Source organism: Vulpes lagopus, chromosome 19 (assembly GCF_018345385.1).
Source record: "Vulpes lagopus strain Blue_001 chromosome 19, ASM1834538v1, whole genome shotgun sequence".
In the NCBI taxonomy this organism is placed as follows: Eukaryota; Metazoa; Chordata; class Mammalia; order Carnivora; family Canidae; genus Vulpes; species Vulpes lagopus.
Window position 1 is genome coordinate 12,855,589 of NC_054842.1, and position 112,229 is coordinate 12,967,817.

General features: G+C 43.0%; 1 protein-coding gene across 1 annotated transcript; it reads right to left on the bottom strand.

Annotated features, from left to right (window-relative positions):
• Positions 1-1,652: 1,652 nt before the first annotated feature.
• GPD1L (glycerol-3-phosphate dehydrogenase 1 like) lies at positions 1,653-64,674 on the bottom strand. Its single transcript, XM_041734089.1, has 8 exons — positions 64,458-64,674; positions 50,919-51,096; positions 39,169-39,309; positions 37,439-37,577; positions 22,788-22,900; positions 12,261-12,494; positions 11,616-11,722; positions 1,653-4,581 (listed from the first exon to the last, which is right to left on the bottom strand). The coding sequence occupies exons 1-8, from the start codon at positions 64,502-64,504 to the stop codon at positions 4,485-4,487; spliced, it is 1,056 nt and encodes a 351-aa protein (XP_041590023.1). The 5' UTR covers positions 64,505-64,674; the 3' UTR covers positions 1,653-4,484.
• Positions 64,675-112,229: the final 47,555 nt, after the last annotated feature.

Sequence of the window (112,229 nt, forward strand, 5' to 3'; positions counted from 1 at the left end):
AGAGCACTATATCTAGTAAGCTCTACTTTGTGAAGAAAAATGGGGATGGGGGTAGTCTGGGTGGCTCAGTTGGTTAAGGGTCTGCCTTGGGCTCAGGTAATGATCTTGGGGTCTTGGCATGGAGCCCACATTGGGCTCTGTGCTCAGTGGGGAGACTGCTTCTCCTTCTCTCTTTGCCATGCTCTCAATGCTGTCAAATAAAATCTTAAGAAAAATTGAAAAATGGGTAAGCATATGAGAGTATAGATTTGTTTATGTAAAATGAAATTCCAGGGGCACCTGGCTGGCTCAGTGGGGAGAGCGTGCAACTCTTGATCTCGGGGTTGTGGGTTTGAACCCCATGTTGGGTATAGATTACTTAAAAATAAAATCTTTTAAAAATAAATAAATGAAATTCTAGGAGGGAACTGACAACCAGAGCAGTAGAACCACAACCTGGCCAACACTTGTTATTTTGCCATTATTTTCTAATTTTTATTTATTTTTTATAATATTTTATTTTTATTTATTTATTCATGGGAGACACAGAGAGAGAGAGGCAGACACAGGCAGAGGGAGAAGCAGGCTCCATCCAGGGAGCCCCATGTGGGACTCGATCCTGGGACTCCAGGATCATGCCCTGGGCCAAAGGCAGGCTCTAAGCCGCTGAGCCACCCAGGGATCCCCTATTTTCTAATTTTTAAAGGGCATATTTAATAGGACCTTACTTCTGGAAAGCCTGTGCAGCTTGGATCCAAAGTGGGTATGTTCCTTTTTTTGTCTTTTTGTTTGTGATTTTCTGGATATCAAAATTCAAACCCAAAACCTGTTGATGGTGCTGGACTCATGATCATAAGTCTTCAGCAGACACATTTTTCTCCACTGGAACCCCTTCCTTGATTGTCCCTATCCATGGGTTTTCTAGCCCATTTCTTTCCCTGACAGGGTAGCCCTTGGAAAGCTCTTGTTCTAGCACCGACTTTACAATCTAAACCCTCAGACAATGGAGAGGTTTCCACACCCTCCTCTGGAAGCCACAGAACCACTCAGTGACTTTACTGCTCTGGTTAGTCCCTAATTATTTTAACCTCCTGGGCATTTCCCTCACATTCCTGTGAGATTAGATCTGGTTATATATGCTGGTCATATCTTACTAGCTTTACTAGGTATTTGAGGTGGTGGTAGTGTGGATTTCAAATATATTACTCCACTGTGTAGCTGGAACTGGAAGGCCTCCACCCTACAATTATGATTATATAAAAATGTCATCAAGCAATGGGAAGAAGACAAATGGAAATTGACGTGTTTGAGGAGTGGGATTAGAGATGAAATCTTTCTTTTAGAAATTACCTTTTTGTTTTTGTTAATGCAACACAATTCAGAAAAAAAAGAGCTGAGCTAGATAAACTCTTAACTAAGCTGATTATTTTTTTTTTAAAAAAAGGGCCAGGGGATCCCTGGGTGGCTCAGCGGTTTAGCGCCTGCCTTTGGCCCAGGGCGCGATCCTGGAGTCCCATCCCACGTCAGGCTCCCGGCATGGAGCCTGCTTCTCCCTCCTCCTGTCTCTGCCCCTCTCTCTCTCTCTCTATGTCTATCATAAATAAATAAATAAATCTTAAAAAAAAAAAAAAAAAAGAGAGAACCACTTAAAAAAAAAGGGCCAGTAGCACAGGTTTGGGGCATTAAATGTTTATTAAATCAAGCCTTTAAATTATATCCACCTACAGTCTGTAAACAGATACAGTACACATGTAAGTAAAAGGCTCTTAGATTAGAAGTGGTGGAAAAACGAAAGATCCCTTTGTACACAGGCACCTCATCACTCCGTGGGCTGATGCCATGGGGCCATGTTTTAGTCAGATGAAAAACCAGAAGGAGTTTAGCTCAACTCAACCTGCTAGGATGGATTTCAAGACAGATATTTGTTCCACATTATAGTAGGTTGGATTATAGCAAGGCAACAGTGAAGTTTTTACATTCACAGATTGGCTGAAGTAGTACAAATTAGGCTTTTCCTCTAGATGTCTCCCTCCCTATTACCATAATTAGTAAGAAATGAGAATTAAAATAAATGATGGACCACAGGCTTACAAAAATAGATAACTCGTAGAGTAATAAATATCTACAATTAGCAGAGCACAAACTTATAAAATTTGCCTCTTTCCATAATATGCAGGATATCAGAAGTATGTTCAAAAGATATAGTCAGCAGACCAGATTGGCAAGAGAACACTCATAAAGAAAAAACAGTCAAGTACAAAACTCAGAGTAGGAAGCTGAATGCAGATGAGAATATATGTAAAACAAAATCCTAACTCTTCACATCTAATTATCCCACTTAACAGACACCACAATTAGCTTACAGCCCTTTAAGTATCTTTAAAAGTAACACTTTGTTATCTATGTACACATTTTTAAAAAGATTAATCATGAGACAAGCAAAAATTGATTAACAGTGGCACTAAAATCAATGAAAATTGTGGATTTCATGTGCTTTCATATACTTCTGTGTATGAGGATTTAAAATGCCTCCCCCAGAATGTTTTGGATTGAGTTTTTAAAATTCCCACAAAAATCTATTCTACAATCATTTCAGGTATAGAAGGAAAAAAGTCCCAAGCTGAAAAATTAAAAAAAAAAAAAAAAAAAAAGTCAAAATCTCACAAAGTAACTGAAAATCCATGAATATATAAGTGACATTCATATATTCCCTTAACACTTACCAAGTGCTATGTAAGGTAACTATAATGCTGTCCTGAAATCAATCTCTTTTAAGAAGATACAGTAATTCCCATTCTAATTCTAGAATTAAAAGCACTTATTTGACATAATGTGCGTTTCAGCGAGGTTGACATCTACTTGGTTGTACTTGACAGTGTCACCTTAAAGCTTCATCAAAGATTCATTGCAGGCCTGAACTGTAAAAGTTCATAGCTAACAATACCACAGGTAGGTAGTTCTTCATCCTAACTTTTCTGAGGAGTGAAGGGTATGCTTGAGCTGTCCTCGGGTCACCTCAGCCTAGAGCAGTGTTCCCTTGAAAACTTGGCAAGTTTCTTTGCCAAAAAGAATCTTCATAGTCTAATGTATTTGGAACTCACTGGGTTCGACACGTTCTACTGATATGCTAAGATACACTCTACACCTTCAGGAGGGGTGTGCTGAGGCAGCTTTCCCCAAACGCATTTGGCCTTACCAGAGAACACCTAGAACAACCATGGGATCCCAGGATGCTCATTTCCTATGGCATGTGGTTTGAGAAATGCCAATGTAGGTAAAATTTCTAAAGTAGTGGTTCTCAAGTTGTAGTGAGCATCAGGAACACATGGAAGACATATTAAAGAATAGATGCCTTACCCCACTTTGGGGCTCTGGAGTGGGACTTGGGAACCTGCATTTATGAGAGACTCTAAGTGAAGCTGATGGGAGGATGACATTTTGAGTGGCATCCATCTAGGCAACAACCCATGCAAATCTCAGCTGCAGGAAGCCTTGCCAAGGACTCAGGAAAGGCTGCACATGGCATCTGCCACAGCCAATTAGCTGGGGGTCAAGTCAGCCCAGTGATGCGTGAGGTCTGGGCAACCTGGTGGGGTGGAGGAACACTGGACTTGACACCCAGCTCTGCCCCGACTCCCCAGGTGACCAGTGACTACAACTCAAAAGAGGAAATAATAGGAGTCCCATCTCAGTGGATCTGTGAGGCTTACAGGAAATGTTTGCACAAAAGGACTACCTAACAAAAAGCATCATCCAAAGGTCATTAATCAGTAGAACACTCTGGTCACAGCAGGAAAATCCCAGATGCATTTTCTGCCTTCCGCCACTGCTGAGCCTTTAGGAGAAGCACATTCTGGCAGCTAATGAAGAGAGAAGAGGCTAAAAATGCAGAAAACTGCAAAGAGGAAGATACATAAGTGGATCATCTAATTAAAAATCTCTAATTGTTAAAAAAAGACCAACCCACAATCAAAGTAGTTAATTATGCTGGCTTTGAGATAGAGTTTAAGTTACAGTATGTTGATCTTTGAACACACTCACGCCTCTGTTCTACCATGTTAATGCTGGTTCAGTTTTAACATTAAGAGAATGAGAAGAAGAAGAAGAAGAAGAAGAAGAAGAAGAAAAAAAACCCTTCACTCAAATGCATATGGAGCTGATGTAAAAAATTTAGCTGAGATTCATTCCCATCCTTCTAAGTTACCACGGTGGGAAAATTTCAAAAGTAATTTTTAAAAAGGACTTTTAATTTTGGTTCATAGAAACATCCACAGCATGAGAAATGAACGCAGACTCACACGCTCACACATGTGTCTATTTGTTGCCCACCACATCTTAGCTAGTGAACTGCTTCTTGCAGTTCAAAAATGAACTGGTAAAAATTCATCCGCACCCATGACGAGATGATGGTCAAGCGAACATTGTGTTGCCCAGTCTGTTTCCATCTGAATGGAAAAGACTGATCAGAAAGGCAGCGTGTTCCCCAACACGCTGCACCAGCCACTTTATACATGCTCTGGGTGGCTCTGGAGACAAGACAACATCTCTTGAACGGGTTTGCCTTCATAGCAGATCTGATACACCGCAGTAAACAACGGGAACCTGGTTGGGAGGAAATGTGAAAAAGACGAGTTAGGCCATCTGGTTTACCTTACAGAACAAATCAGTCTTCCTCTTCTGCCTATCAGATTGTAGATGGGTGTGCTACATTGGACAATAAAGCAAATGCCTTCTATACTCCTATTTGATCGGCAGAAAGCCTCTGCACTGTGGCTCTAAGGTGTTGGTATGACCTAGACCATCCTTCACCTACTTGTTTGGAGTACACAGTCTACAAACAAGTCACAGGGTAATTCCTGCAGGGGCATCTCTGATCATTTATGTGAAGAGTTGTAGCTTAGACTCTTGGTCAAGTCTGGAATGAATTCAAGTTTCTGTCGATATTTTAAGAGACTGGAGAATAAATCTTAAATTGCAAGGAGGTATTGCTCTCCCTTCTCCAAAAGGGATCATCCAAGGATAAAGATGAGGCAGCCCACACATCACCATAAATAGTTCGGGTCTGGAACACTCCTGCAAGAATCAACGTGGGCACCCACAATTAGCAGAGCACTGATCTCAAGTTGGAAGCTGGGTTTATTTTGCTTTTCTTCTAAGATGTGAACACAGATATAAATGAAAGTTTGAAATGGCTGAGGGTATAAAGGGAAGGGTTAATAATCTATTGTGAGAAAAGACAGCAGTATCCCAGGGTGCAGCTGGTTCATCAAGTATTTTAAACAGCAGATATCACTAAGGAAATAACAAAGGTAATTTCAATCAGGCTTTTAAACACACACACACACACACACACACACACACACACACACACACACACACTCAACCCAAAGTGAGCTTGATAGGATCAATAGCATCTTAAAAGCCATTCTGAAAATTATCTAGTTGGAATTCTATAATGACAACTTAATTTAAGAATAGCAAATAACCCTGATAGGTCATATGTCTATCACTGTGGGTTTTTTTAGGTACAGAATATTTTATTTTTTGGAGTCAGGCGGACAGTCAAATCTGACCCCACAGCCTATCTGCTCTGGGCAAGTTTCATAACCCCTCTGTAAAATGCGGCAGGACCTGTTGTGTTTTTGTTTTTGTTTTTAATTTTATTTATTTATCCATGAGAGACACAGAGAGAGAGAGGCAGAGACACAGGCAGAGGGAGAAGCAGGCTCCTAGCAGGGAGCCCGATGTGGGACTCGATCCCGGACCCCCGGGATCACACCCCGGGCTGAAGGTGGCGCTAAACCGCTGAGCTACCCGGGCTGCCCAAGACCTGTTGTGTTAAGGTCTGTTGTATTAAGTGACTTACATGTAACATACAGAGAGTATAACTTGGCACATGGTGGGTGTGCAGTAAGGGACAGTTTATATTCACAGCCACACGATGGCCAAATAGGTCCTAGCAAGCTCCTGAAGGACAGAGCCTTAGATGTTTTGTTCACCTCTGCATACTTGGGGCCTGGCACAGTGCATGGCTGGGGGCAGGTGCTCAGCAAGTATTTGTTCAATGAACTATTGAGAATGGGAGTTAGAGCCTGCACATTTCAGCTCATTCATCTTTCCATGGCTTAGTTCTCCTGATCCTACGATGAGAACAACTTATGTGTCCCCAAAGCAGGGTGGCAGGTGATGAGTGGCCACCCAAAGCCATTCCTAACCCCCTTCACTTTTTACCAATAGCCTAAGGCTCAGTTTCCCAGCCTTTCTTTCTCCCAGAATTAGCCAAGGAAACAAGTTCTAGAGAGCAGGACTCAACATCTCTGTTGAGGGCTTTGGGGGAAGATACTCCTCTCCTTGAGAGGCACTGGAGACTGTACCTGCTCCATGTCACGGAGTGCAGCTGTGTATGTGATGCATGGAGCTGCTGCAGCCATCCTGAGATTCTGAGGGAATACTAACAGTATCACTGAGATTCTAATCTAGAGGCACTGTGCCAACACCAATAATGACCTCCAGAGTCCTTGTTCTATGAGAAAAATAACCCTATTGCTCAAGGCATCTTTAACTGGGCATTGCTCTTGCAGCCAAAACCACTCCTGACTTTCATAAACAGAGCTTCCAAAATGGATTGTGTAGATTAGAAGCTAACATGAGATTGGGAGTATGGGGGGGGGGGGGGGAATTTCTATGGAAATTGGAATTTCTAAGGAACTTGTTTAATCCTCACAACCACCCTATGAGGGGGATAATTTCCTTATCCTCATTCCATAGATAAGGAAACTGAGGCACAGTTTCTGACTCTGGAGCCAACATTCAACCACTAGGCTATCCTGCTCATCTAAATGCTGTTTTATACAGCATAAAATACTACAAGGCCAATTAGATCAGTTTGGAGAGCTCTCTAAATGAGATTAGAGGTGAAAGGAGGGCAAAAGACAGTATTTCAATGAAAAATATAGGCATCAGCCAATCAATCAGCCAGCCCACTAATGGCTACTAAGGACTTAAGATGTGTCAGGCTTCAACCAGGTGCAGGATGTCCTCAGAGAGCTTACAACATTGTTCTGGGCTGAGTTGTACCCCCAGCCTCCAAATCTGTCCAATGAAGTCCTAATCCTCAGTACTTGTAAGAAGAAAATTAAAAGGGGGTCCATAAGTATGGGCCCTAGCCCAATATGACTGATGTCCTTATGAGAAAAGGAGATTAGGACTCACACGTGGACAGAAGGAAGACCACATGAAGACCCGGGGTGAAGATGGCCATTTATAAGCCAAAAAGACAGGCCTCAGAAGAAGGCAGCTGCTGGCACCTTGACCTTTAGACTTCTAGCCCATGAGAAGTAAATTTCTGTTGTGCAAGCCCCTCAGCCTGTGGTATTTTGTTATGGCAGCCCTAGCAAATGAACACAAACACCTGATTCTCACACATGCTCATAAAGATGCATGCACAAGGAAATCAAATCAAGCAAATTTTGTAACAGCAGAAAAACCCAGACAACTTTACTGTCTATCCATAGGAGACTGGCTAAATAAACTGTGGTTCTCCCACACAGTGGAATGTTCTGTAGCCATTAAATGAGATCTATTGGTGCCGATGTGGCATGATCTTCAAATCACGCCTTCAAGTGAGGAAAAGCAAGGGACAGCGCACAACGCAGAGCACAGCACCCATTACATAAAAAGAAGGACATACTAACAGTTCAGACAGCTGCCTGCATCTACGGTGGGGATTTGGAGTCATTTTTCACCGTGTGCCTTTTTCTAGGACTCAAAGTTCTTTTTTTTTTTTTTTTTAACCGAGAGCATGGGCTCCCCCCTCCAAATCTGAAGAATGAAAGTAACATTGTATGTTCATGTAAGAAGCCACAGCACCTGAGCAGCAGTTCTGTCTAAACCTGGACTCAGGGATGCCTGGGTGGCTCAGTGGTTGAACGTCTCTCTGCCTTTCGCTCAGTGTGTGATCCTGGGGTCCTGGGATCGAGTTCTGCATCGGGCTCCCCACAGGGAGCCTGCTTCTCCCTCTCCCTGTGTCTCTGCCTCTCTCTGTGTGTCTCTCATGAATAAATAAAATCTCTTTAAAATAAAAATATAAACAAACAAACAAACCTGGGGTCAGCAAGCCACAGCCTGAGAAACAAATCTGACCTATGGCCTGTTTTGTACTGCCTGCAAGATGAGGACAATTCTTACATGTTTTGAGGGCCATAAAAGGAAAAAAAAAAAAAGAATATACAACAGAGAGCTCTATGCGGGCTGCAAAGACTAAATGTTTACAACGTGGTCCTTTACAGAAAAACTTTGCTGACCACTTGTGTAAACAATATGTTCAAGGCAGGAAAGTTATTTGCATCTGAAGGGTATGGATGAAGGTGGCTTTGAGGACAGGCCCAGGCCGCTTCAAGGGTGGTCAGGGCTGACCTGTACATCCAGGCAGGCCCAACAGCAGGAGGATAGATGCACACAGAAGTCTGAGAAGGAGGTACTGGGGCAAAGGGAAATCTGCTTCAACTGAAGAAGGGGTTGTAGAAGGTTACAGGACATAAGTGTTAGAAAGTTCAGTTGGTACAGAACCGAGAGGGCTGCCCCAAATGCCAACCTAAGGACTCATCATTCTGGATGAGCAGAAGGCCTGTGAACTAGAATACTTGAGCTGGAAGGCACCATGGCAATCATCAGGTCCACTAGTTCTATTTGGTGGGTAAAGAAAACTGGGGCACAGATAAGAATACGACCGGTCCAAGACCACATGGCTGGGAAGCCGCAAGGTGGCCGGAGGTGCTGTCGCCTGCTCACTGCTCTTTCTGCTAGCCACAGAGAAGGAAAGACAGGAAGACCTGGGCAGTGATGGCTGGGATGACGAGGGGAAAAAAAAAATCAAGGTAAGAGGTAATGCCAAGGGAGAACTGCAGAGCTCAGGGGTTGCCTAGGCAGCGCTGGGAGGTGGGTGCAGGGGAAGGGAGAGCCCCTACAGACGTCTACACTGCAACCTGGAGAAACCATGTCCCCTCCAAACGGGCAGTGACCTCATTAAGCACAGGCACAGTCTGTTTAGTTTCTAAACAGAAGAAAGAAAATGGGACAAGACGGAGGAAGGGCATCTGCTCAGAGCCAAGTTTCACTTGCTTGATTATGCCTGCCTTTTTTTTCTTTTCTTTTTTTAAGACTTATTTGAGAAAGAGACAGAAAGCATGGGCAGGCAGGGCAGAAGGAGAGGAAGAGAGAATCTCAAGCAGACTTCAGGCTGAGCTCGGAGCCTGACAGGGGGCTTACTCCCAGGACCCTGAGATCATGACCTGAGCCAAAACCAAGAGTCAGACACTTAACTGACTGAGATTCCCAGGTGCCCCTACACCTGCTTTTAAGAGATTTTATATATTTGAGAGAGAGAGAGAGAGAGAGAGCACAAGCAGGGGGAGGTGCAGAGGGTGAGGGAGAAGCAGCCTCCCCGCTGAGCAGAGAGCCTGATGCAGGGCTCAATCCCTGGACCGAGATCATGACTTGAGCCGAAGGCAGACGCTTCACTGACTGAGCCACCCAGGCGCTCCAACACCTACTTTTTAAAAACAGGCAGGTACTGATCCCAGAATGCCAATTCCAGTCTATAGCCTCCCCAAGTTCCATGATGAATATAACACCAGCCAACTCATCCATTCATAGAAGCCTATCAAATACATCCCATGGTCACACACAGGTGCCACTTTAAAACCATGATTGGGAGACAATTTTCATCCACTAGCACTCAAGTATTTTCTAAAGACTTTAAAAAAAATTCCTGATAACTACTCAGTGTTTATTAAAGTAGCCCCACCACACTCAAACACATTACCATTTGCCGTTGAAGTATGTAGGGAAAACCATGCACCTAGGAGGTGTTTTCCTTTTAGTCATGATTTAACGGTAATTCTCCTCTTCTGGAGGCCTGTTTATGACTTCCATCTCTGCCTGGCTGGTTTTGAAAGCCATTTCAGAAAAATATAATGCTAATGAAAGAAGGAAGACAAATGTCCTGTCTGCCCTCATTTTCAACTTGCCACAGGGAACTCTATGGGTTGATCAGTTTGTACTGGTCCAGAGAGGAGAACTGGGTGTAGGGGAGGTAAAGGCATGTGGTCAGGACCAAGAGACACGTGCACTGATCTGAGGAGGAGGGAGACACACCAGAGAACGAGCAGACACGCCTATAACCATCACTGGCTCAGGGAGACGAGTGTGCACTATTGGCCACAAATGGCAGTGTCTGCTCAGCCGCCCAGTCCCCTCCTCTCCCAAGCAAGCAAACCTCCCCGCTCCCTCCTGAGGAGCCAAGGACCCACAGAGTATGCTGTGTATGCGTTTATTAGGTGGTGTCGCTGCCATCAAGGTTATGGAAGACGGCTCAGCAAATGAGCAAGATAGAGGGCCACAGGGCAGCCGCAGAGAGGCTGGCAGCTTTTGTGGTGCTACAGGGTTTATTTCCTTGATCCGGGGCAAATCAAACTATCCCAAGCCCACCTTTAATAGCTGACCAGCCCGGTGGGGCACTGGAGGCTGGATACACCCATCCATCCACGGGACACAGAGACTGCAGAGCTGCTCCCCAAACCTTAACACAGGTCACTTCCAGTGCTAGAATTCTGGGGTAATTCTCTTCTTTTCTGAATTGTTTGGCTTTTTATTAACAAGACTATATCTTTTTAAAACAAATAACAAGGTAATCTTTTTTTTTTTAATTCAAAACTTATGACATGTAGCTCTTACCAAACACCCTGCAGGATACACTAGAACTTCAAACTTCATGTTTCCTAACATGCTTTATAAAACTGAGTTCTTCTTAGGGCGCCTGGGGGGCTCAGTCAGTTGAGCATCTAACTCTTGATTTTGGCTCAGCTGATGATCTTAGGGTCCTGGATCAAGCCCTTCATCGGGCTCTGTACTGGGTGTAAAGCCTCCTTAGGATTCTCTTTCTCTCTCTGCCCTTCTCCCCTGGCACCTTCTCCCCCCCCACCTCCCCTTTCCCCTCACATGCACACACCCTCTATCTCTCAAAAAAAAAAAAAAAAAGAGATGCCTGAGTGGCTCAGTGGTTGAGCATCTGCCTTCGGCTCAGGGTGTGATCCCAGGGTCCTGGGATCAAGTCCCACATTGGGTTCCCTGCGAGGAGCCTGCTTCTCTCTCTGCCTGTGTCTCTGCCTCTCTCTGTCTCTCATGAATAAATAAAATCTTTAAAAAAAAGAGAGAGAGAGAGGGCAGCCCCGGTGGCGCAGCGGTTTGGCGCCGCCTGCAGCCTGGGATGTGATCCTGGAGACCCAGTATCGAGTCCCACATCGGGCTCCCTGTGTGGAGCCTGATTCTCCCTCTGCCTGTGTCTCTGCCTCTCTCTCTCTCTCTGTGTCTATGAATAAATAAATAAAATCTTAAAAAAAAAAAAGAGAGAGAGAGAGAGAGAGAGAGAGAGAGAATTGAGTTCTTCTCCCTGAACTTGAGCCTAGTTCGTATCAACACTCATTTTCAGGGCAGGAAGATGTTCCTCACACTAAGGGCAGAACTATTCCAGTGGAGTTCCGCACTCAGCCATGCCCACATGTACCCACAGGGCTGGTGGTCGTGAGGGGGGCAGGCGGTGGCCCTTCTGTGGGCTCAGGGACAGTGGGGGGACTTACTTGTCAACCATCCCCTTCTGTTTCAGGATCCGGTACACTTCGGCAGAAGTCTGAGGTCCTTGGAGCTTCTGTCCATTCAGCATCTCTTTCTCCAATTCTTCGATGGTCTTAAAAACAAGGACGAAAACCCTATGGTAAAGACTAGAGAGTGGGGGCGCCTGGGTGGCACAGTCAGTTAAGTGTCTGACTCTTGGTTTAGGGCTCAGGTCATGATCTCGGGGTCATGAGACTGAGCCCCAGGTTGGGCTCTGTGCTTGAAAGTGGGGTCAGCTCGAGATTCTCTCTCACCCCTCCCTCTGCTCCTCCCACTCCCCCACTGTGTGCATGCACACACACTCTCTCTCTCTCTCTCAAATAAATAAATCTTTAAAAAAAAAAAAGAAGTATAGATAATCACTTATTTCAAGAGGCGAGTTGGGGGCAGGGGCGGAGCTGCCATCCTCTGCTGCAAGCCAATGGAAAGAGACATAGAAGCTAAAAGGCTAAGGTGGAGGTACTTTGAAGTGAAAGCAGACAAATGTCAACAGGATATGCCTAGCAAATGACAAATGCTGGCCTCTATCTTCACTGGCCAGTGGCTCGCCCCAGCCCAGGGGTCTCAAGTTAGGGCAGATGGGCTGGCGGGGGGGACAGGCCAGTGGCTACCTTCCCAGTTCTGGCAAACGCCTCGGCCACCCTGCGGTTCCGGCCTCCGTAGCAGGTGGTGATGAGGTCGGCCACGCCGCAGCTCTCCAGGAAGGTGGCCGTGGACACCTGGCCCTTGCAGAAGATCCTGGCGAAGGCGATCATCTCCATGAGCCCCAGGCGGATGACAGCTGCTTTGGTGTTGTCCCCGCTGTGAAGGCCGTCGCAGAACCCGGCTCCCACTGCTACAATGTTCTGTGAAGGAGACGGGGAAGCCCAGGGGTGCCTGTCAGACACGGGCCACTGACGAGGATGCCGCAAAGGTGAGGGGGGCGGCAGCGCCCCCCAGTCCGCCCTCAGAGTGCTCCACCGGCTCCTGCCCGGCCCCAGCCCCTGCTCTCCTGCCCCGACTGCCAGAGATAAAGAAGGCTCCAGACTTCCACTCTCCCGTTTAGAGGAGCCAGAGCCCAGGCTGGGGTTAGTAGGAAGCAGCAGTTGGGGAGCACCAGCCAGAGAATTAGGGTGGTTGATTGGAGGCTCTGGTTAAATACTGTTTGGACAAATTGCACCCCCCTCCCTTTAAAATCAAGTGCCTTATTGAACTATAAGATTCCCATGGAAAAGTATGCAGGTCCTAAGTATATGGCTTGGTGATATTCCCACAAACTGAACATACTCTTATAACCAGCACCCTAATGGAGAAACAGAACATAACCAGTGCCCCCAGAAAGCCACCCTCACACCCCCTCCCAGGCACCACCCCCACAAAGGTAACCATTCCCCTGACTTCTAACAACACAGGTATTTGCTTTGCCTGTTTTTAAATTTCACGTGACTAGAATTGTACAGTATGTCATCATTTGTGTTTCTGTCTCAATTTGCCATCATGTTTGTGAGATTTAGTTGTATTTTTACATAAAGCATATTTATTTTCATTGCTGCACTGCATTCTACTGCGTGAATACACGGCATAGCTTTTTTCAGCCGTTCCCTTATTGATTGGCAATGGGGCAGTTCCCAGTCTGTGGCCACCCCAAATGGTGCTGCTGTGGCCATGCTGGCGCATGTCCTTTGGTGACCATGTGCAGGCATTTCTGTTGGATGTGCACCTGGGAGTGGAGGTGGGTCAGTATGTCTGCATATGTGCTGTTCAAGTTTCCGCCTTTTGTTTCACTTATCCCTATGCAGGCATTCGTGGGGGCCCCACTCTTGCATGGCACTCTGCTCCGTACAGGGCAGATAAGACAGAAACTGCCTCTTCAGAAGCTGATAATCTGGTTCAGGGATCAGCAAACTAAGAGCCAACTGCCTGTTTTTGTAAATGTTGTACTAGAAGCCAGGCCCCCCTGCTCGTTTGTGTGCCATCTGTGGTTGCCTTGGTGCTGTTAACAGCAGATTTGAGTGGTTGTGACACACACCGTATGGGCCACAAAGCCCACAATGTTTCCTATGTGGCCCTTACAGATAAAGTCTGACATCCTCTGGCCTCATAGGAAAAGAAGACGTGTGCATGTAATTATAACCTGGGCAGAAACGGATGTTCCACAAGAGGTACCGAAAAACCTGATTTTCATTTCATCCTATGTGTACTAAGCATGCCCTGTGTGGGAAGCTCTACACAGGGCCCAGAGAGTGGGGCTGTGGGACATGGGGGCTGAGGGTGCCACCCAATGAGGAATGGCAAAGACAGAATGGGACACAGAGTTTGTGCCCAAAGAATGGACAATACAGTTGCCGTAAGAGGCAACAGAGTGCATCAAGAGACAGAAGGGCAAGAGTGTGCTGAGGAGTGGTGGGAGCCACAAGCTTCATTTCAAAGCAGGGAAGGCTGCACGGAGGATGGGGTGTCTGAGCTGGGCCTCAAATCCAACGTAAAACCAAACAAGTAATGCCTGCATGCATCATTCACTTGGGACTTCAGTAAAGTCCCTGGGGTTCCTAGCCCTTTCCACTTTACCAAAGCTCCTTCACCAAGAACACTTGATGCCAGGGAAAATGCAAATATTTTGCCTTTGTCTAACCATACTAGCATTTTTCCATAATACCTGGTGACTACCTATGAATTTGTGCCTGTAGAGATCTTAAAATATGAAGCTAATTGGTAACAAATAGAAAATCAGGGGCGCCTAGGTGGCTCAGTCAGTTGAGCTTCTGCCTTGGGCTCAGGTCATGATCCTGGGGTCCTGGGGTGGAGCTCCACATCTGGCTTCCCTGCTCTGAAGGGAGTCTGCTCCTCCCTCTGCCCCCTCCCCTGCTCATGCTCTCTCTCCCTCTCTCTCCTGTCTCAAATAAATAAAATCTTAAAAAAAAAAAAAGGAAATGAAAATAAGCACATCTTTCCTCAAAAACAAAGCATTTTTTTTTAAATTAATGAAAGAATATCTCTTAAAACATCAGGCCTGTGAAATCTGAGGGATGAGGTTAAAAACAGAACTGGAGAGAAAAATGTCTTCCCTGGTTGATATGCAGTTTCTAATAAAATACATGAAGCATAGCATTGATGCGGCCAGGCTCACCCAGAGAAACAGAGCTGGCCATTTAAACACAGCTATCGCTCACCAGGAGACTGAAGACACAAAGCCATTGCAGATGGAAAAAAAAGAAAAAAAAAAAAAACCCATTGAGCCCTGCAGAAGCTTTTGTCTACTTCCAATACACCAATAAAACAGAAGCCTCTCTTCCAATGAAGAGGGCTAGAACAGGGGATAGGAGTGGATGGCTCCCAGAATCTATCTTGATCTCTTGCTCAGGAATAATCCCAGGGCTTTCTCTGATTGCTGGCTATTCTTCTCAAGGCTAATGACACGTAAAAGGAAAAGTTAAAAAAAAAAATTCTCTAAAAAATTATCAGAATGCTGGCATAAGCATGTGCAGGTTTTAGACGAATTTGCACTCTTTCTGTGCTCTAGATGGTCTCCCAGGGAGGTTATGCGCTCTTCTAACAGACCAACAAAGTAGCTTCCAGGTGACTCACTCTCCCCTTACAAAGGCCAGACTCCACGTAGACCTGGCTTCCTACAGCTGTAGGTGATGCTGACCAGGAACCGGGTCTTCTGCATTAACAGCCCAAGCAGAGAGCCTATGTTTGTTTTCCTAAGGTACTAACTTCTGTCCGTACTTGCAAAAGCCTCCCAACCCCTTCCTGCCACACAGGCAATGGAAACTGCAGGTGTCATCAGCCCCTCCACGGCACCTCTCCATCCTCAAGTACCACGGCCTCTGCTCCCTGAGGCAGGAAGTGGGCAGTTCCTGGCTTGGTGCACTCTTAGGTCTGCAGCCTCCCGTGAGGGGAGAGGGGAGAGGCAGTGGGAAAGGAGCGCTGAGAGGCTGAGGGGCGAAACAACCCCCTTCACCACCTGTGCAAAGACGAGCCGGGGATGATAAGAAGACCCAAGGCTGTGTCCAAACAGACCCAGACACCCCTCCTGGCAAAGCAGCCAGACTAAGGGAGCCATGGGAGACACCAGAAGGATGTGCCTTGATACCCGGTTAGCCTCTGCTTCTCTGCCTCACCGCTGTGTGACCCGAGAACCACTGCTCTACCTCTCTGAGCATTCTGGGCTTCAGGGATAACATTCAGGGTTTGGATAAAAGTCTTTCAAGCCCTTTCGGGTGGTGGCATTTCCTCCAGAAGCCTGCACCACTGTGACCTGCCCTGAGTCTGCAGATCAGTGGGACGGTACAGTGGTGACAAAAAGACACCTGGGGACATGGAGGGGGTCTGAGTTCAAAGGCCACCAGGCTAACCGTCGGGTGAGCCTGCTGAATGGCTATACTGGCATGACCATGTCAACATGCCAAGGCCTAGGATCCAAACGGTTAGACTGGTGAAATGGCTCTCTGATGCCTCCTGCACTGTCTCTTGTGTCCCCTTCACAACATGACCCCTCCTGGAGGTCACTTAGCGAACCAACCTCAGTGCATGTCTATAGACTGAATGAGAGATAAAACGACTTCCTACCAGAGGAAGAGGGAGGGATTATTATAAAGTGCCTATAGTGAGTCCACTGCATACACAGTCTCATCTGAATTCTGGTGACAGCCTTGGCACACGTGTCCCTCGCCTCCAGTCTGGCTCATGGAGGTTGAGCAGCTTACTGAGAATACCTTGCTGGTTAATGAGGCAGTCCCAGTGCTTGGAGCCACAGGGCCACTCTGTTCCCCATGGTATGGCAAACTTGGCCCGACCTCTCCTCCCGCACAGGGTCGGAGACCTTCCTGAACCCTCTGCCATCAGATGTCCAAGGGGAGTGCTTCTCTGGCCTGCAGGTGGGCTTGGGAGATAAGGACGGTCGGCTTAGGAGAAGAACAGATTTATGGGGGGAAATAATGAAAATAGGTTAACTTTATTGAACTGCTCTAAGTGCTTCCAGTTGTTATTACCTGATTTAATCTTCACAACATTCCTACAAAATGGGTCCTATGATCATGCTCAGGGAGAGGTGAGGAAACTCCCCCACACAGGGTAAGTAGCTGGCCCAAGGTCACAAGGTGGCGTACCTGCAGGACGAGGCAGCCTGGCTCCAGAGTTCTCTCCAGGCGGGTAGATCACACTGTGCTGCTCTAGATCAGTAAATGAAAGGCACAGAGGGGCCACTTTGGGTTTAAGATAAGAACTTTCTAACAGGATCAGCTGACCTCACCCAACCAGAAGGGCTTGGAGGTAAAGGAGTGAGCTCTCAGTCACTGGAAGCATCCAAGTAGGAGCTGTGTGGATTGAGCCCTGAGCTTCTTTTTTTTTTTTTTTTTTTAAGATTTTATTTATTTATTCATGAGACACAGAGAGAGGCAGAGACACAGGCAGAGGAGAAGCAGGCTCCCTTTGGGGAGCCCGATGTGGGACTCGATCCCAGGACCCCAGGATCATGACCTGAGCTGAAAGCAGATGCTTAACCACTGAGCCACCCAGGCGTCCCCAGAGCAATGCTTCTGACCCTTCGTGTCACTGCTCTCAGAGAGAAGGCAGACGAGGCTACTCATGGCCCGGCACTGCAGCCACCTTCTTGGCCTTTATGTGACCCCTTCACCAGAGGGCACACAGGTGAGGACTACCTTAGTTTCCCCTAGATGGCTGACCTCCCCACGGTGGGGGTGGAGAGGCGAGAAGTAGGAGGCCACTGCCGGGTAAACTCCTCCCTTCCAAGGGGACCCTGGGCACGGATCCAGTTTAATCGCCTTATGATGGATCTTGAAACCCTCGCTCTCTCCCTCTACCACTTATCACTGTCAAAAGAAAAATAAACACACTGAGCCAGTCAGATCGTGTTTGAATAGCATCCGAGCAGATGTCCTCTGAGATCGCTCAGCTGTGAAAGTTATCATTATCCACTGTGCATTTAAATCTGCTTTAAACTATTCTGGAGCTAAAAATACCATGATTTTCAGAAGACAGACGTGCTTAAGCCCTTCCCCATTTCCTGGGTTATGGCACTGCTCAGAGGCAATCACTTGCCCTGAGGTGCTGTCTTTGCAATTCTGAACCAGGGCGGGGTAGATGGGACTTCATTCCTTCCACTTCTAGCCTCTCATGGAAAGAATGTAAAAGTGGAGAAGCAGCCCAGGCTACCTGCAGGTTACACAAACACTCTCACTGCCCAGGATGCAGGCTTCCAGTGAAAGCCTGGCAATGGGTCACTGCTGTACGGGCAACACTCTCTCTGATTCTGCCGGAGGCCAGCTCCTGGTCCTCTAGGCCTAAAGGAGAACTCTGATTGCAGAGGGCACCATGTACAGCTTGCAGGTTGGGCTCCACATAAGGCAGCCTGGCTGAGGTTCAAGGAGGGCTGAGGTCAAGCCCACAATTAGCCCACCAGGCTGGGCACCCCAATGAGAAGGCCTTAGATTCAGCAGTGATATCCAGTAGAAGGTTCTGCAATGATCTAAATGTTTTGTTTTGTTTTAAGATTTTATTTATTCATGAGAGATACAGAGAGGCAAAGGCATAGGCAGATGGAGAAGCAGGCTTCCTGCAGGGAGCCTGATGTGGGACTCAATCCTAGGACCCCGAGATCATGACCTGAGCTGAAGGCAGATGCTCAACCACTGAGCCACCCAGGTGCCCCATGATCTAAATGTTTTATGTCTGCAGATGCAACAGAGTCGTCACTGGCCACCTGAGACTCACTTAAGACTCATGTGGCAACTGAGTCTTTGAAATGGGGTTACTGTGACTCAGAAATTGAACTGTTAATTTTTTTATTTAGTTTTGATTAATTCGAATGTCAATGCAAATAGCCACAGGGCTGTCAGGATCCAGCAGTGGCCCTGGCTAGCCATGAGGCATGAGGCTGTGTATCACAGCTTGGTTTATCTCAGTCCCTGGAAGGAACTTACATGCCCTGACATCAGGGGGCTTAACCTCACTATAGAACAGCCCTACAAGGGAATGTCATGTGGCTGTGCCACCGATTAAGGGTTTATCCCCCAATCTACTTTCTTCCAGAGTCATAGAGTCCCTGACTTTCATGTAAGTATATAGCTAACCAAGGGAGGGAAAAAAAACTATTTCCCAATGTCCCTTGCAGCTAGGTATAGTCACACCATTAAGTACTGCCCATTGAGATGAAGCCAAATTATTACAATGTGACTTCCCAGAATGTACCTTAAAGGACAGCCATCACATGCCCTTTATTCTTTCTTTTTTTTCACCCTATTGCCTGGGAGGCAGATGTGACCATTGGAACTCTGGTCATCATTTTAGAACACGATAAGGACCTACCCTTACAAGCAAGGAATGAGCCTGGCTCCCTGCGAATTCTGTGGTATGAAGCTATAACATGGATTCAGGATTTGTACATAAGAAAGAAATTAACTTCTACTGTGTTCAGCCACTATTATTTTGGGTCTCTGTTAATGAAACCTAATCCTGATAAAGCATCTGTTAAAAATAACATAAGTTTGAGCTGTACAGTTATGATTTTTGTGCTTTTCTATAAGTGCCACTTAAAATTTACATTAAAACAAAGATTCACCCTCAGTGAAAGAAGCCACACGTAGAAGAGTAGATACTGTACAACTGCATTATGAAAGTTCTAGAAAATACAAACTGTAATGTACAAAAGCAGATCAGCGGCTGCCTGGCTGGGGTAAAGAGTGAAAAGGACATGAAGAATAGCTTGGGGATCATGGAAATGTTCTATATTATGGTGGTGATTTTCAGGGCACATGTACACAACTTTTAAAACCCACTATATTAGGTACTTTAAATGGATGCAGGTTATATACATGAATTATGCTTAAATAAAGATATTTATTTTTTATTTTATTTTTAAAAAGATTTTATTTATTTATTCATGAGAGACACACAGAGAGAGGTAGGGACATAGGCAGAGAGAGAAGCAGGCTCCCTGTGGGGAGCCCAATGAGGAACTTGATCTCAGGACCCTGGGATCACGACCTGAGCCAAAGGCAGGCACTCAGCCACTAAGCCACCCATGTGCCCAATAAAGTTGATATTTTAAAAAGATATTCCTGGGCAGCCCAGGTGGCTCAGCGGTTTAACGCCACCTTCAGCCTAGGGTGTGATCCTGGAGACCCGGGATTGAGTCCCACGTCGGGCTCCCTGCATGGAGCCTGCTTCTCCCTCTGCCTGTGTCTCTGCCTCTCTCTCTCTCTCTGCCTCTCTCATGAATAAATAAATAAAATCTTAAAAAAAATAAAAAAGATATTCCCAGGGTACCTGAATGGCTCAGTCAGTTGAGCATCATCTGTCTTCAGTTCCAGTTGTGATAAAAGGGCCCTGAGATCGAGCCCCACGTCAGGCTCCCTGCTCAGTGGTAAGCCTGCTTCTCCCTCTCTTCCCCACTCATGCTCTCTCTGGCTATCTTTGTGTCTCTCTCTCAAGTAAATAAAATCTTAAAAAAAATCAAAAATAAAAAGATATTCCCTTACTGGAGATTAATACAGGCTAGAAGTAAAGGACATTCTTTTTTTTTTTTTTAAGATTTTATTTATTAATTCGTGAGAGACACACAAATAGAGAGGCAGAAACACAGGCAGAGGGAGAAGCAGGCCCCATGCAGGGAGCCCAACGTGGGACTCGAGGATCAGGCCCTGGGCTGAAGGCGGCGCTAAACCACTGAGCCACTTGGGCTGCCCGGTAAAGCCACATTATAAAGGCAGTAAAACTGCACTGCTACAAAATGATTTTGCATAAAACCTTAAATTTTCTTTTTGGTTTTATTCTTGTAGCGAGCTGTTCTTTCTTTCTTTCTTTCTTTTTTTTTTTTTTGGTAACTTAAATGCCCTCATGTTTTGAAATACATTCAAAAAAGAATGTACATTTCTTTGCTAGAATGAAAATTACTAAAGACTGTTAATTTAATGTGAAAGAATAAAACATGTCAAACTACTTGAATAGTAAGATCCAGTTTTTGTTTTTAAAAGGGGCCATATATATATATATATGTACCCTCACTAAAAGGATTGGAAGGAATACGAAAACCATCAACAATGGTTTTATCAGAATTTAGGAATTATCGGTGACTTTTACTTTCTTTACATCTTTTTTTTGGGTGAAACACAATGATTGTGCACTACTTTTATAATCAGAAAAAAACAAAAAAAAACCCTATTAATTATGTAATAAAAGAAACACACGTCCATTTGTCCTTGCTTTGGCAGCCTCTGACAAGGGAGAGGTTCATCTTAGTCAACTGGACCAAATCAGAAAAATCAGGCTGTACATGGTAACCAAAGAACACCAGACTAAGATTCTTGGAACCCATGTTCATACTTCCACTGTGCCAATATTTGCTACATTTGAGTGATTTAATCTCTTTGGATCTCTGTCTCCTTATCTGTATGATGGAACAGTTAGACTCAGTTACTGCCAAAAGTGCCTGTTTCTCGGTTTTCAAAAATCCCAGCTCTGATGCAAGGCAAAAATCCCAGCTCTGATGCAAGCTGACAGGAATGATGGTAACTGATCCTGTTTCAAAGACAGCCAGAGGAAGGACGATAAATGTTCCTCAACCCCCATCAGTCTCTGCCCCCCAGGAACCACCCTCTGTCCTGGTAGCAGGCACAAATCCACTTACAGGCTTCCTGCCAACAAAAATGAAAAGCAAGTCTAAGTTCAGACACAAGACCAGCATGAGGTCCCATTAGTAGAAGCCTTTCCAGAACCCTCCATCCAGAAGCTTTCTTCTCCCTCAAGCACCCTTTGTTCTGGGCAGGATCTCACAGCTTCTCCACCCACCACCAGAAATATCCAGTCACTTAAAAACTGCTTTGGAACAACACAGACGGGTGCTGAGCAATTAGGCGTTCATGATGCTCCTGCTGTCAAGTGGTCATTAGTTTAATGAAGGACTATTAAAAACACATAAAAATCTCAACCAAAAAAATAAACAAAGCACAGCCAAAGCCAGTGCCTAAACTGTGTAACAGGGCCTGCCCATAATGTGAAGAATGCCCCACACAAACATTCAGAAATAGAGGTGTGTGCTGTCCGGGAGCCCCAGTCTTTCACTGGCTTTCATTCTTAAAAATCCTCATGGTCCAGGAACATGTGACCACACAAACACACATGATACTATTCTACAAAGTGGATGTAAATTCTGATGAGAGAAAAAAAACACTATTATCTACAATTTAGAGAAAGAGCGGGGAAGGCATTCTTTGGATTCCTGTCTTTTCAGCTAGCTTTCAATCTTTGCAATTTTTACCTGACAAAGCCTAAGCAAATGCCAGATTGCGTGACTTCCTTCCTGAGGTGCTCAAATTCCTGAAAAGTGGCTTTTGCTACAAAAGAAATGACTCAAAAGTGACTCAAAGGGGGGTATTCATTCACACTGAAGCTTTTTTTTTTTTTTTTGAGACGGTAGCTCAAGCAGCTGATCCTAGTGGGAGAAGCCAAACTGGCTGTCTCCCAGGAGTCAGGCTAGAGAGGGACCGGCCACCAAGACTTCCACAGGCAGAGTGGAACAGGTCAGGAGCCTGCGTGGAAACTCTTCCCTTTACCCTTCCCAGCCATTAGCCAATAGAAGCTGCTTCTTTAATTGAACCACTTCCCTTTATGGACAAAGCTAAAACTATTCTTAGAAAGGCCTTTGGCAGCAACAGACTATTTTTCTTTTAAAAAGAACAATCAACCAAGCCATCAAACCAAACGAGTGGCATAATTCAGAGGGAGTTAGTCCCCTTCCCTACTCAAGATGATATGTAAGAGAAATATATGAATTCACAGGGGGGGAAAAAAGAATGCCTTGCTCCCCTGTAAAACTCTACCTGAAATCAAGGTATTCTCCATGCTTTTTAAAATATTACAGCTGCCAATTTCCCAAAGAGCAAAACACCACACCTCCCCCCGCCCCCCCCCCCCCCCCATTTACAAATAAAAGTGAAGCAGAATGGAAGAGGAACTCCAGCCACTCAGGACAGGCTAGGCGAAAACAGGAAGTGATCCACAAGGCTCTCGATTCACTATTTTTCTCTGAAGGACAAACAGAACACAGAGCCCAGTCATCAGGATTAGATTCGATAATGTGGACAGTGGCCAGCATGGTGAGCTCCTTCCTTGAGCAGAAATAACAAGGCTGACTTTACCTTAAGAGCACCACAAAGTTCAACAGTGTCTGCATCATCGACCACGGTAATTCGAAAATTTGGAGTCTGCAGAAGTTCTTTGAAGAGAAGGCCATTCTCCATTATTTTGCTGCCTATTGACAGATTAGAGAAAAGGGAATTAGTAAGAATGCCTAATCTTAATTTCCACATCTAACAGTTTAAAATGTTTTTCGGATACAATAAGTAATGCATATTCATCATAGAAAATGTCGAAAATTCAGAGGAGTGGAAATAGGAAATAAAAATATTCTGTAATTCTAACCACAGACTATCGTTAACAATTTGGCACACATCTCTTAACCTACTGAAATATGAATATACATAGTTTTTCTCAGACTTGGGAGCATAATACATATATATATATTCCCCCACTTTGTGGCATGAATAATTTTCAATGACATTTTCGACATAATTTTAAATAGCTGCTTGGTGTTTTACTGGGGACATGTATTCTCTTTCATCTAAGTATTTTTCTCTGTTTAATACCTAAAACTGTTGCAACTTCTGCTACCTTTAACACTTATGAATTCAACTTCCATGTTTATATCTGTAACAGATTCAGGTTCAAAATCACCCACTCTGTCCTTTCCATGGGAAGAGAGTACATTCCTTTCCACTAATGTTAGGCTTGACCACGAGTGCTTGGACTCAGTTCAAAGTACATGGGGCATACCTCCCCACCCCTTAACTTTGGGCTGCTCAGTCATTTGATTTGCTTTGGTCAATAGGACATTAGCAGACGGGGCGCAGGTGATGCTTCCAGTCCACTCATACCGAAGTAGGGCTGGTTTCCTTGTACCTCTGCCTTCAGTGTGAGAAGAACATTCCCTAGCTAGCCCATTGGGCCCAGCAGGAAGATGAGAGACACAAGGAGTGGAGCCACCCAGCCTCGCGGCCCCAGCCAAGAGCAGCCCACCACCAGGTGACCCACAGGTGTTAGCTGTGCTCATTTTGTCTGCCACTGAGATTCTGTGATCGATATTTAGAATCTATGGCAATGGAGAACCGATACAAACAACCACTTCTTTTCTTTCTTTTTTTTACAATCACTTATTTTCATTGACTGATCACTGCAAGATGGAAATGCATTCAAAGAGTACTTGTTTCTGGGCAGCCCCAGTTGGCTTAGCAGTTTAGTGCCGCCTTCAGCCTGGGGCATGAACCTGGAGACCCCGGATCGAGTCCCATGTTGGGCTCCCTGCATGGATCCTGCTTCTCCCTCTGCCTGTGTCTCTGCCTCTCTCTGTCTCTAATAAATAAATAAAATCTTAAAAAAAAAAAAATACTTGTTTCTGCCGCTGCTACACCATGTCTCCTGGACAGCACCTAGAATGGGATGGATGCTGTGTTTTTATTTTTCCTTGTTTTATTTAGGTACTTGGGATTAAAACTAAAACACAAAACTTTACACATAAAGCCTGGTGTGAAATCTGCTCTGATTGGTGAGGGTGTAGGGTGGAACTAGCCTGGAAATCAGATGATAAACCCGGTCCCGGCTCCCAAGTCCTGTTGCCACAAAGAGATGGCAGAGAGCTGACTGGGGCTCTGGCTGCCTCTAGGTCCCGAAGCTTGTTCCCACACGTGTCACTACAATCACCTGGGGATCTTTAATTACACCCACGCCCGGGCCATATCCCAAACCAATTAAATCAGTCTCCACGGTGAGCAGACAGGCATAACTTTTGAAGCTGCCCAGATGACTCCTGCAGACAAGTTTGCAAACCTCTGATTTCACCTCCTCCAGATTCAGGCACTCTCAGGACTGTTGTAGGGTTAAATAAGAAGCAGATGTGAAGAGAGCCAATTAGCACACACGGAGGTCCTATACAATAATGATGGGGAGGGACGGCTGGGTGGCTCAGTGATTGAGCGTCTGCCTTTAGCTCAGGTCATGATCCCAGGGTCCTGGGATCGAGTCCAGCATTGGGCTCCCTGCAAGGAGACTGCTTCTCCCTCTGCCTATGTGTCTGCCTCTCTCTCTCTGTGTCTCTCATGAATAAATAATATCTTTCAAAAAAAGAAAAGAATAACAATGGGGAGAGCCGACATATGCTTATGACTGACTTTGGCCATCTACAGACAGGCGACCCGGAGAGGTTTACCCACTTGCCCAGAGACACAGGGGCTCGTAGGAGACCTAGCCCAATTCTAACCAAGGTGCTCTGGCTCCAAGGCCCATGTTCTGACTCTCTATGCTACACTTCCTCGGGGCGGGGAGGGGGCAAACCCAAATAAACATCACAGAACTGTCTTCTTCCAATGAAGAAAAAAGATGATTGTCAACAATTATTATGCCCATAATTAATATAATGTCAAAATAACCTAGGGGAGAGTGGACGATGCATGATGGATACATGGGGTTCAGGACCCTGTTCTACCTCTCCTTTTGTTTTAAGAAATTGTCCATAATAAAATGTTTAAAATCAGGGCACCTGGGTGGCTCCATGGTTGAGCGTCTGCCTTTGGCTCAAGGTGTCATCCTAGAATCAAGTCCCGCATCAGGCTCCACATGAGGAGCCTGCTTCTCCCTCTGCCTATGTCTCTGCCCCTCTCTCTCTCTCTCTGTGTCTCTCTCTTTTTTTCCCTCTGTGTCTCTCATGAATAAATAACATCTTTAAAAAAAAAAAAAGTTTAAAATCTCTACATCCAATACTCAGAAACACATTCTCTATTCTACAAGCATTGCTATTATCTATTATTTACTTGAATTCTCCAAATATTAGAACTGTGTCAGTTTGAGCAAACTGTCCTCTTCAATTTTTTAAACAGTGCATCAGACCATGTGGGTGATTCTGTGCAACACTGTTGCATCACCTGGGTTGGGTAAACTAGCCCCCAGCCTCCACATTATGACATCATTACGGTCTTTCTCCTGTGTCCTTCACCGCGGGCCACTGCTCAGTGCCTACAACACGAAGAACTGTGAACCCCACAGACTAGCCCCTTGCTCAAGTCACTGTAATCCAGCTCTGCAGCTAGAAACGAGCTGTTGCTGTGGGTAATCAGACAGACAAAACAGGCAGGAAGAAGAGGGCTGGCTCTCCATCTGCCACTGATACGGGTGGGGTCTGTTGGGTCCTCTGTGGTTGCAAATTATACACTGTCCCTCAGAGGGGTGGGCTTGATTAATGTCATCTCACTTTTTCCCACATGTACTTTAAAAAAATTATGTTAAGTCACAGGTAGGAAAGCACTAACTATGATTATCAGTCGTAAGTAGTGATGAGGCAAGCAGGGACCCAGACCATCTGGTCCAGAGCAGGTAATGCCCAACAGCCGTGGGGAAGGGCTGCCCCAAACTGAATATAAAACTGAGACAGGAGAGTCTCCTGTTTCATGCCAGGTTTTAGAAATAATCAACCTATGTAATAGGACACTTTCGAGACCCTCCTTTTGGTGTGTGATTCCATATTTGTGTGTGTACTTGGAAGCTCCAAAAGGAGCTTACGTATCCTTGACACTTTGCAGATGCTGGACACATAATGGGCTTTGAAAAATTTTTCTGAGGTGACAGTGAAAATCTCCAGTTCTTGAAGAATGAAGAGTTCTCGAGAATGAAGGGAGCTCTCACCACAAGGGGGCACCACAGTTCACCATGCTGGGGAGAATTTTTACAAGATACTGAAAAACAAGGCTATTTTTTTCTTCTTCCTCTGCAGAAGATTCAAGTAAGCTAAAACTCCTGAATCTACCATAATTAAGAAAAAGTTGGTCGCTAATGTCATCAAGAATTAGCAATTAGCATTAACCACAGTGCAATTATCAAATGCAAGAAATTTAATGTTGGTACAATTATCTAACATCCAACTCACATTCCAATCTCACCAATGAGTACAATGCTGTCTTTCATGGCAATCTTCCCTCCCACAATCCAGGAATCCCACTGCATTTTGCAGGCACTCTCTGGAGTTGTCTTTAATCAGGGACACTCTAATGTTTGTCTTTCATGACATTGGCATTTTTGAAGAGTGCAAGCCTGGTGTTTTAACATAGCTTTTACTTTGGGCTTGTCATTTCCTCATGGTTTAGTTCAGGTTATATAAGACAATTTAGAAAATATCATCTTTGTACTTTATCTTCCAATGTTTTACTTAATTCAGGTCTCTATTGCCAACTGTGATCCAATCCACAGAGAAGGCAGTGGACCCACTGGATAAACAGAAGCCAGAGAGAAAGAGACAGAATTTCTGTGCATGTCTATCTTTATAAAACAAAAGAGCCTAATGTACCCAACTAGAAGCTTTCCTACAATGAACAGGGCTGAGGTACATAAAAATTCTAGCCAAAATCTATAGGTATACACAGGTTTCAATCAAGGATTGGAGATAGTATCTCAGCCTTACAAAATGAGTAGGGCAACCAGCCAATTTCCAACTGATTGCCAATTTATTATTGGCAAGTAGGATGCAGTTGGAACTAATTAATTTTTTAAAATAGAAGTAATTATATAATTTCACAGGCTACATTAAAATCACAGATGGATAAAAGAATTAACTGTGAAAGAATATAACCCATATAGACTAGTATACATATAATTTTTTTTTTCTTTTTCCTAGAAGGATACTTAGAAACTGCTAACAGGGATTCCCTTTGGGAAGATGAAGGCAAATTACAACTTTTTTTTTTCTTTTTAATGGATACTATTGTTATTGTGGAGGAACACCATGTTTCCAGTCTGGAGAACAGATGTAATAATACGATGTTTTTCTTTTTCATATAACAATTCCTGGGCAGCCCGGGTGGCTCAGCGGTTTAGCGCCGCCTTCAGCCCAGGGTATGATCCTGGAGACCCATGATCGAGTCCTGCATCAGCCTCCCTGCATGGAGCCTGCTTCTCCCTCTGCCTGTGTCTCTGCCTCTATCTCTGTGTCTCTCATGAATAAATAAAATATTAAAAAAAGATTCTTTTAAAAAAATTCCTGTGACAAGAACAGATTGCCTTTTCCCTTATTTCTTACTGTTCAAAATGTTGGCATAGAAAATAAGTCACATAAGAAGTTTAATGCTTCTTGCGATAAATGGGAGGTGCTGGCCATTTGGTAATTGAGGGTAGAGGATGTTTGCACAACAGACCCATCCTTGGCTACTTCATACTGCGTCAGACTGTATTTGGCTAAAATTGACTAATCACATGATTTTAGATAAATGGCTCCAATCTGCTAAACAATTTGTCAAATTAATGAGATCAGCCCGCAAAGTTCATGATTTCTTCCAGTAAGGCAGTGTTAGGTAGAGAACAGATTCATGACTATTCCCCTCTGCCCGTGTGATCTTGTGTAACTCATTCTTCATCTGTAAAGCAGGGGATGGTCTGAATGACACCAGAGGTTCCTTCCTTGCTCTGCTAGCCTGTGATTTTCTGGAGTCTCCATGGATCTGTTTGTGAATGGAACTAGTCCCCTTCCATGAAGAGGGGCTCCAGAGGAGGGCACAGAGATTAGATAAGGCTTTATCTTCATAGGAATGATCCCAAGTCGCTGGCGAGTTAGGAACCAACTAAAAAGGACACTATTATATGGTATTGAAAGAGCATGAGCTTGGAGTCAGTCCCGTTCCAAATCTTGCGTCTACTGATGACCAGCTGTATAATCTTGGGAAAGTCACTATGACTCCCTGAATCTCCATTTTCTTAGTAGACCCTATAAGAAGTTCTGTGGATATATTTTTTTAACTTTTTAAAAAGTTTTTAATTCCAGTGAATTAACATACAGTCAGGATTATTTAGTTTCAGGTATACAATATAGTGATTCAGCACTTCCAAACAACACTCAGTACTCATCATCAGTGCCCTCCTTAATCCCCACCACCTATTTACCCATCCCCCCACCGACCTCCCCTACCACCGAGCTCTGGTAACCAGCAGCTTGTTGTCTATAGTAAGAGTCTGTTTTTTGATCTCTCTTATTTTTCCCTTTGCTTGTTTTTTTGTTTCTTAAATTCCACATGACTGAAATCATGTGGTATTTATTCCTCTAATTGACTTATTTTACTTAGCATTACATTCTCTAGTTCCCTCCACGTTTTTGAAAATGTTAAGATTTTGCTCTTTTTTATGGCTAAGATTCCATTGTACGCATACACCACATCTTCTTTATCTGTTCATCCATCACTGGATACTTGGGCTGCTTCCACATCTTGCCTATTGTAAATAATGCCGCTATAAACATAGGGGTGCATGTATCCCTTTGAATTAGTTTTCTTATATTTGGGGAGTAAATACCCAGTAGTGTGATTGCTGGATTGTAAGGTAGTTCTATTTTTAACCTTTTAAAAGATTTTATTTGTTTTAGAGAGAGAGCAGGAAGGGAGCAGAGGGAGTAAAGAATCTCAAGCAGACCCCACCAGCTCAGCATGGAGCCAGATGTGGGGTTCAATCTCACAACCCTGAGATCATAACCTGAGCCGAAACCAAAAGACACTTAATGAACTGAGCCACCCAGGTGTCTCCTATTTTTAACTTTTTGAGGAACCTCCCTCTTGTTTTCTGCAGTGGCTGCACCAGTTTGCATTCCCACTTGTTGTTTCTTGTGTTGTTGATTTAAGCCATTCTGACAGGTGTGAGGTGATAGCTCATTACAGTTTTGATTTGCATTTCCCCAATGAAAGTAATAACTGAGTATCTTTTCATGGGTCTGTTGGCCATCTGGATGTCTTCTTTGGAAAAATGTCTGTTCAAATCTTCTCAATTTTTTCAATTGGATTATTTGGTTTTTGGATGTTGAGTTCTATAAGCTCTTTATATATTTTGGATACAAACCCTTTATCTGATATGTTATTTGCAAATATCCCCTCCCATTCTGGTTGCCTTTTTAATTGTTTCCCTCACTATGCAGAAGCTTTTTGTTTTGATGTAGTTCCAATAATTTTTCCTTTTGTTTCCCTTGCCTCAGAATACATATCTAGAAAGAAGTTGTTATGGCCAATGTCACAGAAGTTACTGCTTGTGCTCTCTTCTAAAGGATTTTTATGATTTAGGTCTCACATATAGAGGTCTTTAGTCCATTTCAATTTATTTTTGTGTATGGTGTAAGAAAGCGGTCCAGTTTCATTCTTTTGCATATTGCTCTCAAGTTTACCCAAAATTGTTTGTTGAAGAGAATATCTTTTTCCCATTGGATATTCTTTCCTGATTTGTCAAAGATTAATTGACCATATAATTGTGGGTTTATTTCAGGACTTTCTATTCTGTTCCATTGATCTACATGTCTATTTTGTATTAATACCATACTGTTTTATTCCTGCTTTGTAATATAACTTGAAGTCCAGAATTTAAATGCATCCAGCTTTGCTTTTCTTTTTCAAGATAGTTTTAGCTATTCAGGATCTTTTGAGGTTCAATACAAATTTTAGGATACTTTGTTATACTTCTATAAAAAATGTTGGTATTTAGATAGGGATTCCATTAAATATGTAGATTGCTTTGAGCAGTACAGACATTTTAACAATTTGTTCTTCCAGTCCACGAGCATGGAATGTTTTTCCATTTATTATTATTTTTAGAGCAATTATAAATGGAATTGCTTTCATAATTTCTCGATTTCCTTATTGTTGGTGTATAGAAATCCAACAGATTTCAAATCTTCTCATTTTTTCAATTGGATTATTTGGTTTTTGTATCCTACAACTTTACTGAATTCATTTACCAGTTCTAGCAGTTTTTTGGTGGAGTCTTCTGGGTAATCTCTATGTAGTACCATGTCATCTTGCGAATAGTGAAAAGTTTTACTTCTCCCTTTTTGATTTGATGCCTTTTATTTCTTTTTTGTCTGACTGCTATGGTTGGACTTCCAGATTGTGTTGCATAACAATTCCAGTGGTGGAAGCAGACATCCTTGTCTTGTTCACGATCAAAAACTCAGTTTTTCCCCATTGAGGATGATATTAGCTGTAGGTTTTTCACAAATGGCTTTTATTATCTTGAGGTACATTCCCTCTAAAGCTACTCTGTTGAGGGTTTTTATCGTGCATGGATGTTGTACTTGGTCAAATGCTTTTTCTGCATCTATTGAAATGATCATATGGTTCTTATCCTTCCTCTTATTGATGCGATATTACATTGATTGATTTGCAAATACTGAACAGCCCTTGCAACCCAGGAATAAATCCCACCTGATTGTGGTGAATAATTTGTTTAATGTATTGTTGAATTTGGTTTGCTAGCATTTTATTGAGAATTTTTGCATCCATGTTCATCAGGGATACTTGGCCTGTAGTTCTCTTTTTAAATGGTATCTTTATCTGGTTTTGGTATCAGGGTAATACTAGCCTTATAGAATGAATTTGGAAGTTTTCCTTCCTTTTCTATTTCTTAGAATAGGTTGAGAAGAATAGGTTTTAACTCTTCTTTAAATGTTCGATAGGATTTACCTGTGAAATCATCTGGTTCTGGACCTTTGTTCATTGGAAGTTATTTACTGACTTAATTTCTTTGATGATTATTGCTCAAGTTTTCTACTTATTCTTGTTTCAATTTTGATAGTTTATACGTTTCTAGGAATTTTTACATTTCTTCCGGTTTTTGGCATATAGTTTTTCATAATATTCTCTTCTAATTCTATTTCTGTGCTGTTGGTTATTATTTGTCCTCTCTCATTTGTAAATTTATTTGTCTCTTTTGTACTTTTTCTCGGTAAGTCTGGCTAGAAGTTATCAATTTTATTGATTTTTTTCAAAGCAACGGCTCCTGGTTTCATTGATCCGTGCTATTGGTTTTTTAGTTTCTATATTATTTATTTCTGCTCTAATCTTTATTATTCCCTTCCTCTTGCTGGCTTTAGGTTTTGCTGGTTGTTCTTTTTCTAGCTCCTTTAGATTTAAGGTTAGATTGTTTGAGATTTTTCTTGCTTCTTGAGGTGGGCCGGTATTGCTATATATTTCCCTCTTAGAATCACTTTTGCTGCATCCCAAAGGTTTTGCACTGTTGTGTTTTCATTTTCATTTGTTTCCATATGTTTTTTAATTTCTTCCTTGATTTCCTGGTTGACCCATTCATTTTTTTAGTAGCATGTTATTTAACCTCTATGTAGTTGTGGTCTTTCCAGATTTTTTTCCTGTGGTTGACTTCTAGTTTCACAACACTGTTGTCAGAAAAGGTACATGCTGTGATTTTGATCTTGTATTTGCTGAGGCCTGTTTTGTGGGCTAATAATACATGATCTATTCTGGAGAACATTCCATGTGCACTTGAAAAGAATGTGTATTTTGCTGTTTTAGGATGAAATGTTCTGAATATATCTGTTAAATACATGTATTCCTGTGTTTCATTCAAACCCATTGTTTCCTTGTTGATTTTCCATTTAGATTATCTGTCCACTGATATGAGTGGGGGTGTTAAAGTCCCCCTACTATTATTGTATTACTGTCAATTAGTTCCTTTATGTTTGTTATTGTTTTATATATTTGGGGGCATAAATATTTACGGTTGTCCTTATCTTCTTGTTGGATTTGTTCCCTTTATGATTATATAGCATCCTCTTTGTCTCTTGTTACAGTCTGTTTTAAAGTCTATTTTGTTCTGGGATGCCTGGATGGCTCAGTGGTTGAGCGTCTGCCTTCAGGCCAGGGCGTGATCCTGGAGTCCCAGGATCAAGTCCCACATCAGGCTCCCTGCATAGAGCCTGCTTCTCTTTCTGCCTGTGTCTCTGCCTCTCTCTCTGTGTGTCTCTCATGAATAAATAAATAAAATCTTTAAAAAAAAAAAAAGTTTATTTTGTCCAATACAAGTATTGTTAATCCAGCTTTTTTTTTTTTTTTGACATTCATTTGCAGGATACATGGTTCTCCAATCCTTCACTTTCAATCTGCAAGTGTCTTTAAGTCTAAAATGAGTCTCTTGTAGGCAGCATATAGATGAGTCTTGTTTTTTTATCCATTCTGACACCCTATGACTTTTGATTAGAGAGAGCATTTAGTCCATTTACATTCAAAGTAATTATTGATAGATATGTATTTATTGCCATTTTATTACTTGTTTTGTGGTTGTTTTTGAAGATTTTCTCTCATTTATTGTCTTTCTCTCACGTTTTGCTGATATATTTGGATTTCTTTCTCTTTATTCTTTGCTTATTTTTTAGTGGGTTTTGATATATGGTTACCATCTGGTTTATACATAGCCTCATTTGCACACAGCAGTCTATATTAAGTTGGCGGTTGTTTAAGTTTGAACATATTCTTTCCTCTTCTCCTCCCTATGTTTTAGGTGTATGTTGTTATACTTTAAAACTTTTCATGAGTTCCTTGACTAATTTTTTACAGAAATATTCATTTTTACTGCTTTTGTGTTTCCTACCTTTATACTGTCACTTTTGGTCTCTCTTTTCTACTCAAAGAGTCTCCTTCAATATTTCTTGCAGGGCTGGCTTAGTGGTCATGAACTCCTTTAGTTTTTGTTTGGTAAACTATTTCTCCTTTTGAGTGACAGCCTTGCTGGATAGAGTTTTCTTGGCTACAGATTTTTCCCACTCAGCACTTTGAATATATCATGCCACTCCCTTCTGTTGAAAAATCTCCTGCTTGCCTTATGGGTTTTCCTTAGTAAGTTATTGATTTCTTTTATCTTGCTGCTTTTAAGATTTTTTAAATCACCATATTTTGCAAATTTAATTATGTCTTGGTGTGGGTCTGCTTGTTGATTTTTTAAAAAGATTTATTTATTTATTTTAGAGAGAGAGAGAGGAGAGTGGACGATGAAAGGGGCAGATGGAAAAGGAGACAAAGAATCTTAAGCAGACTTCATATTGAGTGCAGAGCCAGAAGTGGGGCTCAATCTGATGACCCTGAGGTCACATAACCTAAGCCGAAACCAAGAGTTGGATACTTAACCAACTGTGGCACCCAGGCACCCCTGCTTTTGTTGATTTGGGTAGGAATTCTCAGTGCCTCCTGGATCTGGATAGGCTTCTTTCCCCAGAGTATGGAAGTTTTCAGCTATTTTTTTTTTTTTTAAATTTTCTTCCCCCTTTTCTAAGACTCCTGTAATATGAATACTATTACATTTGATGGAGTCACTGAGTTCCCTAAGTCTATTCCCATTTTGCATAATTCTTTTCTCTCTCTTTTGTTCAGCTTGAATATTTTCCATTATTCTGTCTTCCAAGTCACTCATTTGTTCTGATGCTTCTTCCATCCTGCTGCTCATTCCATCAAGCACATTTCTCATTTCATTTACTGGGCCCTTTATCTCTGCTATGTTATTCCTTATCACTGCATGGAGGGTCTCGCTCGTGTCCTTCATTCTTCACAAGTCCAGTAAGTATCCTTATGATGAATTTTTTAGATTTTCTATCAGGCAAGTTACTTGTATCTATTTTGCTTAGGTCTCTGGCCATGGTCTTGTCCTGTTCTTTCATTTTCATTTAATTCTTCTTCCTCCTCATAGTCTGCCACTCTGTGTCTGTTTCTGTGCGTGAATAAAGTCAGCTATGTCATCTTCTCCTGAATGTAATGGCTTTATGAAGAGGAGGTCCTGCAGTGCATGTCCCCTGTTCACCAGAACCTGGCACTTCAGGAGAGCATCCTCTGTGTGTTGCTTAACTCTGTTGACATGTCTGAGTCACTTTTCCTTTCAGTGCAGTTGTCTTCACTGATTCTCTGCCTGTTGTGGGCTGTGCTTACTCTCTGTGGTGTTAGTGAGACCCAGGCAGGCCAGCTCTAAGGGGATGGTACCCACTGAGGAACTTGGGAACAGGGTGATGTTGTTAGCAATATTTATGTTGGGCCTCTAGTCCTAGGCCAGATCCCCCGAAGTGCCACTGTGGCTGGGAGCTGCACATGGGGTGGCTGGGAGTGTAAAGCTGGGCACAATGTGGGATGATGGCTGGGTGTAGCTGGGCTCAGTGCATAATGGTGGCTGGGGGCATGTGGCCTGATGTGGTGGCTGGGCATGGTGCGAGACAGTGGCTGGGGGCATAGAGCTGGGTGTGATTTGATGGCTGGGTACTGTGGGAAGTGGCAGCTATACAATCAGTGGCTGGGCAGGGCATGCACACAGCTTTAATAAAATGTGCCCTGAGCCCTGGGCATAGGCTGTAAGTGTCTGTGCAGCCTTGCTTTTCACAGGTGGCTCTGTGTTCATGTTCGGGGTTGGGGGCAGAAAATAGTACCTGTTGATTCCCTCATTTTCAGAGAAGTCCTTCACATGCTTCACAATCAATATGATCAGATCGGTTTCCTTTTTGTCCCCAGTATTATGTAAATGGCTGTTTTTATGTTGCCTCTCTGCTCAGGCTGCTGTCTCCTTAAGAGCAGTGACCCAGGGGCACCTGTTGAGCTCAGTGGTTGAGTGTCTGCCTTCGACTCAGGGCATGATCCCAGAGTCCTGGGATGGAGTCCTGCATCGGGCTCCCTGCCGGGAGCCTGCTTCTCCCTCTGCCTATGTCTCTGCCTCTCTCTGTCTCTCATGAATAAATAAATAAATAAAATCTGTAAAATAAATAAATAAATAAGAGCAGCAACCCAGCCATCACTTGTCCTCTAGGCTCACCCAGTGCTGAGTTAGCTGATCTCCAAAGTTCCAGGTTCCAAGTCCCTCTTGTTTTACAAACTCACAAAATTCAGCCCCTCTGGTTCTTAAAGCCAAATGTTATGGGGACTAGTGTTCCCATGTAAGCTCCCTGGTGCAAGGGCTCGAGGGTTTGAGGGCTTGTTTCTCTGTCATCTCCATGTACACAGCACCCTCCTGCCTACAGGCAGCCTCCCTCCACCTTTCTGACCTTCCTAACCTTTCAGATGCTGCTGCTTCTCTTTATTTAGCTGTGGAGTGTTCTGTCCATCTTCGGATCACTCTCTAGTTTGTTGACTTGGATGTGACTGATACCTAATTGTAAATATGGGATGGCATGAGCTCGGGATCTTCCTGCTCCACCATCCTCCCAAACTGCAGAAATTACAATCTTAGTTCTAATTTCACATTTTCTCATACTGTTTGAATATTCTTACCTATGTCTCTATATATAATTTTTATAAATATCAACCTGAGTTGAATATAGTCTATTTTGTTTTCATTATATATTTTTTTAAAGATTTTATTTATTTATTCATGAGAGACAGAGAGAGAGGCAGAGATATAGGCAGAGGGAGAAGCAGGCTCCCCATGGGTAGCCCAATGTGGGACTCCATCCCAGGACTCTGGGATTATGCCCTGAGCCAAAAGCAGATGCTCAACGGCTGACCCACTCAGGCGTCCCTCTTCATGATATTATTTGTGATACCTCTGTTCTCCCCAAATATTATTTCTCAAAAGACAAAAAAAAGCTTCAAGTGCCCAGATATATGGGATTGTTGGTGGAATACTATCCAGCTATGAAAATGTTATGTTGACCGACTTTGCAAGTTGTTTGTTATACATTAAGTAAATAAAGCAATTATAGGGGCGCCTGGGTGACTGAGTCAGTTAAGTGTCTGCCTTTGGCTCATGTCTGGGATCGAGCCCCATGTTGGGCTCTCTGCTCAGCAAGGAGCCTGCTTCTCCCTCTGCCTGCCCCTAAGCCCCACCGCTTGTGCTCTTTCTCTCTGTCAAATAAATAAATAAGATCTTTTAAATTAACAGATAAATAAAGCAATTATAAAACAGTACATAACTTAAATATAAATAGTTTGACTCATAGAAAAAAATAATGGAAATTAAATGAAACAATAAGAAATGGTTTTCTTTTGATTATCCCTATTTTCCACAATACCTATGCAATTAAAAGTAAAAGCGAAAAGCAAAAGAAGTAAAAATGTCCTAACTTGCAGGCATGTATAAGAATCAGGAGTTACCTTTCCCCCATACATGTTATCTTATTCAAGAGAGCCTGATCTCTCTCAGAGCTCTCCTTTTACCAAGCTGCAAGGAGAAATCATTCACATTGCTGGTATGTTTGGCAAGGGTGGAAGTAAGTTCTGGAGTGGAAATAAATTCAAGCTTTTGCAAAGCATCTGCAAATATAGCGATATTACTTTTTTTAATCAGTCTTTTAATATGGCACACAGGCACATGAGAATTCCAAAGGCCCTTTTGAAAGAAGTGGAAATCTTCACAACACCGATATTGTGTAAGAACTGAAAGAGCTTTCTAATTTAGGAACCAGGATGGCCAAGTTCATGCCTGGGTTCTATATTGGCTAAATGACCTTGGGGCAGGTAATTTACTGAGTTTTAGATTATTCATCTGAAAATAGGGATCATTCCCACAAATTTTTATTGTCCCAATTTTTAGTATTTGTGCTGCCAAAGCAAGAACATTCCCACCAAATTCCCACCAATTTTTAGATTACACTGGGATCCAGTGAAGATCCAGATACTGGCATTTGTGAGTAAAAAAAAAAAAAAACAAACCCTGGGCTTTCTAAAGCCAGCGCAGCCCCATAATCACCTGCTTCTCAGTATAAGCAACTTTCCATTTTTGTGTTTAACCTTGCTAATTCATTATCGGATCATAGTATGTCAAAATGGTCCCCTGGCCTTGAATTTCATTCTGAAGGCTGCTGAAACACTTCAGTTACACAGAATGACCTCCTTACATTAAATCCCCACCTCACTGAATAGCCATTGAGGAAGATTCCACTACAGAAAATACCAGAAATCAGAAATGTACGTTGTAAAACAATGAATGCCCAGGCTCTCAAGACTCCCCCCACAGCCAGCCTCACCAATGGTGGTCTCACAGAACTTCTCTGCAGCCACCTCACTGGCAATGTTGGCTCCCATGAGCACGCTGACGTCAATGCCCATCTTCTCTCGGATGATGTCAGAAATGAGCTTCAGCCCCTCAGGACCCTCGTCTATGCCCTGTAAGGATGTCAACAAGTCAGGGGAAAACAGAGCACCAAGTGAAAGAGGCATGACATAGTTACTTGGCTACTAATGTAGATTCAAGCATTCATTGGGAATAGACTTGAAACATAGCTCTTACAAGAGTAACATACATACCATGTCAGTAGTATTGAAAGAATAACAATAAAATGAAAAGAAAATGAACACGTAACCACCTGGAACATGACCTATACCACTGAGGTCCCATGTGTCCCCCACTAAGTTCATCCTCCTTCTCACTACTGGTCCCCACCTCCACTAGGGTGAACCACTATCCTGAAGGCTGTATGCAGTGCTCCCTTCTGTTCTTGACCATTTTGCCACATAAAAGCTATCCCTACACAATATGTTAAGCCATCATGCCTGCTTTTGAAAGCCTGTAAGTGAAATTATACCATTCATCTGTAAGGTACTGTTTGGTGCTACATTATTATCTTAGAGATTCACCCATGTGGCTGCATGAATGTTCTGGTTCATTTCTATTTACCACTGTGTAGTATTCCAAAATGAAAATCCATTACTCATTTATCCATTGTATGTATAAATGACATGTGAGTTGTTCCAGTTTGATTTCATAAACATTCATCTATGAACCACTTGAGAACAAAGGCTCTCTAGAGGGTTCTTTATGATGTGGCCCTCACCCCGGGCAATCTGATGAAGATTTATGTGCTCATTCTCAGAATTTCATATGCATAAAGCAAAATATATGAAATGACCCAGGGAGCCAATCATGTTGAAACATAATTATCAAAATGTTAAGAAAACATATATACCCAAGTTTGTGACAAAATGATATATGTACTGTTTTATTAATGCAATCAGAAAAAGATGATTTGGCAGGTTTAACAATTACCATAATTTCAAGGTCATGATCAGCATAAATGATACCTTGAGATAACTAGAGCCATTATAAAGTGGCATGAAAATACCTGGGACTTCTATTGACAACAGGGCCACAGGTCCTGCTAATGCTACTGTTGTCGCAAGTCTGGCCTGTGGCTGCCACTCATGTAGGACAGCAATGCTCATTTCAGTTAGAGGTTACAATGAATAAAAATGTAAATTTTCTCCCCACTTTTAAGTCCATGAACCTTCTGAATTCTGTCTAGGGACCTGTGGGGGTGGTTTGTGGACTTCCAGTTAACAACTTCCTTTAGGGAGTACACTACACCCAGGAGTAGGAACTAATGAGGATGCATTTTCCAGCAACACAAACCAGTGGTGACTTCCAGAACACAGGCTGAGACCCATGCCCTGAACAGGTTCTTTCTGACAGCAGGGCTCATCGTGAAGAGCTCATCCTCACATCACTGCCGCTGCTAAAACCCACCATGATAGAAAGCAGCTCCCTGCCTGAAGTTGAGCTCAGCTAAGCTCCTGGGATACGCGTTATTGATTAAATTCCAGGCATCTTAAAAAAAAAAAAAGAACCAGAAAACAGAAAAACTGCCATCACCTCCCTTTCAGCTCCTATTTCCAACAGATGGAAATGAGAGGAAATAAATTTTCCCCCATAATCAACATCCAGCAAGGCTTTTCCTGCCCGAGGTCACAAGCCAGCTACCTTGATGAGGGTGATTCCCAGCGCTTCCTTGGGCACTCTCCCGGTGAGCTCATCACAGATTCTGTGAATGAATTGGTGAGGGATGACAAACACCAGTAGGTCTGCGTCCTTCACGGCCTCACCGAGGTTTGGGACGGCAATCTGTAATGAGCAGGAGGGAACAGTTATTACTCCTCTGCCAGATTTGCCTCTCCTAATGATTTCATTAACTGGCCATTCATCAGATGCCTACTGTGTGCAAAGTCCTGTGCAGAGAGACAGGAAAGGGAAGTGTGGGCCAGCCTGGGTGGCTCAGCGGTTTGGCACCATCTTTGGCCCTGGGCATGATCCTGGAGACCCACGTTGGGCTCCCTGCAGGAAGCCTGCTTCTCCCTCTGCCTGTGTCTCTGCCTCTCTCTCTCTCTTTCTGAGTCTCTCATGAATAAATAAATAAAATCTTTAAAAAAAAAAAAAAAAAGGAAAGGCAAGTGTGCTATGCGTGTGCTCCACCTTCCCCTTTGGGACCCATCAGAAGCTAGGAGGGTCCTGCCTCCGTTGCTCGCCAGCAGCGCAAGTGACTTAGCTGCTCTATGCCTCAGTGTCTCTGTCTGTAAAAAGGAGTCAATAATGTGTGGGTTGTTCTCTGTTGCTCTCCTAATTCCCCAATTCATTTTCTGCCCTTCTCTGCCCTGTTTTCCCCAGCGAGCTGCTTTCTGTGGACTGTTTCCCCTGGGGGCTCTTGCTCCCTGCCTTTCAGTTGGCCTCAGCTCCACTGCTAGGATATCCAAGGTGGGTGGAGAGATCTGCCTCATGGGGCCATTCTAGCCCAGGCTCACAGAGGTGCTGGCTTGACTTCATTCTAGTTATACCTCCTGACAGGCAGTCACTCTTTCATGTCTCTAAGCTCTGGTCAGGCTGGTTTGGTGACATGAGTCCATCCCCTTGCCCTTTCAAGGGTGGTTATGATTTCCTGCTATTGCTAAACTCTAGGCATGTCAGGAAGCCCTTTCTGTTCCCTTGACTCTGCCCACACTTCTGTAAACAGTCCACACTAAAATCTGCTTGGTAAAGCACTTGAGAGTGCTGTCGTGAAGAGTAAGTGATATGTACTCAATACATGTCAGCTCTTACGGTGATTTTTTTTCCTTCATATAAATATGAAGATGGGTTTTAGAATGTAACATGGGCAGAGAAACACACACACATGTGGACACACACAAACACACCTGCACTCACCATGGTGAGGGCAACTAGGGAAGACACGGGGCACATGGTCTCTCATACACTGCTTGTTGCCCAGTGTCCGTTGTTCCCTTCCTCCTCAGCGTGAGAAGCCTCAGTATGGGGTTAGGGTCAGAAATGCCCAGAAAGAAGGCTACATTCCTCAGCGTTTCTTGCAGCTGGGTGTTTAAGTTCTGACCAGCTCGCCATCAACTGACCAGCTGGCCATCAACTGAAGTGCTGTGTGTGACTTGGGGGGGGTGGGAATGCCCTTGAGGCCTTTTCTCCTTCTTTTGCCAGAGGGAATGTAAAGAGATGATGGCTGGAGTTCTGAGTCACCTTGGACTATGAAGAGGAAACCAAATGCTGAGATGGCACAGCAGGAAGGTAAAGAGTTCCTGACACCATTAACACATCATCAACAAGACAGAGGTCTTTTACAGGAGAGAAGGAAAAGCAAACATCTAGGTCACTGCTATAATAGGTTTCCTGTCATATGCACCTGAACCAAACTGTAGCTGAGAGAGCTCCCATTAAGCATTCCCAAATGGCTCCCAAAATGAAGGGACTGAAGGAAGATTCTTTTTTGAGGAAGTTCTGCTATGTGCCACGGGTACATCATTCAGGGTGGCTAAGCCTCCTAGGAAAGCTAGTTTGGGTGTGGTGATGCAGACCACAACTCCTCATCAAAATTCCTTCTCACCTTCCACCATGATCACAGAGCTGAAGGTCAGTCACTGATCACCTTGCCAGGGACTGCATTTCCCAGTAGCCCCTGCAGTTACACAGGCCAGGGACCAAATTTTCATCAACAGAATGTGAGAGGGAGCAGTGCTCACCACTTATGGCCCAGAGCCCCTAAAACAGCACGCTGCCTCCTCTGCACTTTCTCTCCCCATTTTCTATTGTCGAAACCCATGGCAACCCAGACCTAGGAGATGGCACAGGAAATGAGGAAGAAAGATGGCACCAAGCATGGCAGTGTGAAGCAAAGTCACTAGACCACTGGTATGGGAGAGGGAAATAAATCCTTTTCTCCTTGAAGTCACATGATTATTATGTCTCTTCTTTTATCTTAGCCTATTCTCTTAACTAATACATGTGCTAAGAGTTACTCCCCCCTCCCTCAAAAAATCCCCCAGGGAAATCTATCTAGAATTATTTCATCCCCTTATCCCTTTGATTGGGATGGACGACTTCTATAATTTAACACCCAGCCTGGATTCTCCTTCTTTTTGGCAAAAGTGCCCCTAAATTTCATTTCAAAAGCGACCGCTTCCCCTTTTTAACCATGGAGTTTGGGTTGGGTCAGCTCCTACCCTCCACAGATGGCCTTTTTGTTCAATGGGCACACACATAAAGCAAGGTGCACTAAGAAGATGTTTGTGGAGGCTTCTTAGTGACAGTTGCTTCCTTACTCTTCTCCAGTAGCTACTGGGTCTTTTCTTGAACAGTGTGGGATGATGGTGTGACATTTGAAACAGCTGCAACCATTTTACAAATGTGAGGGGGAGAACCTAGTCCTGCCCATAGGCTCCCTCATGAACAAAGCCAACTTTGTGGAAAGCAGAGCAAGGAAACCAAGGAAAACACAGGGCCTCGTGGACTTCACTGAAGCCACTGGTTCAGGCTGTGCCTGAAATGAGCCCTATCTGAATTTTTAGTCATATGAACCAAATCATTCCCTGTCTTAGTTTAAGTTGGTTTAAATGGCAGCATAATCATTCTCCATACAGCAGATCATGACCCAAAGCTTACTGGCACTTCCCTTATTCACACTCCCCAGCGCAGGGGAAAAGTTGTTTTCCTCTTCAAAGGAGATTCTTGGATTAGTAATCTAGGCCAAGCAGCCATAGGTGGCAAGGATGTGTCACCAAAACTCTACCTGCCTCCTAGTTCCCTCACAGTTGGAGATCCTACCTCCACCAAAAAAAGAACAATTTCTTATTCTATTCCATTACCCTCCTGATGTCAATCCCCAGCTACGTCATCCGTTACTGGCAAAACTTTTTGCCTGTGATCCACCCAATCCCCTCCCAGCCTTTATGAAAACTCTGACCCCTCATTTCACATTGGATAACTAACTAGCCCTGCTTAGGTGGGGGATTTCTGCTCTGTACACACTCATACAAAGCCTGACAGCCTGAATTTTAGTTAAAATCTTTTTTCTCCTCTAGATCCGTTTCTCCTCTTCCCCATTCATCCCCAACACACACACATGCACACGCACGCGCGCACACACACGCACACACACACACACACACACACACACACCTTTTTGCCCCCTTGGGGTATTTCCCAACATGGTGAAAAGGAAAAGACATCAGAACCAAAGAGAAAATATGGAAAAGATGTACGTTTGAGCTCCATCTCTGCAAGTGATCAGCTATGTGACCTTGGATAAGTGACATATCTTTGCTCACCTTAATCCCTTATATATGAAGGGAGTACAAAAATCAATTTTCCTACCCAGCTACTTTATACAGCACTTTCAAATTAAGTAATGTAAATAATGACAGTGCTTCAAAATGATATTAAACAAATGAAAGAGATTACCCATCAGAAAAATCTACCTGCTTCCTACAAATTCTTACCTTTTAAAGAGTCTGTGTCCTATTTTTAAAAACATGCAAGGAAGCTGCCAGCTGGTCTGGATTTCCTCCTGTCTCTTACATTTCCTTCTTCAATAAATCAAAGAACCTGCAGTTGGTTGGGAACATGACGACTCTTCAGGACAGTATGACTGGGGACTCACTATACATACAGACGTCCTTCTACTCTCCTTGTTGGAGTGCTTGGGGGTTAACCCACAGAGGCAATGTGTAATATGAGCTGCATTTCTATGGTGCATATGGTCCATTCACAGAACACTATTTCTCTTACACAGTATCAAACGAGATCTCCTCAACTAACTCAGTAACTGGAATACCCTGTTTGGGAATAAAACCTTTAGCTCAGTCTTTGCCTATCTTTCACTCTGAACAAAATCAAGACACTGCTTTAGAAATGTTGACCTAGGGAATCCCTGGGTGGCTCAGTAGTTTAGCACCTGTCTTTGGCCCAGGGTGTGATCCTGGAGTCCCGGGATCGAGTCCCACATCAGGCTCCCTGCATGGAGCCTGCTTCTCCTTCTGCCTGTGTCTCTGCCTCTCTCTCCTCTGTGTCTTTAATGAATAAATAAATAAAATCTTTTTTTTTTAAATAAATAAAATCTTAAAAAAAAAAAAAAAAAAAGAAAAGAAATGCTGACCTATTTCACACACTTCCGGTCAGAATCTTTCTGAGGGTGTCCACCATTAAAGAACCTGAAGTACATTGGGAAAGACAAGTCAGAACAAAAGGGCTTATCTTTGGAAGGCAAGGAAGATAAATAATCAAGTCAGAACTAAGGCATCACAGTTGATCCACTTAAAGTTCAGATTTTCAGGAATCCAGGGCTCTTGGTCCAAGGTTTTTGTTATATTTTCTAAAAGATTCATTTATTTATTCATGAGAGACAGAGAGAGGCAGAGACATAGGCAAAGGGAGAAGCAGGATCCTCACAGGGAGCCTGATGCAGGACTCAATTCTAGGACCCTGGGATCACCCCTGAGCCAAAGGCAGACACTCAACCTCTGAGCCACCCAGGTGTCCCTCTTGGCCCAAGTTTTTATACACACACACACACACACACACACACACACACAATCATTTAAAACAAAGTTGGTAAATGCACGTGGAGAAGCCTAAAGGTTCTTCTGCATCCCCGCTGGACTAGTTATCACTGTATAATAATATATGGACACCTTGGCCTAGCTTGATCACCAGTTAGCTAACTGGAGCACCAGAGGTAACTTACCTGCATTCTCGAGGGAATGAGTATTTAGATCAAATACAACAGTATCTGAGTAACACACATAGCAAAGTAGAGGTTCAAAAATATTACAGTGCCCTCCTATTCTTCTAATCTCAATTTTGGCCAAGAGCATAGGTGAAATTTACGTCCTTGGCTCTATATTCAGAAAAATGATCCTCAGATACAGACAACCTTACCTGATGAATCTTATGTAAACATGAGGTTGCTTTGAGAGAAACACAGCTGTGAAACACCTGGATTCCCCAATACTACACCAAAATATAAACTGATTGTGGGGGGAATCCCTGGGTGGCTCAGCAGTTTAGCGCTTGCCTTCGGCCTAGAGCGTGGTCCTGGAGTCCTGGGATAGAGTCCCACGTTGGGCTCCCTGCATGGAGCCTGCTTCTCCCTCTGCCTCTCTGCCTCTCTCTCTCTCTCTCTCTCTCTGTGTCTCTCATGAATAAATAAAAAAATAAAAAATAAAAATAAAAAAATAAACTGATTGTGTAGACTAGTGGTGCCCAAAGTGTGGTTCCTGAAGCAACATCATCACCAGTAACTTGTTAAAAATGTAAATGTGTGGGTGTCATCTGAGACCTAATGAATCAGAAACCCTCAGGTAGACCCAGCAATCCCCATTAAACTCTTCAAACTATTCTGAGGAGCATTTAAATTCAAGAAGCAATGGTGACAATGAGTCCTCTAACAAAAACCAGAAAGCTAAACCCAGGGAGGAAAGAGTTAACACTGAGACTTCTACTGACCTGATATTCTAATTTTCAGAAGCTTTCAGCCAAAATTAATAGTTATTACTACAACCCTATTACTCAAAAGTTAAGTGGCCATTTTTAAAAAAAATTATCTCAGTCTAACCTTATATTGCCTAAGATACCACTTAAAGCCCTGAAACACAAGTCTTCACCCAGCTTTGTTCTTCCTCACCACGTCCACTGTCCCTAGCACTCCTTCAGACCACAAAAAAAATCCAGTCACTATTCTAGCTGTAAAGGAAACATCAGCCAATGCAGGCCTCTGCAAGAAACCAAATCCAAAGAGTAGTAAGAAAGGAAAATATAGGGGTACCTGGGTGGCTCGGCGGTTGAGCATCTGCCTTTGGCTCAGGTAGTGATCCCGGGGTCCTCAGATGGAGTCCCACATTGGGCTCCCTGCAGGGAGCCTGCTTCTCTCTCTGCCTATATCTCTACCTCTCTCTCCCTGTGTCTCTCATGAATAAATAAATAAAATCTTTAAAAAAAAAGAAAGGAAAATATATAAATTCGATTTCAAACTTAGAAGTTTTTATGCTTCAAAGGACAGCATCAAGAAAGTGAAAAGTTGAAGAAAAGAAAAAATACTTCTGAATTATATATCTGAAAATGGACTGGTAATCTAATATGTATTAAGAATTCCAGGGGTGGGGGAAAAAAAAAAAAAAAGAATTCCAGAGGTGGGATCCCTGGGTGGCTCAGTGGTTTAGCACCTGCCTTTGGCCCAGGGCGTGATCCTGGAGTCCCGGGATCGAGTCCCTCATGGGCTCCCTGCGTGGAGCCTGCTTCTCCCTCTGCCTGTGTCTCTGCTTCTCTCTCTCTCTCTCTGTCTCTCATGAATAAATAAATAAAATCTTAAAAAAAAAAAAAAAAAAAAGAATTCCAGGGGTGCCTGACTAGCTCAGTGGGAAGAGCGTGCAACTCTTGTTCAAGCCCTACATTGGGAATAGAGTTACTTAAAAATAAAATCTTAAGGAAAAAAAAAAAAAAAGAATTCTTACCACTCAATAATAAAAAGAAAACCCAATTTTTTTAAATGGACTAAGATGGTGAATACATATTTCTCCGAGGAAGATACATAAATGTCCAATGAGCACATGAAAAGATGCTCAACATCGTTAGCCATTAGACAAATGAAAGTCAAAATCACAATAAAATATCACTTCATATCCACTAGGATGGGTAGGGTCAGAAAGTTAGATAATGACAAAGACATCAGTAAGAATGTGGAGAAAGTGGAATCCCCATACACTGCTGGTGGGAATGTACAATGGTGTGATCGATCATTTGGAAAACAGCCTGGCAGTTCCTCAAAGAGTTAGTTACCATACAATCCAGCAATTGCACTCCTAGGTACCCACTCAAAAGAACTGAAAACGTGTTCACACAAAACACCGCATACTAGTGTTCACAGCTGTATTATTCACAATAGCCAAAAAGTGCAAACAACCCAAATGTCCATCAACTGACAAGTGGATAAATACAATATGATACATCCATAAAATAAAATCTTATTCAGCCATAAAAAGTGCTGACACAAGCTACAACATGCAGGAACCTTGAAAGCATGATGCTAAATCAAAGCAGTCAAAGAAGATCATATATTGTATGGTGCCATTTATATGAAATGTCCAGAATAGGTGGACAATAGAAAGATTAGCAGTTGCTGGGCAGGGGATAGAAGGATATACGAAGTAACTCCTACATGGTGTGGGGTTTCTTTTTAGGGTGATGAAAATATTCTAAAATTGATTGTGGTGATATGTGCACAACTCTGAATATACTGAAAACCACTGAACTATACACTTGAATGGGTGAATTACATGATCTATGAATCATACCTCAGTAAAGTTTTATTTTTTTAAAATTTTTAAAAAAGATTTTATTTATTTATTTATGAGATACAGAGAGAGCGAAGAGAGAGAGAGGCAGAGACACAGGCAGAGGGAGAAGCAGGCTCCATGCAGGGAGCCCGATGTGGGACTCAATCCTGTGACTCCAGGATCATGCTCTGGGCTGAAGGCAGTGCTAAACCGCTGAGCCACCCAGGCTGCCCAGTAAAGTTGTTTTAAAAAGAAGGGATCCCTGGGTGGCTCAGCGGTTTGGCGCCTGCCTTTGGCCCAGGGCGTGATCCTGGAGCCCTGGAATTGAGTCCCACGTCGGGCTCCCGGCATGGAGCCTGCTTCTCCCTCCCTCTGCCTCTCTCTATATGTCTATCATAAATAAATAAGTCTTTAAAAAAAATAAAAATAAAAATAAAATAAAAAGGAGTTGGTAAGGCTCAGAAGGCAAGATAAGAAGCAATGACAACAGTATTTCACAGAAGATGCTGTGATCGTAAATCCTAGTGCTACGCTGAGGCTGGTTAAACCTGCAGCAAGCAGGCAGAGAAGCTCTCTATCTGGAGGAGGCCCCGAATAGACAGCTATAAAGCAGGATCAACAATTTTTATCCTATAATGGCAGGAAACGGGAAGTATCTTTCCACCCAGGTTTCAGAGAAAACTGCAAACCCAGACTGCCCCAGCTTTTAGCCAACAGGTGATGACACGGTGACATCATTATTACAAGAGGTTGGGGTGGGGGTGGCGGTGGGAAGTCACATCATAAGGATGGGCAAGAAGGTCGGTGGGAAACAGTGTAGGGGCCTCAAGGAAGAAAGACTCACAGTCTCAAGTCAGCCCACCAACCGACACGTGTCACAAGTTAACAACCCTATGTTGACAGAAATGCAGCATCTGCCTCATAACTATAACGGTCTTATCTAACACTAATTGACTTCTTAAATGATCAAATGAGATAGCTGGAAAACTCTGAAATAAACATCAAACTAAAATAAAATAAAACCAAAACAAAACCCCAGCTTTTAAAACAAAATGCTTAATAGAAAGCTAAATATATATGGACCACCTCATTTACTCTTTGCAAAGTCCCTAAGCGTAAGTAAGGCACTGAACACAAGCTCACTCGGCAAGCATTGCAAGCCCAGGCCCTGACTCCCAGGCGAGTCCTCCACCACCGCACTTCACCATCGCTCGACTTTATTGTGCAATATTTTCTACGAACAGTTCAAAACTATAAAGAGTAGAGAGGGAAAAAACACCTGTATGCCTTCCACCAGCTTAAGAAATAAACCTTTCCGACCCCTAGGTATCTTCTGCCAAGCACTGGCAAGGATGTGGGACAACATGAACCCTCAGACACGCTGGCAGAGCATAGACTGTATAACTGCTTTGGGAACCAGTGCTGTGGTGTAGTGACATTACAGCTGTGAGTTCTCGGTGACCCTGTGATTCCACCCCTACAACACCTGGAAACCGTGCAAATGTCCCTCCCAGAGAATGGACACATTCACTTCCATGCACGTATGAGGCTTCAGACATCAACAGAGTCCTGGGAGTGGATGGTTCCTCCTTTCTCTCCTCACTCTGTGGGCAGGTGGTGGGATCAGTCAGTGTGGGGACTGGGCTCTGAGTAGCAATGGCTTTTGACTCTTCCATGTCAATTCTGGTTTGTGTCTTTGTTTGAAGATTATTTATTTGAGAGAGAGAGAGAGCATGAGCAGAAGCAGAAGGAGAGGGAGAAAGAGACTCCCTGTTAAGCAGGGAGCCCCCCCCGCCCCCCCCCGCCCCCCCGCACACACACACAGGGTTTGATCCCAGGACCCAGAGATCATGACCCAAGGTGAAGGCAGACACTTGACCAACTAAGCCACCTAGGAACCCCTGGGTCCCTTCTCTCTATGTTAATTCTTTCCCTTCCTTCTTCCCTCTTGGCCCCTGCTTCCAGCACAAGCTTTGGCTTCACAGAACCACTTGACAGGTTCCCCTCCCCCCAAATCCCCTGAGCACTGCACCAGGAACTATGGAAGAAAGAAAACCAGAAAGTCAGGTTCACACACTTGGGGCAGGTGGGGGTGAATAGGTTGGCACAAAGTAGAGTGGAAGGAACATATTAACAAAGTATGTGATTTACAGAAGGGAAGGAACCATTGATTCCAACAAGAATGAGAAGTGAAACCTGGGAATTTCCTACTCCAAACATGGGTCAAAGATGACCTTAGAAGCCTCCTATTGCAGTGGAAGTAGCTGCTCCCTTTGTTCCTCCCATCGGATATTTGGACAAGGTAACTTCTAAGCTCAGAACCGTAGGGAGCCTTTCTCTCCCCACCCACAACAGCAAGAATAGCTGCATAGAAATGCTGCCTGACCCTGTGCGGTGACCCAGTGATCAATGTCCAGAAGACAATGGATTCAATGGGAAGAGCCCACCAAGAATCACATTCAAACCCTAGCCCCTAGCTATGAGACCCTGGGCAAGTTCATTAACTTCTCTGAGCCTTGGTTTCTCATAAAATCAGAACTATCGTCATAATAGAAAAGCTAATAATATCAACCTAAGAGGGTTCTTGAGAACATTACATTAGAACATTAGAGATAAGATATGTGGACTACTTAGAACAGTGCTTGACACTATTGAATACTGTAACTAAAAGCCAAACAGCAATCTCCAGTGAGCAAGGTCTTTGCAAATCCAGACTTCCTGGCATTTATCAGTTTACGAATCTGTCTTCCTTGCTGGACTCCTTGAGGGAAGCAACATCATCTTATTCCTCTTCCTGTCTCTGGCAACCAACACTGTGCTTTGCATGCACTGTACATACTCATAAAGGTTGATAAGTGAATACATGCAGGGATGAGTGTTTTCATTAACAAAGAAGATGAGTCTGCCAGTTAACCAGGGAATTAGGCAGTCATAATGGTCTGGTCTTCAAACAGACTTACAGAAAGCCACCCAGGGGTGAATCTGACAGCAGAAGCTCCCAAATTCCACTCAAACAGCATGGTACACTCTTTTGGTTCCTCTGGCTTGTTTCTTCCTCCCCCTATCGATTGCAAGTCACTGGAATGAGGCCAGGCAATTATCTGTATTTTTCCCTCTCAGACCTAATAAGCTTACATTTTAAACTGTCAGTCTTACAATTTTCTATTTTCTCCAATCTCCTTCTGTAATTCAGGCCTTGACCCTGATTTTAATTACAGACCAGTGCATTAGCTGTCCTTGTGTGGAGTTCAAAGTCCATGCACTTAGAAAGGGAATATCAGACTAGGAGTCCAACGAGCAGCCAACGGCAAAGCTGTTTGTTCCAGCTTTGACGGGACCAGCCCTTTGAATGCCAAGAAAGTAGCCTGTCATGGGTTGAACTGTGTGCCTCTCCTCACACCGACCCCCACACCTAATTCATATGTTGAAGTCCTAACCCTAGTACCTTGGAATATGATTGTATTTGGAGCCAGGATCTTCAGAGGTAATTACGTTAAAGTAAGGACATTAGGGTAGGCCCTAATTCAACATGACTTGCGGCCATATAAGAAGAGACTGGGGACCTGCGTGGCTCAGTCAGTTAAACATCTGCCGTTAGCTCAGGTCATGATCTCTGGGTCCTGGGATTGAGCCCTGCCTTGGGCTCCCTGTTCAGCGGAGAGCCTGCTTCTCCCTCTCCCTCTGCTGTCCCCCCCAGCTTGTGTGCACTCTCTCTCTCAAATGAATAAATAAAACCTTTAACAAAAAAAAAGCGGGGGAGAAGAGATTAGGACACAGACATACAGGAAGAAGACGGCCATCTACAAGTCAGAGAGAGAGCCTCAGAAGAAACCAAACCTGCCAACACTCTCATCTTGGACTGGAAGACTCTGGAATTGGGAGAAAATAAACCTCTGTTGTCTAAGCCACCTGCTCTATTGCACTTTGTTACGCCAGCCTAGTAAACTGATGCAAACCCTATCCTCAGAGTCAGGAAAACCAAAGCTGACTAAGCAAAGAAGTTGGTAGTAGAAAGGGATGAAGGATGAGGTAAGTAGCTTTCCCATGTCCCCAAGCCCAAGAGCTAACTCAGCCAAGCCCAACTTTCAGAATGAACCAAAAGTACTTTCCGTCCCACAGTCTTACCACATTTTCTGGCAGCTTGTGTCCAGGGAGATACTTTACATTTTCATGGTCATTATTTATGATGTCTGTCAGTTTTCTCCCATTAACCGTTTCTTCAAAGACCCACATCTTAACTGTGGAGGCAAACTTCGTAAGTTTCTTGACATTATTACCAATTATTTTTGCAACAGCTGAACCCCTATGAAAGAAACAGTGGAGAAGAAAAAAAAATTAAACTCACTTGGGCAAAATGGAAAAAACATTCGATTGTAGTTCAGAAGAATCACGTTCTGATTCTGATTCAAGAAATGGGATTTGAAACTTCAGTTGGGGTGTCGTATCAGCCACAAGCCACTTGAAGCTCAGTTGTTTGTACCTGGAAAGACCCAACCCCCAACCCCACCCCACCACCCTGTGATCAGGAAAGCCCCAGAATTTGGTACAAGGTCAAAAACAAAACACCACCCCCTTGAAACTAATAAACATCAACCAATCTTGGAAGAGAGCATCACAGGCAGAAGAGAAACCCACCTAAAAAGATGACATAAAACATAAAAACACTTGGCAGGGACTCTAAACCTCCGAGGCAACCAGGCTATATTTCAAATCCATCGCAGAGATTAAAATGTAGCTACCGCAGAGTAAACTGTGTTCAGGTGAACTGCAAGGGGCCCAAGTTGCAGTCATAATGGGAAGACAAGAACCTGAGTGAATTCCAGAAAAGGAGCAGAGCGAGAGGGCACGGGGCTCGGCTGCCTGAGTATTAGGTGCCCCCAGCAGACATGCACCCAGCAGGCTGCTAGCCCCCCAGCAAGCTCCCTTTTTCTTCTGTATCTCTAGTCACCAAACACATTCTGATAACTAATTAGTGTCCCAAAGGTTTTGCTACAGGGGAAGAGAAGGCACTCCAGCTAGTTAAGGCCAGGCCTCTGGACAAGGGCCGTGGGTCTGGGGCTGGTGGCCTCCACAGCAGAGGTGTTCCTGGACAGCCCGGGCAGAGTGCACAGTGGGCCACGGGCTGCTGATTGGGCCCGGGTGACTCTGAATGGAGAAATACTTTGTTTCTTATACAACTTTCCTGGTGTGGGAAGGAATTCCTCTTACCTTATTCACCTCTGAGTAGGTGATAAGGTTTTAAAAGCAAACAACACATTGTCTTTTCCCTACTGGATCACTGGCACAGTGGGCACTTGGTAAGTATTTGATAACTAAGATAAATGAATGAATGGGTGATTGAACAAAGTTATTGGTGAAACCGAGGACGAGGCAGGACAAGGTCCCTGATGACCTCACATGTAATTTAATGGGAGTTTCCCCCTTGATTTTTGTCATGTCATTTTCAGCACCAATGAATCCCAAAGGATGCACAGCAAGGCCTAATGGACTTAATGTTTAACAGTTTCAATATTCATTTGAATTTTCTGAACTAATTCATTTCAGCAGATGCTGTGGGTTTGCCTTTGGTTGCAGATGCTTGGCTTCCCCAACAGGAGTTTGTAAAAGGAGAAGCAAATATGTTCTGGTAAGATCCCAGGAAGGGATCTGGTGGTTCTGGCTTATTTTCCTGCTTGTTTTACTGGATTTGAATTCCTAGTGCCTAAGAGCCCCACCCTCCTTATTTTGCTCACTTCTCCCAAAGCCAAGGACCACAGGGAGCCTTGGCTGTTACCTCCCTGGGAGTCCATGAGCAGTTATTTCCCAGTTTAGAATGAAGGGGATAGTGATCCTGGGGACAATCTTGGCTCTCTTCTTCTTCTTTTTTTTTTCCTTTAAGATTTTATTTAAGAGGGCCCAAGCAGTGGTGGGTGAGGAGGAGCAGAGGAAGAGGGAAAAGCAGACTCCCTGCAGACCAGGGAGCCCAATGTGGGGCTTGATCCCAAGACCCAGAGATCATGACCTGAGCCTGAGCTGAAGTCAAACGCTTAGCAGACTCTTAACTCACTGAGCCACCCAGGCGCCTCTCCTGGCCTCTCTTCTATAAGGTGACAGGAGAACTGGATCAATAGGTATTTAGCTAACAAACTGTCCTGCTGGCATAGAATAAAAGTTTCACAGGTAAAGCCACAGAGCTTTGATACACACAACAGTACAATAGCTTATGCTATTCTTTTGTGAGGTGGGATACCACCAAAGTTCTGGACCGTGGCGCAGAACAGCAGTTCTCAACACTGGCTGCACTTCAGTCCCTGCAGAGCTTTAGGAAACTATAGATGCCTGATCCTACTCTAGAGGTACAGATTTCATTGGTCTGTGGTATGGCATGGGACTCAGGATTTTTAAAGCTCCCAGGTAATCTAATTTGCAGCCAAAGTTGAGAACCACTAGCTTAGTTTATCCATTTATCTCAGGAAAGGGACAGTGATCAGGATTGAGGAAAGAAGGATGGAATTTTTAAAAAAAAAATTTTTTTAAAGATTTATTTATTTATTTATTTATTAATGATAAACACAGAGAGAGAAAGAGAATGAGGCAGAGACACAGGAGGAGGGAGAAGCAGGCTCCATGCCGGGAGCCCGACGCGGGACTCGATCCCAGGACTCAGGATCGTGCCCTGGGCCAAAGACAGGCGCCAAACCACGGAGCCACCCAGGGATCCCCCTTTTTTAAAGATTTTATATATTTACTTGAGAGAGAGAGAGCATGGGGGGGGGGGGTGGCAGAGAGAGAGGGAAAGCAGACCCTCCACTGAGCCAGGAGCTTGAGGGACAGGGCACTTGATTCTAGGACCCAGAGATCATGATCTGAGCCAAACGCTGAGATGATAACCAGCTGAGCTAGCTGCCCAGGCACCCCGAGAAGCATGGAATTTAACTCAAGGACAAATCTAGCAAGGACAAGAACAAAAAGATTCTAGTGCCTACAAGGCCTTGTCTTGTTCTTTAATAACTTTACATAGTAATCTGAGTTTTTTTGGGCTCAGGACTTAAAACACTGTATTTTATTGTTTTAATCTCTTTTACAATCTAGTGCAATCTCCATGTTGAACCAAACATTTTCTTTCCTGCCCACCTTTTTTCTGTGTTGTTTATTAAACCTCTAAAAGTGTAATCGACCTCAACATTTAATAAAGGCCATATATGAGAAGCCCACAGCTGACAGGAGTGTTCTTAACACCAAAAATGTGAGACTGGGGCAGGCAGGAACTTTTTATTTTAGGAAATAAATGTTTATTTAATTGTTATTTTTATTTATTATTAACCTTTTAAATTCTTATCAAAGATGTTTATTACTTTGATTTGTGGTGTTCTTTTCCTGGGTATATTCATATCTCCAAACCCATCAAACTGTATACATTGAATATGTCCAGTGGTTTCTGTATATCAATTATACTTTGAGAAAAGCTGTTTTGTTTTGTTTTTAAAAGACCTATATAATCCACACCCCAAACTCCTTTGTGGCTTTGAAATGAGCACTCTACCTGTGCTCATTACATGTGTTACTACTTCTGACCAATGTGAAGAAACAGGATCAGAGAGAGCAAACCAAGTGTTTTGGAGGAACTTAAATGTTTTGAAGGGACTAGAGGCTTGTAAGTGGCATACTCTGTTTCCAAAAAAAAAAAAAAAAAAGTGACTCGCCTGCAGAGAGCCAGTCTCAAAACACTCACAGCTATTAGAATTGAGATTAAAATAAGTGTTGGCTACAGTCCACGCAGGCAGTTCTGTGTGGCTTGGTTGTGATTGGGGCTGGGTTGCCAGACACCTGGTGGAGCTCTCCACATCTCAGGGATCTTGTACCATTGCACGAGCAGAGCCAGGCATGGACCTTTCACTGTCAGGATCAAGGGCATGAGCAGCCATTTCCACACTTGGCCCAGTTCATCTATCTAATAAATGACAGATGGGACAGTGATCTTTAAGGTCCTTTCCAGGTCTATGATTGAATCCAGTTTATTCCAGAGTGAGAAATGGGTACCAAGGATATCTCCAATGGCTGAGTGCTACCCACACACACGGCACCAAAGGACATTGACTCCCTTATTCCCTTTCAACTCCCATGGCCTTCTGAGAGAGTGCAGAATGTCTCATTTGAGTGCTACTGTGTTGTTACCAACTCTCCAGCATGTGCTAATTTCCCTTCTTCATGAAGTCTCTAAGTACCTTGGACACTGAGCCTTGGCAGGTAGCAGTATTTGGCAAGAATTCTGTAACACTGTTTTGTTTTCATCCTACTGGTTGTTATCTCCAACATACGATGTTTATGGTAGTAATAGAAAGTTTTCTTATAAAATCAACTTTTAAACAAAGTTTAACAAGCAAATAATAACCCAAATATGAAGCAGAGCCAAAAGTCATAATGGCGGAGCCTACAAGATGGAGGTTTAAACCTGCCCAAACTTTTGGCCTTGCCAATTAAGACACCAAGGATCAGAGTCACTCTGAACTTGTGCCACACAACCAGGTAGTGGCAGAACTGGGCAAGGGACTCGGGTCTGCTCATGGCCAGTCCTGAATCTTTACACAGATATATAAAATCACATTTCCCATGAAATCATATAGACGGATTTGCAACTTCTATAATGCTATGCAAATGAAGTTCAGAAGGGACATGGAGAGGTCATGTTCCAGTGCCAGCTATATACTGGGGCTTGATTTAAGATCTCCTTTCATCTTTACTGCAGCCCCAAGAGAGGTACACATTATCCCCTTTAACTTCACTGATGAAGAAGCTGACTCTCACAAGTGTCACCCAAGTCATGCTCCCATTAGCACCCAGCAGTTCTGACCCAGATCTGTTTCCAAAGCCCACACTTCCCACAATTTTGTGTTTGCCCTCACACAGAGTAGAATCATTTGTGGAAAATGCATGCTGAACACCCATCACACATAGATACTGCTGAGCACTGGGTGGTACAGGGAACAGAGTACACAAGTCCACACCCTCGTGGGGCCTGGAAAGTGAGGTTGCTCCAGCAAGCTTGTAACTGTGCCATGAGCCGAGGACATGGTGACACTCAGTCATGTCAGGTCCAGGAGAGCCCAGAGGAAGTGCAACTATGGCCGAACTCTGAAGATTGAAAGGGTGTCACCTGGGGGAGGGAGTGGAGTACCTTCCAGCCCTGGAGCAAAGGTGCAGGAACAGGTAGGGCCTGGAGATTATTTGCTTTTATCAGAAGCCAACACTTCTAGGGAGGGGAGGCCAAGGGCGAGGGAGGAGGAGGGAGAAGGTAAAGGGGAGGGAGGAGGGGTGAGGTGAAGGGAAGGAAAGGGAGGGAAGGAGGGAGAGGATGGGACTGCAGAGGAAGAGAGAAGGCGAAGAGGACAGGGGCAGGGACCAGGCCTGAGAGGGGTAGACCTACCAGGTGTCTGGCACTGGTTTTTGTTGCTGTTTTTCTTGAAATATCATAGACATATAACATTGTGTAAGTTTAAGATGTACAACTTGTTGATTTGATACATTTATATACTGCAGTATGAGTACCACCACAGCACTCCTTTAAATATCTTACCCATTTTATCTGTTTCATGCCTCAGCAATCCTTTGAGGCAGGTTTTATCATCATCATCATCATTTACATATATTATATACAATATCCATCTATTATCCTCATTTTTAAGGGGGGGTGGGAGGGGCAGAGGGAGCTGGGAGAGAATCTTCAGCAGGTTCCACGCCCAGCATGGAGCCTGACATGGGGCTCAATCTCCCTGAGCTCAAGAACTGAGATGAAATCAACTCAGACATTCAATCGACTGAGCCACCCCCGGTGCCTCTCTTATCCTCATTTTGTACATGAAGAACCTGAACCCCAGAGACCACACAGGTGGTTAGTAGAGGACCAGAGAGTCACACTGCACACCATGTCTTTAACATTCTGCTGTCCCTCCCTGGGTCCCAGCTGTATGGACAACACCCTCCTGGGGGTCCTAACCTTCAGCCTGGCATACCTCCACCCCTTCCCCCTTGGCATTCACCCTCCTGCCTTCTTGCCCCTTCCTCTCTAAAAGGGTATGATATTTTCATCAGGCTGGGGATGTGCTGCATCAGCCAAGGAAGGGTCACCTACCAAGCCAGGTGTGATCCCGACAGAATTCTGGTGGCCCATGCTCCCCCAGAGACTGCAGAATCTTTCTGGGACAGAAAGGACCCTATAAATACCTCCTACTGTTTACAGAGAAAACTAAGTGAGGGGAATTAGCAAGGATTTGGCCAGATTTTCCTCATTCCATGCCCCAGTCTCTTCCAGAGCTGATCCTGACTGTGGAGCCAAGGGAAAAGGGTGGTCAATTTTGTTTTAAATACCATCTACTTTTTTTACTCATAAAAGCAACACATGGACGATGAAAAGGCAATTATGAATAATCTCACCACCCAGGGAGAACCACTGTTAACATTTTGTGTAATTCTTTGCATTAAAGGGCTTTTAAAGTACAATCAAATGCCAGAGTATTAGATGCAAATGTGAAAAATGCAGTATTTTAAATACAGATGCCACTCGGTGAATGTTTATTTGATCTCCGGATCGGGAAGCTTTCTAAGCTTAAAATCAAAGGAAGAAACCACAGAGGGAAAAAAAGATCAATGTGCCCAACTTCACAAAGAAAAGGAGGGGTAGAAGATGAATAAGGCCTTTCTATCGATCAAAATTCAAAGGGCACAAGACAAAGCTTATGACAGAATGTTACACCGAACAAAAAAACAAGATGCAAAACTGTTCATGCCACATGACATGCGATTAACAATTAATGAAAGACATACCACCTTACACCCATTAGGATGGTTACTACAGGGGAAAAAAAAAAAAACAAACAAACGAAAGGGGAAAATGATGAGTGTTAGTGAGGGTGTGCAGAAATTGGAACCCTTGGGCACTATCGGCAGGCATGTAAAGTGGTGCAGCTGTCATGGAAAGCTATACAGTGGTTTCTCAAAAAAACTGAAAATAGAATTACCCATATGATCTAACGATTCCACTTCAGAGTATGGACCCAACAGAATGGAAAGCCAGGACTCAGATGTTCGGACACCCATAGTCACAGCAGCATGACAGAGGTCCCCCTCACCTGTCCTTTCTGTCTTCCGTGGTTTCACTTACCACACCCCTCAAATGCCAGGTCTCAATCCCTGCACCATTCACCTCACTTCACCCCATGATGTCACCAGCTGATCATCTCACATCATCACAAGAACGGGGAGTACAGTACAATTAGGTATTTTGGGAGTGATGAACCACATTCACATAACTTCAAATATAGTATATTGTTATAACTGTTCTATTTTATTATTAGTTATTATTGTTAATCTCTTACTGTGCCTAAATTATAAATAAACTTTATCATAGGTACATATGTATTTTTAAAAACCCACAGTCTTTATAAGGTTCTGCACTATATGCGATTCCAGGCATCTACCGAGGGTTTTGGAATATATTCCCAGTGGGCAAGGAGAACCACTGTAGTTGCAAAAGCTAAAAGGTAAAAGAAACCTAAGTGTCCATTGATGGATGAATGAATAAACAAAATGTACTCTACAAACACAATGAAAAATTATTCAGCCTTAAAAGGGAAGGATTTCTGACACATGCTATACACAGATGAACCCTGGGGACATTATGCTAAGTGAAGTAAGCCAGCTACAGCAAGACAAATACTGTATGATTCCACTCATAGGAGGTACTTATATGAGCTCTCTCTTGCTGTTGGAATCCAGCCACCAAATGGAGAAGTCCAAACTAGCATGCTGACAAATGAGAGACACGTAGTCCAGTCACTATCAGCCTGGCAAAAACCTGCCCACTGCCAGATTCACAAAGAATGTTACCCAGGACCAAGAGTCCCAGCTAACTCATCACAGGACCTCAGCCTTATGAGTGAGGCCAGGCCAGACCAGCAGAAGACCCTCCCAGCTTAGTTCAGATTGCTGATCCCCAGAATCATTGATTACCGTTTGAAGCCATTAAGTTTTGGGGAATATGGTTAGGCAGCAACAGAAAACTGATTCAGTTCCCAGCTCCCAAATGTGGAAGGGACTGAGCCCCAGAGGAGAATGACAGCAAAGTGCCACTAGTATAACTTGAAGAGAACCCAGATAACTTCTGGCATGCTGAACTCAATTTGTAACGTCACCAAGCATGGAGGTGAGGGATGAAGAGAAGAGAGAGGAGGGAGACCTGGCTGGTGAGAACCCCCAAAACAACTTACCACCAGCAACCACTGAGAGACCTGGAGACACTATCTGGCTTGCTGTAAAGACTGAAAGGACAGGAGACTTCTCTATCCAATGGGATATCTTAGAAGAGAGTGGGCTCACCCAGGCAGTGCTCAGAGATTAAGGGGTGGAAATGCAGGTAACACTTCCTAAAATTAATCTAGCAGATTAATTGTTAGAAAAACCGCATATTTGAGTGAAAAATCTGTTACTTAATTTTTAAGTAATCTCTACACCCAGCATGGGGCTCAAACTCAACCCCGAGATCAAGAGTCACATGCTCCACTGACTGAGCCAGCCAGGCACCCCTCATTTTAGTTTTTCCTAAATGGAATATTGTTAGACTAGGCTTTTGTTGGGAGAGTAAGATATTAAGATATTCAATATTTCTCTGATGATGATATTTGTCCTCAGGTAAAAGTATGCTTCCCACTGAAAATGACAAGAATTTATAGAAATATGGCCATTAGATGTAGAAGGATCTGGGCTTCAACTCCACCTTATTAACTTCTAACCTGGAAATGTTTTCTCTCCATCTTTACTTTGTCATCTAGAATAGGGAGAACAACAGAACTGCATAGGCTTGTTTGGAGGCTTAAATGAAGTAATGCACATACCTGATATGCAGAAAATGACCTCCCGAGGAGAGAGGAAATGGAAGAGAATGAAGATGACAGACATGAAAGGCTCAGGGAAGAGAACTGCGAGCTCCTGACCCACCACTACAAAAGCAGCCATGATTTGTATACAGATCTTTCTCAGCTACCAATGGGGTTCTGTCCCAATAGACCCACTGTAAGCTTCAAATATCCTAAAACTCATTTAGTCTCCCTCACCTCCTGAACACCATGGCTTAGCCTCACTGACCTGCAACATGCCCAGAACACTTAAATGAGCCTACAGTTGAGCAAAACCATTGAACACAAAGCCTATTACACAATGAAGTGTTGACTAGCTTAGGTCGTTGACTGAATGCTGCACTGAAAGTGACAAACAGAATGGCTGTCCTTGTTCCACTAGTTCACCCTCGTGATTGGTGGCTGACCCAGCGCTGCAGCTGCCACCCGGCATCACCACGGAGGATCCACTGCATGGTGCCAACCCAGGAGAAGATCCAGATGCACAATTCAGAATACAGTTTCTACTAAACACATGTCGCTTTTCCGCCATCATAATGTCAAAAAAGCATAAGTTGAACATCATGAGTTAGGGACCTTTTGTACTGAACAGGGGACAGAGGTGATAGAAATAGGTGATTAAATATCAGGGCTTTTTCTGGTTTTTAGTTGCACAAACTTCTCATTCTGGTTCACAAAGGAATTCTGGATATTCTCCCAGCTCAGCTCCCACCCATCCTATCATTAAATTGTCCTTCTGGGTTGTTTTGTTTTGTTTTGTTTAAAGATTTTATTTATTTATTCATGAGAGACAAACAAAGCGGGGGGGGGGGGGGGGGGCGGGCAGAGACACAGGCAGAGGGAGAAGCCAGCTCCATGCAGGGAGCCCAACATGGGACTTGATTCCGGGTCCCCAGGATCACACCCTGGGCCAAAGGCAGACCCTAAACCACTGAGCCATCCAGGGATCCCCTGATTGTCTTTCTGACTCCCAAAGCAGATGTATGTCAGTGGCACCTATGGACAGGGAAGGGAGTATTTCTGACCTCAGAGGAGCTAATCTATAGCCTCTGAGACCGCTTCTGAGTGCTCCATGTGGGCATGTAGCAAGAATCAACCACAGAAATTGAGGAGCACAGACAAAAGGGTGACAGAGCTGGGCTAAGGGCCACAACACAGCATTTAGATGGTTCCACCAGATCAAAAAAAGATAGTTACCCACATCCAGCTCTGGTCATCAGTGCAAAGTAGGCCAAAGCTCTCCCTGCCCTTCAGTCCAGCTGTGGGGTGACTGTGAAAACTAGGGCAAAAGGCAAACAACTCCGCATATCAGTTACACCCTTTGTCTTTTACCTTCTCTCCCCTCTCTGCCTCTGCTTCTTGGACAGATTCCAATTGGATCCATTTGGTGACTTAATGATGGTGCTGGTCAAGGTTGATCAAATAAACACAATAACAGTAGCTGATGTCTATTGAGTACTGGTCACTTTGTACTTTCCCCCGCTCATGTCATTTAATCCTAACCAAAATCCTAGACAGCAGGTACCAATATCATAACCAAATGATTCTTGAAGAAGCAGTTTGCTCAAGGCCTTACAGCTGCCAAACAGGGAATCAGGATCGAAACGCAAGGAGTGGGAATTCCTAGCCCCTCCTGCATTACTCTACCTCCAAAGGAGTTTTGGGGCTTGGACATATGTTCTCTACCACAGAAGTTTGGCTGTAAATACAGCCCTGAAGGTTTCATTGCTAGAACTGGATCTTGCCCTGTGTCTGGGTAATTTTCCCCAAAGTTCTGGTAAAATAACTTTGTTTCATCTTTGGTGGAACTTATGAAGCTTTATGGGTTTGTTGTTGTTGTTTTGAGTTACAAGGGCCATGAAAAGCCATGCAAATCAGGAAGTGCCTCCTGCATCCCAGGGAGCGGGCAGCATTGCAGGGCTCAGCGGGATGTACGAGGGCCCCCTCTGGCCTCCTCTCTCTGACCTGTCTGTAGGAAAGGAGGTGCCAAAGGACAGGACAAGGGCATGTTATACAACCCCTTGACTTTACTCCCGTGTCATTCCTGGCTAAAGCTCCCGGCCAAGTCAGCTAGATTCATAATCTGTATTGCAATGAATGGTCATTTACAGGGGGGAGACATTCAAATGTGAGCATGACAGCCACCTTTTAGCTATGGGTTTAGATGTGACAGCACCTTATTTACACAGGCATGTTCAGCTACTTCAGAGTTCCATGTTTAAACATGGCTTAAGCAACTTCACATTCTTGAAGCAAGAACCAAATCTGGAAGGGCAGGTCCATCTCTAGGTAATATTTTAAAAATAGCAAAAGGCCAAAGTCCTGTAAGGAAAAATCTGTCCCATCTTCAGGGAATATGAGTCAGCAAGTATAGCTTCGGGGGTCATTCTGATGCAGTGGACTCTGGACCACACTGTAAGAAACACTATTTAAAATATAACATCTAACTAACCTTGTGACAAATATTACATTCCACTTTACATTTCTTCTGATTTTATCTTCTCATGTATCTCAGCCCAGAAGGTAAATTCCTTATAGGCAGGGATTGTGCACCATTGTGCCTGTATCACTGGAAAGGCCACAGAATCTACACGGGGCAAACACTCAAAGCCTGCTGACCAGAGCTGAACACCCTCCCAGGGCCCCAGGAAACTATCCATGCTGTTGTCATTTCAGTTCCCCAATTTCTGAATCTCTCTGGGGAGGTTGTGATCCTCTCTCTAGGACTCAAGTGGCTTTGCACCCAGGGCAGTGGCAGGCGAGCAACAATGTTCCTGTCTGATCCCATAATTAATGGAGCTGGGCAGCCAGCCCAACCCATCAGGATGGCACATTTCTCAATTGCTGCGCTCTAAGGTCACTAGCCAAGTTCTACTCCATTTCCTTGGGCTGGAGTGGGCCAAGAAAACAGTCAAGTACATCAGAGTGAAGGCGTGGGAAGGCAGCCAAATCCCAGGGGAGGGAGCAGGAGGTTTACTTCGTTACTCCTGCTCCAGGCTCAAATCCAGCATGGCAAAGCCGTGCTACTTCTGTACCTTGCAAATTGGGAAAAGGCTCTGTCATCTGTGGTCTGTGTCCTCTTACAGAAGAGGAAACTAATGTTAAAAGAACACGTGCTAAAGAAGTACTTTTCCAGTCCTCTGGCCAACAGGGCTGCTTATAATCACACTCAAGCGACCTTGGGATCAACTGGCAAAGGCACCCTGGAAGTCCAAATGAAGCTTTGCTGCAGAGAGGCACCCACTCCACTAAATGTTGTGGAGGACATTCTGTTGTTGGTTCAAAGAAGAAGTTTACGGGAAAGTGCATAAGATCCTAGTATTAGCAGGGCAGAGCGGGGAAAGGTATATATTTAAGCATTTGCTTGCATCAGATGGAATTCCTCCAGAAAGGCCAGAAGAAACTGAGGATACTGGGTTTCCTCCAGGAGACATCCTGGGGGACCCGTGTGCGCATAAGATATTTCATTAGGTATTTTTGTGGGATTTTTGGTACCTTCTGGGTTTTGAATGTGACTATATTCTCTAATCAAATATACTAACCTTTTAAAAAATTAGTTTTCAAACATTCATTTAATTTTCGTTTAGCAAATACCAGGCACTTGGGTAGATGTGGTTCTCAAGCGCTAGAAAGGGAGGAGTGGAAACAGATAATTAAATAAATCATTGCCTTGCCTGATGGAGGTAGGGGTGTGGCACAGGGAGAGGCCACAGGCCTTGATGGGATGGAAAAGCAGAAACCCTGATAAGATTTCCTCCAAGAACTTCCTGGGCCAAGTCAAAGAGTAAGACCGAGTAAGACAAGTAATCAGGACCACTCCTAGAAGTCTGAGCCGGGATGAGCATCAGGCCACAGACAACCCCAAGCACTGGAAGGACACAGCTCTAAGTATTCTCCACCAATCCCTCGGATGTGTGTGTGGGAGAAGTGCACAACCACGGAAGAATAATCGAAAAATATCAGAAGCGATATTAAATTCTGCTTCGTCCCATTCACCTGGCCCCAGGTTCCTCTACACCCACCCGACACACCAGCGCAGCAAAGTCTGATACAGGGAACGAAGAGATGTGGCGTTCACGGAGCGCTCCCAAGAGCACCTGTCCCAAAGCGCTCGGATAAATGTCAAAAGTCAAATAAAGCCCAGCGGAGGCGCAAGCTTCGCAGACGACCCCCCGGAGAACTCCCACGGCCTCCGGCCCCTCCGGGGGCCCGGCCTCCCGGGACTTGGGTCTGCTTCCCTCCGAAGCCCACTAAGGTCCCGGACGCAGCAGAAGCGGCAGCGCGGTCCCGTCCCCGACCGTGCCGAGCGCCCCTGAGCGCCTCTGCTCCGGCTCCTCAATCCGGAACCACAGCGAAACGCTCCAGGCGGCGGGCGGCGGGCTGCGGGCTGCGGGCTGCGGGCTGCGGCGACTCCCCGAGCCGGGACCCGCCGCGGCGCCCGAGGACGCCCTCCGAGGGCTGCGCAGACGCCGCGGGCGTGGCGAGCAGGTGGCCCCGTGCGCCCGCCGCGGCGGCCGGGGCGCAGACAGGTGCCCGCGGACGCAGGACCCCGCCGCCCGCTGCCCTCCGCGGGGCCGGGCCGGGCCGGGCCGGGGCCTGCGGGGCCGGGGCCTCGGCGCGGCCTCCCCGGGGCTCCGTGCCCGCCCCGCCCCGCCCCGCCGCCCGCCGCCCCGCGCGGTGCCCGGTGCCCACGCTGCGGCGGGGACGCGCGGCCCTCGCCCGCCCGGCAGAGGGGCCCCCGGGGCGGAGCCCACGCCGCCGGCCCGCCGCCGCTCACCAGTTCCCCGAGCCCACGATGCACACTTTCAGGGGCGCCGCTGCCATGGCCAGGACGGAACGAGCAGCCCCCGCCGCCCCAGCCGGCCGCTGCCCGCCTGCCTCCGCGCGCACCGCTTTACCCACAGCGGCTCGCGCAGGCCCCGCCCCTCCCGCCGCTCCGCCAATGGCCGCGACCACCGCCGCCCGGGCGCCCCGGGCCACAGCTGACAGCCTGGGAGGACCCGCCCCGCCACTCCCGAGAACCACTGCGCACGCCCGAGCCCGGCGGGCCTCCGGGCGGGGCTCCGCGTCGGCCCGCCCCCGCCCGAGGCATGCCGGGACTTGTAGTCCGCGGCCCCGCGCCCGCGCCCCCGCCGCCGCGTGCCGCTGGACAGCTGCTGCCGCCGCGCCACGTGCGCACCTTGGGTGCTTGCTCCGCGGCTCCCCCGCGGCCCCCGGGCCCGCACCGCGGCCTGCGCCGGCTCATCGTGGTGCCCACCCCCACTCGCGCCCTTCTCCCCACGCGGGAGGAGCTGCCACACTGCACTTTGGAGCCCAGAGAGGATCCCAGGTTGACTCGAGGCCACTTGGCTTGGGCCAGGACACAGTCTGGCAGCCCTTGAACTTCTTAGTGAATTTGTGTTTCCCGAGGCCTTCTGGACAAAGCTGGACAGTACCTGACTTCAGGATGGACACTCTCGAGTTAGTTAAGAGAGAGGCCGGGGCTCCCGCGGCATCACACTACCCCTCCCCTTCCCCCCATTTGCTTGGCAGGACGTGCCACCTCGTTGTCTTAGGCCCAGGAGAGTTTGTGGTTCAGAGATTAGAGACTGTGCTTCTGCTTCCTGACGAATAGAACATTATTCATTCTGACTGTCACTTTCCACCAGGCACCGTGCTAGACACTGTGGGAGGAGGACGAAGTGGTTTACAACGCTGGCTCTCAAACTCTGCTGCATATGAGAGCCTGGAGCTTTAAAAAATCCCCATGCCCTGGATCATCAGAATCTCCTGGGATGAACCACTAGCATCAGAATTTTTTTAAAAAAAATTTTTTTTAAATTTATTTATTCATGAGAGGCACAGACAGAGAGGCAGAGACATAGGCAGAGGGGGAAGCAGGCTCCCTGCTGGGACCCTGATGCTGGCTTGATCCCAGGACCCGGGTATCTCCCCCAGACCCAAATGCAGACACTCAACCACTGAGCCACCCAGGCGCCCCACAAGCATCAGCATTTTTTAAAGTTCAAGAGGTGATTGCAAAAGGTAGTAAAGATGAGCACCAAAAAGGTAAAATACCAGTGTTGACTAACTAAAGAAACAAATGCTCTAATCCCTAAGAAAAATACTAGGCCTATTAGTCTGATGGTCAGAGGATTGACAATTATTTTTGTTTTCATCTTTACATTGTAGGAAAGATTTATCGATATTAAGCTTAAAGGAGTGAGTGAGACAGATTTTCTCTATTCCTTCACCGACGGTTTGTTCTCAATTCTTTGCACTAATGGAAAGACATCTAGGCAGGGATGATGTGAAAGACTGACTTTTCAAGCCTTATTAGTTTTTTTCTTGCATTTTTGTTAGAAAATGAAGTTGTCAAAATACATAGTGAATTTATGGACTTGGAGAACATCTGGACATTGCAAAGATTTATACCAAGTGATCCATTTTTCACCTTTCCCTGAAAGCTTTATACCTCCTCTGAAAATGCCTATTCTCCAGTTGGGCAAGGACACCTGCGTGATAACGAGATACCAGCTATTCTGTGGACATACCCTCCAAAGCATAATCACACGGTGTTATTAATCACCCGCACAACACATTGTGCCAGAACGTAGTTATCATTTATTTTATAGATTGGTTACAAAGATTAAGACAAAAACTAAGTAGGTGAAACCCATGCACATAAGCAACTCAGAAGAGATGGCATACAGTATGATTATATTTCTGTGGCTATAGAAAGAAGCAAAATTAAATGTATCAGTAGTGATACATACATGTGTAGTAAAATTGTAAAGGAAAATAAGGAAAAGATTAAATGCAGGATTCTGTTTACGGTGGAGAGGAAGTTTGGTTATTTTTTGTGACTTTTGCTTATATCATAAACATTTATATATACATATATATATATATTTAAAATGAAAATCATGGGGATGAGAATTGACAGTAGAGAAGAGTGAGGAAAGCCAATTTTGAGGTAGCTGGTCTTCTGACCCGCTTCTGGTCATTAAACATGGCAATGCTGACATCGTTGGCCTTCTGTATGTCACCCTACCCAAGAGGGTGGAACAGCCCAGAAGACTGGAGTTAGCCAGTCTCATTGTGCCAGGGCTGACTCTCCGAGGACCTGGAGAAGCCATAAGGCATATATGACTTGGTGCATGGGCAGGAATGTGTCTGACAACATGACTAGTGTGTACATGCATCATTATGGTAAAAACTGGCTGGGCATCTATGAGAAGTGAGGCAGCAGTTTGGAAACTCAGCCCAGAAACTTCTTAGCTAGGTCACTGAGTTCATGAAGTATACCTTTTTTTCTGTATTACAAGGAGGCAATGGCAACAGTACTGCCAAACTTTCCTAGGTAATTAGACTCTCCTTTCCCCTAGCTGGAGATAACATTTTCCCCAGCTCTGTTAAGCCCTCACCACAAACCTCCCAGCCTCCTGGAGGCCTTTATGATTTCCACCAGCTGCCAGGTCCCAAAGTCAAGGCTGCACGTTACGTGGTAGCAACATTCCACTTGCAGGTAGCAAAATCTGTCCTGGTTATCACTTGCTGCATAACAAACCACTTCCAAACTTAGATCTTAAAACAACCACATTCAGTTATTTAGCCCCAGAATCTGCAGCTTATGCCAGGCTCAGAGGGGAAGGGTCTCTCAGTATAGGGATGGACGTTCAAACAGGCTTGGAGGACCCACTTCCAAGATGGCTCATTCACATGGCTGGCTAATTGGTAATGACCACTGGCTGACAGGCCTGGGTCTTCTCCATGTGGACCTTCCCAGAAGCAGCTTCCCCATGGCAAAATGTCTGGTTCCACCAGCAGGTGTTCCGAGAGAAACAAAATGGATGTTACTGGTTTCTTAAGACCTGAACCCCCTAAATTAACACAACATCACTTCTGTCATGATCTTTTCGTCAAGAAATTACAGATCCCAAATTCTAGAGAAGGACATATAGTAAATTCTTACATTTAAAGTAAGCCAGATTTTAAAATGTTATTAAAATCATAAGAGAGGGGATCCCTGGGTGGCTCAGCGGTTTGGCACCTGCCTTTGGCCCAGGGCGCGATCCTAGAGTCCCGGGATCAAGTCCCACGTCGGGCTCCCGGCATGGAGCCTGCTTCTCCCTCTGCCTGTGTCTCTGCCTCTCTTTCTCTCTCTATGTCTATCATGAATAAATAAATAAATCTTTAAAAATAAATAAATAAATAAAATCATAAGAGAAATTATCATTTACAGTATTGTATGTAATATTTATTGAAAAAAATCCAGTATAAGTGACGTGCTCTGTTCAAACCCAAGAATTTTTTAATGAATTTTTTAAAATAAATACAGTATAGTACTATAAATGTATTTTCTCTTCCTTATGATTTTCTTTTCTTTTTTCTTTTTTTAAATTTTTTATTTATTTATGATAGTCACAGAGAGAGAGAGAGGCAGAGACACAGGCGGAGGGAGAAGCAGGCTCCATGCACCGGGAGCCTGATGTGGGACTCGATCCCGGGTCTCCAGGATCGCGCCCTGGGCCAAAGGCAGGCGCCAAACCGCTGCGCCACCCAGGGATCCCTGATTTTCTTAATCACATTTTCTTTTGTCTTGTTTTAAGAATACAGTGTATAATACATGTTTAATGTAAAATATGTGTTAAATGACAGTTTATGTTATCAATAAGCCTTCCAGTCAACAGTAGGCTATTAGTAGTTAAGTTTGGGAGGGAGTCAAAAGTTATATAAGGATTTTCAATTACAGGGGGTGGTCAGGACCCATAACACCTGCCTTGTTCAAGGGCCAACTGTGTATTTTCATATTACAAGTGAGAAAATTGAAGTACAGACTCAAGATTTTCTAAACTTCCCATAGGGAGTCAGGGCCAGGCTTTTTGGATTCCATACCTTATACTCATCTGATTACACATTCATTCAACACATATTTACTGAGCACCTACTATGGGCCAGTCACTGTGCTGGGTCCCAGGGATTAAATATTAGGCAAGAAAGGCAAGATCCCTTTCCTCTTTTTTTTAATTTTAATTTTATTTTTTTAAAGACTTTGTTTATTAGAGAAAGAATGAGTGCGAGCAGGGAGGAGGGGCAGAGGGAGCGGGGGAAGCAGAGTTCCCTCTGAGCAGGGAGTCCACCACAGGGTTGGATCCCAGGACCCTGAGATCATGATCTGAGCCAAAAGCAGATGCTTAACCAACCACACCACCCAGGAACCTTAGGTCCCTTCCCTCTTAATTACTTAAATTTGGAAGGACATAGAGGCCAATTAATAGGTAATTACCCTATAGTGTGGTAAACACTACTGGTTTACTATGGCATCCCAGAAAACAAAAACAAACACAAAAACAAAACAACAACAACAAAAAAACTGTCCCAGATTTTGAGTTTCTGGGAAGGCTTCCTAGATAAAGTAAGATCTCTGTTGAAGCCTTAAGGAAAAAGTGGTGTCTGCAAGGTATGGGAATAGGAGTGCACAAGTGAGTTCTCCTTGGCAGAGGGAACAGCATAGGCAAAGATTCAGAGACTAGTGACATGGGCAGGAACTAAAAGAACTTCAGTAGGATGGACGAAGAACAAATCACCAGCCTGTGTCATAGGAAGAGTCCTCCACATGAATTAATTCACAAGAGGAGGTCCAGGAAGCAGAGGCAAGGGAAGAGCCTGCTGCAGTATTATATATGAGAAATAACAGTGGATTAGACTGGGATGGAGACTAGTGTGATGGGAAGAAGTGGGTGAAACAGAGATGTACCTATGGAACAAAAAAAATAATAATAATACTATTTTCTTGAATGGAGAGAGGAAGACATCTAGGATGACTCCAGCTTTCAGGCTTGGGTGAATGAATGACTGTAATTTGCTGAAACAGGGAAAAAAGAATAGATCTGGAGAGAAGGGTGATGGAGAAAGGATGATGGAGAAAGGATGATGAGCTCTGGGCAAGTTAATCTGAAGGAGAGGCACCTGGCTAGCTCAGTCATTGGAGTGTGGAACTCTTGATCTCAGGGTTGTAAATTCATTGGATGCAGAGATTAGTTAAAAATAAAATCTTTTTTAAAAAGCTAAGTTAAGTTTGAGGAGTCCGTTTGGTATTTGAATTCGGATTGCAGGGAAGCATCTGGATATGTTGATCTGGGATAGACACGTTTACAACTCATCAGCATGTACGTAGGAAGTCCAGTAGTCAGAACCTAGAAAAATGCCAGGCACAGAGTGGACACTCAGTAAATGTTTGTGGAATGAAAGTGATTCAGGCCACTCAGATTGGTCAAGTAACAAAGGAAGACAAACCAGGACAGAAGTCTGAAATGTACTTAATATTCAAGAGAAGGGCAAAGGAAGAAGAGCCTAAGAAGATAAGAAAAGAGCAGCAGAAGGTAAAAGTATGGTATTGCAATTGCCAAAGGAAGATAGCATTTCAAGAAGGAGGGATGGTCATAGGGGGCTTTGAGAGTGGTCAAGTAAGATAAACCTGGAGAAAGGAAGTTGAGCCCTTGGATGGTTGTGTAGGTAGCACACTGCACAATGCCAGTGGGCATTGCAGATTGGTAGGCTTAAGATGACCATTTTCTGACAGATGGAATCAAGTGCCTTAAAGTAGGGGCACATTTCCCAGTCTACACAAAGGTATTTTATGGGCTAGCCACCACCCTGCTTGTTGGTGACCCTGGCAAGAATAGTTTAACTTCAGTTTTTACACAGAGTATAAACCCAGCTTGCAATGGGTGGAAGTATAACTGGAAGGCAAAGAAGTGGAACTTGAGAGTGTGTAGACAATGTTTTCTAGAAGTTTGGCTGACAACAGAAGATAAGGGGTAGGGACCTATGGGAAAAGGAAGGCAAAACTAAAGAGAAACGGGAAGAAGGTTTGGGGGTTTTGTTGTTTTTTTGGTTTTGGTTTTGGTTTGTTTTATTTTATGTATAAAAACTAGAACAGGTTTTGTGGAAGAGGCTAGGACATGTTGAATACTTCTAGGAAGGAGCCAGTGGAGTGGGAGAGGTTGAAAATACAGGACAGAGAGTGAGAGAGAGAGTAAGAAAGTGAGAAAGGAATTAGCCTTAAATTAGGTGAGACTCTGAGGAGAGGACTATGAGTGAATCAAAGGAGCCAGTCACAAGAAGATGGATAGAAAAGCATTGCAGATGGGGTGCCTAGGTGGCTCAGTGGTTAAGCGTCTGTCTTCAGCTCAGGTTGTGATCCTGAGGTCCTGGGGTCAAGTCCTGAATCAGGCTCCCCTCGGGGAGCCTGCTTCTCCCTCTGCCTATGTCTCTGCCTCTCTCTCTGTGTGTGTCTTTCATGAATGAATGAATAAATAAAATCTTGAAAGAAAGAAAGAAATCATTGCAGAAAGAAGGAATAGCCAGTGCAAAGGCTCTGAGGCATTATGTAGCCTGTGTTTTTAAGAGACAGAAAACTATGTAACACAGTGAACAAATGTGAAAGGAAAGAATTTCGATCATAAAATGCAGTCAGACCAGATTAAATTATGGGCTCTGTGGTCCACGGTTTAAAAGAAAAAGAATTTTTTTTCCACTAACCAAATCTGGGTCAAGCATTAGAATAAATAATAACAGAAATGGACTTAAACACTTTGAATAAAGTAAGAAAAATTCATGAGTCTAGGATAATTTAAAGATATAAGCAAACTAATAAATAAAGCAGAAAGAAAAGCTCTTCCTTATAGTAGAATGCCAAGTAATATATATAGAAGGAATGACAATGCTATAGAATCATCAGTGAATGCTAAAAATGGAGGTGAAAGTTTGATGAAGGACAGGATATTAGCCTCCAAGTCTCCACGCAAAGTACGTATAAAGAATGAAAGAAGAACCTTAGGTCGAGAAAACTGGTGGGCAGTACCCTAACTCAGTGACCAAAGTCTACATTATCAGCGATGGGTCAAACCAACACATGTCTCCTTTAGCTAGTGTGAAAAAGCATTCATTTAAGGTTGGCTTGTGGAAAAAAAATATTTAGAAATAGTTCCCGGACTATGGGATTTCACGGATTAAAGCATTTTTACTTGTTTTGAAGTCTGACACAGAATTGCAAATTTTGCAATTTTTTCCAGCACATCCCTCTAAGAATCTTCCACAAATATAAAAGCATATTTTTCTTTTCCATCTTTTAATATTATACACATTGTCCTGTTACTTGATTTTCTTTCTAAAAGATTTTATTTATTTATTCATGAGACATACAGAGAGAGAGGCAGAGACATAGGCAGAGGGAGAAGCAGGCTCCCGGTGGAGAGCCTAATGTAGAACTCGATCCCAGGATCCCAGGATCACGACCTGAGCCAAACACAGACACTCAACCACTGAGCCACCAAAGCATCCCTGTTACTTGCTTTTCTACTTAACATTAGCTCATATTTAAAAACATCAGTCAAGGGGCACTTGAGTCGCTCATCACTTAAGTATCTGCCTTCAGTTCAGATCATGATCCCAGGGTCTTGGGATTGAGCCCCATCTTGGGCTCCCTGCTCAGCGGGGAGTCTGTTTCTCCCTCTGCCCCCAACCCTCTCCCCCGCCATGCTCTCTCTCTCAAATAAATAAATAAAATATTTAAAAAACAACAAAAAAACAAAAACCCATATCAGTCAAAATCAGATGATTGGATGTATGTAATGAATACATGAAAAATGGAAAGAATAAATTTAGCTTTTTAGAAAACTCTTAAGTCTCTGTTTTTCTCATTACTTTGTGGCACTGAAAACTTTCACAAGTATTGGTTTAAATTCATTGCTCTAATTCCAAGGCAGACTCATGGTTGGGCCATCCCAGAGAAACATTTTATCTGCTCTGTCCTCCCAGTTCATAGGCACCATTTTGCCTCCTAATTACACAATGTACAATCCCCAATGGTGACATTTGTTCTTGGTACTACTGGCTTCAAATGAAATTGCCCATCTTCAATATTGCTGTTGAAAGTCTAATGAGAAATTACAGTTTTTTGGCTGGAAGAAACAATGCCTCGTTCTGGAAACTTATATGGGCTTTTATCTTACTTACCTGGGGAATAGAGACCTTGTGGATGAAAGGCATATTTGGCTGCTTGCAAGAACCAAATAGAGCCCCAGACACTGAGTAGTAGCAGGTGTCAATTGTAATCTGTTTGTATCAAGGTTTATTTAATTATCCAAGGGATCTGAGCACCAAGTTTTGTCTCTCAACTGCGTCTTTTCACCAGTCTCTTAGATTGGAGAGTGTAAGGATCCGTTGCTTCTTTTAAAAATTACACTGCTGTAACCTACCTTTAGTTTAGAAGCCAGTTCTTAGCCAAGCACTGGAGTATTCTTGATTATGTCTCGGTGTACCAGCTAGTTTGGATTACTTGGAGAACTTGGGAGTTTTAAAGATGAAATTACTAGATTTAGTATTATACCTTACCAGAGAAAGGCAGAGATATTTATTCCATTTCTATTTGGTTGAAAATCGAATATCTCCCTGCACTTGTTTCTAGGTTTGAGTCCTGTTCATTTGCTTATTCAACAGATATTTCCTGAACTCCTCCCATGCACAGAGTGGAAGATACAATGTCAAATAAGAGAAACAAAGTTTACAGTCCAAAAGGGAGGTCAGATAAAGAAACAAGTATCTTTTATGGAGTCCAGCCCATTGCCCTGATAAGAGACAGGAAACTCTGGGAACAGAGGAACAGATGGGAGCCATGCCAACCTGGGCCCAGGGTGCCAGGTAAGACTTTCTGGAAGATGAGAGATTGAGTAAAAATTAAATAGAGAGAGAGTATTTGAGGCAGACAAAACAGCATACATGAAGGCTTGAAGGCAAAAGAAAAATAGCCATTGGTTCCTTTGAGGATCTGAAAATTCAGTAAAAGGAAGACAGCCCAATAGGTAAAGACAGATGAGGCCAACAGGTGGACAGGAGCCAGGTAATGGAGGGAGCTGTTATAGGGGTTTGAATTTTATTTTGGAGGCAATGGGAGAATATTGAAGTGTTTAGGCTAAGTGATGTGGTTGTATATATCTTTTAAAAGATCACTCTGGGGGTGCCCAGGTGGCTCAGTCAGTTAAGCGTCCAACTCTTGATTTCGGCTCGGGTCATGATCTCAGGGTCGTGAGATGGAGTCCTGGGTCCAGCTCAGCACTCACTGGGGAGTCTGCTTGAGATTCTCTCTCCCTCTGTCCTTCACCCCGTGTGCGTGAACGCATTCTCTGTCTAAAATAAATAAATAACCTTTAAAATTAAAAAAAAATAAAATAAAAGATCGCTCTGACTGTAGCAAAGAGAATGTCCTTGAAGGCTCAAACTAGAAACAAGAACAGTGACACAAGCTATTAGAGAGATGCAGGCAGCAGAGATGGGAGAAAAGTGGTCCAGGTAAAGATAGGACCCACAGACCCGGCATTTGCAGAAATGAAGGGTCAGGGAGAGGGAAGAGTTAAGGTGGCTTCCAGATTTCTGAATCAGACAACGGGGTAGCTGGTGGCAGCAGATGGGAAGTGTTCAGAGGTAGAAGTTGCCTTTCTCTGGCTTTTCTAGATTTCCTCTTTTCTAGATTGTGAAATCAAATACCGATCTTTGCATTACATTTTATGCCAAGTAGTATCCAAGATTGGTTGGAGTTTTCCATAAGCGACCTGCAAGTATAAAAGATGTGATTCAATTTGTAAAGACTGGTACTCTGGAACAATTTTAAAGTTTCCACTTATCTATCACTTTCCAATCTGAGACTGAGGTGGATAAAGCTAAGCCCTCATAATAACACTTTTATAAGATAGTTAACATGATCATTGGGTTTTTTCTCTTATTTTTAAAGAATCAAAGTAATACATAGTCATAGTTTTTTTTTGTTTGTTTGTTTGTTTGTTTTTTTAGTCATAGTTTTAAAGTGGTATGATACTAAATGGTACTAAGTGGAAAGCGATAATCTTCCTCCCCAAATTCCACTCCCTAGAAATAACCACTTTCTTTTTTTTTTTTTTTGAAGATTTTATTTATTCATGAGAGACACACAGAGATAGACAGAGACATAGGCAGAAGGAGAAGCAGGTTTCCTGTAGGGGAGCCCAATGTGGAACTCGATTCCAGTACCCTGGGATCACAACCCAAGCCAAAGGCAGATGACTGACTACCCACGTACCCCTAAATAATTACTTTTAACTCTTTTACTATTTATTCTGCTTACTTCCATATTTCTAAATAATGTACTTATGCTACTGCTTCTTGCTTAATTAAAATGTTTGAATAACGCGCAAACTAGTGCATTCACGTGGTTCAAGAATAAAACACACAAAAAGGTATATAATAAAGAGCACCTCTCCTTGTTCCCAGCCTTCTAGTTCCTCCCTAACTTAGGTGATCACTGTCATTAGTTCTCCGTGCATATCGATGTACAAGAAAAGAACAAGATATAGCTTCTCTGCCTTTTTCTTTTTTTCATACATAAAGTGGTATAGTATCCTGTATCAGGATAAAGTAGGAGATGTAGTAATAAACGATCCAGATGTCTAAGTGGCTTTTTCTCACCATGTGCCATGGCCATTGTAAGTTATTTCACTTTATCCTCATCCGGAGCTGCAAACCAACAGAGCCTCTGTGATTTGGAGCATCATGCTTAAAATGCCAAGGGGCAAGGAAAATGACAAATTGCTCACTGGCCTCTGAAGCCTCCTCTCAGAGGTGACGCATATCATTTCTGCTCCCATTCATTGACCAAGGTGTGATACATGGGCCTGGCAGTTTAAAGGGGGATAGGGAAGTGCAAACTTACCTCCACTCAGAAGTCAGAGAGCTAGAGACGCTGGTGAACAGCCCTGATGATTTTAGTGTACTGCATATTGCTTTTTCAGCTAAGAAATATTTCATTAATCATGCCACTTGAGTAAACAGAATCTTTACTTTTGTTTTTTAAAGGCAGATGGACATTTGCATTATTTCCAATAGTTCCTTTACTAAAAAGGCTACAGTGACTATTCAGATGTTATTTTGCGCACATGTAAATGTAACACTAGGATTAATTCCCATGAGTGGCATTGCTGGTTCAGAGTCCCTTTGGGATGTCTGTGGGGCTCAGTCAGTCAAGCGTCTGTCTCTTGATTTCAGCTTAGGTCATGATCTCAGAGTGGTGGGATTGAGCCCTGTGTTGAGCCCTCCTTTGGGCTCTTACTCAGCAAGGAATCTGCTCCAGATTCTCTCTTTCCCTCTCCCTGACCGACCCCCCTCCCTACCACTTCTCTGTCATTCTCTCTCTCTCTCAAATATATAAATAAATAAATAAAATCTGAAAGAGTATACACCCTTGTAATTTTTGACAGGCATGGCCAACTGTCCTCCACAGAGGTCAGGCCAGTTTGTAGACTTCCCAGCTGTGTATGCCAGCACCTACCTTTCCACACCCTTGCCAAGGGTATGTTTAACCACACTTCTGGGATTTCACCAGTTTGACAGGTGAGAATATTCACGTTATTTTTACACTGCATTTCTCTTTTTATGCGCGAGGTTTTCTGCTACTTCTTGATTTTTATAATTCAGATGTCTTATAATAATAAATGATGATTTACTTCATTAATACCAATTCCCCTATCTCCCCTCTGTACATAGTTATATCATGGTTTGGGGTCAATTTGGTAATCCATTTGCATTATTATGTCATATAAACATAATTAGCTTTAGCTTCAAGCAGCGTACTATAATCATATTTCTTCTCATGTACTCTTCACTGCCTCCCCCCCCCACCTCCCAGCCCTGAACTTAATAATTGCTTTGTTGTTGTTGTTTTTTAACTCACATATTTTTTTCCTACTAATCCTTAAAGTTTTTCTCATTTGTTTCATTGGATCAAGTGTGTTCCTATCATTAGTTTTTCCCAAATATCAAACATAATAGATAATTGATTCCATTTTTTTCCTGGTGATTCCTTTCCCAAAGCCACATGTCTTTTACTCCATCCTGCCCTATTTACTTTCCAAGTCTGTTCTTGAATTCCATGTCCTCCTTTTTCTTGGATTACTTCTTATTTAAGTAGAGCACATCAGTCACTCCCAGAAAGTTCTGTTTTTCTCTCTTTAATGCCTTTGTTCTAATTTCATCTTGGATATTGAACTAGTGTGACATTCTTTTTTTTTTTTTTTTTTTTAATTTTTAGTAATCTCTATACCCAACATGGGGCTCAAACTCACAACCCTGAGATCAAGAGTAATATGCCAGGCGCCCCTAGTGTGACATTCTTGAGTGAGGATCATTTCACCTCCAAATTATGGAGACATTACTCCATCGGTTATTAGTATCCAGTGATGTTGTGAAGAAATACAATTCAGTTCTGAACCAGTTTGGTGGGGTAACTTATGTTTGACCTCCAGTACCCTCTCTCCCTTTTTCCCTTAGTAAAATCATGTCTAACTTGCAGCCTGGGAATTACACTTCCTAGCCTTCCTTGTCGTGCTTTCTGGACATCGGATCAAGTTCTGGGTAGCAGAGTGTGAGTGGAAACTGTGTTTTCCATTTCAGGTTGTGACCTACAAAGAATCTGCCCATTTTCATTTTTCCCTCATTCCCGTGGTGGGATATAGACATGATGGAGGGAGGGAGGTTGCCCCCCTGAATTCAGAATTGGCAGCTGGATGTTGAAGATTTCTGAGCTGGCCTTCCAGCCCTGGACTCTTCCAGCCCTATGACATGAGTTAGCAAATCATTTCTACTTTGAGTATGCCATGCCATTTTTTATCTCTCTATGTTAAACTGCCTTAGATTCTTCCCTAATACGTTGTTCCTTTCTTTTCTTTTCTTTTCTTTTTTTTTTTTTAAAGATTCTATTTATTTATTCATGAGAGACATACAGAGAGAGGCAGAGACATAGGCAGAGGAGAAGCCAGCTCCCTGTGGGGAGCCCAATGTGGGACTCTATTCTGGGACCCCAGGATTATGACTGAGCCGAAGGCAGATGCTCAACCCTGAGCCACCCAGGTGCCCCATGTTGTTCCTTTCTATATGGCCTGTTTTTCTCCTTCCACCCTAAAAGTTTGGAGATTCCCTTTTTATCCCCAGTGTTCTGAGATCTCATGATTCTGACCATTTCGTGGGCCTTCCTGAATTGAGTGGTGCATTTTCAATCAGAATTATTGTGTTTCTCAGTTCTATGAACTTGTTTGTCTCATAACTTCAAGAAGTAGTTCTTTCCCATCTTATCTGTAACTTCCTTTTGAAACTTTTCTCAGGTAGCCTTTGTCACTCCTCATTTCTTTTTGCCTGCTCCACCTGCACTTTCTGGATTTTTCTTTTTCAACTCTTCTTGCTGTTTTGTTTCTGTATTGTTTTCAACTTCTAAGAATTCTTATCGTTCTTTTTGAAGATAGTAAGCATTGGGTGTTTTCCTTCAATTTGTTGTTATTATTGTTTTTAATTTATTTTATTTGCATTGTCTCTCATGTTGAAGGCTTTTTCAAGTCTGGTGGTGTGTGCTGTGTGTTCTTATTTTTTTTTTTAAGACTTTATTTATTCATGAGAGACAGAGAGAGAGGGAGAGAGGCAGAGACACAGGTAGAGGGAGAAGCAGGCTCCACACAGGGAGTCTGATGTGGGACTCGATCCAGAGTCTCCAGGGTCACGCCCTGGGCTGAAGGCGGCACTAAACCGCTGAGCCACCTGGGCTGCCCTGTGTCTTATTTAAGAGTGGGTCAGCTTGGGCAGCCCGGGTGGCTCAGAGGTTTAGTGCCACCTTCAGCCCAGGGCGTGATCCTGGAGACCTGGGATCGAGTCCCATGTCGGGCTCCCTGCATGGAGCCTGCTTCTCCCTCTGCCTGTGTCTCTGCCTCTCTCTCTCTGTGTCTCTCATGAATAAATAAATAAAATATTTTTTTAAAAAGTGGGTCAGCTCTAGGTGAATTGGCATGGCTTGTAAGCAGAGGGTGACTGGATGGCAAATAGGTTTTTGGGAGGCACTCCCAAATGTCAGTTTCCTGATAACTTTTCTCCAGAGCACATTAATTTCTCAAGAAGAAAGTTCTATAGTTTCCTGGTGGGGGAAGGGTGGACATATATCTCAAGTTCAAAGTTGGCAGAAGGAGGGAAATCATACTTACATTCCAAACTAGCTTTCATTTGCAAAGGTATTATTCATTCACTTTAGTGAGTCAAGGATTATAGCATATGCGTGTTCTAACAAATGTATGTTTGTTTATTCATTTAACTGATATTTTTAAAGAGTCCTCCACCATGTGTGTGTGTGTGTGTGTGTGTGTGTGTGTGTATGAGAGAGAGAGAGAGAGATTAGGGGAGAGAGAGAAAGAGATACTGGGAAGACAAAATTGAGAAAAAAAAAACTACATTTCTGCCTTGGCATGTAGCAAATGTTATTACAAATATGTCCAGGTCATGACTATATTATAGGCAGGGAGTTCATCTTTGTTTCATGTGGAAGGGGAAGGAGTCGAGTGGAGACAGATTCTATTCTTTTATGCTTATTTCACAGATACAGTTTTTCCCTTCCTGCATGCCCCCAGCCCCAAAACAGATCTACCAGTGATATAGACTAATATGCTTTGTTAAAACCTGTGGTTTGCCAATGTCTTGAGAAAATGGGAGACTATTAGTCACTCATATCTTGGTATTAACTACTTTAACAAGGTAAACACTTACACTTAGTAAAGCTATGGAATGTCAAGTGGTTAAGAAACAAAGATCTCTAGATGCCAATCTAAGAGAAAACTGAATGGATCTGCTTGCCTGAAAAGTGTAATGTCATCTAGGTCTTAGTTCACTGGGTCTCAGAACAGAAATCAAAAAGGGCTAGATATAGCAGTGTCTGAATGGCTCGGTCAGTTAAGCATCTGACTCTTGATATCAGCTCAGCTCTTGATTTCAAGGTCATGAGTTCAAGCCCCATGTTGGGCTCCACACTGGGTATGGAGCCTACTTGAAAAAAAAAAAAGAAAGAAAGAAAAAAGTCTAGATACACAGCAAAAAGGAACATGCAACAACCAAGGCAGACTTTTGAGTTCCAGTCTCTGGGTGATACATAAGGAGGATTGTAAACTCCTCTTTGGGAAGAGTCACTTTACTTCCAGGAACCACATCACTGAGTCTGGGAAGCATGGATTTAAATAGGTCCAGGAGGGCTTCTGTAAGATGGTGGTGGGCCCAGAACAGGATTGTTGGAAGATAATTAAAACGTAGCAGGATTTTGTTGTTTTGTTTTGTTTTTAAACAGGGACCAAGTGTTTACATAAGTGTGGTGGGGGCAAGGTAATTTTACAGGCAGGTGGATATTTCCCAGGTGAGACATTCCTGAGTTAAGTAGAGCATTAAAGAGGTCTGGGATAAATGAGGCAGCCTCTGACAGTGTGAGAGGGATGTAGGGAAAGGAAGCATGTCTGCTTGGAAGAGGAACTTAACAAACTGTTGCTGCTTTATCTAGATTTTTAGGGATATTCCACCCCTACTTCTAAATAATCATCTTTGGGTGATCTTGGCTCCCCTCCATGCAGCAAAGAGTAAGTTAGCAAGTTGATTGCCATTTAGATGAATCAAAAGGAACTCACCCGGTCCTTTTGGACAGGCTTAACCACTCAGACACCCTCTTTCTATATGGTCCCTTTCCATTGCCTTTCTCTGCCTTGGGCTTTTGTCCATTTTCCTTTTCCATATTCTCTCTCCCTGCTCATTCCCAGCTTTTAATTCCCCCATGCTGCCCAGGAAATGTGAACATTTCCTGACCTGTATCCTTCCTCTATTACTATAGAATCCAGATCTTTGCCTCTATCGCCTTTGAACTTCAGGAAATTGTATAAAATGTGGAACAGAACAATGATGAATATCTTCATATAAAAAGATCTCTGATAACTTAGTAGAGAAAATGGAATATCCTAGCAGAAATGTGAGCAAAGGGTATGAAAAGATAATGTGTACACACAGAAACACAAATGACCAATAAACATGAAGAAATGCTTAGGATCAGAGGTAGTTCAAACATTGCAAGAGATTCAATTTCTTGTCTAGTAGTTGGCAGAAATGTTAACAGTATATAGTATGCTAATACCTATCATATGAAGATATGGGAAGGGGGCTCTCTAACACACTTTGCAGATGGGAATATAGAAGTGGCATAATTTCTTAAGACAATAAATTGGCTTTATTCCACTTCTATTGAGACATCTTAAAGGTGAGCAAAGAGAGATAATAATATATTACACATATGTTTAATTATGTACATAAATAATCAGTTAATATCACTATATAATATTTAAAAATTCGGAACAACCGAAATGTCCACCAATAGGTAAATTATATAGTTTTATACTATACAACCACTAAAATGATGTTATGGAAAATGATGATATTAAAATAATCAAGATATATTAAATGAAAAAGTTTATAAAATTATGTGCATATACATAGGTTTGTATTACCAAATAACAAAACTAAAACAATTGAGTAATGAGTTTGATATTCTTTATTCAGGGAAAAACAATCCTACCTGCCAATCCTCTTATACAAATCAGCTCTGTTTTGGGTTTCATTTTGTTTTGTTTTTTTCGATTTTATTTATTTATTTATGAAAGACACATAGAGAGAGGCAGAGATATAGGCAGAGGGAGAAGCAGACTCCTGAGGAGCCCAATGCAGGACTCAGTACCAGGACCCCGGTATCATGACCTGAGTCAAAGGTAGACGCTCAACCACTGAGCCACCCAAATGGGGTACCCCCATTGTGTTGTTTTTAATATTTACCATTTACCGGATGCCATGTGTTTGGCTTGGCCAGTCCCAAGCTCTTTCTGTAAACCATTCAATCAACAATTTTCATTAAGTATTTACCATGAGCCAGGCTCTGTGCTAAAGCATTTTACATTCATTCATTCAACAGTTTTTTAATGAGTACCTATTTGGTGTCAAGCAGAGTCCTAAGTGCCCAGTAAACAATTATGAACAGGAGACAGCTCCCAGGGAATCTAATCCACAAAGCAATCCCAAGGGATATGTTGTGCTTATGTTCTTTATGGAGGGGGTGGAACAGGGATGCGGAGTGCTCAGGTGACTTGACTCCCATGTTCCTGATAGCATGTGGTGAGCTTGCAGGTACCCTGATCATTCTGACCATTCTGACCCTGAAGAATCTGCCCTTAGCTTCTGGTGTTTGTCTGTCTACCCTGTACCTGGTCACTGAGCCCCAAGTTCCTGAGCTGTGGAGCTGAGAGCCCGAACTCCGACCTAGTGCCCTTTCTGGTCTTCAACACGTTGCTCTAAAACCCTTGCTCCTTGATCAGCCTCCTGCCCCACTGCAGAATTAAATGGGGGAACTGCTAAAAATAGTCAGCAGCCTCTTCCTTCAAGAAGGAGATCAATTGTCACTCCTAACTTCCTCCAGAGGGAATGTAGGGTCCTGTTATTCTACCCTTAAAAACTGCCCAAGTTGATTCAGCAACTGAGAGACACACTTGAGAGTAGAAATGATTCAGGGCCACAGTTCAGGCTTTATTACACCCCCACTGCAAGGGGTTTGAAAGATAGTTATTGTGCTCATCAAGACCAGACAATACATAAATATTTTTGGTACATAAACTGCTGTGAATTGAGGTTATCCAAGAGACATGACTACATCAGGATTTGTGCACTGGCAGTATAGTCAGGTAAAAAATAGTGGAAAAAGGAAGACTTTTTATTTGAAAGGATTGATTATCTTGCATATTTCTGAAACAGCTTGTAAAAATAGAATGGATGGCCTTTATTTTTAAATTTCGAATATTTGCAAAGCATGTTGAGGAATAAAAACAGGGGATTAAGGTTTTGAGAATTGACAAATGCTACTGTCTTGTGCTGTCTGGAAGCCCATGATACGTTGCCACATCTTTTGTGGCAGTGTGTATACGTAAGTGGTGATGTGAGCCTGTTGGCCTCATTAGCACAAAGTCCAGATCTGTGCAGGAAGCCCACACCTCAACCTTTGCTCTCCACTTTGGAGCAATGTATCCTTGGGCAGGTTTCCATATCTGCACTCAGAGCTTTTGTCTGGCCCAGCGTGAAAGAACTTTCGAAAGCCTAAAGACACTTTGTATTATATCAACAGCGGTAATCATGATTGAAAACAAACACAACTGCAATTCCATAGGGAAATTAGTACCAGATCAAAACATACCTGAGATTAGGGCGCCTTATAAGAAGGAAGCTATTTACCCAAGGTGAGGATTGCTAAATGCTTAGTATAGATCATTAACATTAAAGGATTTAATTCCTCCAAGTGTTTTTTTCATTTTGTCTTTTGGGAAAAGTACTGTCATTGAACAACAGAATTCACAAAGGTTCTGAGCTATTGGTAAGCAGGGACTGCATTAAACCCTTCAGCCCACAAATGGGAAGATGGAGAGCCAGGGAGGCTAAGTGGTTCCAGTGAGGCTATACGGCAAGTTCGAGTCAGGGCAGAGTCCAGAATGCAGGCCTCCCCACGAGACCAGGGTTCTCTGTGTCCAGCTCATTTGGTCTTTGTTTGCATTGCCTCCCTCCATGTTTGTGATTTTGGGGGTCAGGAGCATTCTGTCCTGGTTTCCCTTAGATGATGAATTTCTTCCAGGCTCCCTCCTGCTCAATTCCCTTTTTCTTGTCCCAGCTCACTAAGAAGTGAGCTCTTCCCTCTGCCACTCCAAACTGGGGTCCAGCCAGGCACGTGTAAGGCACACAATTTTGATTCTCCTTCTCTTCTACTTTCTCTTATCTCCTGTGACTAGAAATCATCAATCTTTTTTTCTCAACAAGCAAAACAAAACAAGAGCTACCGTCTCTTAACTCTCAGTAGATCTTTAGGTTGCTAAACCCAGCAACCTTTTTTTTTTTTTAAGATTTTATTTATTTTGGAGTCTGCTTCTACCTCTGTTTGTGTCTCTCAAGAATAAATAAAATCTTTTTTTTTTTTTAAAGGTCTTTAAGTTATAGAGGACCTCAAGGTTTCCCCCTAAGGACTTTGCTGTGAGTAGTACCCACGAAGCACCCGCTTACAATGAAGTAACTTTAGTTTTACTGTGAATAATTTAAAAAGCATTTGTCCATTCTGTCCATCACCCATTTGTGATTTCACGTATGTAATGTACCCATTGAGCAACTACTATGTGCTGGGCCTGAGTCTGCATGCTGGAAATACAGTGGTTCAAGGGCAAATACCATCCTTGCACCCACAAACCTTATGGTTTATCTAGAAAATATCAATATTAAATATTAAATTAATATTAAAATAATTACACTAAGGTGTGGTGAGTGACTGTTTGGAGAAGGGACCTGTGGGTGCCCAGGGGACAGAGCAGAAAGACCTAACTCAATATAGGCCTCCGTAAAGCCGTCTCGAAGGAGTGCCTGAAGGATGTGCAGGACATTGGTGAGATGGAAAGAGGAGCCAGCTGGGGGAGATCTTAGCAGGAGAGCATGTAAGGCCTATGTGAGGAACCAAAGAGAGTCCGTGTGTCAGAAGGAAGAGAATGCTTGCTCCCAGGTGAAGGGAAGAGGTGAATGAGCTCCAACCATGGATGGTCCTGTCTTCACGCCAAAAACTTTGGGCTTTGTCCCAAGAGCAAGGGGAAACCGCTGCAATTTTGTATAAGCTGGGGAGAGACACAAATTTGCCTTTTTGACCATTAATTCTGGCTGCAGTTGGAAAGAATGATGGAAGACAACTTCCTGGAGACAGGAAGTGGGGCTCTCATCACTCTAGGAGACTAATGATGCCATTGGCTAGGGTAAAGGCAGAAAGCCCTGGATAGATTTGAAGAGATGGAATAGTAAATCCACCATGTTTTTGGTAGATGAGTGCACATGTAGGGTAGAAGAGAGAGAAGGATTGAAAGTGATGGTGTCTGGCTCAAGTGTCTGCTGGGTTATGAGAAAAAGATGGTGAGCTTGTTAGAGTCACATTGGATTAACCTATCTCTGTGCAGGAGGAGCCAACTAGTACACAGAAGGCCAGATCTCTCCTGCATTTACTTATTTAGGGAATTTGGACAGCATCTGCTTATTTATTTCGTTTTTTAAAAACTCAATCATCACTGTTACATTTTATACATAATAATATCTGGTTGTCTTCTTAGTTTTTAAGTCACTTTAGGACATACATGTCTGGATATTAGAACTATTAAAAATTTCATTCTTTTGTGTGTGTTTTATTGGTATAGAAGTCACATACAGAAAAGTATATACAGCTCATTGAATTCTTACAAAGATAATTTTGTTTTATTATTTTTTTAATTTTTATTTATTTATTTGACAGAGCTAGAGAGAGAGAAGAAACAGAGGGAGCTGCAGAGGGAGAGGGAGAAGCAGGCTCTCTGTGGAGGAGGGAGAATAAGGAGCCTAACGTGGGGCTTGATCACAGGACTGTGAGATCATGTCCTGAGCCGAAGGCAGATGCTTAACCAACTGAGCCACCCAGGTGCCCCCACAAAGATAACTTTACAACTGTGTAACCACCACCCAGATCACAGAACACTGCCAGAATACCCCCCCAAAAAAAGAAACTTCCAGTCACTACCCACTGTCCTGGCTTCTAGAACCCTAGATTAATTTGTCCTGTTTTTAAAATTTATATGCAGGGAATCATATAGCATGTAATCTTTTGTGTTGACTCATCCTGGTAAATGACTATGTGTTATTCCATTGTGTGAATATATCATAATTTATTTAACCAATCCTCTCCAGTTGGTATTTAGGTTGTATCCATCATTTGTTATCACAGACAATGCAGCAATAACGTCTTCATAAATAACTTCAAAATAGTGCCAGTATATCAGGGATGTTTTCTAGCTGCAAGTAACATAAGAACCTGCTAAAAGGACATTTATTATCTAACTTAGAAGTCAGCAGTCCCAGCTCTGATTGAGGTAATGGCTCAAAGGTCTTATTGAGCTGCTCTTCCCTTCTTTCTCCTCTGCAGTCCACAGGGTTCTAGCTTTATCCTCTGGGCTAGTCCCCACATGGCCCCAAGATCACTGCCTTTTGTATTCCTTGCCTTGTGAAATTTTTTTTAAAGATTTTTATTTATTCATGAGAGACAGACAGAGAGAGAGACAGAGACAAGGGCAGAAGGAGAAACAGGCTGCCCGTGGGGTGCCTGATGCAGGACTCGAACCCAGGACCCTGAGATCATGACCTGAGCCAAAGGCAGACGCTCAACCACTGAGCTACCCAGGTGCCCTGACTTGTGAAATTTCTGATCATATATATTTTGCCCATTTTTCTTTTGGGTGTTGGTTGTTTTCGTAAAATTTAATTCTTCAAACTGTTTCATTATTGACTTAATCTTTTCAGCATTCATAGGCTCTCCCAAGTTGTTGCCTTGTCATTTGGTCGCATCTGTTATGCTTTAAACTCACTAGCTGTTCTAATCAGGCCGGTGCTCATTTTAATGGTTCACATACATTTTAATGTCCGTAATTTACTGTGACTCTTAAGTTTCCCCTCACTGCAGAGATGTCTCTCTCTCCTGTCTTCTTTTAATGTCCTGAGCTCTGAGTTCTTGCACATTTTTTAAAGGTGCCAAGAAAAGAGTATCTCCCCAAACAGATAGCATGTTACCTGAAGTGGAAATTATATGTGTAGAGTATAATGTTCGAATCAAATAGCCTATCAAGTTTGTTTGATACATGCTTACTAATTTGGAATCAGTTAAAATACATAGAAGTGGTCAGGACACAAAAAATACATTTCTGTGTATAGGGAAAAAAAAATGACTGTTTCTACAGTGAAAACTCTAAAAATCCTTTAGTGTTTTCTTTGCAGTGTATTGGTTACCTATAGCCATATTTATGCCAATATTTTTGTCTCAACATTTTATTAGGAAAATATTCAGACATACAGAAAGGTTGAAAGAGTGGTGACTAGGTGGCTCAGTAGTTAAGCATCTGCCTTCAGCTCAGGTCATGATCCCGGGTGTTCTGGGATCGAGTCCCATGTTGGGCTCCCTGCTGAGCAGGGAGCCTGCTTATCCTTCTCTCTCTGCTGCTCCTCCTGCTTGTGCTCTCTGGTTCTCTCTCTGTGTCAAATAAAATCTTTTTTAAAAAAGAAAAGGTTGAAAGAATTATACAAAGAAGACCTGGGTACCTGGATGGCTCAGTTAGATAAGCATCCTATCCGATCTCAGCTCAGGCCTTTATCTTGAGGTTGTGAGTTCAAGCCCTATGATGGGCTCCCTGCGCAGAGCTTACTTAAAAACAAAACAACAAAAAACACCCATATACCCATAGACTAGACTCTGTAGTTGATAGCATTTTGCTAAAACTGCTTTATCACGTATCTATCCACTTAGCTAACCATCATCAATTTATCTTATTTTTTTTTAATGGACTTCAATGTTGCAGACATCAGAACATCTCATCCCTAAATATATCCACATGCACACCATTACCTAGCATCCAAGGTTTTGTTTACAGATTTTTTTTTTCAGGTAAAATTGATACACAGTGAAATGCACAGATCTTAATAGAACTATTAGATGAGTTTTGAATGTCAATGTTTTCGTTTCTTGATAACACCATCAAATATCAATTTTTTGAATTATTCTTACCATGATATCCATACCTGTCCATGCAGTAAAAGATCAATATCATTCTTGACACAGACCGATTCCTTTGCATAGATTACCCTTCTTCAGGCATCAGAGCCAAGTACATGTGTCTCAGCTAATTCCTTTTTGGGCTTGCTTCCCCTTTCCCAGGCTCCATGTGTCCCTTCACCCCCCTAGGAGGCCTGGAAGGTCTGAAGTGGTACTTGGTGTAGAACAGATGCTGTAGGGTGCCTGGGTGGCTCAGTCTGTTGAGCATCTGCTGTCGGCTTGAGTTATGGTCCTGGAGCCCTGGGATGGAGCCATGCATTGGGCTCCCTGCTCAGTGGGGAGCCTGCTTCTCCCTCTGCCTTTCCTTCTGCTTGTGCTCTCTCTCTCTCTCTGTCAAATAAATAAATCATCTTTTAAAAATCAACCAACCAAACAAACAAACAGAAATTGCTAATCCCAAGGGCAATGGGATGGGGTTTCAGGGTGTGGAGAAAAGAGGCAGTCTTCAGTAATGGTGTCCAGGAAAGGAGTGAATAAGAATGGGTTTTAGAGGGATGCCTGGGTGGCTCAGTGGTTGAGTGTCTGCCTTTGGCTCAGGGTGTGATCCTGGGTCTGGGGATTGAGTCCCATATTGGGCTCCCTGTGGAGGGTCTGATTCTCCCTCTGCCTGTGTCTCTGCCTCTCTTTCTGTGTGTCTATCATGAATAAATAAATAAAATCTTTAAAAAGAAAAAAAAAAAAAGAATAGGCTCTAAATCCTTGAAGTATTGGATATTTGGAGCAGAGAGATGGGAGGCAGAATTACCAGGATCAAGGAAAAGGGGAAGGAAAAGAAGGAGCTGCCCAGTGCAGTGGCTAGTGGAACAGATCCAGGATCAGAAAGTTTGTGTCCATGTCTGTGTTCAGCCACTCCTGAGCTATACATTTGTTTTCACTTAATCTCTCTGGCTTAAATTTCTCATCTGTAAAATGGGGAGGATTAACAGTATTTACCTTTAGATTCTTGTGGGAAACACGAAGTTATGTAAATAGGTACGAATACTCTTTTCTCCTGGTCGATGTGTGGCAAAGGTTTGCTGAATGGAAGGATGGGTGGTTGACTGGCTTAGCTGTAGGGCCAGTTTTAGACATTTACAATTTACAAGAAAGGCCTCTTCCTTCTTATTCTCAACCCCACTTCTCCACTCTCACCCCCCCCCCCCCCCAAGGTCCTCACTACTTTCCCATCTGCCTGTTGTGGCAGAAACATTATTTTAAGATTATTTATTTATTTATTTATTCATTCATTCATTCATGAGAGGCAGAGACACAGGCAGAGGGAGAAGCAGGCTCCACGCAGGGAGCCCGACGTGGGACTTGATCCCGGATCTCCAGGATCAGGCCCTGGGCAGAAGGCAGTGCTAAACCGCTGAGCCACCCAGGCTGCCCAGAAACATTATTTTAATAGGAAATTGAGTCACTCATTTTGCAAAAGAAGAGTGTTTAAATTGCAGATGCCTGGGAGAGTTATTATATTAGAGTAAGTGGATTTCATTTACAGCGCCAGTGTGATCTCTGATCTTTTTTGTTTTGATAAGGAAGGGTAGAGAGGACTGGAAGGCTAAAGGTAAGAAATTAAAGCCCCTAGGGGTGGGGAGATACACAAAAGGAGCAGATGAGTACATCCAAAAAGATTTTGCTGAGTGCCAACTTTTTAAAGCAAGTGGTATTTTTATATATGGAGCACCCCATTTTTGCCATGCAAAAATATTCTATACCATAACTAAGAAAATGCTTAAAACAACAGAAAAGTGGTTTCTGGACAGACCGTAGTGCTAAAATTCTGTTTAAAAAACATTGAAATTAAATTTAAATTTAAAAAATAAAACAAATAAATAAATAAACAAATAACATTGAACAGGGGCGCCTGGGTGGTACAGTCAGTTAAGTGTCGGAGTCTTGGCTTTTGCTCAGGTCCTGATCTCAGGGTCAGGAGATCAAGCGCTGCACTGGACTCTGTGCTCAGGGGGAGCTACTGGAGATCCGCTCTCCCTCACCCTCTGCCCCTCCTACTTTCTCTCTCTCTCTGCCTCTAAAATAAACAGAAACTTAGTTTTGCATCGTTAGCCAGCCCTCACTTCTAGATTTTGTGGGGAATTTGTTTTCAATTTGAGAGGAGGCAACGGGCCCATCTTTAAAAACACTTGTCAATTTGGACTACGGGCTGATTGCTGTCAGTTTGGAAGGCCCTCGGGTGGAAAGCCAAGTTTGCAGTCATCCCATTATTGATCTTGCCTTTATTTCCTGATGACTGTTGCTGTGTACACAGAGCTTCACCTTTTATACCCTTCTTTCCCAACAGTCCTTGCAGTGTTTTTGCAAATTGATCTGTTAGCATAAACTCAATTATCAGTTTACTCTGATCACAATCACCATAACAGCTGCTATAAAATTTACTTTCACAATAGACATTAGTGTAATCTGGCTCGCGGTGGCTCACAAGTGCTTTCTTGCATCTGTGAGAAGCCCAGTCCAAGTGACATCCAGAGGGGGTCGGAATGTTCTCTGGCACAATGCCTGCGCCATATGGGAACTACACTCAGAACTGCCTTTAAAAACAACCACTGTGTGCTCCGTCCAGACCGCTTCTCATTCATCCCAGCTCATGGCCCCACCTACTGTATCATCTGAAAAGGCACCACTTCTTTTATTTTGAAAACTTGCAAACAATTGAAATGCGGTTTCAGGAATATGAGATGCTGTAGGCTCTCTGCCCCTACAACTTCATGTTAGGAGGCAGACACAGCTGAGTTACTCTGGAGGCTTTCAAAGCAGGGGGATCCTTTCGAGGTAGGACTGGTTTGAGATTCCCTTCCCTGCAGCTTTTAAGTAGAGGCTGCATGGAATTCCTGTTTCACCTAAAGTTGAGGAATAAGAAGACTCTTTCAGCAACTACCTTTTGAGTTCCTACTATGTGCAGGGCTCCCCACTAACTGCAGCACACACAGAGAAAGGAGAGGCAGAGCAGTGTCCACCTAAATATTACAACAGGTATCTATTCTAACCCTGGAGCTGAGCGAGGACTAGGGAGGAGGTGGGCAATGATGCTTTCGGTGGGTCATTAAGAATCAATAGGACTTTAGGGCACCTGGGGGGCTCAGTGAGGTAAGGTGGTGAGGTGGTGATATCCAACTCTTGATTTCACCTCACATCATGATCTCAGGGTTTGTCGGCTCCGAGCTAGACATAGAGCCTGCTTAAGATTCTCTCTCTCCCTCCCCCCAACCTGAAAGAAAGAAAGAAAGAAAGAAAGAAAGAAAGAAAGAAAGGGACTTTGACCCTTCAGAAAGGAGAAGGGTACATTCCAGTTACTACTACTGTATAATAAACTGCCCTAAAACTTAAACATTTTTTTAAAAAGATTTAATTTATTTATTTTGACAGACAGAGTGAGTAAGACGAAAGGGCAGAGGGAGAGGGAGGAGCAGACTCTTCACTGAGCGGGGAGCCCGATGGACGTGGGGCTCCATCCAAGGACCCTGGGATCATGACCTGAGCTGAAGGCAGATGCTTAACTGATGGAGCCACCCAGGTGCCCCTGAAACTCAACCATTTTATTAAGTTCACAGATTCTGTGGGTCAAGAATTTAGCATGAGTATAAGGGGGAAAGCTCATCAATGCACCACAATATCTTGGTCCTAGACTAGGAAGACTTCGAGGCTGGGGGTGACCCCACATCTGAGGGCTGGAATTATCTGGAAGCATCTTTCCTCACATGTCTGGCGGTTGATACTGGCTACTGGATGTGACCTCAAGTGGGGGCCAGCAGCAGCAGTACCCAACTGAGGCCTCTCCCTGTGGCCTGGTCTTCCTCACAGCAAGGCAGCCTCAGGATGATTCGGTTTCTGACTTGAGAGTTCAGGGCTCCAGAGATAATGAGGCATGAGCTACATGGTATTTTCTGACCTAGCTTCTTTGGAAGTTACATGAGATTGCTTCCATCAAATTCTGTTGGTTACAGAAGGGACACCAAGGTTAGCCAGCTCAGATTCAACAGGAGGGGACATAGACTCTGACCTCTTAAAGGAAGGGATATGGCCTGTTAAAAAAAATGTCACGGGCATGCTAAGAAAGCATGAGAGCACACATGGTGTTTGCAGCTGTGGGGTAGTCTGATGCTGCTGGAATTTTAGGTTTCGGGTAGAAAGTGTCAGACAGCATGGCTATAAATGTAAACTGGGGCCATTGTGTGAAAATCTTCACTGCCTTTGTGGCAGGCACTCTGTCTTAAGCTACATGTCACAGAAGAAACAAAACTGTTTTTTCCTGAGTCAATCCACTTTTTCTTTTGAGAAATTACATCAAGGTGTGAGAAAATCTGAGTCCTGGCTCATTTTCCCCCATTCTGCCCCCTCCCCCCACTCACCCTGCTGAGGGGCATATGCAATGGAGTAGGGAGCTGGTTCTCTGCTCATGTCTGTCCAAGCTGGCATCTGTCCAGATGTGCCTGCACCCATTTTGTCCTGGGATGCTGGTTCAAGCAGGGTACCCCTGTGCTGTTCCTTGCTGCAGGGCTTTTTGAGGTCCACTCTATTTCAGCTAAAAATATCCCCTTCGCAGGGACACCGGGAAAACATGTGGCTGTTCTCCTGCCTTCTCTGGGGGCCGCAGAGAATTCTGTGAGTTGTTTGGGTTCTCCTCAGTCTACCTAGTATGTTTCACTCCTGTGCTGAAATTTTTCTAAGACTGGAGACCTCGGGGACCTCCACATGGGCTGTGCCAATCAGACCCCTTCCCTTCCAGAAACTCCAAATCTGCCAGTCTCCCTCATTGACTTTTGCCCTGAAAATCAGATTCTCTTCCCTGCAAAGTAGAAGCTGCACTGAATTGCTCTTTTTAAATAAAGTTGAGAGGGATGCCTGGGTGTCTCAGTGGTTGAGCATCTACCTTTGGCTCAGGTAGTGATCCCGGGGTCCTGGGATGGAGTCCCGCCTTGGGCTCCCCACAGGGAGCCTGCTTCTCCCTCTGCCTATGTCTCTGCCCTCATGAATAAATAAATAAAATCTTAAAAAAAATAAAGTTGAGAAATGGCTTTGTTTCAGCAAATAATTTTATCAGTCTCCCCCACTCCTTTTCCACATCAGGCACAAGATTCCTTGAGATCTAGCCCAAAAATTAACCCCTGGGGCTGAGAATGTGGATATCTCCAAACCCTCTCCTAAATCTTTTGTGTTTTTAACAGAGGATTGCCCCTTTGGAAACCCAAGGATAAAGGTTGGACTCCTCTGAGTCATCTCTTTCCTGAAGCAATTAGGTTGAAAGACCAGCTCCGTCGGTGGTAGGTCCCTGGGGTAAGAATGATAGGGAGAGGGATGATCCTCTTACATACTGAAACAATTATCACTAACGTGTGGGGCAGACACAGAGATGCACTCAGATCTCCCCTTCAAGGAAGGGCTGGCTGCCCAGCTCTGAGAAGTGTGGTTGGTTGTCGGACAGCTTCCTGCTTCTAGACTTTTCAGAATCTAGCTCAGGAATTTTTTTTTTAACTGTTGTAAAACACACATAACATAAACTCTCCCATCTGTGATAGAGCACTTAGAGCAGTCCTAAGGACACTCACAATACTATGCAACCATCACCACTACCTAGTTCCAGAACATTTTCATAGCCACAAAAGGAAACTTCACACCCGTGAAGCAGTCGGTCCCTTTTTGCTCCCTCTCCCCACTGCCAGCAACCTCCAAGCCACATTTTGTCTCCCATGGATTTACCTCATCTGGACATTTCATATAAATGGAATATACCACCCCTTGTGTCTGGTTTCTTTTACTTACCATGTTTTCAAGTCTCACTCATTGGCTATTGTGAATAGTGCCCCCACGAACATCTGTGTATAAGCTTTTCTTTGAACACCTGTTTTCAATTCTTTGGGGTATATTTATTTGGGAATAGAATTCCCGGGTTGTATGGTTATTTTATGCTTAACTTATTGGGAAACCACTAAACTGTTTTCTGCACTGGCTGGATCATTCAGCATTTCCACCAGCAATGTATAAGGATTCCAATGTTTCCACATTTTCACCAGCACTTATTATCCAGCATTTGGGCTATGGGCCCTCTGTGGATGTGGAGTGGTATCTCATTATGGTTTTGATGATGAATGATGAATATGATGAATGATATTCAATATCTTTTCTTTGCATTGGCCATTTGTGTATCTTTGGAGAAATATCTATTCAAGTCCTTTGCCCATTTAAAAATTGGATTGTCTTTTTGTCATTGAGTTGTAGGAATTCTTTGTATATTCAGGATACTTGCTTCAGCTTTTAGGTTGAAATCTCTGCTTCTGGGGCATCCTCCTGACCAATGACTGAGTAGGACAGTGGTAGAAAGTCCTAGCTGGGACTCAGTCAGTGAAGCATCTGCCTTCAGCTCAGGTCATGATCCCAGGCTCCTGGGATTGAGTCCCACATTGGGCTCCCGGCTCAGTGGAAAGTTTGTTTCTCTCTCTCTCTCTGCCTGCCACTCTCCCTGCTTGTGCTCTCTCTCTCTCTCTCTCTGACAAATAAATAAATAAATAACATCTTTTAAAAATTAAAATGAAATAAAATAAATTCTAAAGAAAGAAAGTCTTGGCTGTTTCTGCCCTATCCAGGTCTGCTCTTAGGGTAATCTTTGCTCCAAAGGTCCCTGTTGGACTGACAGAAACTTGTCAGGTTTGCATCACAGTCAGTGATGCCCAATCCTGCTCCTTTCCCTTTTTTCTTTTGCCAGGGTCACTCCCCAGGAAATCTTTTGCATGTCTACCCATCTCAGCATCAGCTTTCCCTAAAATACAACCTGTAACAACCTGGCAGAAAAGTTGGCATTTATTCTGAAAGCAAAGTGATGCTTAAAAGGGTTTGTGACATAAAAGGACATGATGTGCTTTTTAAAAGGTTATCATCAGAATGTAGGCAGAAATGTAGCAGAGAGCCTTATTAGTCAGGGTTTTTAAAAATTGGGGTGAGATGATGATGAGGGGCAACTGACTTAGGAGGCGGAAAGTGGTGGGGTGCAGTCACTCGGTCCTTGGCCCTTCAACACACAGCTGACCCATGTCATTACTCGGCCAAGATCCATTGTTCCTTTACTAGACTCTTGAATTTGATCTGCTAGGGTTTTACTTAGGATTTTCCCATTGATATCTGTATGTGAGACAAGTTTGTGGTTCTTTTGTGTGTACTCTTTCCAGGCTTTGGTAAAAGGATTATCTCATCTTCATAAGTTGGTTAGTGTCTCATTTTCTTCTATACTCTGAAGCATTATATATTATGGAAAAGACGTGTTTCTCCAAAGTTAAAAAATACATAATATGAACATAAGAGGATTTTGAATTGTAAACTTTAATTATTTTCTGGGATGCTTGGGTGGCTCAGCAGTTAAGCATCTGCCTGTGGCTCTGGGTGTGATCCCATGCTCCCAGGATGGAGTCCTGCCTGCATCAGGCTCCCCTCAGGAAGTCTGCTCCTCCCCCTACTTATGTTTCTGCCTCTGTCTCTGTGTCTCTCATGAATAAATAAATAAAATATAAAAAAAAACTTTAATTATTTTTGATTATCCTTTTTTTGTGATTCCTTCTTTAAAGCTTTTTTTTTTTTAATTTTTATTTATTTATGATAGTCACAGAGAGAGAGAGAGAGAGGCAGAGACACAGGCAGAGGGAGAAGCAGGCTCCATGCACCGGAAGCCCGATGTGGGACTCGATCCCGGGTCTCCAGGATCACGCCCTGGGCCAAAGGCAGGCGCCAAACCGCTACGCCACCCAGGGATCCCTGTGATTCCTTCTTAAAATACTCTGGGTGATTTATGTCTTCTGGAAGATCATCCATTTCATTGAAATTTTCAAATTCATTACCTTTTAGGGGATCCCTGGGTGGCTCAGTCGTTTTGCACGTGCCTTCGGCCCAGGGGGTGATCCTGAAGTCCTGGGATCGAGTCCTACGTTGGGCTCCCCACAATGAACCTACTTCTCCCTCTGCCTGTGTCTCTGCCTCTCTCTCTCTCTCTGTCTCTCATGAATAAATAAATAAAATCCTTTAAAAAATTCATTACCTTTTAAACTAGCACACAGGTAATATTTTATAATCAAAATTGTGTTATTGAAGGAAATTTGGAAAAAAACCAGAAAGTGAGAACAACTTATAATTAACTGAGAGAGAGAGAATCAGTGTTAACATTAATTCTGTTTTCTTCTAAATTAAAAAGAAAAATCTTGCATATTTGTTGTTATATCCGTGTTAAAAACAGGATAACAGGGGCGCCTGGGTTGCTTAGTCAGGTAAGCGTCTGCATTTGGCTTGGGTGATGATCCCTGAGTTGAACTAAGCTCTCCCTTCAGCAGGGAGTCTACTTTTCCCTTTGCCCCTCCCCCTCCCCTGGCTCCATTCCTGCTCTCTCTCTCTCTCTCTCTCTCTCTCTCTCAAATAAATACATAAAATCTTTAAAACAAACAAAAAACAGGATAATAGGCCCCAAATGCTAAGTAAACCCCACCAACACCACCACCACAACCAAACCAAGACTTAATAAGTTTCAGCTCTCCTGGAAATGGAATTTTAACCCAGTCAATCAGGAGCCACTTGATCAACACTAGCTCTATCATCTGCCCAATAGACCCCTGCCTGCCACTAAAGGAAAGTGACCTTGCAATAGCAGACCTACTTCTTAGCCTAGTATATCTCCCTTCTGGCTGTAGAAGTCTCATTTTGTACAGGTCCCTGGAACTCCTTTCTATTTGCTATATCAGATCCTGTCTGATTCAAATCGATTTTTGCTCAAACCCTTAAAAATTTTTATATACCTCCATATATCTTTTAACATCTCCTTTAGAGTTTCTGTTTGCTTGTCTTCCTTCCTAAAATTACATTTTTTCATAAGTTTATCTCTTTGTAATCTCTTTAATAGCTCCTAAGATGTTTATACTAACCTTACTGTTTCCCAGTTTGTCAATTAGTAATTTTTTACTTTATCTTTATAGTTTGCTTGCAGCAGTCTTTTAGTCCATCTTAACTTCTAGATAAGCATTCTGTCCCTTTATTCTGTTTTTCTTGTCTAGGATTTGTCCTTTTGGACAGCTTTATTAAGTTATGATTTACTCACTGTAAGATTCATCCATGGTTAAGCAGCCAATTCAATGATTTTTAGTAAATGTACTGAATTGTGCAAACATCGAGATAATCCACACATTTCTATCACCTAAAAAAGACCACCCCATTGGGCACCTGGGTGGCATACTTGGTTAAGTCTCTGCCTTTGGCTCAGGTCAAGAGCCCAGAGTCCTGGGATGGAGCCCAGGTTCAGGTCATGATCTTCGGGGCCCAGTTTCAGGGCTCCCTGCTCAGTAGAGAGCCTGTTTCTCACTCTCCCTTTGCCTCTCCCCACCCCTTGCTATCTCTCTCAAATAAATAATCTAAAAAAATAAAAATAAAAAGACCTCCCCAAAAATAGAGCAACTAAAAAGAAAATGAATGAATGAATGAATGAATGAATGAATGAAGAGACCCTACCTCCTCCCCATGCCTATTTACATTCAGTCCTCAGTCTCCATTCCAGCAGCAGGCAACCTCTGGTCTGCTTTCTGTGTCAATTGGTTTGCTTTTTCTGGACATTTCATGTAATAGAATCATATCATATATGGTCTTTAGTGCCTGACTTCTTCCACAGAGCATAATGTTTTGGAGGGCCATCAATGTGAGAGTACTTCCAAGGATTGATTGATTGATTGATTTAGGGAGGAGGAGCAGAGGGAAAGAGAGAGAGAATCTTAAGTAGACTACACACAGGGCTCAGTCTCATGACCCTGAGATCATGATCTGAGCAGAAATCATGAGTTAGACACTTAACCAACTGAGCCACGCAGGTGCACCCAGATGTTTAGATATGTTCACCTATTCCTTTCTGGTGGTATCCTCCTAGATTCAGGTAGCTCCCTCTTAATGTACATGGAAACCAGCACCTTGTCAGACTAGTGAGGACCCTTTGCAAATCTCTGGACCTCTCTCTCAGGGCAACTCCCTTATCTCTGGCACATCACTACATACATTTTAGATATTTTATAGATAATTTTTTGCTCTTTATAAAAACATTGTGCTGGCAGTGCTTTTTTTCTCTGACTCCTCAGAGTGATGCTTCTTTTCCCTTAAAAGCTGCAGAATCTTTCCCCAGGATGTAAAAATTCTCACCTCTGTGCATGAAGAGAGATCTGTTAAAGCCTAGAGATGGTCACTGGGCAGGTGACTAGGCTGTTCTAACCCTCCTTTGTTGAAGTAAAACTGTTAGATTTCTCCTCTCAGACTGTCAGAAACAATTTCGGATGCCTATCAGGCTTCTTCTGACAGAAGCAGAACTTTTTTCTCAGCTCACATTCTAGGATGTTCCGACTGCACAACCAGTCCTGGAAGCTGCCTGTTGAAATGAGAGCCTCAGCAGTGGGCAGTGGAATGACAGGCAGTGAGTGACTCTCCTGCTTGCTCAGCCTGGCTCTCCTAGTAAGCCAGAAGCTCACGTTCCCTCTGTCAAATGGCGCACTCAGGAGACATTTGCTGTTCCCGTGGGAACTGCCCTCCCAAGATGCAGTGGGGTATGCATTGGATGTATTGGATGATGGTAGTTATTGTCTATTGAGTGGTTAGAGAAAGGGATTAGCTGAAGCCAGCTCCTGGGGGTGCGGGATAGTGAGGCACAATTTTGGTTTAGGTCGGTTTAGATGAAGCTAGCTTGCCCACATGAGCAAGACTTTTGCCTAGTTGTCTGATCAGCATGAGGATAGGTGGCCTTCTCTGTGGCTGTTCATCTTTCAGAGACTGAGTGGATAGCATTAGGAATGTGTTTTGCAGCTAGTGTCGAAATACACTGCATATAATGGGACTGTCTTTTAGACTTTGGTGGATGGCCTCTATCCTTCAAGGTAGCAACTTAGTGAGTTGGAAGGGCACTGGTGTTCACCCTCTGTTACCCTGGAGGCAGTCTAAGGACTCTGTATTTGGTTCTGTATGAACTAGAAAACCTCTGCTGACTTCAGAGTGGAGGAAGGAGTTGTGTGGGCCAAAGGTCAGAGTTGAGGCACAGGGAAGGAGACGAGGCTGCATAAGATACGGTGGTGGCCCAGCCAGAACAATGCAGTTGAAATGAAAAAGAATGAATACTTTCTTATTTTTCCCTTAGGAAAAAAGATTTGTGTGGTAAAATATATATAACATAATGAGGTATCTAGAATAAGTCAATTCATAGAGAGAGACAGTAGAACAGTGTTTGCCAGGAACTGAGGGAAAAGGCTGGGGAGTTAGTGTTTCATGGGCAGAGTTTCAGTCTTGGGAAATGAAGAAAGTTCTGGAGATGGATGGTAGTGATGATCACACAACAATGTGGAAGTACTGAATGCCACAAGGATGTACATTTAAAAATGGTAAATTTTATAACATAAAAATTTCACCTCTATTCTACCTTCTCTCTCTCTGTGACTTTACCTCTTATTTTTTGCCTTTTAAATCTGTGATGATAGTTTGAGTTCCTTTCATGCCAGAAGGCTGGGGAATAAATGAATGGATATTCTCTTAAGATCTCTTTCAAACATTACTTTTCTCAATATTTTTATTAAAAAAAAGAACATCAGTATCTGATCCTATTTTACAGACGACAGTCTGATTCCTTCAGAGTTGTGAGATTTTAGTTTAACATATTTTTTTTCTAGAAAATGCCTTTATGATATATCCCCAGTTTCCTGTCTCCAAATGCTGCCTGGTGTGACTAGCTGTATATCTGAGGAGATTGTCTGAGTATAGACACTGCAACTTCCATAAAACAAGTTCAGTAACATTTACAAGAAAACCCAATGGTCAGGTACTAAAATTCTTCCCTTTTACCAGCATTATCACTCTGTGAATATATATGTATATGATGACTTATTTTTCTTAGACTCTGGAATAGCTAGATAGCCTATGTCTATTTTTATGTATTTTATAAATTTTTGTATCTCTAAGTTGACTTACTGTGCATTGATGAAGGCTATTCTCAGAGCAACTCTCTGACACAGTGTGGATGAATGTAAGCTCAATTATACCGAATTCATAAACTGATGTTGTCTCTATTGGCAAATACGGTATCTTGACCGAGGTTAACTGAATGCCTGCAGTGTGTTGGGTACCATGCTGGAGACAAGTAAGACTCTCCCACAGTGTGAACCCAGAGGAGTGAAGTTGTTTTCTCAGAAAGCAGTATAATGAGCATCATCCTCTGCAATTTGAGAAATCTTGGTGTTGATTCTTCTTCAGTTCCAGAGCTTGTAATTGACTGGACTCTTTAATTATTGAATACTTTCTTTGAGGAAACCTTCAAACTTTTTGGAGAAGAAGACATTTATGTTTGATAGAAATTATTAAGTTCCTTTTTTTGCAGTACACACAGAGTAAGAAAATCCAATAATAACAATGTCTTATTGCCTTACTGTCTTGAGGGCAGCTCATCTCACTCGGAGCTAAATGTCCTGTGAAACTGATCATAAATGGTATGAATAGCTTTAATGGAATCTTGTCTCTTTTTTACACTATCTGTGGAAGTTGATGTCATTTATAGCTGACAATGAAACGAGAATCTGAATATTCTTAGGCATTTTCTAATAGAGCGTTTGTTGGTTCCAATTCAGAATCATATGACCCTTTATTAGAAAGGGCATACCTCCCCCCACCCTATTCACTGCTCCAACAAGTATTCATCGAGTGCCCTTTTAGGTACCAGATACTTTATAATTAAATTCTTAACCTTAGGACTTGATGTTGATGGTTGCCAGATTTTAAATTCTACTAGATCATGTAAGTTCAAGTTAATTAATTCTAGGTACTAAAAAAATGAGACTTCCCTTTAAGATGAAAATTAATCTTACAAGATTAATGCAGATATTTGAAAGCCTTCTTGTAATTGAAACAGCTTTTAAGATCTCCAAATCTTGACAAGTTGGGCCAAAATGACTCTACAAACAAACAAACAAAACATTGAGTTTTAATATACATTTCAAATTGTCTTAGGGTATTGGAAATAATTAGGGAAATGTTCAGGAACATGCAATCTAAGTAAAATCTAAGACATATTTTAGGAAACCCATAAATTGTGGTTTGATAAGCTCCTAAATGTGACTGCTGACCACAGGCATTGATAATTCATATGGCTGTTTTTTATGTTATTGTTAGAAGTTACATGGGATATTCTTGAGTAAAGACATGAATTTTCTTTCAACGAACCTCCAATAACAACAAATCTTATTTTATAAAATTCTGTGTTAATGGAGAGTCCATTTGGGAGTGTGCCAGAGGCAATTTTTCCTATTGGTTTTCCTGTTCTATTAATAAGAATCTGAAACATATATCTATTGAATCGAAGGCTTACATGTAATTCCCTGCTTCAGAGACATTAAGGAAATGGTAATTATTAGTGTTAAGCCAACTTGAGTCAACTGTTCAATAAGAATTAAAAATTGGAGCTATAGTAAATCTTGGGTTGTTTCTTCTCCTAATCACCAAAGAAATTGTCCTTATTTCAATTTAAAGAAATTTAAAGAAAATTTCATCATTCTCCTTTTCCTGCTTTTCTTTTTTTATGTGTGAGAAGGGAAGAATGTCATGCAAAAAGGAACTTCTTTCACAAAACAAAATATATAGATTGCCTTAAGATTTTAAAAGAATATATATATATGTATATATATACATATATATATATATTTTTAGATTGAGTTGGCTTATTTTGTGGGAGGGACAAAGGGAGAAGGGGGAGGAGAGAAAAAATCTCCAGCAGACTTCTTGCTGAGTGCATGCCTGATGTGGGACTCTATCTCACACCCCTGAGATCATGACCTAAGCCAAAACCAAAAGTCAGATGCAACTGAGCCAACCAGGTGCCCCACTTAAAGGAGTAATTCTTTTTCTTTTTCCTTTTCTTATTTTATTTTTTTAAAGATTTATGTATTTATTCATAAGAGACATAAAGAGAGAGAGGCAGAGACATAGGTAGAGGGAGAAGCAAGCTCTTCTCAGGAGCCCTATGCAAGACTCGATCCCAGATCCTGGGATCATGACCTGAGCTGAAGGCAGCCACCTAACCGCTGAGCCATCCAGGCATCCCTTCTTTTTCTTTTTAAAAAGATTTTTCATTTATTTATTAGAGAGAGAAAGAGAGCGAAAGCATAAGTAGGGGGAAGGAACAGAGGGAGAGGAAGAAGCAGACTCCCCACTGAGCAGGGAGCCCAAAATAGGGCTCTATCCCAGGGCCCAGAGATCATGACCTGAGCTGAAGGCAGATGTTTAACCAATTGAGCCACCCTGGTGCTCCTAAAGGAATAATTCTTATTCTGCAAGAGATTCTAAAATATTCTAAGATTTCAGACTCATTTTTCTGTTGCATTTATATTTCCTATTTCTCACTGTTTGCTTTTATTTATGGGGAAATGCATTTCCTATATTAGTTTGTTCCCCTTGAGCCTGTCTCTAAATATTCCTTTAAAAATTGCTAAAAGGGTGCCTGGCTGGTTCAGTCGGAAGAGCATTCGAGTCTTGACTCTTGATCTTGGGGTCATGAGTTCAAGCCCCATGTTTGGTATGGAGCCTACTTAAAAAAAGTAACTAACATCAGAATCGGGGGGATTCTTTCACTATATTCAAAAACTTACAGATTAATTGAAGACAACCTAAAATTTTTAAATAAGAATTAGGCTTCTGGCCCAAATTACATCTTAAAAAAATTATATCTGCTACATAAAAATAGAAAATTTCTAAATGCCAGTAATCTTGTCTTCATCTGTGAGCTAAAGATACATTCAGATAGGGCAAACCGATTTACTTTCCCTGAAATTATAAAATTGTGAAGCATTTTAATTCTTTTTGCTGTACTTTTTTTGGTAGGTGAAGTTAACTTCAATTCTGGATTATTTTCAATCTTTCTATTTCCCTGTTAAAATATTTCATATTATCTTATCACTCCCTTAAGTTAAAGAATTGCTATTGGACAAAATGTGATTCTAACTTGAGAATATTTTATATAATATAAGGGTTGTGGTTAGTAAAATTTTATCACTTGCTTCCTTAAGAAAATTTAGATACTATAAATTTAGCCTCTAACCTTCTTCGACATAATCCTTATTCTCATTTTATGACATAGTCTCTTCTGTTTTATTTAATGCTTTAATAAGGTCATGTTTGAAACTGGCTGGAAAGCAATTTCAAGAAATGGTTTACAGGCTACTTTTAATGGGCAATGTTAGAGTATTTATTGCCCTTGGATACAACATTATTGGTATTATTAAAAATTATTTGTTGATTGCTGGTGGTTGCACTTGGAGCTATGTGAGATATAAAGATGCCATAATCACTGCCCTATGCCCTATATCTGGCAAATAAAAACGATATGTCTCTATATGGTTTCTCTGGCTCTACTTCCAATGTTTTCTCCTTTAGGGAATGGACACAGTTAAGCGTGAGATGATACATTTTCACCTATTTTTATTGGCTCTATTCCCCTGAGTATTAGATTCTGTAGCAGTCAAGTTGAAGTTTCTAGGAGAAACTACTCCCTATGTATAGTAAGATATACGAATGACCTTTACAGACACATCATGTTGATTCATGGTTCCAGGACTTGCATTATGTTGGCATTGCTCATATTTGTAAGCGAGTGTTGGAAATAACCTTTGAGGTTAGAGTCATTCAAAACTCACTGGAAGAGGTTTCCCCACAGGAATGAGATAAAGGGATTTCTTTTGTAACACTGGAAGGACATTTGACAAACTCTGTTTGCATCCAAGTGAATAAACTTTGCCTTTCTTCCGCTTACTCACGGCCACTGTATACTTTTATTCTCTGCAGGCCAGTTTATCAGACCATCCAATGGCAGGTGCCATGGCAGGTGCTCACTGCACCAAAGGTCTTGCCCCTTTTGTACCCAATTCCAGCTGAAAGCAGAATTTCTAAAGTGCATTTTTTCTGCTCTCTAAGAAATAAAGGGAGGAAGAATGGAGGTGAGGAAAGGAAGGAAGGAAGGAAAGAAGGAAGGAAGGAGGGAAAGGAGGAAGTTAATTTTTTAAAGATTTTATTTATTTGTGTGTGTGTGTGTGAGAGAGAGAGAGAGAGAGAGACCACGAGTGGGGGGAGGGGCCGAGAGAGAAGCAGACTCCCCGCTGAGCAGGGAGCCTGTTGCAGAGCTCAATCCCAGGACTCCATCCCAAGACTTTGGGATCATGAGCTGAGCTGAAAGCAGATGCTTAGCCAACTGAATCACGCAGGCACCCCAGGAGGAAGGAAGTTATAATTAGGCAGTCACTCAAAAGACTTTTTCTAAGGGACTGTGCTAGGCTTTTTTGGGGTGGGATGGATGGGAGTGGGAACACAGAGGTAAAATATAGAAGGAATCTTCTCTAACCCGGGTACAGATAATTAGAATAAAAGTTGTGTTCCAGTAACTGAAATAGAAGGTCAAAGTGGTAAGTGCCATAAAGTGCTGTGGAAAACCAGAGGGGAGAATGGACCATCTAGTTGGTCCTCACCTATTGATAGGGAAATAACACACTAAAAATCCATCATATCTTCCATGCTCTCTCTTCCTACTATCTATTATTGATCACAACAGGAGCAGATTCTCAGCAGTAGAAAAGGAAAGGCAACAGAATGAGGAGCATACCAAATATTTTAAAATACAAAAAGGAGAGTAAGAATCCGTGAGCTCCAGGTGTTTCCTAGCTCCTTAAGAGGATAAAATACAAAAATCCTCTTTGTAACATTCTCCCCCTTCAGGGAAAAGGGGACAAAAACAATTTTATATTGCAATTCAATGTCCATATCATGTGTGGGTGTGTGTATACGTGTCCAAAACACAAGTTTTACAAACCAGTTCTTGTGATGCATGTGTTATCTATTATCTATTCTGTAACTGATGGCTGGGATGTAGAGGGTGAGGGAAGACAGTTAAGCTTACTTCTGGCCTTTGGTTTAAACAATTGGGTTGGATGATGGTATCATTGAGATGGGAAAATGGGGGAGGAAAATTTTTAGAAGTTTAGAGAAAAGAAACTCAATGAAACAAAGATTTCTGATTTGGCCACACTGTGGTTAAATTGCTTAGTATAGTGACTCTCAGTAAAACTCTCTTTGACTGTAACTCATAGTTAAAAATATATTTGACATCAACCCCCCACATTTACATATGTGTGTGTAAAAGAGAATATGTATGTCCTCCTACCTGACCACAAGCCATGTAGGGTCTGTGCTGAGAGATGGATTGAAAGATACCACCTAAAGAGTGGACCTGATGAAGTTGCAGATCCATCATGAACAGTGGGAGCCCACTTCTAGAACCCAGTAGCTAGTTATTTCCAAAAGACCGAGATGGCTAATGGATCAGGGAAGCTATTCCATTCTCTCTATTGCTCCATCAGGAAAAGAATGAGAAGGAAGAAGCTCAAGGTCTTGCACTGCTGTGAGAAAAATCTAAATTATGAAGTCTAAAGGGGTTTCTCCATTTCTTGAAGAGCTGCCCCTTGCTTAGAATCTAAACATATTTGGGGTATCTGGGTGGCTCAGTTGATCAAACTCTTGATTTTGGCTCAGGTCATGATTCCTGGATCCTGGGATCAAGCCCCATTGTTGGGCTCCGACTCGCCATGGAGTCTGCTTGAGATTCTCTCTCTCTCCTTCTCTCCCCACTCTAGCTCTCTCTTTCTCTCTCTTTAAATAAATAAATATATTTAAGAAAAGAAATCTGAACACATTCAGTTTTTGATTATTTTAATTCCTTTGAGGTAAATATATTGAAAACCAAATAGAAAAATCTGGCAAATACTCCATTTCCAACATCAAGAATTAATACTTTTTTAAAAAAGATTTTATTTATTTACTTATTTATTCATGAGAGACACACAGAAAGAGAGGCAGAGACATAGGCAGAGGGAGAAGCAGACTCCATGCAGGGAGCCAGATGTGGGACTAGATTCGGGGATCCCAGGATCATGCCATGTGCCGAAGGCAGATGCTCAACCACTGAACCACCCAGGCGTTCCTCAAGAATTAATACTAATAGCTCTTAACATTTGTCTGATTTCCTTCTAGGTTTTTTTGTGTGGTTCTTATTTTTTTTTAATTGGGGTAGGCCAATGTTTGTTTTTGCTTTGACTTTGATAAGTAAGTTCACCAAGCAAAGACATAAACAAATAAGATAGAAAATATTTACCTCATTTAGGTACAATCAACACCACTTGCTTTACAGGTGAAAAATAAACATGTAATTCATCAGTGACTCTAGTAGTCATGAAAATCAGGGCTTCCACTTTGATGATTATGTGAGCAATTTAAAAAAAAAGAAAAATGAATATGTCCCCATATTCATTTCCCAAGGCTGCCATAACAAATGACCACAAATTGGGTGACTTATCACAATAGAAATGTATTATATCACAGTCTGGGAGGCCAGAAGGCTGAGGTCAAGCAGGAGATCAGCTACATTCCTTCTAAAGGCTCTATGGGGAGAGTCCCTCCTTGTCTCTCCCAGCTTCCCAGGCTCCAGCTGGCTCTTCATACATGCTTTTCCTTCTGGAACTCAGTGCATCAGTCACATTCCAATGATTTATCTCAGGGCTTTTGTTATACTGTTCTCCACACTTGGGTCACTGTTTCATCTTTTCTTTTTTTTTTTTTTTTAATTTATTTATGATAGTCATACAGAGAGAGAGAGAGAGAGGCAGAGACACAGGCAGAGGGAGAAGCAGGCTCCATACACCGGGAGCCCGACGTGGGATTCGATCCCGGGTCTCCAGGATCGCGCCCTGGGCCAAAGGCAGGCGCCAAACCGCTGCGCCACCCAGGGATCCCCTGTTTCATCTTTTCATTAACAAATACAAAACCTTACAGACGAGGCCTATGTGTCTTTAACCACCATCCAATCCCATCCAGCCCTCTCTGTGCCCTCACTTCAGTCAGCACTCTTTGATCTGTATCTTCCAGTCTATACTCTATAATTTTCAAACATCATTATTTCCCGTATCTTTTTATCGATAAATGACTCCTCAGCTGGCTATGGCAATCATCTATCAGGCTGGAGCCCTAATACCCCAAAGTTATGTTCCCTCGGAGCACAACAACAGCCTTTCCGAGGGGCTGACACAAATCTGTGAGGATGCTCATGCAGGCATCTCTGGCCCCAAATTGAAGAGTGTTACAGAGGAAGTGAAACGGGCTCTGTGGGGAATTTTGATTCTGTGTCTATTTTCCAACTTTAGAGAGATCTCTGCTAAAAATAGTGGAAACTGTTCACCATCTGCAAAACCCAGCTGTGGGCCCCCTGTTCTGAAATGAAGGGAGCATTCGTGTGGCTGGTCATTTCCCAAGAACTGTCATGCAGATAGGAACTAGTAGAAGGGCTTTCTGCGACTTTCTCCCATGACCAGTGGTATGTGCAGTAGGAGGCACCTTGGTGTAAGGAATATTCCCTTAGGGTAATTTTAGAACCCTATACATAGTTCCTTTAGCTGTTTCTTATGCTAGGCATTCATGAAATCACATCCATCTGGGTTCTAAGTTGAAATCAACAGATCTGAAGCTATATTAAGCAGAAAAGTAACTTCTTAAAGAATAGTAAGGTTCTTGGGGCACCTGGATGGCTCAGTTGGAAGAATATGTGACTCTTGGTCTTGCGGTCATGAGTTCAAGCCCCATATTGGACATAGAGATTACTTAAATAATAAAACTTTTAAAAAGTTCTTAAGAATATTAAGGTTTAGGGAACCTGGGTGGCCCAGTTGGTTAAGCATCTGCCTTCAGCTCAGGTCATGATCCCAAAGTCCTGGGATTGAGCCCTGCATCAGGTTCCCTGCACGGCAGGGAGTCTGCTTGTCCTTCTGCCTCTGCCCCTCCCCCATTCATGTGCACTCTCTCAAATAAATTAAAAACATTTTAAAAAATATTTTATTTATTTATTCATGAGAGACACAGAGAGTGGCAGAGACAGAGGCAGAGGGAGAAGTAGGGTCCCTGCAGGAAGCCTGATACAGGACTTAATCCCAGGACCCTGGGATCACGACCTGAGCTGAAGGCAAATGCTCAACCACTGAGCCACCCAGGTGCCCCAAATAAATAAATCTTTAAAAGAAAATACTGTGGTTCTTAAAGAATCTCTGTAGGGCCCAAGGAGTTGGGTTAACAGGCCAAGAAGCTAGGAACAGTACCCTAAGGATGCCCTGCTCCAGCATTAACATCACAACCATCTTGCTGACCACAGATCCCATGGCTGCCACCGATGCTGGGGTGTGGGTGCCTGAAACCTCACTTTGTCCTTCCAGATGACATGTTTCTGCCAGTGCTGCCACAATGGATTCCATGCAGCTACCTCCTCTGAGCTGAAGTCTTTCAGTGCAGCCTGAATCACAGGGGAGACCAGGAAAGTCATGGTCTGCCCTCTTTACCTTGGGAAGGCAGGTTATACAGCAAATCACCCTAACTTTGGAAGACTGTCCAAAAAGCGCTAAGTAAAATTAGAACCACAATATAATAACACTACAAAACATCTACCAGAAGGAATAAAATGGAAAAGACTGACGACATCAAGCAATGGGACTCTCATCCAGTGGTGGTGAGAGTGTAAGTTGGTACAACCACTTTGGAAAATTGTTTAGCAGTGTCTACTGCATCTGAAAGTACGCACATGAAATATCCAGCAATCTCACTCTTAAGATGTATACCTAACAGACATGCACACAATTGCTCATTACGGCATATGCTAGAATATTCATGAGAGCACTGTGGTTCCCAAATTGGATGCCACTCAGACACATGGTAGAATGGATATAAACAGTGATGGGAATTCACACAATGAAAAGTATATAATCATCAGGGTGAACCTACTACTACAACCTAGAATAGAATGGATGAATCTAACAAACAATGTTGAGTGAAAGAAGCTTAGAAACAGTACATTCTATACAATTATGTTTGTATAAAGTTCAAAAACCAATGAAACTAATCTATGGGATTAGAAATAAGGGTTGCATTTATGCTTGGGGCAGTAGTGGTTTAAAGGACAATAATGTGGCATCTGAAGTGCTGGTTGCCTTCTGTTTCTCCATCTAGATGTGGTTACTTGGGCACATTCAGTCTGCATCTTAGGTGCTTTTTGGTATCTTACACTTTAATTAAAAAGTAGTGCAATATGATACAATATAACACAACATAATACAACACATGATATAATACAGGTGCTTGGGCAGCTACAGATAGGACAGATGTTGCCAATGGCAAGTGCTTTGTTAGAAAGAAAAAAAAATGTAAGTCAGATATGACTAGAGGGAGGGGGAAAGCTGACCACCTGGAAGGTCAAAGGGGACAGGATAACGTGGGTGAGGTCACCATGGCCTGGCCTCTGGTCCTCAGTCTTGAACACCTACCTACCTAAGGTGTTGGCACTCCCTCTCAGCATCAGACTTTCATTAATGAAAACCACCATGTTGTATAAAACCCTGGCCATCCATTCATTCATTTAGAAGTAAAGAATATATAATGAAAGGATCTGAGAACACATTCTCCCCATAGACAGATCTCCAAGACAAATCAAACTGTAATCAGAAGTGTTTATCAAGCAATGGTCACAGACGCCTCACATTGGCTTCTTCTCAGAAAGAGGTTGTTCCTGTGACTTTCATCTTGCATTCGTGGCTATGCTTATTTATAATAGAAATATATTTTAATAAAATAAAAGTATGTACGTGTGTGTGTGTGTGTGTGTGTGTGTGTATAGTACCTGCACATAGTACAAAATTCAAAAGGCATAGAGGGTAAATAAGAAAAAGAAATCTCCTTCCCACTATGCCTGTGGCTCACATCTCTTTCGCAAAGGCAGTCTTATTTTCAATTCCTTGTGTGTTCTTCTAGAGAAATGCTATGCAAATGTATATATGTTTATGTTTTTTTTTCCTTTATACAAAGGATAACACACCATATGCCATAGTCTATAACTGCTTTTAACACCTAACCCGGTATCTTGGATATTGTAAATAAAGAGCTGCATCATTCTGGGGCAACTGAGTGGCTCAGTCAGTTGAGTGTCTGACTCTTGATTTCAGCTCAGATCTCAGGGTCCTGGAATCAAGCTCTGCTTTGGGCTCCCCACTCAGCAGGGAGTCTCCTTGGGGATTCTCTGTCTCTCTGTCACTCTGCCCTTCACCTTTCTTGTATATGTTCTCCTTCTCTCTCTAAAATAAATAAATAAATATTAAAAAAAATCCTTTTAAAACAAGAGCTGGGGGATCCCTGGGTGGCTCAGCGGTTTAGTGCCTGCCTTCGGCCCAGGGCGTGATCCTGGAGTCCTGGGATCGAGTCCCACATCAGGCTCCCTGCATGGAGCCTGCTTCTCCCTCTGCCTGTGTCTCTGCCTCTCTCTCTCTGTGTCTCTCATGAATAAATAAATAAAATCTTTAAAAAAATTAAATAAGTAGAACACTATCAAATTCATCAACATAGAAAAAAAATTGTACATCCTAACCTGTGTATTCCCAGTAACCTTGTGTTCCAGGAATGAAAGCTTGGATTAATACAACATCAATTAATTTTTTAAAGACTTTATTCATTCATTTGAGATATATATAGAGAGAGTATGAGCAGAGATGCAGAAGAAAAGGGAGAGGCAGGCTCCCTGATGAGCAGGGAACCTGATGCAGGTCTTAATCCCAGGACCCTGGGATCATGACCTGAGCCAAAGGCAGATACTTAACTGACTGAGCCACCCAGGCACTCCAACATCAGTGAATTTAATGTACCATTTTAATTAAGTCAAATAAAATAAAAAACCACATGATGATCTCCATAGAGGCAGAATCTAGCACCAAATCATGAAAAAAAATCCTCAGTAAGTCAGATACAAGGGCACTACTCAAACTGGAAAGGAGCATCTAGGAACAATCTACAGCTAACATCAGACTTAATGGTGTAGGACTAAATGCTTTCCTCCTGAAATCATGAATAAGGCATGACTATCTACTCTTTATCACTTCTATTCAGTACTGTACTGTAGGTCCTTACCAGTATAATAAGGAAAGAAAGAGAGAGAGAGAGAAAGAGGGAAAGAAAGAGAGAGAGAGAGAGGAAAAGAAATAAAGAGAGAGAAAATCATTCATATTGGAAAGGGAGAAGTAAACTTTTTATTACAGATGACATAATCCTTTATTTATAAAACCCTAAGTTGGAACCCAGAAAGAAAAGTCTAGAACTAATAAATTTGTTTAGTAATGTCATAGAACACAAGAGCAATATTATACAAAGTTAATTATATTCCCATATTCTGGCAAACTAAACAAACTAAAGATGAAATTAAGAAAATAATTAAATTTATAATAAAAACCAAAATATTTAGAAATAAATTTATTAAAGGGAGTGTCAGATATATACACTGAATACAACAGAATATTGCTATAAGAAATTAAGGACAATATAAATAAATAGACATTATATGTTCATGGATTGGAAGACTCAATATTGTTAAGATGGCAATTTCCCCAAAATTGATTTAATTCACCACAATTCTTATCAAAATCCCAGCAGACTTTTTTTTGTTTTGTTTTGTAGAAATTGATGAGCTGCTCACAAAATTTATATGGAAATGCAAATAACTTTGCAGAACCAAAACAGTTTTGAAGAAGAATAACAAAGTTGGAGGACTTAAATTGTTCAACTTCAAAACTTACTAATAAAGCTACCTATTGGGGTGCCTGGGTGGCTCAGTTGGTTAAGCATCTGCTTTCAGCTTAGGTCATGATCTTGGGGTCCAGCCTCAAATAGGGATCCCTGCTCAGCGAAGAGTCTGCTTTTCCCTCTCCCTCTGCTCCTGCCCCTGCTTGTGCTCCTCTTCTCGCTCAAATAAATAAATAAATATAATCTTAAAAAAAAAAAAAAAGCTACTTGTCATCAAGACAGTATGACAGGGATCCCTGGGTGGCGCAGCGGTTTGGCGCCTGCCTTTGGCCCAGGGCGTGATCCTGGAGACCCAGGATCGAATCCCACATCAGGCTCCCGGTGCATGGAGCCTGCTTCTCCCTCTGCCTATGTCTCTGCCTCTCTCTCTCTCTCTGTGACTATCATAAATAAATTTAAAAAATTAAAAAAATATTTAAAAAAAAAAGACAGTATGACATAAGGTACTATGCCCGTTAGGGTTCTGGTATAAGGATGGACATATATAGGAATGATGTAGGATTGAGAGCATAGAAATAAACCCTTAAATTTATGCTAAATTGATTTAAACAAAGGTTGTGAGACAATTTAATGAGGAAAAGATATCTTTATTGAAAATGGTACTGGGACAGCTGGATATTGATATACAAAAACAAACCAACAAACTTATATCAAACTACACACATAAATTAACTCAAAGTTACTTATAGACTTATATTTAAGAGCCAAAACTATAGAATTTCCTGAGGAAAATAGAAAGTCTTTGTGACCTTGAGTTAGAGTTCTTAGATAGGACATCAAGCATAGCAATAAAAGGAAAAAATGGATAAACTGATCTTCATTAAAATTAAAAAATTTTGCCCTTCAAAATATACTATTAACAAAATAAAAAGACAAGTTAGACAGACTGAGTGAAAATATTAGCAAATCATATATCTGATAAAAGGTATATATGCAGAATATATTAAAAATTCCTACAGGGGTGCGTGGATGGCTGTTGGTTAAATGTCTGCCTTTGGGTCAGGTCATGATGCCAGGGTCCTGTGATTGAGTCCCCATATCAGGCTCCCTCCTCAGTGAAGAGCCTGCTTCTCCCTCTCTCCTTCTGCCTTGGCGCTCCCCCTGTTTGTGCTCTATCTCTCTGTGTCAAATAAATAAACAAAAGTCTTAAAAAAAATTCCAACAGGGCAGTTTAGCACTGCCTTCAGCCCAGGGCATGATCCTGGAGACCTGGGATCGAGTCCCATGTTGGGCTCTCTGTATGGAGCCTGCTTCTCCCTCTGCCTATGTCTCTGTCTCTCTGTTTCTCATGAATAAATAAATAAAATCTTTTTTAAAATAAATAAATAAAAAGTAAAAAAT

What these genes read in the sequence shown, in the direction of transcription:
- GPD1L (XM_041734089.1), bottom strand. Translation starts at nt 64,504, where the DNA reads ATGGCAGCGGCGCCCCTGAAAGTGTGCATCGTGGGCTCGGGGAACTG. An exon ending in ACAAGCTGCCAGAAAATGTG is followed by an intron (nt 39,310 to 50,918) that starts GTAAGACTGTGG and finishes TGCTCATTACAG; the next exon opens with ATTGCCGTCCCAAACCTCGG. An exon ending in CAGAAGGGGATGGTTGACAA is followed by an intron (nt 4,582 to 11,615) that starts GTAAGTCCCCCC and finishes CCTCCCAACCAG; the next exon opens with GTTCCCGTTGTTTACTGCGG.